Source organism: Polyodon spathula, chromosome 4 (assembly GCF_017654505.1).
Source record: "Polyodon spathula isolate WHYD16114869_AA chromosome 4, ASM1765450v1, whole genome shotgun sequence".
Classification (NCBI taxonomy): Eukaryota; Metazoa; Chordata; class Actinopteri; order Acipenseriformes; family Polyodontidae; genus Polyodon; species Polyodon spathula.
The window spans coordinates 41,874,442-42,018,620 of NC_054537.1; the positions used below are offsets into that span (position 1 = coordinate 41,874,442).

The window sequence follows — 144,179 nt, forward strand, 5'->3', positions numbered from 1 at the left end:
TCGTTTTGCCTGGTGGTGTGAGTGCTGTGTGGAGTGGTGGTGTGTGCATGAGCGCTGCTGGCAGGTTTGTCGGTATTTTCTTTTTTTTTTGTCTTTATACTTTTTTGCATATATTATTTGAAAATGTACTGTTGAACAGCTCTACTGTGCTGAGCTGATGCTCTGTTAGCGGCAGTGGGCAGGATGGCCAGGAGGTCAGGACAGGAAACTTTTCCTTTGAAAGTTTAACCCGCCGACACAGAGTTAAAGTTTCCGTCGAGGATTTTATCCCTTTGGAGGAATGTGTGCTCGCTATTGGGAATGTAGTGGGCTGTGACTATGTAAAATCAGCTTCTCGCATGAGTGGGTCAATTGTACTTTTTTTTGGTACAGTTGAACTAGTACCTATGGTTGTAGAAAAGGGGATTGTTGTGAATAACACATTTCTCCCAGTAATTCCTTTAGCTGCCCCTACTAGGAATCACCCTCTAATGTTCCCCCTTTCCTGAAAAAGGAGGTGATAGAGAGGGAGCTGCCTCAATATGGACAGCTCATGTCCAGGTTGAAGAGAATCCCTTTAGTCTGCAAGGCTGTAATTTCATTCAGAAGGATCTTAACATTACGTTTAAGTTTAAGGTGGATGACAGTGATTATGTCATTTATGCAACAGCTGACTCAAAGTGTTTCAGATGTGGGACTGAAGGTCACACTGTAAAAACCTGTCCTGAGAAGAGAGTAGGGAGAGGGACAGGAGTAAGGGAGATGAGACTGCTGATAAGCAGCAGCCAGGACCAGCCGGTGCTGGGCTCGCTGTCAGATCAGTACCTGGAGGCAGAAGGGAGGGAGAACAGGCTAATGACGGCAGGGCAGCTGAGCTTCAGACACCGCGGACACAGGAGGCAGGTAGTGATGCTGTGTTGGGGGTGGAAAGCCAAACCAAAATAGCATAGTGTTGCGGGCATGGGGGAAGCAAAGAGTGGTATAAACACTCAAATTACCGGCAATGAGAGAGCAGACAGTCACGGAATGGAGGGAGAGAGGGAGCAAATAAACACAGAAAAAGTGTTTGCTTTTGTTAATGTCTATGCACCTACTGACGGCAGGGAGAGTGTAAGCTTCCTCCAGAGGTTTGAAGACATTTTGTCAGAATGTAAAATGGAAGAGGTGTTAGTTTTAGGTGGGGATATTAATTGCACAGCTAATAGCAGATTAGATCAGAATCACATTGAGCCACATCCCCAGTCTGCCAGGGAATTGGTTAGGATTGTAAACCTTATTGAACTAGTTGGTATGTGGAGAAACCTTAATGAAAAGGATAAGCAATATACTTGGGTCAAAACACACGGCATGATGTTTCAATGGCCAGAGTGGATTGGTTTTATACTGTTGAACATAATTTAAAATATTTTAAAATCTTGTTTTAACACCTCCACAAGCCTGTCAGATCACAGTTTAGTTTCTGTAGGTGTTCTGCTACCCTCTCTGAAACTACAAAGTGCTTACTGGCATTTTAATACTGCTTTAATTACTGACAAGCATTTTAGGAAAAAAATTATATTTTTTGGGAGAGATGGAGGTCTAAAAAAAGAGACTTCTCATTGCAGCAATGGTGGGATGTAGGGAAGGCACAGACTCAATCTTTTTGTCAGCAATATACTACAAACATCACAAAGAGCTTAAATAAAACCATGAGAGAGCTGGAGGTGGACATCCTACAGCTCAAGAGCGCTCTGGAGTCCAGCCCAAATGAAAGGCTGATTGAGGGCCTAAAATGCAAAAAAAGGAGGTTAGTGGATCTGCTGGACCTAAAGGTGCAGGGGGCGCTGGTGAGATCTTTTTTCCAGAGCTTGGTGGAGATGGATGCACCCACTCACTATTTCTTTGGGCTGGAGAGAAAGAGTGCACAAAGCAAAGTTATTCATTGCCCGAGGACAGCAGCTGGTCAGAAGCTGAGGAAGCAAGCAGAGATCTGGAAGCTTGCTGTGGGTTTTTATAAGGACCTTTTTACAGTAGAGGCATTGGAGGAGACAGGTGGAATCACAATGTTTCCTGCAGGGCCTCCCTCAGCTGCCTGAAGAGGAAGCCACAGGGCTGGAAAGCCCTCTGACACTGACTGAACTCTCTGACACCCTCTAGGGGCTGAACAATGGAAAGACACCTGGACTTGATGGCCTCCCAGTGGAGTTTTATAAAAAGTTCTGGTCTCTGCTGGGAGAGGACGGGGTTTTCAGGGAGAGTGTGCAGGAGAAAGTTCTGCCTCAGAGCTGCGGAAGAGCTGTTATCACTTTCCTCTCTAAAAAGGGAGATTTGTGTAATATTAAAAACTAGAGACCTGTCATTTCTTTTTGTCGACTATAAAATCCTTTCCAGAGCCCTCGCAAACAGACTGTGATAGGGCAGGTAGTGCAAGGAGACGAAACGTATTGAGTTCCAGACAGAACCATTTTTGATGATATCTTTTTAGTTTGAGACATACTGGCAACCTGCAAGCTTTTTGGTTTCAATGCAGGTGTAGTGTCGTTAGATCAGGAAAAGGCCTTTGACCGGGTAGATCATCTTTACCTGTGGCGGGCACTAAAAGCTTTTGGGTCCACATTCTTAGATAAGGTTCAGCTGCTCTATGGTGACATTTCCAGTCTATTGAAAATCAATGGTGGCTTAAGTGCCCCTTTCCCCGTTCAGAGAGGTATTAGGCAGGGGTGTTCCATGTCTGGTATGATCTACGCTATAGCGATAGAGCCTCTTATAAAGTTGAGGAGGGTATTGACTGGACTGTCCATTCCTCAGAGTCCCAGTAAACCAGTGAAGATCACAGCTTATACAGATGACATTGCTGTATTTATTAATAACCAAACTGATACTGACAGTGTAGGCACCTGTCTAAGATTGTTTGAGAAGCTGTCATCTGCTAAAGTAAACTGGGCTAAGAGTAGTGCGGTGCTCCTGGGTGACTGGAGGGGTTGTCGTCCTCCAGTTTTACCTGCTGGACTGCAGTGGAGCAGGGGTGGGCTACTTTATGTGGGTGTCCATCTCGGGGATGACAGCACAGTGCAGATGAATTAGGAGGGGGTGCTGGAGAAAGTGAAAGGCAGGATGCAGTGGTGGAAATGGTTGCTCCAGCAAATCACCTATAGATGTAGGGTACTCATTGTTAATAACTTGGTGGCCTCTAGCTTGTGGCATAGATTCATCTGCCTGGAGCACCCACAGTCATTAGTGAAACAGGTTCAGGCTGCAGGATTTTTTCTGGGATGGAGTGCGTTGGATCAGAGTGAATTGTACCTGCCGCTGTCTGGGTGGGGCGGGGGACGACGACGGACTCCTTGACCTTTCTAGCAGGATGGAGGCTTTTAGGTTGCAGGCCCTGCAGAAGCTGCTGTACTGCGCTGAGCACCTCCCATAGAGGCAGTTTGCCTGTGCCTTCCTGCACAAGGTAGGAAGGTTTGGTCTGGACAGGAGTCTTTTTTTGCTTGAAATGGGCAAACTGGAGATGGCCAGACTAATATAGGAGCCTGATGAGGGCATGGCAGCGTGTGCATATTGAGCAGAGAGACACTGAAAACATCAGTCTGGATTGGCTTCTAGAAGAGCTGTTAGTGAATAATACTTTCTTGACATGTGATATTGTTCAGTCATCTACTTTTAGAGATCTGTTAGTTAAGACAGGTGTTATAAAACTTTAACACCTACAGCTGCGTCTGCTGTGGGGATGCAGTCTATCTGCACTGCTGAGCATATCCTATGTGCTGCTCTGCCCAGCGAGGGGCTGGAGCTCTTGAAATAGCTGTTCAGGGAACAGAGAGCCCTGCACACTGATTCCCCCTTTCCATCACTGTTAGTGTCCCCAGCGGTCAATCGGGCTTCTGAGCAGAGTCACTTATTGACTGTAGAGGGTCTGAGAGACCTCACTCTGTGCACAGTAGAAGGGAAACAGTTGCAGAAAAACAGTTGTTTTTAATGGGATTTTTATTGAATGGATACAATCGTGGAAACTATTTGGAGGCCGCATCACAGGCTATATTGTGGTAACCCTGGTATTTTCTTTATGTGTGTGGCTCCTTGTTGTTTTGTGTGTTCCCTCTTCATGCTGCTCTACGAGATTTGTGGACCAGAGGGATGGAGCTGCCACCTGGGAGGAGGAAGGAGAGAGACAGTGACATACTATTGTGTGGTGGTGGTGAACTACTTACCGGGACGAACATAGCAGGCTCACTTGGGGCGATACGGTACTGGGAACCTGAAAACACACAAGCAAGGGGGGTAGTATTCTGATTGAATTCATTATGCGATTTCATATTAAACGTGTACAACTGGGAGAAGTCTAGCAGCTACCTACCATGTACAATGTTTACAGAGCCAAAGACAAAGAACACAGAAAGAGTACTTGGAACTGCAAGCACAAGTGAAAAAGGAAGTTAGAAAGACCAAGAGAGAGATAGAAATGAGCATTGCTAAGGGGGCTAAAACCAATTGCCAAAAGTTTTTCCAATATTATAACAGCAAGAGAACATTCAAAGAGGTGGTAAAATGTCTAAAAGATACAAATGGCAAAATCATAGACGAAGAGAAAAAAATTTACAAATATATTAAATTATTACTTTTCACAAGTTTTTACAAAGGAGTATACAGACAACATGCCCCACATGTTCACCTGTTCCTATCCTGTTTTAAATAACTTTTGCATAACAAATGCAGAAGTGTTAAAGGGACTAGGAGGAAATAAATTAATCCCCTGGGCTGGATGAGATCCTCCCAATAGTACTCAAAGGAACGAAATAATTTATTTACAAACCGCTAACCAAGACCATGCAATTCTCTTGACACAGTACCGACAAACTGGAGAATTGCAAACATAATACCGATCCACAAAAAGGGAGACAAAACTGAACCATGTAACTACAGATCAATAAGCCTGACTTCTATTATATGTAAACTTATGGAAAGTATAATAAGATCCAAAATGGAAAATGACCTTGTGATGAGTCAAAGGGATTTCGGTCTGTGATTCAGCCTCCCAACAGTAGATGGCATCAAACCAACTCGGGACTTCCCTTACCAAGAGCTCGTGACCATGGCAAAAGTCATCTTTTTGAGGGGCGGCACCTTGGTGAGGGGCGGAAGTACGAGTATGTAAATTCCAGCCACTGGAGTCAAGTGAAGGATAAGGACACTTGTCAGTTGGGGACTGGTGTTCCACTGACTACAGAGGCGGGACATTACATACTAAAGGGAACGTACTACTGTGTTCGGGGTTGGTCCAAAAGTAAAATAGGCGGAGTAACGGGTGGAGGGAGAGACTAGTTTGGTGCAGCGGGATTTTTTGAAAACACTAACATTTCTTTTGTCTTTTTTTGTTTATGTATGGTTCGCCACGAAGACGATTAAAGACGAGTTCTCACGGTCTGTTTTGGATTTCACCCCTGCACTCCTTCCCTCACACCATTTTGTTTTCTTTTGTTATTTAATTATTTTGTTGTGTATAGATAATAAAAATAAATTATTTTATTTCTGTACACATAAATTACTGTCTGGACATTCCATTTAATACACTCACACCTCACAGACCTATATTGTAACAGTATCCTGGGAGACAGTCAACATGACTTTAGCAAAGGGAGATCGTGTCTAAATAACCTGCTTGATATTTTTGAGGCTGCAACATCGACAATAGATAATTGCAAAGCATATGACATGGTTTATTTAGATTTCCAGAAAACTTGACAAAGTCCTGCACAAAAGATTAATTCTCAAACTGAAAGCAGTAGGGATTCAAGGAAATGCATGCACATGGATCAGGGAGTGGTTAACACGTAGAAAACAGAATTGATTAGAGGAGAAACCTCAAAATGGAGCGAGGTAACCAATGGAGTACCACAGGGATCAATATTAGGTCCTTTGCTATTCCTAATCTACATTAATGACTTAGATTCTGGTATAGTAAGCAAACTTTTAAATATGCATTCTACACAAAAATAGGAGTGGCAAACACCATTGCAGCAGCAAATGTCATTCAAAATGATGTAGACAACATTTAAAACTGAGCAGACACATGGCAAATTACATTTAATATAGAAAAGTGTAAGGTACTGCATGTAAGCAATAAAAATGTATGCTATAAATATCATATGGGAGATACTGAAATTGAAGAAGGAATCTATGAAAAAGACCTAGGAGTTTATGTTGACTCAGAAATGTCTTCATCTAGACAATGTGGGGAAGCTATAAAAAAGGCCAAAAGATGCTCGGATATATAGTGAAAAGTGTTGAATTTAAATCAATGGAAGTAATGTTAAAACTTTACAATGCATTAGTAAGACCTCATCTAGAATATTGTGTTTGTTTCTGGTCACCTCACTACAAAAAGGATATTGCTCCTCTAGAAAGAGTGCAAAGAAGAACGACCAGAATTATTCCGGAATTAAAATGCAGGTAATATTAAAGGCTTAAAGAATTGAATCTATGCAGTCATGAAAAAAGAAGACTACACGGCGATTTGATTCAAGCATAAAAAATTCTAAAAGGTATTGAAAATGTCGACCCAAGGGACTTTTTTGACCTGAAAAAAGAAACAAGGACCAGGGGTCACAAATGGAGATTAGACAAAGGAGCATTCAGAATAGAAAATAAGAGGCACTTTTTTGCACAGAGAATTGTGAGAGTATGGAGCCAACTCCCCAGTAATGTTGTTGAAGCTGACACCCTGGGATCATTCAAGAAGCTGCTTGATGAGATCCTGGGATCAATAAGCTACTAACAACCAAATGAGCAAGATGGTCTGAATGGCTTCCTCTCGTTTGTAAACTTTCTTATGTTCTTATGTCGGGTAAACACATCCGGTTTAGCGGCTACTGTATGATTCTGAAAAGCTTTTTTTTTTTGGGGGGGGGTTGTCCCACTATAGAATCTGATGGGATTAAAACTTTGACTTTCAAATATATATATATATATATATATATATATATATATATATATATATATATATATATATATATATATACATACACACACATGCACAGTGCAGATAGATTGCATCCCCATGGAATCAAAATTGATTTAATTAGGATTCTTAGAACAATTTGTAGATTTTAATTAAAATCTACAAATTGTTCTAAATTAATTACAAATATAAAACTGAAATTAATTGATTGCATAAGTATTAACCCCCTTAAGTCAATATTTGGTAGAGGCACCTTTGGCAGCAATTACAGCCATGAGTGTATTTGAATAAGTCTCTACCAGCTTTGTACATCTGGATACTGCAATTTTTGCCAATTTTTCTTTGCAAAATTGCTCAAGCTCCGTCAAGTTGGATGGGGACCTTTGGTGAACAGCAATTTTCCACATATTCTCAATTGGATTGAGGTCCGGGCTTTGACTGGGCCACTACAGGACATTAATCTTTTTGTTTTTAAGCCACTCCAGTGTGGCTTTGTCTGTATGTTTGGGGTTGTTGTCCTGCTGGAAGATGAATCTTCTCCCAAATCCCAGGTCTCTTGCAGACTACAGCAGGTTTTCTTCCAGGATTTCTCTGTACTTTGTTGCATCCATTTTGAAATCTATCTTCACAAGCTTTCCAGGCCCTGATGCAGAGAAGCATCCCCATAGCATGATATTGCCACCATGATGTGCGGTGTTAGGCTTGCGTCAAACATAGAGCTTAGCGTTGAGGCCAAAAGGCTCTATTTTGGTCTCATCAGACCATAGAATCTTCTTCCACTTGGTCTCAGAGTCTACCACATGCCTTCTGGCAAACTCTAGCCAAGATTTGATGTGAGTTTTTTTCAACAATGGCTTTCTTTTTGCCACTGTCCCATAAAGGCCAGTTTTGTGAAGCACCCGGGCTATTGTTGCCGTATGTACAGTGTCTCCCAGCTCAGCTGTGGAAGACTGTAACTGCTTTAGAGTTGCCATAGGCCTCTTGGTGGCCTCCCTGACTAATGCCCTTCTCGGACGGCCTGTTCTAGACAGATTCACAGTTGTGTCATATTCTCTCAATTTCTTAATAATGTGCTCCGGGGGATATGCAATGCCTTGGAATGTTCTTATATCCTACCCCTGATTGGTGCTTTTGAAGAACCTTATTCCGGATTTGCTTTGAATGTTCCTTCATCTTCATGATGTAGTTTTTGTTAGGAAATGTACTAGCCAACAGTGGGACCTCCCAGAGACAGGTATATTTAACCTGAAATCATGTGAAACACCTTAATTGCACACAGGTGGACTCCATTCAGCTAATTATGTGACTTATAAAGACAATTGGTTGCACCAGAGCTTATTTAGGTGTGTCGTAGCAAAGGGGGTGAATACTTATGCAATCAATTATTTTCTGTTTTATATTTGTAATTAATTTAGAACAATTTATAGATTTAATTTTTCACTTTGACATTATGGACTTTTTTTGTGTTGATCAGTGGCAAAAACTCCTAATTAAATCCATGTTGTAACACAATAAAATGTGGAAAAGCCCAAGGGGGTGAATACTTTTGAGAGCCACTGTGTGTGTGTGTGTGTGTGTGTGTGTGTGTGTGTGTGTGTGTGTGTGTGTGACACAGACACCATAAGATATATATATATATATAGAATATATATAGATATATATATATATATATATATATATATATAGTATTAAAATAGGTACAGTGAAGACGGAAGAGATTGTATTGTAAAGATAACATTTACACTGAACAAAAACAATGTTATTTTGATTATCTTGCACCCTTGTATGTATAGACGCTATCCTTCGGGCACCAACTGCTGCAGCAAATCACAGCTCAACTCCACTATTTCATCTGAAAAAAATGTCACACAACTCTCGCTAGAGATCTCGCTAAGATGACACAAATAATATTTAAATTAGTATATTGTGGCTGTCTTTATTAATATATTTTTTCTTAGTACATATGACAAAATGTGCACTTTGCGAATTGTCATAAAGAAAATGCAAATTGCGGTATGTTTGCCCTGCGACTGGCCCATCTTCGTACATCTACCCCGTAGTGTTTAAAATTAAGTAATACAACATTTGTGTGTTTTCCCTAATGTAACACATCACTGTGTTAATTAAAAAAAAAAAAAAAAAAAAAAAAAAAAACATGTTTTACAGTGTACATGAATCAGTCAGACTAGTCCAGTTTATCATTATACTGTGTTTATTTTCTAAAGTTATTTTTTTTTAATTTCTAAATGATTTGAACAGTATAGATTCATGGAGGTGTTATGTTGTATGTGACTTTTTAAGAACATAAGAAATCTTACAAACAAGAGGAGGTCTATTTGGTCCATCTTGGTCATTTGGCTGTTTATTGAAGCAAGAACCTCATCAGCCATTTCTTGAAGTAATCGTGTAAATCAGCTTCCACAACAGTGCTTCGTTTTTTCATTCTTGCTCACATTTTTAGGGCACTTCTAAGATACCCTTGTATGTAAAACACCTGCTTAGTTATAAAAAGTCTGCTTCATGGAAAGTATTTCTGTGTTATTTTGTTATATATAAGAATGGTGTATTTTTTACAAAAGGTTATGCTTTCCTACCAGCTTTGATAGTCGGTGGCAATGACCTTTGAATACACTGGAAATATTTAAACAGCAAACATCCCCACGATGCTGTAGCTTTATTAACTGCTTATGCACTGACAAAAAAAAGGAATCTGGTAGCCATCTAACACATAATGGACATAAGAATCAAAGTATCATGATCCTATTGAATACCATGGTATTGTGCATGGTATCGTATCGAGGCTCCCTAAATGAGGTATAGCACAACGCTAGATCCTAGTATATTCTGTTACAAGGCCCAGGCTGGCTACTGGCAGGAATTAGACCCAGAGACAGAGCTGCAGCTTAAGCGCTGGTGCGCACATTTACTTAAAGAAACAAAAACACTGGAACAAACAAACAGGGCACGAGGGCCAAAAAGGTTTAAACAAGAAATTAAACAGTTATAGGCTGCCTTTGCCTTCATTTTTAAGTAATGCAAACACAAACTCACAGTGTAAATACTCACACCCAAACACCAAACAAATGATGTTGCTTCCTTTTTATGTGGCCACGCCTCAATTAGCATCAATTACCTAATTGGAGAATGGCCACACCTGTAATTGCTGGCAGGGGCAGATTTAACCTCATCCCTGCCAACCGAACATTCCCACACACACACTATTTGGGCCACTTATTTCAAAGTTGATTCTCATAGAGGGGGAACCCCTCTACGACTCCCATGTATATGTATCCCAACCCAAAACGTATTTTGATACAAAAAAAGCAGGCAAACATGGCACAGATAGCAAGTTGGCATGTTATCCAATTAATCTAAATTGAATAAGTAACTGGGGTATTTCAGAGGTTAAATCATTTTGGGCCACTTATTTCCAAGTTGGTTCTCACAGAGAGGGAACCCATATGTATTTAGGCCAGACCAAGATAGATTTTGATTCACTACTACTACTTAAATTTACCAATTTTCCAAAGCCTAAATCCGGGAGTCACAATTTGCAGACTAACTCAGGAAGAGTTTCCGTGCTCATCCAGTCTGCAGTACTGAGGTGTGAGCTCAAAACACATCATATAGTAAGAAAACAAATAATTTAATTTAATATATAAGGGATTCTATGAAAACTTTTCCTCACGTGGTTTAATAATATTTTATGCATGGAGTGTCTAGATGAGTCACTGCGAGCTGACTGGCAGGAAACAGATTTTTTTATTTTTTTATTTGAAGTTAGCAGTAAGTGCAGTTGATCTGCGCTGGGTACTGAAGTCAACTAATCTTTAGTCTCTCTAGTTGTTCTGCATTTTATTCTCTCAGCTCCCATATAAAATACTAAAGTAAATAAAAAGATTCAATGTGCATTTTACTATTGTATTGTCATACTGCCTTGCGTTAATTAAGCAACACCATCAACGTAGCAAAGGTTTAACATTTCATTTACAGATTAATTTCTTTCTGTTTAGAGTCAATTTTACAAACTTGCCTTGTCTTAAAGTGTCTCTGGGATTATGGGGCCAGCTGGCTTTTGATTTACCTTCGTTCATCAGGATGCTGCTTAATTACAGTTGAACCTGTGACCAAACGTAGACGTTCATGAAAAATGCTAAAAATAGCCAAAAGCGGGACAAATACGATTTGACTAAAGTTGTGGAGACACCGGAACATGCTACCTAAAAAGAGGGCGGTGCTAGGAAAATCGGGAGGTTTGGTAGCATTACTACGACCAGTATGCCTACGGCTACTATGACTAATAATAATAGTAATCATATAATAATAACAACTTTTGAATATTTGTAAATATTGTATTTTCTATTATAATCCTTGTAAGTCACCTTGGATAAAGGTGACAGCTAAGTTAATAAATAATAATAATACTAATAAACGCAAATATCTTCTCAGTTCATGAAAATTAGTACTGTGGTATAATTAAATGTAATTCTGAATCATAAGTCATATATTTCCTTACAGAAGCAGTACCTTTCCTAAATGCACTCAGCGCTTTGTAAAGTGTAATATTGCAGTTTGCACTGTGGCGTTTTCATCAATCTTAATTATGATGGAAAGTCAGTAAATGACCACTTCTATGTTTTTAAAAATGCATTGTTTCTACTTTTAACCATGCTGTCCAATGAAAGCGTTCTCATTGCTTTTATATGTATCTTTTGATGATTTTTTTTTTTTTTTTTGGTGACGTTGTTTCCTGTATTTTAATTATGTATCCCAATAAAAAGAACCTCATGATGTATCTAATATTCTGTGCTTTATCACACTGAACTGGCATAGTGATGCTACATATTAAAAATATAATCCTGTGTTTTGCAGCCCCTCTGACCGAGTGGGTGTTACATAAGGACAGGAAGGCAGATGCTTAAGCCAGTTACTTTCTTAATTTGCGTTGCTGGCCAACTTGCTAGCTGTGCCATGTGTGCCCACTGTTTTCTGATCCATATCCGTTTTGGACCAGGATAAATACACATGATGGTAGTAAAAGGGTTCCCCCTCTGTGAGTCTCAACTTTGATATAAGTGGTCCAAAACGATTTAACCCCTGAAATACCCCAGTTACTTGTTCAATTTACATTAATTGGATAACATGCCAAATTGCTATCTGTGCCATGTTTGCCTGCTGTTTTCATATCAAAATCCATTTTGGACTGGGATAAATACACATGTAGGTTGTAGAGGGGTTCTCTCTCTGTGCAATAAGTGGCCCAGAGCGGTTTAACCCCAGATATAACCCAGTTACTTATTCAATTTGTGTTACATTTGCAGTGTGCCATTAAGAAGCTGTAATGCGAATAAGCAGCTGGCCGAATAAGGAGCTAAAGTCAGCATTGTTGAGCAATTCAGAAATTTAACTTCAACATGACACTGAACAATATTGTGATCCACTTATGTAGAACAACACACACTTTGCACAGAAAATAATTCACAATGGTGTTGAAGGATATTGGAGTAGTTTTGATGAAGTTCGATGAAAAATAGCATTCTGTTAAATACAAATTAAATAACTTAGGACCTTAGTTTTTTCAACAGAAAATCACTCTTTGGTTATGATGTAAAATGTTACAAAGACGAGCAGTGAATAGATATATTTGGTTATTCTTGCAATTTTTTGGTAAATATCCAAAGTAAAGCATTACAGTATGTTGATATTCACCAATAAATCTTGTATAACGTCCTTAAAGTACTACAGATAGTTTTACTGTACCCCAGTTAGATAAGTAATTGGATTGCAAACAAAGCAAGAGACATCCCAAAAACGAATATCGAAAACTGAGTTATTCAAATATCATCCACATTGTAGAAAATTAGTGTCTTTTGTACAGACTGATTTAGCAATTTAAAAAATGCTGCAGAATATTACAATACCCATAGAATATAACTAGGGCTTGAAGTTGTCAGGTTTTATTTTAAACTTATTTTGAGCATATTCTACAGAAGCTGTTAATTGCAAAACAATGTCACTTGTTTTTACCTTCATATATTTACTGAGATTAATCCTGTTTCAGTTCATTTTGATTGCAAACAGACATGACAAATTACGTTAATTGCTCATCGCTGATCCTAATTGCATTTCGTTCTTGCAGTCGTCTTGTTTATCGTTGTGCTCTTGTCATTTCCACTCGTTTACAGAGTTAATGCATAAAATACCCCGTACAGGGTGCACACTGATAGCAAATCCATCATTTAAAATCTCCTTGATTTGTAGCAAAGAAAAAGAAAAGTTAAACCCAATCTTTAAAGGGAAGTATAGATTTGGAAAATAAAAACCAAAATGTTTTTATTCAAGCCCTAAATATAACTAACTGCACGGCTGGGGGATTATTCCACCATTTTACGTTGTATACTCTGAAAATGTAACTCATTTTAATTCTGTATCCGCTATTTAATTTCATTTTAAAGTGAATTTTTTTTTTTTTTTTTTTTTTTTTTTTAATATTGCTGGTATTGGTTCATATGGAATTTCTGGAATATAAATAATATGTAAGAATGTTGGCCTTGTTGAAAATATTAGGTTTATATATATTTCAAATTAAGTGAATATACAACACCAAAAATGTAAAGAAAGGCTCCTGTTTTGTTTTGGTTCCCAGAGCAAAGAGCTTTCATTTGGTATTCACACCCCCCTTGTTGCTGCAGGTATTAGCAGGAGGGTGGCTCCAGGAGACAAGCTTGTGTGTATGCAGTTAAAACTACACTATGTAATGTGGGTCATAATTCTCCAGATTCTAAAAAGACATAGTAAAACCAGGTTAGTAAAATTAGCTTTGGCCATTAACTTCTATCCATCATTTGAGTACTTAAGCTTCCAAAATCTGACAATGTAAGCATAAATATTCTGTTATTTTTGTGGACAAATAACAAAAGTCTTAACAGTAGCATCAACAGGAATTCACTTCACTACCTGGGGAGCCATTAGAGCGTCAATTAGTCATGCAGTGGACTTACAACAATGTTAAAAAGGACTCAATGTGTCTTCAAATGAATAATTAATTCTAGGAAATTCTGTTTTGAGAATTTCATAGCTGAGTCATCAAAGAGCTTTTTAACATGCTTGCCTTAATTTTTATCCTATTTATATTCAAAGACATGCTCATGGGATGGGCTTAGGAAAAAATAATATGCAGTGTCATGGAGGTATGTGGATATTAAGTGCTATAGATTTCAGATGGTCTTTTTTGTTCCTATGATCACATACAACATTTCCAAAAGTCAAACAAGGGAAGATGAAATTCTGTCTATTTTGAGTCCATGTGGTGTTACAAATAAAATACACTGCACATAAACTATATATTGAAATCTGTGTGACACTGAAAAGTAAAATTGTAACAGTTCTGTAACAACATTCTAAAAATTGTAAAACGTTTAGCAATGTAGGTTTGATTCATAGTGCCCTTCTTATAATGCATGTCATGCAAGATATTTGCATAGCCCCTCCTTAATTACTACACAATGGCACCCAGCAATAAGTCTGTTATAAACCAATGTCATAAAGGATCTAGTGGATTTGTTTTGTTTTCAGGAATAGTAGCGCTAGTATCATAGTGTGCTACTTCTATTTTTGTTGTAAATATAGCTAGTAATGCAAATTATAAATATCTGTTGTGTTTTATGTTTTTCAATTTCTGACCCTTTTTACAAAAATAAAGACTGTTTTAAAGAATGTCTTATTAAGGACTTTTTTTAAAGAATATTGTGATAAATGTAATCAATCTTGCAATTCAGGGAACTTTTTATAAACTAAATTATAAACTAATGTTTACCAAAGAGAATGTTTATAACCACATTTTAAATAGTCCATAAGATTTTGTGACTAGGGACCTTTGTGTGCCATGTGTGTCTTTATTTTTAGTACTTCTATGCATCTAAAATTATTTAAACCAAGTAAGAATTTGAAATTTAATTAAAGACCTGCGTTGCCAGCGAGGAATAACATATATATTGAAATTTCCAATCAGGGCCAAACTCTAATATCATATTTGTTTTTTAGAAAACAATTCAGTACCATTAACTAATTAGCTTCCAGCTCTAGTGTAGTGAAAAAGATTAAGCTGACAAATGGTTTTTTATTCAAAAACACTTTATATACAAGAAAGGTATACCTCCAATACAATTATATAAGCACAAGATTTAAACTGACTTCGGGCAAGGCCTCAGTACAGCTCAGTGCATACGTCTGTATCAGAAAGCATGGATATCCATGGAGTCAATTCAAAAGAGATGAAAAGACTGACAAAACTTTGCCATTTTGGGTATTTATACCTTTGTAAACAACTGTTGACTCCACTCCCATTTGTTTTACTTCTGTCCAGTGATAGGGGTTTCCACTCTATCATTGCACATTCCCTCTGGGGGGGAAAAGGGGGGGCTGCATACCACGTTGAACCTAGCAGGGCGCATCCATCTTGTCTTTCAGTTCCCCTCGCCCATCTCACACTATCTTTGCTAATCTCCTGCCTTTTGACGTTTAGCTCAGACACCCATCTGTGACTTTCAGTCGTGTTAGGCTATGCAAAACTGCAAGTAGCTGGTTTTGCCAATGGGAAATGAAAGAACTCAAAACTTACACAACACTGTATAGAACCTTAATATAAAAGCATATTAAAGCAACTGAAATAGTAAGCACATTAAAACAACTATAAAAACACATTCACACAATTTAAACAATGATTAAAAAGAACTTAACTATAAAAGACACACATACAATGTAAAACTTAAAATTAATAACATCGTTAATACCCCATGCAGAAAGCCATCACTACACTAGCGGGCTCTAATAGATGGTAGACGGGCTCTAATGGACTGTCTCAGCACCAACTGTGAATCCAATTTAAAATCAATACAGTCTTTTTTTTTTAAATTACCGTAAAAAACATTGAATAAGTAGATTTTCTAGGCATTTTTTCAGGGTCCTTAAAAGGGTGGAGTGACTTATACACCGGTGCAACATATGTGGCGGTGTGTCTAATAGTAAACTACTGTACCAGCTCCACAATGGCATTACTACAGCCAAGGTTCTGTCTCATACAAACTTAACTGTCTACAAACCGATTTATTTGTTCAGGATCAACGGCATCAGGTCATGTTGCTAGGTAGAAACACAAAGCCCTGTCGTAATTAAAAGTTTTAATTTCTTACTCGCAATACCCATTAGTCATTTTGAATGTTAAACGCAAGCTTTCAGACTCTTGACTGACCTCCTCTCAAAAGTCACAGCTATACTGCTTCACTTAGTGTTAACACAATAGCTGTCAGTCTATGAATGTTCTACTTCTCACCCTCCCGAGCCATTGATTTGTCAACATTCAAACTGAACCCGCCCTTGGGACTCGTACCAAACAGCTATTTGTTAGAAAGCTGAGTAGTAAACCCTCCAATTTTCCGTTCGTTGTAACTTCAATGCTATAATAATGCAGGTGACTTTGAGACTAATAAACGACAAGTGCAGTCATTATGATTTCCCCCGACAATGCTATTCTGTGCATTTTATGGTATGTTGCCACTGCATTGGAGCTTGATAAGCGCCTTTCTGATCGCTAGAGGGCAATACCTAGTTAAAAACTGCTTTGACTAAAGATTAATATCAGGGTCGATGTCACATGCTTAAACTAACAAATAACAAAAGGGCAAAGCTAACTTCTAGTAAACTGTTTTGTATAAGGCAATAAACCCAAATAAATTACAGTACAGTAACATATATCAATAAGTTAAGGCATGCTTTTTCTTACAAAATGGATACATACATTATGCACGTGAAGGTGGTTTTACGTTTTCCTAGTTATTATAAAGAAAACACAAATATACGGTAGGCTACTAAAACCATTCCACAAATATTTGCTTATATCAGCAATAACCAATAAAACAAAACTCGTGGTAGCCTACATTTTGACACGTAAAAACAGAATTTCATTTATATTTTCCTAGGACATTTGGCAGCTTTAACTTAAAATACTCATGACAAGAAAGTTTTGTACTTACTGCTTGTAAGCCCCCTTCTCTCGCGCAATTTTTTTAAAGAACGTATTCTGTGGTAGAAAGGTAATCCTTATGCAGCAGTATGTTCTTTACGATGCAGTAGCAATATTACGACGTTGGCCAAACCAAACATGCAATGCAATTGTTTTGTTTTTACATATTGCAGACAAAAAATACAAAATGTAATAATCATTTGGATATAATTTTGGGATCTTCTATCTACAACTGTCACTTAGACTGTATAGATATTCAGGGCAAAAAAAACATTAAATATCAAAAGAAAATAACACATTGATGAATTGATTCCTTAGTCTTTCTTCTCACACTGTGGTGATAAGTTTGCCCTTGTGTCCTACATTGGATATGAACCGAATAAGACTGACATCATCTTGACTAAAGATATTGTGGTTCTCTGAAAGAAGGGAAAAGAGAAGGAAACTTTTCCAGTGAAAATTATGAAGCTTGGTGTTAAGTGTTGTTTTTAATTATATTTTATTGTTGAATACTGGGAAATTAATTTTTGTTATGTACTGATGCAATTCATTAATCTATCTGAAATCAAAAATGATGTTCAGAAGAAAAGAAAAATGAAGCTTTGTAACAATGAAAGCTGCCATCCAGATAAAAATAGGAAGCTTGTCAATAAGCCAAAGGCACGATGTTATAGGCTACAAATTTTATATTTATTTATTTATTTTACCAGGAAATTTAACTGGAACACAGACAAACAAACAACACTAGAATACTTGTGTGGTACAACATTTTTAAAAGATGCTAAAAACAATAAAATATGTAGACTAAATGTAGTGCTCAGGTTGCATTGGGCTACTTCAACTCCAAAATAAGTAAATTCAATTTTAAACATGAATTTCCCTTTCAAGCTTGTGCTGTTTGGAAAGTGTGTGCTACTGCTTATACTAAAATACGGTTTATTTTCGTACACAGGAAAAGCTCACTTCGCCGCAACCACCCGACCGCATTTCACCTATGCAGCAGCAAGCCCGCATTGTACCTGCTCTATTCTGAAAAAGCTTGTGCTGCAGAATGAAAAACAACAGAGAAGCATTAATAGCCTAAAGCGGCAAATTGTACATCTGCATGAAGCAGTTGTATCCTTTACCAAAGTTGTGAGAGAAATCCTTGAACGCATGCAGAGTCACTATGAGAATGAACTACTGGAGAGGAAACTGATGTGTGAAGCAATACCAGAAGAGCGTTTTGCATATCCTGGGTATGACAGTACTTTCTTGCAAGAAGACTCAGTGCATTTCCCCCAAGATGCCATTGTGGCTGCCATACCTACCCCTTTACCAGACGCTGTGCAAAACCAGGTTACAACTGAATGGTATCACGAGTGGGCAAACAGTGTAATTTACGAAGGTTCCAGAGGCAAAAAAGGGCTGCCTATGAACCTGAAGCACATTCTATGGGGATGCTTACGCAGGTGGTTCAAAGTGGAACCACAGCACAACACATTCATAAGGGATAGAATAAATGAACAGCTCCGAATACCTAGAAGATCAAACATCATGAAGTGATGCTGTTAAACATTGTGGTGATTATTGTGTAAAAACTTAAAGCAATAATTTTTGTATGCTATTTGTTCAAATAAACATTGTAGTCACAGTACATTCTTTATGTGTATTTATTCTGTATACAAAATAATCCATACACACCCCAACATAACGTACAACACATTTCTTTACACCCCTCCCGCACAACACATTGAATAAGCATTGACCTCCTCCACCCATTCGACAACATGCGAATCACTTAAATTCCCTTCCCCCAGTGTGAAGATTTATTTTTGGTGATTACTGCCACACATCCACAACAGCAAAATATCAAAAGAAAACAGCACATTGACGAATGAATCCCTTAGTCTAAAAAATATAAATCAAAACAAGAAACTATCTTCACAATCTCTTAAACAGACTTTTTTTGGAACATTTTCTTTTATACAAAATAATACAAACGTGTTAACTGTAAACTTGTAGAAAAAAATACATGAGGCTACGGAGTCGGTAGCCTACATTAAAAAGAAAACCTACTGAAATTGGTTTATACTGCAAGCTGGAACAGCACAAAACATTGTCCTTAATTTAAAAAAAATATATATATATAGGCCTGAATTGTATTAAAATAATATTCAACACAAACTATTCTGCAAATGAATAGGAATCACAGAGCCAATTTCTGGAATATGCCAATTTAAACCAGACAGGAAATATATAGCTTATAAGAAGATTAAAAAAAGAAAAATCTGGTAGTGTCACAAGGGAATTCAGTGATAGCTCCTAAGGAAAACAGCAGGCATTTTTATTGAAGTGCATGTGTTTATTCAATTTGTCAGATCCTAGTTTTTAAAACGATGAATAAGAGAGAGTGAAACGGACCAGTAAATGGAGCATCTCTACTAAAAATTGGGCTGATATGGCAGTGTTGAATAATGAACGTGAGCAGCTTGAGTGTCTTTAGCCTGGCGGTAGCTGACAGGAATTTATGAAATGAAACATGATAGGCGATACTGTGATGCTGTGTTCTCTCTCTCTCTCTTTTTCTATCTGTGTTCCCTCCCCTGCACTGACATTGTGTGTTTGTTGGGGGGGGGGGGGTGTATGTGTGGATTTTTTATAGATAGCAATATTTAGTTTTTTTGTTTTATGACAGTTTTATTGTGTCCTTAAAAACAAATTCCCTCTATTCGCTGGGTATCAGCGTTGTTTCACTTTAATACATGTGTGTCTACTTTAAGATTTTACAGGCAACAAATGTCTTTTAAAATGTATTTGGGTGATTTTCTATTACCTTGTTCCTGCTGTTTTGTGAGTAAAAGAACCTAAAGGTAGCCTATAATTTGTTCTGTGCCTTATCGCACTGAACTGGCGTAGTCACTCTACATTCTGTGATATTTTGGAATTAAAGGTAGGTGTTTGCTGTTTCTGTACGCTCCTGTGACCAGGTTTAATTATAAGAATGGAAATAAATACATTTTATAAATTGTGTTTCTGCTTTGAAAAAAAACAATCGTACCACGTATATTACTCTGACTATTGTTATTGTAGTAATACAGTAATATAATAACATGAACATGATAAAATAGCACGTCTGCACACAAATCACGTTGTTTGTTTTGTCGGGATCAGCAATACAGGAAATCGACCAAAACTGCAGCTTTCTCTTTCCCAGTAAGTTTCTGAACGGTGTTTGCAGCAAAAGACTAGGACCATGCTGTTTATATTTTTTTGTACCCTGCTCCATCTGGCGGTTGAATAGCTGAGTGATCTTTTTTATATTCTTGTGAAAAAAAAAAAAAGGTGGTTTTAACCCTTTGCAGTCCATTTATTCAGTGCTTGTCAGGCACCTCAGGTCCAATTTATTTATTTCAACAGCTCAACAAAGTATTGCTTGCTTGCCCGGAGTGGAGGTTATGTCTTCGCCGGGACCACCAGAGGTTTCCTGCCACAAGGTATAGTTATACATGTACATAATCCATACATCTAACTAACCCCCTTTTTATTGTTGGCTCGTGTTTTTCCTATGCGTTGGCAGGTGGTCTCTTTTCTTGTTTATCACACGTTTTTGGGGAACTTCAATGGAGCCGGGGGGTCCTTCTTTTGGGGGGCAAGTGATCTCACTGCCCTGACCAAAGGCCAGGCTACGCCACCTCTGTCTTTGCATAAGGGGGGGTCTCATTATACAAGTCAATGGGGGTCCCCAGCCACACCTATCCTTTTGCAGCTCATGCGTTATTCCTTACCTTGAAAAAGAGGCTTAGTTCTTTCTTCCTATTGTTCTTCCTTAGCCTACTATGTTCTAGTGCTCAATGTCCTAACTAACCGTTTTACTTTCTACCTCTTTTCAGATTCCCTGAGGGAGGCTCTCCAATAGCGAGGGTAACTACTCTTCTGTGCTTTCATTTTCAGGTTTGCAACCACTACCTGTTCCGTCCTCGAGGGATGCTGTCCACAGTCTTGGAGGCCACGTCTCTCCTTATCAAGCAAGACAACCCTTTTATATGTTTTTTCTACCTCACCATAACCAGGGGCTGCTATGGCGGCCCACAAAATGACTTGTGGGCCGCCACCAACAAAACTGAACAGTTTTTAACTCAATTGTCAGGTTGTAATACCTGCACAATACCAACGTACTTACAGAAACACACTGGGCAAATCATACAGTACAATTATACTGTATTTATCCAGCCAAGCTATTTCAGTTTTTATTTTTAATTCATTTTCTACAAATTTCTACAATATTTTTTTCACTTGGAAGTTGTGGGGTAGGATGTGTAGATAGATGAAAAAAAAAAATATTTTAATGCATTTTCTTTCCGGGCTATAAGGCAACAAAAGGTGAAAAATTTTAAAGGGGGTATAGACTTTCTATAGCACTGGATACTGTTGATTTACATTGTGGTCCTCAACTTTTACTTTAACTGTAGTTTTGAATTTACAGGCGTGGCATACCTGTGGAAATTGTGTGCTAAACTATTCATTTTTAAACGACATTTCCCAACTGTACAAGCAGTTTAGTCTGCGAAACAAAAACAGGCTTGGACTGAATAGGAGGGTTGTTTAGGCCAGGGTCGTGTAGCCAATGCCATTGTCGCTCATCTTTCACAAACGCCAAAATAAAGTATATATATAAAAAAAAAATCTATAAAAAAAGCAGTATCACTGTAACTCTTTCAAAACTGAAGACCTAAGCATTCAGAACTGCAGAATGTTTTTGTGGTAGTAGAAGACACTGCAACTGTTTAATCAGTTGTCTTAGAATGACTTTTCTATGAAGTTACTTGTGCTGAAAGAGTTACTGTTCTATTTGCTCTAGTTGAGTGTACATGCTCTCTTTTTTTAAAATAAAAAGTAAACTATTACTGGTAGTGGGAGCCTAATTTAAAAAAAGGATCTCCGCTGTACAGAGGATATTGCAACCAGCAACATGACCTGAATTTTCATCTCATTAACAAAACAATTGTTTCCTTCAAAAACAGTAGGTATCATAAATATTAAAGTCATGCATACACATTAGAAGTTATTCATCTTGTGTCTGCTGCAGATCCACATACCCCACTGGGAGAATTACTATATGTCAATAATCATCAAAGTCATTTATTCCAGTCACATTTATCATGACTGTTTTAATTTGCATTAAGGTATCATCAGCTGTCAATAGTTGGCTTAAGGGAAAGGTTATACCAAATGTAATACCAGTATGTAGTGTTACACATGTGAAAATCAGAGTTATGTGCATCTGGCTTAAAGGGTTTTGACAGGTATTCATAAAACTTGGGTCAACATGCATCAGATTTCCACAAATTAAACAATCCCCAATTTAGTCAGACAGGAATAAACATCCTAATCTTATGTAATTCTGTTACAAAATTGTACTAAAGTACCATAAAATGACACCCAGCAGCATGGTACTTAGAAGTTTGTTGTGAACCCATTTCATAATAAAAAAGACAGGGTCAAGTGGATTTTTTTCAGGAATAATAGCTCTACTATTATAGCATGCTACTATATTTGTGTTGTAAACATAGCCACTGAGGACCTATCCCAGCCAGAAAGTGTGCCCTGGCCAAATAATAGTATTATATCTTACTGAACTCAAGTTTGTGTAGAAGGAGATAGACTATCATCTGAGCACCACATCTAGTGATAAACCTCAACCCCCAGTAGAGAGAATTTTTTCTGTGTGTACATCGTCGGCAAGGTGGGTAAAATAAAAAAAAAATAGAGGCCTGTGACAGGGTACTCCCTGCTCCTGTTCATATATGTATTATTATTATTATTATTATTATTATTATTATTATTATTATTATTATTATTATTTATGTATTTAAAATCTGATGACAAAAAAGCCCTTTTGTTTAAATGTATGCAGGCAGACGAAAGCTGGCCGCTATTTAATATTGTGTTGATTCAGCAGGGAGAGGGTTAACTTCCTCTCCCTGCCTTCACGTGTGCAATGCACGTGATAATTGTATCATTAGCTCCTGGCTGTCTTCTATATAAGGTCTCGCTCTCAGAGTATGGGGTGCCGAGTTGAAGAGAGACGTGTTGCATGTAAATTGTAAAGGAACAAAATGAATACTCTTTACTGTGAACCATCCTGAAGGTACTCAGATCCTTTGTTTGTTTATGTTTGTTTATTTTGGCCATTGAGCCGTTTTCTTTTGTAATTTAAAACGTCTTTTGTTATTTCATATTGTGATAAAGAGAGAAAGGATTGATGTGGTAAATCTTCCTCAGAAAGGGCGTTGTGTAAGGATGGTGGTACGCTGCCTTCTAGGACCGCCTTGATGGTAGGTTGAAACTGGAAGGTGACCATATTAGGGGGAGCGCGTAGTTGCACATACCCGGAACAACTCCACTGCGATCAGCTGCAGGACGGCCCTCTATTGACGACTAGTTGATTGCAGGGAGGAGGTCATGAGTACTGGATTGGATTATAATTTTTTCTTTATTTTGGTCTGTAAACCAGCCGTGTTCTCCCCAGTACCACTGCTGGTAGAGGGGTGGTTCTTTTTGGGTTTTTTTTTATTTTGTTTATTAAAAACACTGACGTTTTTAGGAACACTACTCTCTGGACAATCATTTTATGCACCACACCACTTGCACCTGACACAGTTGGTGTTAGCAGTGGGATTCAAGGTGGACGTAGCCATGTTGGGAGCAATATTGGAGGAACAGGAGCGAAGACCCCAGGAGGGGATAATAACTATGATGGAGCAGATGCACGCCATGTTCCTGGAAACCAATCGTGGGAGGGAAGGGTAGTGAAGATGAGAGTGGTGAAGATGTCACTGGAGGATGAACCCGAGGCCTATTTAGTAGCCTTTGAGAGACAGATGACTGCAGCTCAGTGGCCACAGGATTGGTGGGCTACCCACCTAAGGCCCAATTTAATTGAGGAAGATCAGGCAGCCTACCAAGCCTTGACTGATGAAGAAGCCTTCAATTATGACAGAGACCATCCTCCAGAGGCTAGACATAATGGAGGAGACCCACCATTGCCCAGGACTGCGACCTCGCGTGGTGGTGCAACAACTGGTGGACTACGTTACCCGGTGACTGTGCCCTGGCACCAGTGATGCTGAAAAGGTGACCGAGCTGATAGCTATCGAGCAATTCATCAAGGTTCTGGTGCCAGACACACAGAACTGGGTCAGCCGCTACAGTCCCACCACGCTGGATGCGGCGGTCCGATTGGCTGAAGGGTTCGAGGATGCATTGCCTGCCCCTCCTGTACTTACTACACCTGCTCCTGCCTCCAACAAACCACGCTTGGCGGGACCACCACAACGTTTCACTCCCACTACCCACGGACTAGAACTGCAACGTCACCCCAGCTCCGTGGGTACCCTTTCACCCCACCTGTTACTGGTGCCAGGAGGTCGGGCACCTCGCCAGGAATTGCTCGGTGGCAATGGAATGTGGTGTGACCTCCCATTATGTCCTGACAGCATCAGATAAGTCCAGGGGTAATGATTGGGAGGGGCCTTGTACTGTTAATGTATGGGTTGGTGATGTGAGCACCCACGCATTAGTGGACTTAGGATGTGGGCAAACTTTAATTATGAGAGCTCTGTTGACGGGGGTACCTTGGTGGTCATGCAGCTTTGGGGTCATTTCCTGTATCCATAGGGATAACAAGGACTACCCACTCACTAAATTAAATTTGACGACTGGATGTCATACCCGCCACGTAATCATGGCTATGGCTGAGAAGTTGCCCTATCCAGTCATTTTAGGTCGAGACTGGCCGCATTTTAATAGCATGATTAATAAAATGGTAAAGTCAGTCTCTGGTAAGACCCTGGGAGCAGCGGGGGAAACTATTGGGAATATTTTTCCTCTGCACATTCATTTGTTCCTTTCCCGATTTTGCCCGAAAAAACAAAAAGAGAGCGAAGGGTTGAAAAATTGGAAGGAACATTAATGAAACAAGGCTGGGGTTTGGTGGGTGAAACTTCAGGATCTGTCAAATGTAAGGGAAAGGGGATCAGGATTCAGTATGACCTGCAGGGACGGGTTACTGAGGCCCCCAGTGCTGAAGCTACTTTAGCTCTGCTCGATATCCCGAAATTCTGGGACCGAGATGTGGACCTAGCGTTAGAATAAAAGAACGATCCTTCGCTGGCACACATCAGGGGCAGGTTTGGTCTATTGAGGGGAAGGTTGTAGAGGATAACCGTCTGCTAACATATCCTCACCACATTATTGTCGGGCATTTGCTATATAGGGTATCCCAAGCCACAAGCACAAGTCAGGTTGTAACACAATTGCTCATTCCCCAGTCTTTTCGACGTGAGATCATGCGGTTGGCTCACAATGTCCCATGTTCTGGCCATTTAGGTAGCGATAAGACTCGGGAACAAATATTGGCTGGGTTTTATTGGATGGGAGTTTTTAGTGAGGTGACACGATATGTGGCGGAGTGTCCGGAATTCCAGCAAGTAGCGCCAGAGTGGGTTCTCCCGGTTCCGCTAGTCCCACTGCCCTGATCTCAGTTCCCTTTGAACGCATTGCTATGGACATAGTGGATCCATTTAACCAGTCTGACTCTGAATATACGCACATTTTGGTAGTGGTGGACTACGCGACTAGATATCCAGAGGCAGTACCATTGAGATCCACTAGTGCCGCAGCAATTGCTCGAGAGTTAGTGGAGATTATAGAGAGAGTAGGGATTCCAAATGAAATCCTCACTGATCACGGAACAAACTTCATGTCACAATGTTTGAAGGAATTGTATAAATTGTTGCAAATTAAGTCCATCCAAACCTCTGTTTATCACCCGTAGATGGACGGTTTGGTGGAACGTTTTAATCAGACTTTAAAACAGATGCTGAAGCGGTTTGTCAACCAAGAGCATAAAACATTGGACTAAGCTTCTCCCCTACCTGATGTTTGCAGTGAGAGAGGTGCCTCAGACCTCGACCGGGTTCTCTCCCTTTGAACTGCTGTATGGGAGGCAACCACGAGGTATCCTTGATCTTGTGAAAGGAGCAAACAAAAACTTCCAAAAACACAGTCAAGTATGTAATCATGTTAAGAGACTGCCTAGCATTGGTCGGTCGTTTGGCACAAGACAATCTAAAACTAGCTCAGCATCGCCAGGAGCTGCAGTACAATAAACAAGCACGAACTTTTCGGCCAGGTGATAAAGTACTGTTGCTACTTCCTACATCAGAGTCTAAGTTGTATGTTAAGTGGCAGGGGCCATATGAGGTGATATAGGGAATTGGTAATGTGAATTATGAAATTAGACAACCCGATCGCCAAAATAAGACTGCAATTTATCACATTAACCTGTTAAACCCCCAGCCTACCACAGGCAATTTCCACCTGGAGGGATATGGCCTTAAATAAATCATATTATCTTCCAAAGTATAGACAGCACAGGCATGGTTCAGGGCTTGAATTCAAGGTTGATATAAGTCTTACTCAATACCACACTGGAAGGAGATAGCCAGAAAAAAACATAAAAAACAAGAAACGCTTTTCATTTGTTTATACTTATTTGTCATTTTTTCACCTTGTAGCAAATGAAAAGAGACAGATTTTTTTCCAACATGTCTACTACACTGGATACAAATTTGAAACTGATTGAGTAAAGGGATCAAATTCTACATGAGTTTTTACAAAGCTAGGCCCAAGGGTCCCCAAACCTCTCCAAACCTATCCAAAAATGAATATTGTGTAAATAATTATGGCCAGTCATACACTAGTTTCTTGAGCAAGTTCTAAAAGGGAGGTTACCTTCTGGCACCTCACATGCTATACATAGCCACATGAATTAGATTTTGTAATCCTCTTTTTTACTTTTTTGTCTAAGGTGAGTAACATCACTCCTTGTAATCATGGAAATATAAAAAAAAGTTTGCTAAACACTCCCATGCAATAATCTAAATCAATGAACATCAATGAGAAAATAATAAAGACCACCGGGAAGCAACAATTACTTCTTGAAACTTGTATTGCATTGTAAAGATCAAGGACCGTATACAGCAGCACAGCACAGATGAGACATGGTGTTGCTCTTTACTATGCAATAAAATTGTTAAAAAACATATTATTTCTATGTGCCCATTGAGAGTCAAATTGTTGCATTTTCTAATAACATTTACAATAAAAATGCATATAGAAAATTACATATATAATAATAATAATAATAATAATAATAATAATAATAATAATAATAATAATAATAATAAATGTAGTGTGGATCTATTATACTTACAACTCCTGAAGAGGCTCCAGTCCATCTTCAAATGTTGCTTCACAGAAGCTGAATCAGCGCTCTCCAACCCAGAAAGTTGGATCATTTTTGCCGTCACTTTCACTATTATCCACCTCCTCCAAAACTTCAAAAAGACTGAATCGACTTCTTTTGGGATGCTTTGGAACACTGCTCGCCATTTTGTTCAATTTTATAGATTTTGCAAATTGAAAAATGATCAGAAAACGATAAGAAACCTCGATCCTATCTATGTAAAGTTGTGCTCTCGCTTGCAAATATGTGTCTTGTTTACATATGCACATCGGTTACTCTTCAATGGATTAGGCTACAAACAAAGTCAAGGTATGATTGGACAGCTTGTGACCTCCCCTACAATGTGATCTGGGAGATTTCACCATCAACAGATACATGTAAGGCCAGAGCAGCAAAATGCACAGCTAGTCGATCAGAGTTTTTTCTGAACTGTAAGGTACTAGACACATTGCGAATAGAATATCTCAGTGGTGAAATGGCGAATTCAAAAAATTCCTTCGCTGTTTGACGGTAGGAAAACAACGTCTTTGATATTGAGTCAGTTTTTTTGCTGTTTTGCTTCTGTAATAATATTACAGATGATTTTTGAAATATAATGTGTAATTGCAGTACCATGCACAACGGGCAGAACAGGGGAGCGTAAGAGGTTAATTTGCTAATACCCTGGAGTGAAAGGGAGGCCCTATTTATAGCTTGTGACAGTTTATAAGAAGATTTTGGTCCCACTGTCAATCCACTAGCTACAACTGACATTCCGATGAGGGAACAGTTACTTCCGGATCAGAAACGTGAGCTCTGCCAGTTGGTGGAAAGGGAAATGATGTATTTTCTGACTTGCACGGAAGAAGTAATGTTATTTCACATGCTATTATTACTCCGCCAGGTGTCCGGGTCCGGGAGAGACCGTACCGGATCCCAGAGAGTCGCAGGGTTCCCGCTCGCCAGGAGGTGGATATGCTCGGGCTCGGAGTCATTTAACCTTCTCGGAGCGAGTGGTGCAGTCCTATCATGATGGTGGGCAAGAAGGACAGTTCCACTCGGTTCTGTGTGGATTTTCGAAAGGTAAATGCCATCTCCAAGTTCGATGTATATCCGATGCCCCGAGTGGATGAGCTCCTCGACCGATTGGGTAAGGCACGGTTAATCTCGACGTTGGATTGACGAAGGGATACAGGCAGATTCCACTCACTCAGAGCTCGAGAGAGAAAACTGCTTTCTCTACCCCAGATGGCTTGTTCCATTTCCGGACCATGCCCTTAGGGTTGCATGGAGCTCCCACCACCTTTCAGAGACTGATGGACCAGGTCGCGTACATTGATGATGTGGTGATTTTTAGGTCCACCTGGAAGGAGCATATTATTAGGCTTTCAGCTGTCCTACAGTCTCTAAGGGAGGCAGGTCTAACAGCCAAACTGGGCAAGTGTGCATTTGGCAAACAGGAGACCCAATATCTTGGCTACATTATGGGTAATGGCCGGATAAAGCCGATCGCCTCCAAAGTCCAGGTGCTGGTGGATACAGCTATCCCGAGAACCAAGTCACAGGTGAGATCACCATTGGGATTAGCCTGCTATTATTGCCGTTTTATCCCTGAGTATGCCACCATAGTCAACCCCCTGGTTGATCTCACCTGAAAGGCTGCTCCAAAAAAAGTTAAATGGACAGGGTAGTTTCAGAAGGCATTTGATATGATTAAGAAGCGACTCTGTCAAGCTCCCGCTCTGATTTCACCAGATTTCAGCAAAGAGTTCATCCTTCAGACTGATGCCTCCCACATTAGTCTGGGGGTGGTCCTTCCCAGCAGGTTGATGGGGATTGGGAACACCCTATCATTTATTTGAGCAAACAAATGGCTCCTAGGGAAATTAACTACTCCGTCATTGAGAAGGAGTGTTTAGCTATCAAATGGGCTATTCACGCTCTTCGCTATTACTTGTTGGGGCATTCTTTCTCTCTTGTCACTGATCATGCTCATTTCAGGTGGTTACGATAATGCGGTGGTATCTGGTGCTGCAACCCTTCCACTATACTGTGAAGCATCGTAAAGGGTAAGGAGCATCAAAATGCAGATTTTTTTTCAAGGGAGGGGGGCCCATTGGGGAATGTAGAGTTGGCCAAATGTTCCTTCGGCATCACTCTGAGAGGTGAGATATGTGATAAAGAGAGAAAGGATCGATGTGGTAAATCTCCCTCCTGATCAGAAAGGGCATTGTGTAAGGACAGTGGTATGCTGCCTCTTAGATGGACTGCCTTGATGGTAGGTGGAAACCGGAAGGTGACCATATTAGGAGGGGTGCATAGTTGCATGTACCTGGAATGACTCCATTGCAATCAGCTGCGGGACGGCCCTCTATTGGAGAAACCATGACGACTAGTTGATTGCAGGGAGGAGGTCATGAGTACAAAAGGGAAGCAGCTACTTCAGTATGCAGCATTGCGTTGAACAAAAGAAACCTGATGGCCGGAGCCTGTAGTTTTTGTTTGTTTGTTTGTTATGTGTTGTCTGTTGTGTATTTCAGAGGAGGAGTACAGAGCCAGCAGCTGCAGCCACGGAGCCAGCCCGCATCACCAGAGCACTACCCTCACTACACGACACCAGCACCATCCTGTGGATTAAAGAGCACACTTTTGTGCACGGACTGTTGGATTATTATTTTTTCTTTATTTTAGCCTGTGAGCCAGCCTTCTTTTTGGTTCTTTTTGGCTTTGTTTATTAAAAACACAGGGGACATTACTTTCTGGACAATCATTTTATTCACCACACCACTCACACCTGTCACAGATATATATATATATATATATATATATATATATATATATATATATATATACTACACAGCCATGCAGTTTTAGCCCCGTACCTCTCTCTGCTGTGTACTTTCCTTGTCTGTGATGTCACCACACACGCCACTCAGGCCTATCCTTGTGACAAGACCATTTTTTGTGTAATTTACCTGAAATTAATAAAAGTTAGTTGTGGTGGTAATAGAAATGACAGTAACTAGAGTTTTACACTTTGGAGTAACACAGCAGTGGGATCAATGCATTGAACAAGACCTGTGTTTTTATTTAATATGTTAGTGGGGGATAATATATTCATGTCACAACACCAGTGTCAAAGGTCACATAGTCATGTTTTGAGCTGTTTTTGGACCATGTGAGTTCAAATGACTGAAGATTGTGTTCCACAGAAGCTAGGAGAGTTGGAAAAAAGGTTCATAATATTCCTCAGAATATGTGTCAGATTTGTTATCGAACAGATTTGATCTATACCTTATGGAAGAGGCTCTGCGAAGAGGAAGATGTCACTGGCAAGCTTTAACCAGGAAGAGACTCAGACACAAAATAGCCACAGGTTTAAACGTGTTTTTACGATTTTTAATTATAAATAACAAAACAATAAAAAAAAACACAAAACAAATAGGCACGAGGGCCAAAACAAACAAACAAACAAACAACCAAATAATAATGATAACATGAAATTAAACAAGTATTGTGCTGGTTTAAAGCCAGCACAAGTAGCAATTATTTACTTTCAGTAAAAAAGTAGACAACCTCCTCTAGACAACCCACCTTGTGCAGCCAAATCTGCCAGTCTTTTATATTATGGCCGGGGGGATTAACCCCTTGGCCATAGTCTGCACGAGTTTAATAAATATTAATAATAACTGATTATCAGCAAATTCAATAATTACTAGCCTGCAGTCACGCATTCTCATAAGGTATTTAAAACAATAATAAATAATGGGAGATAAGTTTTTGCCTGTCCTTCAAAACAAAATACATAACAAAATACAAAATAATACATAACATGCACTGGCTCTAAAACCCCTTTCACATTACCATATTCTACCCTGGTCACGACCCAATGTCATGCAGGTCGGCTGTGCGATTTCACGCTGCTTTTGAAGAAACAGGGTCGACCTGAGTGACACAAGCAAATACACAAAGCGCGTAGCAATACCCTGGAAGCAGTTTGTTACGGACACATCCATCCAAACTTCTCTGGATTGAATCTCCGCCCCAAATGTTGATCAGAGGAAATGTTTCTTCAACCTTGTGGCAATCTGGCTCATGGCGTGTCTCAATCAACAAAATATGGCTAAACAGAATAAACAGAAACACTTCTTGCGGAAGTGAAACCTTCACACAGGCGTGGCTGTTTGTTATTTCGTAAGCTTATGAACAACCATCATCAATCAATCGATCCTGAGGTGGGTCGCTGCCAATCAGGGTCAACCAGGTACCTCCCAGGTACATGGTTTCACACTACGTAGGATTGCCACCTGGGTAGCCAGAACCCAGGTCGGCACCCGTTTAGGTGTGCCAGTGTGAAAGGGACTTACTTTAGTCTTTGTGTGGACTCCACTGTGTTAACACTGAATAGAATTGCACAAGTAATTTTGAACTGTTCTTTTTGGGAGCTAGCTCATACAGTCCAATAACTCAATTATGAGGACATTTTTTTGTGTGTTTTCAAGATACATATAAAAACATAAATGCAACATACAGACAGACGGAAGTACAGACACCTTAGCATGGTATATGTGCACAATCAAATACTCCCAAAAATCTATACTAATACCAAGTTTCATCACAATTTAAAAAAGCTTTTTTTCATAGTCATTAAAAAATGTAAGTGTAACATACAGATACAGATGGACAAATGTACAACAATACTGTTTTAGCAAATGTTCTTAAATGGATGTTCCATTAGATATTTGTTTCTGTGAAATCTGTTTACACTTTTGTGAATGAAACACAAAACTCTAGTTAACTTTGACTTTTTTGTGAGTAATATGAAAAAGTCCCAATTTTATAAAAAGCACGACTTTGACATTTCTAATATCACTTTGTCAAAACACCTCTGTTCAAGCCCTGTAGATCACCTTCAACAACCAACCAGTGACATTTCCATTCTCACATTGATCAAACCAAATCAGTGATTCATTTGCGACTTCCATTTGACTTTACATACAACTATTCTATTACTAACCTATAACGTTATTGTTATCAGATAAGCATGATTTCTATCCTTCACATCCATAGGCTGCATTCCCAAAAGTACTTGAATTGGATGGCTCAGTGGTAAAGTACATGCAATGTAAGGGGGTCAGGTTTAAATCCCTACTCCCTATGTTTATTAGATCACTGTTTGTAATGTTCAAATTTGTATACATGCATTACTTTGCTTGAGCATAGTTATATGTTTTTAAATATATGACAAATAGATCCAACTGATCAATTTTTATGGAAAAACCATTTACTGTAGGTGTATCCTGCAGTATTCTTTTGATATCAAATCTCTCTCTCTCTCTCTCTCTCTCTCTATATATATATCTATATATATATATATATATGTTTATTACATAGCATATATGTTATATATATATTAGATTTGTTTGCATATTTTCTACATACATATTCTGTACGTTAAGTGCTTTAATTAAAAAAAGTAAATATACAGCTACTGTAACTCAAAGGGGAGAAACATGCCAGCCATTGAATGCTTTTCCCCTTCCAATTTGAGTAATTGTTTATTCTTTTCTACAAAGTTGATTGTCTACCAGATAGTTAGCACTAGGAAGTTAGAAGGAGGTCAATAATGGAATGTACTTCCCTTCAATACATTCACAACAAAGATGCAAACAGCACGATGCTGAGCTATCATATTGATTTTTGGCAGTTATTGATTTAAATTAAAAAAAGAAGAAATGTAGCGTGTCCAATTATTTGACTCTGATTTTCTCCCCAATTTGGAATATCCCATTATGCTCCCTCATTGCAGCAATTCCCCACAACATCTCCGGACAACAAAGGCAGCCCTGCAGGTGTCCACTTGAGCTCAGCAAGCACCTGGGACAGTAAGGTCCACTGTAACACAATGATAGTGATAGTGCCTTTACCAGTGAGCAATTCGATGGAATAGCCAACAGATATTCTTGAGTTTGAAAGAAATTTGGCGTAACTATCAAACCTGGTGTCAATGATGTAATAGTGTGTGTGCTGGCTCTGCATTTACACATAAAATGAAGCTTTGTTCTAAAGACCAATCAACTGGATGTTTGTAAGCAGGGTGTGCTTGAGTAATTGGGCATCTTAGCACATCTTTATAAGAGCCGATACAGGGAATGCACAGGATGGAATGTCTCAGCACATCGATGTGTAAGATTATAAGGAACTGAGTGTAATTTGGTAATTTGGTAATCAGGTCACAAATTATTTATGATGTAAATGGCCCCCTGGAGTCTCATGGATTTAAATACAATTTACATGAAGATGATGTCCAAATATATCATTCATTTCTCATTATAACACAAAGATCTATCGAAGAACACCTTATTTCTTGATAACAGTAATTTCAAACTCATTGTAACATGAGTATGATAAGATTTTTTCTATATTGGTCCGCACTATAATAAACAGATTGTGATGCAGTGTTTACATTATTTGCTTGCAGCTAGCTGAAGTTGAAAGGTCATTGAAAACTCATCCAATGAGAAAAGGTTTCTAATTGTCCTTTAGTTTGAGTGGGTATAATAATAATAATAATAATAATAATAATAATAATAATAATAATAATAATAATAATAATAATAATAATAAAAACCTTTGTTGGAAATTAAATTTACGTGGAATATTCAATGTCTCTTTAGTTTAACACACTTTTAAAATATATATTGAAATACTTTTAGTAGACTGTTCAATTAAAACTGCAACACAGAAGTATTTTTGAAGGAATAAAAACATATGTTGTATCTGACAAAGTTGCAACAAAATAACTGTAGTACTACACTGACGTTATTTCCTTTTTCTTTTTATAAATAAGATGGATTTTTGACATTTCAGAAAATAGAAGTAAATTACCAACTAGACTCAAATATCCCTGTTTTTGTTTCATTTTGTTCACTTCATAAAAACTTAACGTTTTTGTAACGAAGAAATTAAACAAATAATTCACAATGAACATGTCTATAGGAAGGCGTCTTGAAATTACAGCAACACACTGCATAGTGATAAAACGCCTTTTGCTTGTAGCTTTTCTTCTTTTCTTGGTCCAGAAAAACTCATAATATTCCCTTCGATCAGTTTTTTATTTAGATTTTTGATACATTTTTTAAACTAAACTGTACGAGAAATTGCCTGTTTAGGCTTTTAAATAAAGGATTACATAAAGTATATAGGAAAATAAACATGTTACAATGTATGCACGAAATACTGCGCGCGATGGGGATACTGTAGAAATTTTGTGTTTTTATTCTTGTGTTTCTTTTTAGTAGCCCACATCAGATTTATTTCTACTCAGGACTGCTTTATTATTTTTTTTCCAAGCTTTTATGAACCACGCCACTGCAAATCAATATAAAACAATGTTTGGAGTGAAGGGACTGACGCAGGATCACTTTCACCTCTGTTTCATGATCATTAATGAGGAGTCAAGATCCGAAAATATGACGCCAATTCACTATCTAATGCTCTGCTACTGTCATTAAGCCCCTGATGAAGTGGATCGGGACGTGTCATGCACGAAGAAAACTCATCCAATAGAAGAGGTTTCTAATTGTCCTTTAATTTGAGTGAGTAGAATAATATTATTATTAATAATAATACAAAATAAATAAATAAAACCTTTGTTGGATGTTATCCTCTTGTGATGACGCCCACCATGAATCAATTTCACCCCTGGGATCTTAAGATATAAAAGATCCTTCTCAAACTATCCCCTGAATAAGCAGTGGAGAGGCGGAGGTGATACCTGCTGAGTTCTTGGATAAAAAGGTGGGTTGGGAAATGTAATCTTTGCTTACTTTCTGGTGTACTTTATAGAAACACTGGAAGATTATAAACAAGCAGATATATCAATTTGTACAGTTTCTGTAACTTCACTTGAACTAATCTTTTATTGATATTACTGTACTTTTCCCGAATTTTGTTAATGGGCTTTACTGTTACTCACATTATGTCTATTCGATTAATACAATGTACGTTATATAGTTGTCTTGGTCAGAGACAGTAAACATGATTACATTGTGAAATTGTGTCTTAAAACGATTTTGAAATAAAATAAATAATGTATTAAACACAGAAAATGTATTATCCTGAACAGATCGACAAGATACCTCAATTACACAGCACACTGTATATAAAAATAAAAGTACGAATTGGAAACGCAGATTAAATAACATATTTAAAATAAATTATTACACAAACAGAACAACTACAAGTGTTACAAGACCAGAACTAAACAACATCTCGTTTCTGTGGGTCCTTGATTGGAGTAGATTGGTTGACTGCAGATGTGTCAAGCAGCTTTCACAAAACACTTTAAAATACACGTTGTTATATTACTTACTGAATGTAATACTTTTTGGTTAATTGTCAAGGCTCTCTTTTTTTAAGTGGAATGGGTGGCGTAGCGCAACCATTCGTATTATTAATGAACTAGCCTACTGCTGTGTTTCTCAGTTAAGTTTTATTGTTGTGATGTTATATAGACTTAATAACGTGATGAATAGACTATAAAACATTGTTACTATTCTTTAAATTAGCTTTTTAATGTAATATATTTTATACTCACAGAAAACGTAATATATTGCATTAGTTTTATATTTAATTCTTAAATATGTCGGTTACAATGTATTAATTGATTTATATATACACTCACAGTATTATCCAGAATTGTTACTTCATAGAAAAAGTCATACAGCCAGTAATCAATGTGATACGTTACCTTGGAAACAAAAAAACAAAAAACAAAACAAACAAACAAAAAAAAAAACATTCGGCAAAATTGTTTTGTTGTAACACTAAAGCATGACACTTACCTTAGCAATAGGCTTATTGGTTTATGAAAAAAAAAAACGCTTTGCAAGGTAGTGCTACAACAAATTAGAACTAAACGTTAATTGGATTATTGACTGAATTATGTGCCATTGTTTCAACTGCAGGGAACTAAAAGCCAATGTAGACAACATCAAATGGAATGATAGTGAATGTTTATGAAAAAGTCAAACAAGATAGGTTTGCTAAATCTGCATGAATACATTATTGTAAGCCTATATCAGATTAGTTTAAATGGCTTTTTACACCGAAAGAGATGTATGTAGTGGTATGCAATAGGTATATACAAGTAATATTAATAAAAACCTTATTAAGGCTGACCATAATAAAACTTGCTGAGAAGATTAAGGTGGACTTAAGTGGTTTTTAAAATGGTGTAGTTTTAACTTTGTCTTACTTGGAAGCTGCTTATATAGCAATCTTATTTTAAGGCAGTGTTTATTTTAAGACATAATGTACATAAATGCCACATTTCCAAAGAGTATGTTGTGAAATCATGTAGATTGGAAATATGCTGGGCTAAGCGATTTATATGACGTTTTCTTGTTACTTTTCATTACAGTTTAAACATGTATATTAATTATGACCATTAGTCCTAAAATACAGTATTTGTCAAATGTTTTCCAGAATCAAAGAGCTGTGGTTTCTCTGTTTAGTGCCCAGAGTACAGTTCCACAATGCTGCCAACTGTTCAACGGTGGCCCAAAGGGGAATGCTCCTTAAAGCCAAAGTTGGTGAAAGTGACTGCCATCTACACAATAATGTTGCTGTTGTCCCTGAGTTTCATCACTGCACAAAGCAGCACATCTGGAAAACATCGCATTGACAACAGAAGTAAGTCCAAATATTTCCTTTTTACCCCATGGATTACTTCTTGACATTTGAAAAGGAATGGATCTTGTCAGTGTCCCAAGGTCAAGTTATTACTAGTGTGAAGAAATCTCTCTGACATAATTTGGTGTAGGGCAAAAATAAAAATACTCTGGTGTTAGTGAATCCTGCAACAAAATGCTCACATGGCAAAGGCTGGTGCACCTTGTGAACTTCCAGACGCTAGCATAACGAGCCAATCAAATATGTCAGTAGTTTTGAGAATTCAGAAACTGTTTTCCCATTACTGCTTCACTTTAGTGCATTCCATGTTTAATTTGGCTAGCCAAAGGGAGAGGACATGGGTAAAAGTGTCAGGGTTGAATGGTGAGTGGAACTGGTTTGATCTCTCTCGTACACTCTTAGAAAGGAGCATATAGAAGATATATTTTCTGAAAGTGTAGACACTATCAAGTATATATACCAAGTATATATATACCTTGAATGAGCAAGTGAGGATGCAAAACTCTCGTCCAGTTTTTCGGTAATGAGTAAAACTCAGTTTTTCTGTGCTGATCTTATTTTGAGATTGATTACTTGGTTACCAATTATTGGTACAATTATTTCAATCCACTTTCAAGTTCTTCTGTTTTGTGCAAATTGACATGCTTCTGTTTTTTTTTCTGTAACTAGTTCTGTGAAATAATTACTATAGGAAACTGAAGTCACGATTCTTATTTATTTATTTATTTTTTGATTGAGTGTATTGAAGTAATGAACTAAATCCCCTCTCACTTTTTTTATTAAAGTAAAACAGTCAATTTCTCATTTATAAAAATCCCAGTAACATACTATGTTATATTTATATATGTAATACACCAGGTAATGCTTCAAGTAGCAATTTATTAGATATGTTAACGTGAACTCGAAGTATTTCACCTATAAGAGAGAGGACATGGGTATTATATATGTAATGATCATTCAGTTCTTGTTCTCTTTTTGCTAATTAAAGTGCAGGGCTGTTGCAGCAGCATATTGTATGACTATTTCAATATATTTATCTTAAACAGTTGTTCTTACACTTATTTTTAAGCATATAATTTGTATATAATTTGACAACTTAAAAAAAATGAACAGACCTATTCATACAAAATTGCTTTAGTCATTTTAATTAAATGTACTTGTTTTATTTTCACTGCAAAGCTAAAAACATTTAGAGTTATTTACGCATTGGTCATTGTATGATCATATAAGTCAAATTAAGAGCAAAATATTTTTCTCAAGTAGTTTACATTTGAAGATATCATGAATGGGTTTTTGAGCATTGCCATCAATGATAAATAGAATTGCTAAGTAAACAAATCAATATAATAGTATATATTTTTTGTTGTTGTAAAAAAGAAGATATTACAAAAGACGTCACTGTTATCAATAATACAATTTTGCTTTAATCTCCTGACTTTCAAAACAGTCACTGTTATGTACATATTAACACTGCTTTAGTTGTGACTTGACTTTAGTTTGAAACAATTTAATTTAATTGCTAAATTGCCAAAGTTTATTTTTTACAAGACTCTCTTTCACATAGCATTAATGTCAGAATGGCCAAAAGTCCATATTTATCACATTTTTCTCATAAGTCTTTAAAGGGTCAATTTACAAAGTCTATTGCACCCTTGTAGTTACAGCTCGGAACCAAGGTTAATTCTGTATTCATTTAGTGGCGCTGCAAACCTGAAAAGTGGATGTCGCCATATGCAGGTTAGGTGTTTCAGTCAGAAACTAGATTTACAGGAAGAAAAGTTGCTTGACCCCAGGACTAAGCATTCAAGAGAGGAAAATATTGCCATGCACTGAACACAAATGTATGCAGGTTTGAGAATCAATTCTATATTTTCAGACAGTGAACTTCTGTTCAGCTATCTAGCAACAGCATTAGAGACTCTGTTAGACCATTGATTAATTGTCTTATTGGAATACCTGAAAAGAGGGCATTACAGTCATTCATTTTATCTGTAAACTTGTTTTCTTTGACTGGCAGATCCAGATATCGACCCTTTCTGGTACGTGGGTCGTGGAGTACGACCAATAGGACGATTTGGGAAGAGGCAGATGAACAACATTAGCAATCTGAGGCCTGCTATCAATACTCTTGAATTTCTCCTGAGCAGCTTAAAAAATAAAGAAGTTCGCAGCCTGGACCAAACACTAGGAGGAGGGAAATCTCACTGGTTACCGTGACAACAGACTCCAGTCTCTGTATCAAATTGCATAACTGTGTTTAAATAATAGGCCTTCTTAATGGCTTCTACTTTTTATTCAGCCAGCAATTCCCTGAAACTATACTTTAGTTTTGGAAGCCATTTTTTAGTTAGAAGTAGACATAATCAAGAAGGATGACAGTCATGTTAGGGGTGGGTGTCACTTTCTACACTGGATTTCAAGGGTCACTTAAGGGCCATGGTCATATTACTGAGAATCCCAATATATTGTATGTATATGGAAATGGTTACAGTAGCAATATGAGTACATCTTTTAGATTTAATTCAATTAGCCTTACAATCTGAAATTCAGTTAGCTAAGTACTTAAATGTATTATATGGTCAAATATAATACTTAGTAGAATTTTTAGTTTGATATTCTGTGTCAAACCAATAACATTTTTTTTTTGTATTCCATCAATGTAATATTCTAAATTATTCATTTAATCATGGATGAAAAATAAACACTGTTTTTGAAAATTCCATAAAATGTTGCTATTGCTTTTTATGTATGTGAAACGGTGGCGGTTTTACATGTGGTTATGCTTTTCAAGATGGTTGGAAATAAAAGGGTGGAGGGGCAACAAAATGTGCTTGGATATAAAAAGACAGAAATATATAGTAAACGTGCACTAAGGCTGAATTCGCACTGGGTCTGTTTCAAACAGGCTTGGTCTGGTTCATTTAGTTTGAAACAATGTGAGCTAAAGTTGTTCTTTTTGGTCCTTTTCCATTGTTTTCCAAGACCGAGCTCATTTGTGTTCACAATGCAGTTTGCAAGTGCACTCGATTCATTTATATGGTCTGTGAAGCGGATGTTTACAATATCCTGCAAGTCATATTGAAAGATGGCAGCTTTGATGTATTGCTCCGGTTTTTAATAGCATGTTTTAGATTCTTACATACTGCTGTGGAAGAAAAAACTCGGGGAAGCACTTTGCTAATTTAATTAATACATTTCTTGAATGCTTACAGTAGGAGAATAGTGCAGTATTTAGTTACGCAATTATGCACTGTTCTCCTTCTGAGTTATTAAACAAAATCATTTGTCAGAACACAACGCAGTCTCACAGAGTGTGTAAATCAACAGAGATGAGAGAGACCGATAGAAAGAGAGTTAGCAAAACATCTCTCATATAAACATTTATATTGTATTTGGTAGCAAGGACCCTGTGAATTCCAGTTCACCTAATTTTTAGGGAAAGGAGGGGTGGAAGATAGTGAACCATGAGCTCACATTCAATTAATTTTGAAAACAGAGTTGACCGGATCCTTCTAGAAAATATCATTAACTCAAAGATAGGAACTGTCAAGGCAGATTGATGATCAGATTTAATTGTGACTCCTGATGTATTCAACGGAGGGAAAATCCTATAAAAACTGAGGTAAAACCTCAGTCACGTATCGTTCAACTTGCTAACTACAAGTTGTGTGATCCACGCTCTGAAGATCTCTGAAAAACTGATTGCTGTTTGGTCGATGTCAAGTCTTTGACTTTTCAAGACAGTTCTTATTTTTCAATCTGTCCTATGCTATACTTCCATATACTGGAAGGAAAGCATATAGTTGAATTTAATATCTGTTTTATATTGATGCATTGCTATAAGGTATAGAAAATATGTTTTAGTCTTAAGAGATTGACACACACACACACACACATATATATATATATATATATATATATATATAAATATATATATATATATATACATAATGCTGCCTATTAGCAGGGATCCAAAGTAGCTTGTAACTACTCAATCCATTTAAAGCATTTAATAAACTGAAAAGAGCACTTGTATTGCTCTGATTCGTTAAAACTTCAAATTAAATAAGTCTGTGTGTTTTTCTTGATTATTAAAAAGTAATCTGGATACATTTCAAGCGCAGAACAAAACCACTACAGGAGTTTAAGAGTGTTCTCAGAGCATATATATCAATAAAAAGAGTATGTACAAAAGTTCTGTCAGGGCAATCTAAACATGATGGCGTTCTACCAATGCTTTATGATGTGTTAGCAGAATTTACGGAATGCGGTGGGCAAACAAAAATGGAGGTTCAGAGCTCTTTTTAGCAAATATGTTCGCAGCGGCTTCCGTTCGGGCAAAAATGACTATGTTACCGAACCACAGCAATAAATGTGGTTTAGAAGTCGTACCTCATGTGTGGGCTAACTCACAATAACTCACATCAAATAGCCAATCAAAACACAGTGGGGGGGGGGGGGGGGGGGGGGAGTAAGGTTACAACCAATAAGGATTCAACATTTCTTTTAAGAGCACCTGTGCGTCTGCAATATCGAACGGTGGGCATTTTAAAACCAGAAAAAAGGACACAAAGGCACAAATAAATTATAAATCTCCAGCAGCCCAAGTGAGTAGGATAACCAGACCCCTCAAGTGAGATATTGCTGATTCTAAATAGTTTTGTGTGTTTAAATACATTGCACAACCTCAGATCCCTATTGATCAATGTTCTAAAAATCCACTACTGGTCCCATTTTACTAAACATTTTTAAACTAATAAATAAACTACCATAACAAACATTACAGTATTCATTATAGTAAAGTTGAGTTCTTACCTGTAAACAGGAACACGCTTAAAGTTTGCAACTCATTGTCTGGAGCTTGGTGTTATTTACATTATTGTCAATACACTGCGGTTTGAGGTTCAAGCTACATCTACATATTTTAAGTGAATGGAAGCTGAAAATACTTTTTAAAAACACAATTTTCTTATACCAATACAGTACTAATATCATTTTAATAGCAAAACTGTATTTATCTTAAGTATTTCAATTGTGGGGAAACCAACTTTCTAGAAATATATTTCAAAGGCAATTCTCATCCCTCTCACCTCATCTCATAATCTGCATTATGCCACACTTGCATAGCACTTAATGCTGCCTCAGGGGCCGGTTGTACTAAAGGGATCTGATTCTGGATCCAGGCTCTGATCTGAAAGGAGCTTCAGTGATTATCGAAGACTAAAGTCATGGCTTCTTAATGACTCAGAAGTAAATTAATAATATAGCTATTTGCCACACTCATAACTCACTGTGCCAACAATTTATTGTTTAGAATGATTGCTACACACACACGCTTTTGAAACCAAAGTTACACTGCCACCAAGGGTATAAAGTTGACAAGTGTGTTAAGGTGTATTTTTGGATCCACACCAATGAAAAACTAAGAAAGTTACTAATGACTATTTCAAGCTGAGATTGTAAATATTAGGGCCTGCTCAAATGGTGATTTTTATGTATTTATTTACTGCATTGATCATTTAATCACATCTCTCTAAAAATTATTCAAGAATCTTACATTGTATTCAAACTGAAGCACAATGGCACATGACATTGAATGTGAACATTTCTGATTGCAGTATATTCTTTGAGTTTATAAATCAATTTTTACACATAATGAACTTAAACAATCAACAGGTTTAGCTAATTAATACATACTTGTAGAGTAAGATGTGCATAGTACACTTTACTGCAATCATTCTGAACCCAGTACATTGACGCAAATGTTTATTTTTGATACATTGAACTAGAAATAATATTTTGATGGAATAAATGTACACTTACATGATACCTAACATTTACAAAGAAAATGTTTTTGTAAAATTGAAATTATTTTCAGATGTTTACTATAAAAAAAACTAAAAAAAGCAAAACAAAAGCAAAATAATTGTAATGACGTACGTCAGTCCCTTGCAGTGTTTCTGGTAAAGACTTCTACTGTATATCCCTGTCTGATCTGAAACATGTAACACATGTGCACAAAAACATAAGGAGTGTCTCAAACATAATGGAAGCATTCAATGCAAAAACATTTTGGTCTTGCTGCTTAAAGTTGCCCTGGTATCAAAAAGTATCTTAAATGCTAGCTTTAATTCAGGTTTTATTCTAAAAACTGATTTTAAAACAATTATTTATTTTATTTTTTTTGCTGAAAAACACACGTTAATGTATTCACATAAGACTTCAGTTGTTTCCTGGGAGCTCCCAAGTGGTGCATCCGGTAAAGGCGCTTTGCATGGAGTGCAGCATGCGCCCTATAGCCTGGATGTTGGTGGTTCAAGTCCAGGCTATTCCACTGCTGACTGTAGATGGAAGCTCCCAGGGGGTGGTGCAGATTGGCTGAGTGCCTCCCAGGGAGGGGGAAGGCTTAGGTAGGCCAGGGTGTCCTCAGATCACTGCGCTCCAGTGACCCATGTTGACTGGCTGGGCACCTACAGGTTTGCCTGTAAGCTGCCTAGAGGGGAGTAAAAATAATGGAAAATTACCTATATGGTAACAGCATCCTGGGAGACAGTCAACATGGTTTTAAGAAAGGGAGATTGTGTCTAACTAACCTGCTCAATTTTTTTGAGGATGCAACATCGATAATGGATAATTGCAAAGCATATGACATGGTTGACAAAGTCCTGCATAAAAGATTAATTCTCAAACTGAACGCATCTGGGATTCAAGGAAACACATGTACATGGATTAGGGCGTGGTTAACATGTAGAAAACAGAAAGTACTGATTAGAGGAGAAACCTCAGAATGGAGAGTAGTGACCAGTGGAGTACCACAGGAATCAGTATTAGGTCCTCTGCTATTCCTAATCTACATTAATGATTTAGATTCTGGTATAGTAAGCAAACTTGTTAAATTTGCAGACGACACAAAAATAGGAGTGGCAAACACTGTTGCAGCAGCAAAGGTCATTCAAAATGATCTAGACAAGATTCAGAACTGGGCAGACACATGGCAAATGACATTTAATAGAGAAAAGTGTAAGGTACTGCACACAGGAAATAAAAATATGCATTATAACTATCATATGGAAGATACTGAAATTGAAGAATGAATCTGAAAAAGACCTAGAAGTTTTTGTTGACTCAGAAATGTCTTAATCTAGACAATGTGGGGAAGCTACAAAAAAGGCCAACAAGATGCTCGGATATATTGTGAAGTGTTGAATTTAAATCAAGGGAAGTAATGTTAAAACTGTACAATGCATTAGTAAGACCTCATCTTGAATATTGTGTTCCGTTCTGGTCACCTCACTAAAAAAGGGATATTGCTGCTCTAGAAAGAGTGCAAAGAAGAGCAACCAGAATTATTCCAGGTTTAAAAGGCATGTCATATGCAAACAGGCTAAAATAATTGAATCTATTCAATCTTGAAGAAAGAAGACTACGCGGCGACCTAATTCAAACATTCAAAATTCTAAAAGGTATAGACAATGTCAACCCAAGGGACTTTTTTGACCTGAAAAAAGAAACAAGGACCAGGGGTCACAAATGGAGATTAGACAAAGGGTCATGTTTTTGAAGAAACTAGACAGGGTTTTTAGTGAGTTACATACAAAATACTATAGATTATAGTGGAATTTGTTTGTTTTTTTGTAATTATGGGCTGGGTGAAAAATGTACATTTGCAAATAATACAAGGTGCATTTCAAAGACAGAAGTGTAATGTGCATTATGGTTTCATTAAATTCTTCCACTTACCAGAAAGGTGAACCAAGAGAAGTAAAACCGTGAGTGTTTTGTTTGTTTGTATTGTCTAAGAAATAACAAGCAGTACAATTAGACGATACAAACAAACAAAACACTCACAGTTATATTTTGGTCCTCCTCCTTTAGTGTTCTCTTAATCGTAAACAAAGGAATAGATCACCTAGCTACGTCCCCTTGGTTAGCGAGTGTAAGCTGTTTCTCCTCCAATTCGCGGTTGCCACATCGGTTTCCCTCTGAGGCGATGACTTAATGTACCGCAGCTGAGCTCCCTTTCTAGTTGGCCAACTTCCACCTAATCCTGGGAATGAATTTTCAGGCCATCCAGTCCAGGGCACTCTCTTCCATTTATACAGCGCCCTCACAGGTCAGGAGAGATTTATCACCAAGAATCATTCTGTCTTTGTCACATATACCTAAATGACATATAGGCAGAAAAATATGTGCCATGAAGTATATGGTATATTGTGACAAAGTGCCCGCCCCTGTGTATATTATCTGTTATGTGTTGCGTGTGGTGTGTTTAAATGTTGGTGTATAGACATTGGTACACAAGATATAAACAGGTCTGTGTAACACGAGTGTTTAAAATGTATATGTGTATTTAGGCACGAGGATTGCACAGCACTTCACGTGCAAGTAAAAAGTAATAATATGTGAGCACGGGGAATTGCACTTTATTAATTCACGTGCAGTTGTACCGAGACTCCAATTGAATGATTGATTAGCAATCGAGTCTTGGTACAGCTGCATAAAAATAGCATGTTTTCACCTACTCGCGGTTGGGTGTTCGGTGAGTGGAGAACGGGATTGGAGACGGAAGAAATAATAAGTATAATAATAATAAAAATAACGTAAAGTATCTGCTCACCGTATTTTTGTCTAGTATTAGTTTTTGTTTGTCTTTTTATTTGGGCATAGAGTGCTGTGTCCTGTGTTTTCGTGTTTGTTAAACCTGTGTTTTATTTTTCAATAAACCGACGCCAGCAAGCGCCATCATAATTTCATCTATTCTGTCTTTGTGTATTTCATTGCCCTTCCTGGTTCTGATGCCGCCCACTTCGGCCGTCTCTGTGACATATATACAGTTGTAATGAGGTCTGTGAGAACAGAGGACAGCTGTGGAAGCCCTAATGTAAATGACATCAAAACAAACAATTTTTTAACCAGGCAGGACCAAATGAGAACAGGTCTCACAAAACAAAAACTTTAAGGCACATTTGTTCAGCCTTTAGGTCTTCAAGTTGTCCGAATATGGCATTGGAGTCTATTAGTCCAACTGCTGTGGGTCTCATTACTGTAATAATTTGGTACCAGGGTTATGAAAAACAAAATGTTTCTGCTGAATTTTAATTGAATAGATGCTACTATCCTCCTGTGGTCCACCATCAAGACATCATACTGTACTATACCCAAAATAAAAGGGATAGCTTTCATAAAATCAAGACTACACACTACAATTAATTCGATAATGTCCCTAAAAAAGTTGGAATATATTTAAGTATTTAACTATAATTACAAATGGAATTCTTTTATCGAACATTTTCAATTCTACTTGCCCCTGACAGAATACAACAGGAGTCAATCTCTTGATAGCACATTGGTTATTTGGACATTCAGAATACAACAGGAGTCAATCTTCTCTTAGCACGTTGTTTTTTTGGACACTGTCTTGCAACTGATTTTCATCACTTCAAACTTTTTTTTACATGTTAAGTTGCAGTTTGTAAGTAAGTAATATAGTTGCACAATACAGGGGATAGAGAACACTGCAATTTATTTAAAGCCCTTTAATAATCAATTAGAACACTGCACTGTACAGCTATGGCCAAAAGTTTTGCTTCACTTAGAATGTTAGGATTGAGACATAATACAAAAATAAAAATAGTAAAAAAACAACAACTATATGAACATAATTTAGATCTTTTATTTAACATTATGTAATCAAAGAAACTACAAAATGTCATTGCAACAGTCTACCGGAAGCCGTACTAGCAGTACAGTATTTCATGTTAGACTTTGAAATGTCACATTTTTCACTTTTTAGTAGTATATGGAAAACTACAAAAAAAGTACATAGAAAAGTACAAAGTGGTATGTAATTCAATGTTAATGTAACATTATTCAGCAGGTTTCATTCAACTTTATGAAGCAAACTTAGTTAATTATATAGGGTGATGAAGAACTTTTGGCCATAACTGTATATGTACAGTAAATTGTAATACCTGTAGTACCAAATTAGCAGTTAAATTAATATGAGTCCCTTTAAAGGTGATTTTTAAAGGTTTTACTGTGTATGAAAGCTACATCATCAAGTCTAAAGCGTGATAGTGAAAAAACTAAAATGTGGTAGACAAGAGCTTGTCTATAATTACACAAAATTTTTTTTTTTGTTTTTTTTTGTTTAGATGGCTCAGACTTGAGACTTATCACCAACTTTCTGAATGAGACAAGTGAGGAACAGTCATGTATCCACCCAGAACAATTTTATCGTCTTGCAGGTCGGAGGGTTGACCTGTTATGGCAAGTATTTGAAAGATTTTTGTATACGTACAAAATATACACTAATTAATTTTGTCCAGAAATGTTCTTGTGTGTTTTTTAAATAAATGTGTAAATTGTACTTCCTTCAGAAAAATCAGCAGAACCCTACACAAAATCCATTAACGGCATGTATTACTCATTTCTTTTTTGCAACTGAATCAAACATAATTCACCAGTATTTTCTTTTCTTTTTTTACATAATTACTAAGTAATGTCTGAGGTAAGATAGTTATTATATATATATATATATATATATATATATATATATATATATATATATATATATATAATATATATATATATATATATATATATATCACTGGTGGATATACACATTATGGAACTATGCTTAAAAACAAAACAACAAAAATATATATATAGAAAGGATAACAATACAAAAAATACTGGCATTATAAGTTGCTTAAAAAAATAGCCTGTACAGTTCAACAGTATCAATACTGTATGCGGAAACTGAAGGGCTTGGTATATTTCCCTTCAGCTGATATGATTTTCAACACAAAATGATCACGTATATACTCTTTTCTTCACCATAATTGTTCAGTGCTAAAATGTTAAGCAAGTTATACAGTATAATTGTTGTTATCTAGAACTCATTTTGTCACTGAAGTACAAAATAAAATCTTTCAAAACATTAATGATACACTAAAGAACCCCATACTATGTAGAGGGAAATATCTTTGTTTGCGACTATTTCACAGATTTGCTTCTCATTTGACATACAGCATTTGACACTTTTTTCTTTTACAATACCTATACAGAACAATATTCAATTGATAACTAAACTGACATACATTTAGCACAGATGACAATTTTTGCTTAACGAGACTACATAGTATTTGTATGCTAAACTGTGTAACATAAACTATGGGGCCAGTGTGCAAAAGGCCTATTATTGTATTTGCTTCAAAGCCACCAATAGCTTTCCTTTCAGTTGTACTACACTTCTGGCATTAAAATGACCATAAACCATGAGCAGAGGGCAAACAAGTTATACTGGCAAGTGGAGTAAGTGGTGTTTTTACTTCTACCCAATACACAGTACTGCGATTTTGTTTTACCTATGAAAGCAGTTATAGAGCTGGAATACAACTGCCAATGGCATATAAGTTAAAGCCATTCCAGGTTATACCAAGGGCATTATTGTCTGAGGAATTGTCATAATAATACTGTAAACCATAAAACAGATATTGCTTCTGGGGTTTTGTGATGGAAAACAAACATCTTGGCCCTACCTCACATTTACTCCTTTACAGGTACTTGCCCTGCTCCCTCTCTAGAACACCCCATATAAACTGCTCCTCCACCAGCCAGTAGATTTTAACAGAAAACGTGATTCCTGCCATGTACAGTATTATTTAAACACACCATTTGTCAAATACAAGGTTTTAACTGGCTGAGAAAAAAAAAAAAAAAAAAAAAACACTTTAAAACCACCAAACATAATTCATGAGTTATTCAAGGATTTTGTTTACATGTTTTGATTCTATAAATAGTTTGATACTGATATAACATTTAACACAGCTTTCCAACAACATATGTTTCATGAATATAAAAGCGTTTTATTCATCAAAGTACCTTTAATAACTGACGTATGAAAGCTTTGTGAATAGTGCCTGTTGTCTTTATAAGGTCTGGTTGTATAAAATGAAATATTTCCCAGACACTATCAGCACCTGTTAGTGGTAATGATTACCAAACAATTAAATTATGTTCTTTTTTTTTAAACAATTTAACAAGAAAAAAAAAAAAGAATTATAAAATTGTAAAGAATGACTTGCATAAACAACCCTAACTGATAGCAAAGTTCAGTTTCACACAGTGATGTCTACTTTCCGTACATTACAGCAGACATACTTAGAAATCAAAATGATCAAAAGTTTTAGATTTTTTTATTTACACATAATATCTATTTTAAAAAATATATATGATTACAACATCAACACCACCCTTGCATACAAATAAAAGGAAAAGCGCTTCCAATGCCAAAGCACACCATCTTTGATCAAGCAAGTCTCTAACTAAGGCAGCAAATTTCTATCGAAAAGCCGCAGTATTTAGGATAAACCCAGGGAGGTATCAAAGTAGAGCTCCATTAGTATGACCACATTAGGACTATTGCGAGTCCATTTCCTATTAAAGCCTTTTCATGGTTGTTGAATCAAGGCACTGTTGTGTACAGCTGTAGGCAGTGTGTTCTTGGCAGTGTAGGAGTGTGGTCTTAGTACATTAAATCTGAGCACACATCTGGCTTCTGTGTCTAGAAAAAAAAAAAAGAAAAACATAGAAAGGTAGGGATAAGAAATCAATACCAGCATAACATTAATTGAAGCGCAACCTAATTATACTCCTTGGGAGTGTGTGTGTGTGTGTGTGTACTGATAAATGATTGCCAGGATTCCATTTAGTGGGGGAGGGAGTGGGTGCTGGTGATGGATCGAGTGCATGGCAGATATTTTTTATTATCCCATGTAATTGAATAATTTTTTTTTTTTAATGTTTTGGGGGAGGGGGGGCATGCAGATCATTATAAACCGTACTATGCAACACTTGCATGCATACAACAGTAATACATATGTAAGTACATAGTAATCAACTTGTATTTTCTGTCGAGAAAGATTACGAAAACCATACAAATCTTTTTACGCATTAAGGATGCGACGCTTTTGACTTGTGAAGGATGTGAAGTTTTTTTCTACAAAACAACTTAAAGCTTACTGTGTGGTCTTTGGCACTGTTTTTCCTTTCATTAAAATTTCTTTGTTCTGACGGACTTTGAAACTTAGAGTTTCTGTTGAAGGTTCTTCCAGTTACTATTAGGGCAGGACTGATCTTGTCTCCTGGAAAAAAAAATAAAGACTGTAAAAGTAATACAAAAGAAACTGCAGCTCATTCATACAGAACACGCTTCTAAAGTTAACTTATTGGTGCCATAGTTTCTGTTAAACAGGAGGAAGTCATTTCATAAAAAATGAATGTTCTAGTCAAGGAAGGTTTGAGTCCATGCTTCACACTTATAAAATCCTGACCTTTAGCCCTCTAGAAGATACTGCTAAAGTATTACAACACACTCAGATACACATCAGCCGCGTTTTACTGTCCTTGTATTAAGAAACAAATCAATCACCTTATATATATATATATATATATATATATATATATATATATATATATATATATATATATATAAACAAATTAATGCACTTACCAGTCACACGCGATTTCCAACTCCATCACGAGTTTTCTGATACAAAGACCATCTCTTCAATGTTACAATTGACGTGTTTAACTGTCATAGCCCGCATTTTTTTTTTTTCCTTCTGGCATGGCAAATCTTTATTGTGCAATGTAGTTACGTAGTGCTTCTCCAAAAACAAAGCGAACAAGACAAGCCACAGTATTGTAAAAGACAGTTAGACAGTTTTAGATACTGTGATTGATTTATTTATTTTTTAATCTGTGATCTTTAGTTGCTTTTGTGCATTTTCATGAACTGTGACATACTACTTCTGTTGAAATCTAGTACTGTACCAACAAAACCAATGACAGTACATCTAAATGAAAGCCTACTTTTTAAAACACTGTCCTTTCAGCTATGTATTTTTGATATTTTATATTTTTTGTGTTCCCTGAAAAAAACAACAAGTTTTTGTCTTTCACTGCTGTTATTCCCCCAACTCATGGGCTAACAAATTTCAATGAAAGAATCAACGTCTCCCTGTACAGTGCCTCAAACCCAAGTCATAGTTTTTCTTTCCATACAAAATGTGTGTGTGTGTATGTGTTCAGCACAGGGGCAGTGATATAGTCCTAAATCCATAAGTACCGGAAATATACATTTCTTAAAACTTCTTAAAATTCCTGTTTTATTTGACCTTGAGGTAGCATTTAATAGGCAATGCACGCATTACATATGCGACTTTTATAGGCTACTCCCCTAGTAGTGCTGCCTTGTTTTGAAGCATTTTGCGGGTAAATACTGTCTTTGGTGGTTTATTTATTTTTATTGTATTGTTTTATTGAAAGTATCCGCTGACAGTTCTGGACAATTTAATTTTACATCACATTCTGAATATATGTTTTTTCCTGGACCTACCGCATTTGATCTCATCAGAGATAAAAAAATAAAAAAAATAAATAAAAACAGTGATTCTGGTAGTGTAAATTGTCAGGAAAAAACAAGCAAAGCAGGTAAATAAATACATAGTTTATAACAATACTGTATTTTGTTTTTAAATAAATGTGTAGCACTTAGTTATGCTTTTGCAATATATATTAAATTTTAAATGTAAGTGTGGTTTTTAGCTGCTTTAAAAAACTCAATTTGGCTACTTCTCCGTCAGCATTTTTACAAAAAAAAAAAAAAAAAAAAAAAAAAACATTGTTAGCCCTATTAAACGTTAGTACTGTAATTTGTAATAGAAGTTCCTAATGTTCTCTCCATTGCATCACAAGGATGACTGACGTACAATTGTGCAGGATTCAGGAGATGTGTTTGATTGCATCAGTGTTGTTTGGGTGGTAGAGGGCAGGTTACAACGTGCTCACCTATATAAGTAAAATCAGATGAAATAATCAGATATGAGTCATACTCGTTTAACTGTCACTGACGTGAAAATTGTATAGGGTTGGATATGTGAGTGCTGACTGTATATTTATGCCTGGTTCTAAATAACTTAAAGTGAATGACAGTAGGAATCAATAGAGCCCCGTATTTTTCGTGAATACGAAATAACACAAAATAAAATGAAAAAAAAATCTAAAATGAAATAAAATAAAATGAAAAATCATAATTATAAAACAAATATAAAATGGCATTTTTAAATTGGGCGGTTTATACAAAAAATACTTGAAATAAACACTTGTAAAGTTGTCAAGGCTTAGCCGTTCCCATAGACACGGTCTGAAGAGAATCGGAAGCTCTAACTAGCATTTGCCGAGATGTATAATTTGAAGCGAGTCATTTGGGAATTAAAATTGTGATGGACCAGAAAAGACGTTTGTTTCTAAAATGCCTAAATCCCGCATAACAATTAAACAATGCTGCAAAGAATTTGAGCATGAGGGGATGTATGCAGCTGACATGATGCGCAGACTTTGATGTGCAGATTTTGCAATTGTCGGCTGGAATGAGAGTCGAAAGATACCTTTTCTAAGCATGATTGCTGTGCAGGCATAATTTGTGATATAAAGCGGGTCATGATGTAAATTGGGTTTCACGTTTGCCTATGACAGTACATCACGAATGCAAGGGAAACGGAAGAAAACTGAATTAAAGAGCACTGTTTAAACAAATGTATATAGTTTACTATTGGACAAATAGGTTTCGCATCATTAACTGGAACGAAACAGTTTGTATCATTGTCTAATGACCTGACCACACAGCATTTGACAGGCTGCACAAAAGAGATTGTGTGAATCTAGCAACAATTTAACTTCCGGTTGGTGCTAGTAACTTCCGGAACAACGGCAAACAGCAGAGGATCTGTGTAAAATAAAAGTTCTGTTTGACACATACTTTTGACAATCAATATCAAGTAATATGCATACCAATTGTTTTTTTTTTTTTTTTTAATAAAATATGTATCGTATTATTATTTCTTAATTGGTATCTATATCTACACCCCTTCGTTATTTTAAACCAAGCTGTTACAATATACATTTAATAAATATATTTTAGCATATTTTAACATATTCTGTGCTAAAGAATTTGGAATATAGCTTTTTTCCAATTTTTCAGACTAAAGTGACTAAATTTTAAAGTGCACATTTGTGTCTTTCTAACCATGCATTTGGACATTAAAGTATTTTTTTGTTCTTCCTGTAGATCTTTAATGTGTCTATGTACAGTCTCTCTCTCTCTCTCTCCACACACACAGTTGTAGTCAAAAGTTTACATTCCCCAGTGAAAATTAATAATTTCTAGAAATTTCTCTAAAACAAATAATTACAGGGAAAAAAAAATGCTTAAAAAAAGAAGTTTATTCTTGAAAACCCACAAATGTCATTGAGTTGAAGAAGTTCTGCATGAAGGAGTGGGCCAAAATTCCTCCACGGTGCAGTGAGAGAGTGATCAATAACTACAGTAAGCGTTTGGTTGTATTTATTGCTGCTAAAGGTGGCGTAACCAGTTATTGAGTTTAAGGGGGCGATTACTTTTTCACACAGGGGCATTGGACATTGTATAACTTTCTTTAATGAAATAAGTATCGAAATTTTGGGTTACTTGTTCACTCAGGGTCCCTTTTATCTAATATGAGATTTTGGTCGAAGATCTGATAACATTCAATGTCAGAAATATGCAAAAATGCAGAAAATCAGACAGCACTATATATATATATATATATATATATATATATATATATATATATATGTGTGTGTGTGTGTGTGTGTGTGTGTGTGTGTGTGTGTAAATGGCAACTACTGGGACATCGATTTCTAAAACTGCTGAATTGACAATACACATACGCTATCCTTATACGATGAACCTGATCACGCTCTCTTGGCCCACCCTACGACTACAACTGCATTTGCTTATGTTCACGTGAATTAGGTTACTAAGAGATCAAGCCTGGTGTTGTTGGTATGCCACAGCAATGATACGGTGTATACTGGCTATATAATATATATATATATATATATATATATATATATATATATATATATATATATATATATATATATATGGTAATATTGGTATAAACTTGCCATTTTTTTCCTTTGGTAGGAACCCATGATAGATGCTACTTGGCTAGTGTACAATGCATTGCATATTATTGCTAAGGAACAGAAAAGTCTAGGCTTAAAGCAATCAGCTATACGACGACCTATCAAGAAGATAACAAAAGTGTAAAGGATGAATAAATAACTTTCTGTGCTTTGCAATGGGCTTATTTATTGATGTATTTATTGCAAAGGGCTGCATTTTTTTATTTGTAGTAGCTTCAGTATTATTTTTATAACCTTGCTTATAAAATAACTAACCTATAATGTATTTTTTGTGTCAAGTGGCAATAATTTAAAACATTGAATAAATGGTGACACATAAAAAATACTGAATGAAGAGGTCTCTAAACCTGTCGTACTGTATGCTTATGTTTTCCTATTTGGTCAAAGAATCTTACCATGGCTACTTCCAGCCGCTCTCAGATAATAAAGGATTGCTTGGTACGACCTTTATGTTTAGCAGAAAATTGCTCAAGGTTATATCACAAACAGGAGTTTTTTTGTCAATTATACAGCTTTTTAGAATGAGAAGGCGTTTTACCCACCCTTTAAAGTCATACAATGTTTTAGATGCACACTTCCTGTGGGTATGTGCATGCTACGTCACACAAATAATGACTGGTGAGAGAGTGACGACTTTCTAAGCTGAGTAGAAAAATGGCCAGTGAAACCTGAAAGACGTGGCGCAGCCAGGAATTTAAGGAACCAAAAATATGCTGTTAGTTGACTATTTTTATTTTAGTTTATTTTAGTGTTTATTTCTCCTGGAAAAATCTTTTATGCTTTGAGCATGTTTTATAACTTAAAATGAAATGTATGATACAAAGTAAAATATTGTGGATGCTGGTTCAACAGGCACCAATGTATTTTAATTAATATGTAAAGTAGCTTGTAATAACAGATGTACACACCTTTTGGTGGGGCTGGAAGTTTTCTTCTCTGTTGCCGCGAAGTATCTATGGTTTGTGGCTGTGAATGAAAATTCTATTAATTTACATTTGTTCAACTAAAATGTTACTGTATTTTCAAATTATGTGGCTTGAATTTGTTACCTGCCATGGTGTTTGTTCCTTTTGTGCTGCCAATTGCATGCATGCAGTTACATTCAAACCTGCATTTTTAAGGGCTGAAATACTAAGCTCAATATCTGATATCTGAAAGAAATAATGGACAAAAAGAATGTGAAGCTTGAAAAAGTAATAATCAAAATCATAATACACCAAATCCAATAATACAGTACAGTAATTTGAATGCTTCTATGAATCAATTACCACCTTTTAGCTAAAGCAATGTTTCAATATGACATCAGTTGGAATTGATTTGAAATCAGTGCCGTTCATTGTCCAACTTCAGCAGACTGAGATCAATTCGGTAATCAGTCTCTCCAACTCACTCTTATAAAGGAATAATCTGATCTAATAAGCTTCTGAAGAGGAGGACCCAAGAGGAGAAAAAAAATAACCAAGGGTGACAAATTTTAGTGACATCTTGGACATTTGAGTGACATCTTGTTGCAGTATGGACTGCGAATTAAACTAGGTGACAGCTCCAGTTTGGCACTGGAATTAAACAAGATTGAGTTTTACTGACTGGATGCAGGTGGAAGCATGGCATAATATAATGGAACATGTAGGAGTTTTTAATGAGAAGGAGGGAGAAAAGAGACAAAAGGGGGATTAAAATTATTTCTGTCTATAGGGAGATTATTTATAGTAGTTACCAAAACTGTAATGCTACTTGGCAAGAGTGAGTATTGACTCCTGAGAATCATCCCATTGGTCTTGTTATGCTTCCAGAGAAGCTTGCTGAAGCCTGTGTTCTGAGTGTCTAAATACTGCCTCTTGTCACAACCAGGCATCACTGTGTATGTCTAGTTTGATAACCCAAGAATACATATGTCTGGTTTGAAATCTGTGCTTGGACACAAAACCTGTTTGCTTGTAACTGAAGCTATCTTTGAATGTCCTTGACATTCAAACTTCTGAGAATACCAAGAGAAACACACCAGAAGTTTTTTGACACGCTGTGATTGTTATAGTTCCTGCTAACATCCTCAGTATTTACATCAAGGTGCAAACATATATCCTGTGTTTGCATATCCTTCTAAGGAGCTAGTTTAGATGTTTAGTTGGTAAGGACTGAGTAAAAGGTCTTTAGGGGTGTGTAGCAGGGTTGAGGCCTACTCTGTAAATAAATATGTATTGGTTGTGGGTTAAAAGAAATGTGGGTTTTGTATTTATTTAATATTCAACGTGAGCGTGTGGCTGGGGAGTGTTGATTGAATGATTAATGAACAATCAACCCCTCAGCCACATGCTATATAAGGCTCAGCAACTCCTTGTTAGAGGAGTATGAAGATAAGTCATGAGCAGTCATGAAGAGTGAGTGAGTGAGTGAGTGAGTGAGTGAGAGAGTGTGTGTTTGTGTGTGTGTGTACTATTTGATTTTTGTCTCTGCAATGTTCATTGAAGTCTCTGCCCAGCCTGCACAGTTCTGTTAGGTTTTGTTTAAACTGTTTCTTTTGGCCACTGTGCCTTTTCTTTGTGTTTTGTTTATTAAAAGTCCACAATAGTGCTAAAACCCAAGCAATTCTGTGTCTGAGTCTCTCCCTGACAATAACACCTGGGCCGTGACCCTGACCTATTCACAGGATGTTAAAACACTAAAATATGTAAATAAGAAACCACTTGATTTTCTGTTACCAAGCAGAGGAACACAGTGAGTTCCTTTCCTTGAAACCTGCAGATACAGACACACACACACACTTTACCTGGATCTCTGCTTGGTGAACTTGTGCTGCTGCTGACGCTACTTGATCCTCCAAATGAGCTAGTTGATTCTCAGTGGTTATGCTGTTAATGCTGCGTGCACATTCTTCCAGGTCACCCAGTTGTCCTTCAAGGCTATAAACAGTGCCAGCAGTCAGATAGACCTAAAGGAATTAGGACGTTATAGAATAATCTTCTGCCATGGAACCTGTAACTTCCACAAAGCAAGTGACACCATGATTTTACATCCATTTTAAAAATAAATGCAAACCATGACAGTAATACAGAAGAATAGCAGAGATATCTGAAAAGCAAAATCTAAATTCCTCCCCCAAAGAACAAGCCACATGTTTCTATGGAGATTTGCACACTCTCTATGTGAAACTGTGATGAACCAGGAACAGGCTGAGGACATGCAATATATCTTCTGTGAACCAACCTGGCAGCATGGGTTAACCAGATAGACATGGAACCACTCAAACATAATTTAAAATAACATTATTTAAAATAACTGAACAGCTCATTCCTGCAATTAAATTGTAATTTCTAATTTAATATTATTAAAATTGTGCTATTCTTTTCAGAACATGTCTGTCCTTTTGTACTTAAAACGTGGGCCTAAGGTCTGTATACAAAAGCAGACTTACATTTTCCTCTAGTTTGGCAAGGTGTTCTTGAAGTTTTTCAGCGTCTGTTCCCTCACAGAGTCTCCCCTTGTCCTGCAGTTTTGACGGAGAGTCACCGTCCCCTGTAGCTTCCTCAATCAACTCCTCTGTGGCATTGATCACTTTGAGGACCTCTGTTGTGATGTTGCAGAGAGAAACAGCAGAATACTTCTGTTTCAAGTAAACACACAAAAAAACAGCTTGTAAACAAACATCCATGATTTGGATTTGGTATGCTATTAAAAAAACAGTAATTTGTAAAAAGTGAAGAAGAATAGTGATATCATCTCTGAATTTTATAAAACGTTGGGAAGGCATTATTAAAAAATGCCAATTTTGAATATATTGCACAGAATCAATGCTGAAGTGTGGAGTTACATCAGTTCAAAGCAGAAGCTCATTTTATTGCATTGACACGTATTAGAATTGGAAGTTTGCACCTTAGCAGCACCAGTCAAAGAAAATTTGTCTCAGATGTGAACTGGCAATTTTATTTCTGATCTAGTGAGCTGCAAGTAATGGATCGGTCCTATTCTTTGGAAATGAGGAAAGATCATGACAGCTTGTGGTTTGATATATATTCAGTGAGCAACTGGACTTTAAGTTATTGTTTATAAAATTATTTCATAGCATGTGGAAAATGTTCTTGTGAGCGTAAAATGTTGACAAACACTTAAGTACTACAGGAAAATATAATTAACCAGCTTAAAAATGATGCATAATAAAATGAATACATGAAATCTAATGAATTATAGAAAATCTGACACAACTACACATACAGCACAGTGACACATGTTAGTTAGCCATGCTTTGGATCAGGTTTGTTAAAAACAAGACAGTTCCATGGTTACTTATTCACACTAAAAAGCACTCTCAGGAAAGTACACAAATAAAATAGCTCAGTTTCTCTGAAAAACAGAGGGGAAGACAATAGTAACCACAAAAAAACATAACACATCTACAAAGTTGCGTCAAAAAGACTAGTGCAGTGATATTTAAAACTGTCATTTCTTATCTCCAAATCATTACACGAGTGCATTGAGTGATCATTGTGGGTGGACTGTGAATTGCTAGCATATCATGGTCAGACAAATCACCCTTTGTGTTGTTTAATTCTGATGACAGTCTCAAATCACAGAACATGGATTGTGTAACTGCTGTCCAAGGTTGGATATGCTTTTCATGGCTGTGATGATGGCAAAACTGGCTTTTTTATAAATCATGTGTTATTATGGTAATAGAACACTTAAAAACAAAAATTATACATATGTTGATCCTCAGCAGCTTCAACACAAGTTTGTGGATAACAAGGACCTACTTCTGGATTTAACAAGTGATCTTGATCTGTTTCAACAGTTTCAATTTTGTAGTTACAAGCTTGTGCATGGCATCAAGATGGGGTTTTGCTGCTGGACTTGGTTTTCTTCTCTTTTCTTGATTTTTGCACTGCAGTACCCATGGGCAAATAATCTCAAGGTAGTAACAAATTTCTATGTAGCACTCTGTTACTGCCTTTTCCATCTTGAGTTCATACACTGGGCTTACACTTTTTCTGTTAACAAAGACATAGCTCCTATCTTCCCAATATGATCTCAATTTACCAGGTCCACTATGTTCAGTCAGATTCTTAACAAGCACCCGATCTCCAGGCATGAGAACAGTACTTTGCACATTTAAATCATAGCGGTTCTTACTGTTGTCTGATGAATTATTTGCACAATTGACAGCACGATCGTGGGCATCTTTCATTTGTTGTTTCCACCTCTGCACATAATCTGTGTAGTCCACCTGTGTAGCTGTGGGTTCAGGGGACAATCTGAAAGCAATATTAATAGGCAAACATAGAGATCTGCCAAATTACAGCTGGAATGGAGGAAACCCTGTTGATTCCCTATGGGTACAATTATATACATAAATTACTTTATTTAGGGACTCTTTCCAATTGAATTTTTGATCTTCAGGCAGTATCCTTAACATTGCTAACACTGTGCGATTAATGCGTTCTACTTGGCCATTTCCTTCTGGATGATATGCAGTGGTTTTGGACCTTGCAATTTTGCAGGAGTGCTGTAGCCTGTGAAAGAGCTGGTTCTCAAATTCACCACTTTGGGCGTGATAAAGTCACTTCAGGAATCTAAACCTCAAAACAAAGCCATTGAAGATTTTATCTGCGGCAGTCTTATCGGATTTATTGGTGGTTGGATGGGCTTGAGCAAATCTAGTGAAGTGGTCTACAACAACCAGAAAATCTATTGACACAAGCGCAAAAGATTCTGTTGTAACAATGCTGGTTAAGGGTGCCTTTGTATGATGACTGGGTTTCTTTTGCTTAATGCACCACCTTACATTACTAATATAATGGTTAATATACTGTTGCATGTGTGGCCAATAAAACCTCTCTCAAGCCAAACAGACAACCCTTTCAGTGCCAAGATGTCCCGTTTCTTTTTCAGCAATACCAACTGTTGTCTTGTCTGTTTTGCGATATAGAACTCCGTCCTTACCAAGCTGTAGTTTACATCATTTTCGTAGAAATGCCATTGTTTCTTCATTTTCCTTTTCCTTTCCTGCTCACTTTGTTGCGACCTTGCTGCGACCTTGATTTTTCTAGTGCAGGACACTGCTGATGACTGTATCTTTGTCCTGAGTTTTCTGTATTTCCTCATGGCTTAATGGTGGCGATGTCACATGGTACACTGGGAAGCGCAGCAACATTGGTAGTGATGGATGTAATCCAAGCAGCTTGACTGTTCAGGATACCTGCAGACTGAATAACAGCTGTTATATCTTTAGAAGCTTCCTCGCTACATTCTAATATGTAGCTTTCCATATCCTAAGGCATTCTGGATAAATCATCAGCATCAAAATTGTGTCTTCCCACACGATACTTGATGGTAAAGTTATAGTCAGCTAGCTCAGCAACACAGTGATGTCCAGTTGCATTTAATTTTGCAGATGACAGAACATAAGTTAAAGCATTGTTGTCACTGTAAACTGTGAAAGAGACTGCATGGTACAAATAGTCTTTAACCATTTCAACACCATGAGGTACGCATGAACGTCATATGAAAACCCACTTACAGTACCATGCCGTATGTGTGTACGTCAAGTTTCCCATTCAATTCTCTGATCCGTTTCTCAGTCTAGCATTTCAGGTTTCATTCTTTAAGGCAGTGCTAGTACTGTGGAATGTGCAATGAAAGTCGGGGGAGAGTCAAGTGACATTTGTATCCAATTGCGTGTCATGTAGCAATTCCAATCTATTTGTGAGCATTTAGAAGACTGAGATATATTGCAGGAAGCTATTCAACTTTTACAAGTATATATACCTTTGACTATACCTATATATATATTAGGGTTGCTCCAATTAACAGATTAATTGGACCGATTGGAAAATTGGAGATTGTTAAAAAAGAAAGGTATACACCACACATATTCAAACTGGCAGATGACTTGCCACTTCCAACATTCAAATTATGAAAGGTATCCGTGGCTTACCTGTAACTGTCAATTAAAACAGCATTGGCTACAACAATCTAGGATGTCTATTAGAGTCAGCACAAAAACACGAGTGCTCCAAAAGTCACTTGCGAGCGACTGTAACACTCAAACCCGGATTGATGTTCAACTGAATGAACAGAATCATAGGGATACAATACATCACAATGAGCAAGTAAGAAAAAAATTGTGAGTTTCTTAAACGCCTAATTGACTGTTGTTTACTGTCATTCAGATGGCATGATGAAGGCACCAATTCCAATTCCTCAAATACAGGTCATTATGTGGAATTACTTTCTCTGACTATGACAGCATGTTAAGCAATCACTTGTCAATAGCCACAGTACCCTCAGGTACCTCTAACAAGATTCAGAATGAATAAAAGCAGAATTACAGGAAGCCAAGTGAATAGCTGTAATGGTAGATTAACTGCATGCACAGTTGTACGATTTGGTGACCGTTTTTGTGCCGTTCTGACTGGACCTGTAACAACACAATCAATTAGGAATGCTGTACAATTTGAACTACAGCACCGAGAATGCACACAAAATGGTTGATTGTAGCTGACATTTCAAGCTTTTCACAAGCATAAAAAAGCATCATATTGTACTGTACAGAGTAAGTAAATAAATAATAAAAACCGTGTCAGTCAGTGATAGAAGGTGAACGAGCATTTAAAACCTACATGTACACTTAGGCTGAGAGACTGTGCCACAGCAGCCATAAATAATGGTGAAACATTTCAAATAAACCTAAAACGATTATTTACATTACATTAGGCTTACACAAATTGAAAACACTCACCCATATAACCACAAAAGCCAGAAGAACTTTCAAAGAAATCATTTGTGTTTATTTCTAACATAAAATAGATAGTTATGCACTTTGATGCTCTAGTGTAAAGAACATGGAATGTATAGAATTAAAAAAATATCTCAATTAGCCGTCATAAAATAAAAACACGGAAATGCCAACTATACAAAACCATTTGAAACACTGCACTGTACAGTCATGCTCGTTTAGTGCAAATACTGTAGTCAGGACCCAGGGTATTTTTATCTGTACTTATTATCAATTTCCTCATTAAAAATAAAAAATAAGCTAGACATTTTTAGAGATGCAGAATCACAGTCAAATTGTTCTTGGAGTTTAACTTTAGATTTACATAATGACTTACATTTAGTAAATAATATAGCAAACTAGGCTACTCTATGGTTTCATTCACAAGCTGTAAAAATAAAACAAATGGATGCAGACTTTATTAAGCGATCACCAGCAACAGATCACCTGTTATCACCAATAAACTTTATGAACACAACAAACACCAAGATTACCAAAAACATTTTTAAAAAAGTAGCCTAACATACTGAAATTTAGCTGGCTGCACAAACATACACTGAAACTCTATTTAAAAAAAACAGTTACCGAAAACAAACCCTTCACAAAACAGGGTACAAACGCTGCATGTCAATAGAACATTTAAATTAAATCCGTTACTGTATGAAGTTACGCCGCAACTGGAAGTAGACTACAGTGTCCATTTGGATTAAACCAAAAAAACCTGAAAAGATCACAGACGTTTTCTGAGAAAAAAATAAAACATCCATGGAATACTAAAGTAAATGCTTAGCAACACAAACTAGTTCTTCATAAAATCAGTATAAAAACTTTAGATCCATATTCTAATAGCACTGCTTTGGGTTTAAATGCGTAAATATGTTTAACATTTGCACTCAATTCAATATAGTGTATATGCAGTATGCTGTATGGAGTATTATATATGTTTCAATAATAGATGATAACTAGCATGTTTTTGCAGTTAGAAAATTTTCCATACAAAAACAAAGCTGGTCTCATTACTGGATTGCTGTAGTGTATAATAAAGTCATGTGCATAGGGACATATTTTTTTTCATGAAGACTATAATAAGCCAGTTGACACATTTCAGTAGCTGATCTCGCATTTTTATGTCTCTGACCAGGGCCGGCTAAGGCAAGGCGAGCAAGTGGCTGCCTAGGGCCCCCATCTGGACTGTTGTGAGATTTAATGTGTTCGTTACGTGCGTGCAAAATGCTCAGGGGTGCAAACTTGTGGTACCTCATATAGTGCCAGCAACATTAAATTATGGGGCCAGTACACATGTATAATTTTTTTTTGTTATTGTTTTATTATTCCTTAGCAACCATAGATGATGATGATACCTTATCTGCCAACACAGCCTCATGTTTCACTCCTATGCTGATGACACCCAGCTCTACTTAAAACTATACCCTGGATATCCCTCTGCCAGGGGTCAGCTTGCATCCAAGACATTGAGGCCTGATGTTATGCTGTTGGCTTCCCCCACTGTACGAAGCCTTGGAGTACTTCTGGATAGTAACCTCTCCTTTGATGCCCAAATCTCTTCTCTAGTCAAAGCCTACTTCTACCACCTCCAAAACATCTCAAAGGTCCGTCCCTACATTTCCCTTCTGGATGCAGAGATACTCTGTCATGCATTAATCTACTCTCGAATTGACTACTGCAACTCTTTCTACGGTGGTCTTCCGTCAAGCGCCATAAACAGATTGCAGCTGGTTCAAAATGCTGCTGCTAAGATCCTTACCATATGTAAAAAAAACATGCTCACATTACCCCCCGTCTTGCCCAGCTGCACTGGCTACCTGTAAAGTTCAAGATTACTTTGAAAATTCTCCTGCTTGCCTACAAGTCCCTTCATCACACAGGTCCAGAGTATCTCTCCAACCTGCTGACCCGCTATATCCCTGCACGCAAGTTGAGGTCCTCTGACTCAGGCCTGCTGGTTATACTCAAGCAAAAGCGCTCCACTCTCAGAGAGAGCTGTTTTAGCTTCATGGCCCCAACTCTCTGGAACTCTCTCCCAGCTTTAGTGCATGCAGCTCCCACAATCACTCGCTTCAAATCAACTCTCAAGACCCACTTGTTCTCTTTTGCTTTTAATGCTCTGTAAGCCTGGTATCTTTTAATAGCTGTTGTCTAAATTGCTATTTCAGGTTTTTTACTACATATTATCTGTATGATTCTGCTTGACACATGCATCCACACTGTTTAGAATTCACATCCTAGCCTTTTATTTAATGAGTTGTGCCTATATATAATGTGTTTGCATTTTTGTTGTATTTAATGTACTATGCCCTGTATTTCAGTGTATTTAATGTACTATGCATTGTTCCTCACTATCTTGTAAAGTGCTTTGTGATAGATGTCCACTATGAAAGGTAGTATATAAAATAAATATTGATTGACTGATAGTTTCTCATTGAGTCTGGCCTAATCACATGACCCACCCACACTCATCCACATACACAGGAGAGAAGGTTCTTGTCATGAGGGAAAGTGGTAGCAAACATCACAGCACACTTCTACAGTTATTAATTTCATATTTGTTCAACAAGTCATAAAGGTATGTAGGCAATAGTAGACTTAACAGGTAACAATACATTGTAACATAATGTTTTGTGTTCCCAAGCCTGTTCATTTACCATGAAAATTATGTTTTGCTAGTTTATAAACTTTTTTTATTATTATTTATGAATAACACTATGTAACACAATTTTTGTTCCTGGGTAGTAAGTATTATTTCCTAATTGCTTATGCCTCAAAAGTCTAGAAAATGGCTATTATTCCCCACAAACTTTGCTTTTGTGACCAGGACAGTGATATTTCAAAATATCACTATTTCCAATGGGAAAACGGGAAAATGTGTGTCTTTTAGTTCACATAAAGTCAGAAAAAAACAACAGATGAATCCATATTAACATGTATTTATACTAAAGTAATACAAAAATGACTACAAAAGATTTAGAAGTGAGTAGTTTTGCGAGATTTACAATTATACTTTAAATACAGTATAATCGTAAATCTTGAAAAACTACTCACTTCTAGATCTTTTGTTACACAGTGTAATTTTTCTTCGCTATAAACATGCAAATAACATTACAGGCTGCTATGAGTCTTGCCATGGATGAAAGATTTCCTTTTTACAAAATATCTTGTAAATGGTGCTCTCTGGTGCTAAACTTTCAAAACACTTTACTGTTAGCACCAATTTCTAAATGATTTATACCCCTGACCAGGGGCGCTGGGGGTGCGGCAGGGGTGTGCACCTGCTTCCATCATATACAGGGGTTACAGTTTTGTTCAATGGCTTTCTGCACCCCCATTATAAAAGTGGTTCCAGCACCACTTCCCCTGGCACTGTAGCTGCAGCTCATCATGTCATCACCTTGCAGGTATGAGTCCTATGAAAATGCTGCAGTACATGCATGGGAACAGATTAGCTGACAGATCATCCCAGAGACTGTTGTTTCTGGTGAGCGCAGCTTTTCCAGGTGGAAATTGATCAAGACATATTCGAGCTCAACAATGACTCAAAACTGTCAACTGAGAATGAAGTTACCAAGAATTTAGCATACTCAGATTTGATAAAGGACTTTGCTGCCACTTTAGCTAAAAATATTTTTGTAATTTATGTTCTTATGTAATTTATAATGTAAAATGAAAAAAAAAAAGGATTTGCTAATGCCAGGGGTTAATTTGTTAATTTTGTTTTGCAAAAAGTGGCATTGCACACAGTGTCGAGTGTCAAAGAGGAATTATTATTATTATTATTATTATTATTATTATTATTATTATTATTATTATTATTATTATTAATGTGTTTATTTCTGCCTGGTCATTCTCACCACCACCCTGTCAGAACCCACTTATAGTCGGGCATTACAATATTTTTCAATAGGCCTACTGGGGCATGGTCATTTTAGAAAAAAAATATGCGACAGTTTTGGAGAGACTGGAATTCTTTGAAGTTGTCAATTATATAAAATGATAAAATCTAACAAACTAACTGAAACAAGTACCAATTAACATTTTAATTACATTAATATTATTTATTGTATCTGAACGTTAGTATATTGCCTATGATTACATGATGCACCTACTGTATACACCAACTTCAAGATACGGTTGCTACAGCAGCATTAATTTGATGTACTGGAGCCCGCACTTAATCATCACTGCCTAGGGCCCCGCACAGCCTAAGGCCAGCCCTGTCCCTGACCTGGGTGAAAAACAAAAACAATTGTTGGGATGCAGTGTGTTACTTAGATCTCTTAGAATAGTCCTGTTTCACCTGCATTATACCAGGCTGGTTGGCTTTTTTATGTGGAGTCCTCTTCATTGGTTGCTGTACAACATATTTTCTTCCACGTGTGTAGAAATTGATACAGTAGTAGATTCAGGTAAAAAAAAAATTTAAAAAATCAGTAACAAAAGCTTCATTAAAATAATGTTAAGGTCGCAGTTCAAAATCACAAAAGTCTGGAAATGGAACGTTATGGCACACAACCTTAACTCATCCCAATTATGCCTATGGGTCACACAGATACGATGTCATGCATAACATCAGTAATGACATCAGCAATGACCAATCACATGACAAATGCGCCACCAAGACTGCCCAGAAGGACATTACCTATGTGTGCTTGTTGGTTTGCAAAATATTGTGCTGTCAGCTGTTCTTAGGAACGCATATGACAATAACGAGACAGAACAGCAGAGTTTGATCCTCATTCTCCATGGCACTGTTCTAGAAATCTATCCTTTTACTAGATATATATATATATATATATATATATATATATATATATATATATATATATATATAGAGAGAGAGAGCGAGAGAGAGAGAGAGAGAGAGAGAGAGAGAGAGAGAGAGAGAGAGAGAGACACACACATCCATTTTTACCATAAAAATGGAACGGATTACTTTCAAAGTGCCAGAACTACGGTCAAAGCAAATGTTTTTAAAAGGACATGCCTTGGGATTCTCTGTCAAATATATATATATATATATATATATATATATATATATATATATATATATATATATATATATATATTATATATATATATATATAGTGGGTTTATTTGAGAAACATCCCAAGCTTAAATTGGAAGTTTCAGTTCCCTGAAAGAGAAGACGACCAATTGTATGCGGTCCCATGATGTGGCCACAACTCTGGTAGAGTGTGCAGCTATCTAGCTGCAAGGTTAGTGAAAGTAGATGGGTTTAAAAGGAAGCAGGGCAGAGCCATAGAGGTGTGGGGGAACATGGGCTGTTTGTTTCTACAAGAAGGTAGCGTGATAACTTCAGTGTTGTGAGAAAACATCATAAGGTAAAAGCTATATCGGGTTATGTTAAAAATACCGTCAGTATTTAGTTCTATGAAAAACGCGATTTTCCCTCTTGTTGAGGTAGTCTTTTGTTTTAATTTTGAAAGTTTATTTATTTTCTTTTTAACGGAATACTAAGAGAGGAGTAGTACTCCGTGTCAGTTTAAAATAAAGTCTGCGGTGTTCAACGTTGTGCTGGAATACGCTGACATCACAGCGGTATGAGTTTCTGTGATTATAATCCGTAGCGGTATTGGTTATTTTCGTTTTGAAGAGACACTAAATAATAACCCAAAAGAATAGACTTGAGACTGGAAGTACAGACATTGTTTATAATAAATACAGACACAAGACGCGGAAGCTTGAAGGAATACGAGTGCATCTCTGGACGATCGGGAGTTGGCTGCAGGAGTTCCAACTCCACAGTCCGGATATAACTTGTGCTATCTCTGTTCATTCTTTGGACGTTCAGGACATTGTCACTACAATCCTGGAGTTGGTCTGCAAGGCAGATATACGCTGCATACACCGGTGTTCCAGGACAACTCAAGGAGAGGGTCCTGTCTGGTACTTACCTGTGTTGCAGGTCTCTTCCAGCAGAGGGAGCCTGTTCTGTACTTACCTGTGTTACAGGTCTCTTCCAGCAGAGGGAGCTTATCAGACACTTGCCTGTATAACGGGACTACTCCAGCAGAGGGAGCCTGTCCTGTACTTACCGGGTCACCGGACTCTTCCAGCAGAGGGAGACCATCCTGCATTTACCTGTGACTTGAGACCGCTATATGGAAAAGAGAGCTGTCCTGTCCCACCTGTGGACTAACTCACTTCCTTGGAGAACCCTTGGACTGTTCTTCGTTCTCCAGGACTTAAGTAGCTTAGTGAGGGTTGAAGAAGTGAGTTAGTCAGTGACCCGTACAGGGCGAGAAATTTGACAGAAATTGATCATTGATGTAAATAAAACACACTTACCTGCAAACGTGTTGAGTCTGTGCCAGTTGCTTAAAGGGGAAAGCAATGGTGCAAGCGCGCCTAGCTAGTGGATCTTTTACAATATATATATATATATATATATATATATATATATATATATATATATATATATATATACACACACACAGTACCATGAAAAAGTATTTGCCCCCTGTCTGATTTTCTGCATTTTTGCACATTTTTCACACTGAATTTGGTCAGATCTTTTTGTGGGTTGTAGTGTATATAAAGGAGTATGAGAAAAAAAAATGACACCAAAGTTTGGTTAATCTTTCATTTATTTGGGGTGCAAGGTAATCAAACATGCAATCTTCAGGTGTGAAAAAGTTATTGCCCCCCCCCCCCAAGTTAACTCAACCCAATTAAAGGGATAATTAGGGTCAGCTGTATGAATACTTTGGTTAACAATCAGGCCTGATTTGGGCCAGCCCTGCCCAATATAAATCTGACTAACTTACCATCAGAGTGAAGTTGTCAGCATATAGGTTCTACAGAAACATCATGCCACGATCAAAAGAAAAAAGTTATTGTTGCCTATCAGTCTGGAAAGGGTTACAAAGCCATTTCTAAGGATCTGGGGCTCCAGCAAACTACAGTCAGAGCCATATTGTCCAAACGGAGAAAGCTCGAGACAGTAGTGAATCTTCCCAGGAGTGGCCGTCCTGCCAAAATCTCTCCAAGAGCAAGGCATAAAATCATCCAGGAAGTCACAAAGAACCCTAGAACAACATCCAGGGATCTGTAGGCCTCTCTCGCCTCAGCTAAGGTCAGTGACTCCACCACCAGAAAGACACTGGGCAAAAATGGGATTCATGGCAGAGTAGCAAAGCGAAAACCATTGCTCACTAAGATAAACATGAATGCTCATTTCAAGTTTGCCAAAAAGTACCTGGATGACCCTCAAGAGTTCTGGAACAATGTTCTATGGACAGATGAGTCAAAAGTGGAACTTTTTGGCCAACATGGGCTCCATTATGTTTGGCGAAAACCAAACACTGCATTCCACAGTAAGAACCTCATACCAACGGTCAAGCATGGTGGTGGTAGTGTCATTATTTGGGGATGATTTGCTGCATCAGGACCTGGACGACTTGCCATCACTGAAGGAACCATGAATTCTGCTCTGTATCAGAGTTTTCCACAGGAGAATATCAGGCCATCCGTCCGTGAGCTGAAGCTGAAGCGCAGCTGGGTCATGCAGCAAGACAATGATTCGGAACACACAAGCAATTCTACATCAAGATGGTTGAAGAACAAGATATTTAAAGTTTTGGAATGGCCTAGTCAAAGTTCAGACCTAAACCCCATTGAGATGTTGTGGCAGGACCAGAAACAAGCAGTTTATGCTCAAAAACCCACAAATGTCACTGAGTTGAAGCAGTTCTGCGTGAAGGAGTGGGACAAAATTTCTCCATGGCGCTGTGATCAATAACTACAGGAAGCTTTTGGTTGCAGTTATTGCTGCTAAAGGTGGCGTAACCAGTTATTGAGTCTAAGGGGGTGATTACTTTTTAACACGGGGGCATTGGGTGTTGCATTACTTTCTTTAATAAATACTTTTTCACTGCACAAACTTTTGGTTGCAGTTATTGCTGCATATATATATATATATATATATATATATATATATATATATATATATATATATATATATATATATATATATATAAACAAAAGCATTTAGCTAAGTCTTTACAAAGTGGCAAGCCAACTTCCATAAAAATTGCAAAGGAACTCCAGAAAACTCAGATGAGAGCTCTTTTAAAAGACTCATTCACAGCCCTGGAAAGGTTAGTTACACCTACCTTACTTACCTGGTTGTGAGACGCAAAAGAGGAAGTGAGTTCCGCAGAGTGTTACTCCCTGGAGAGGTCTATCAGCAGCTTTGACATAAAATGCTCAGTAAATACCTAACCAGGCATATCCAAAAAGTATTGTTGTTGGTTATCTTTTTAAATGCAGAATACAAGTTGTTTTGCAGACATTTTTTCTGCTTAGGTTATACAATGAGGATTAGAAAAAGGGTCTTGTCTGAAACTCACCCTCCTGAAACCGCTGAAACCAGGTAACAGCTTTCCTTTACCAGGATTAGAGAGTGGTGAATTTAACGGCTGACATCTTAGTATTGCAGGCTCCGGAACTCTAGTCAGCTTTTTTGTTTAGTTAACTACAGGGGCAGGGCTTGGAGTACTTCAAGAAAGCATGGTTTCAGGGCACAAGGTGGGGAAGGAGACCGGAATGAGGGAGAACAGCTTGTTTTAATCCTATGCTGTTTTACAGAACTCTGTTAATTGGATACAGACCATTACGAAGGGGATTTCTCTGTACTATGACCAGGGACACCAGGGGAAGACCCTTGGAAAGATGGACTGTGAACATTTCTTTACTAAATGCGCTGCACTTCTACAGAGAAACAGGATTAAGAACACTCTGGTCACCATTGTGTAAATACAAATTAACTGTAAATAAACATGCACTTGCGTGCTTAAACCCGGACATTGTTGTTGACGTCACGTCATTTCCACGGTACCGAGCCACACATACCAAGAAATTTACATACACTCTTTTCTTAAAAGAGCATAAAATAACAAAAAAAAAAACCCTAATATATATATATATATATATGAACAATATATCTAGTATTTGGAAACATGATTCGATTAATCAGATTACATTGTGGATATTAAAAGAGCCATTGAGGCAGAGTATGAACTTACTGCTATGGTAAAATCACCAACAACCTGTACAAACCCACGTAATGTTTAGTACACTCAGTATACTATGGCACAGGAGGAAAAATGACTTCATGAACAAAAAACAAGTAAGTCTTTCATCTCAGACAGAGAAGCACATTGATCATCAATAACAAGCTGCAGAAGGATGTCTACCTTTAGAAAAGAACACTCATAATGGAGATAGCGAGCTAGCAGCTCCTGTCAGCAGTTTCTAGGGCATTACAAAACACGTATGCATCAATCAGACAAAAAAAAGTCGATACTCAAAAGCTCTTTACATTTTGAGAACAGGACGACTTATTTTTCATTTTAATTAACAGAAAAAAGGTACTTGACTGGTTTGTACTCAGAGCTGGATACAAAAAGGTGACTCTATATAAAGGTATGCCCCAATAAATAACTGGCCGGTTTATTGCCATTAACATTTTTCCTTTTTAGAACCTACACTTTTAGCACAGCTCTCTATATTAAACATTATCACCTCTCAACAATGAATTATGGTTAGAAGCAGTATAATCTGTTCAGTAAAAGTCAAGTACATTGGTGGATTCTAATTTATTATCAAGGGGCCACTAGATAAAATATCTGTTGTTTATGTTTAGTCCTAGGTGAAATCCCTACTGTCCCAAATGTTCACTAAAACATGACAACTTCAACATTTGAAACAGAACACGTTCTTTACTGATGTTTAAGCAACACAAAGTTGTCAGCATATAGGTTCTAGAGGCACATCATGCCACGATCAAAAGAAAAAAGTTGTTGTTGCCTATCAGTCTGGAAAGGGTTACAAAGCCATTTCTAAGGATCTGGGCCTTCACCAAACTACAGTCAGAGCCATATTGTCCAAATGGAGAAAGCTTGAGACAGTAGTGAATCTTCCCAGGAGTGGCGCTGCCCACTTCGGCGGTCTTCTTAACTGAAAATAACATAACCCTTAAAATAAAGCGTGACCTAATTTTGTTTATATAATTTTTAAAGTAGTCTGTTCCTTACTGTATATATGCTAGATGGCAAATGTGGAGCTCAGAGTTATAGGGCAAGCTGATGACTCTGGACATACTGAAAACTCTTGTTACCCAAGTCCAAATCTGTTATTCATTTATCACTAACTAACCATCTCAGATTTAAAAGCAAGTCGGAGGTAATTAAAATACAGATGGAACGGTATTCAAGTATTAACAAAAAAGTGAATCATGGACCCTCAGGCCTATTTTTCTCAAAAGAACTAACAACGTTATTTTTCAAGGGCTTTTATTATTATTATTCTTGATGTAAAATAAATAGGTCAAGAGCACATCATGAATGTGGATTAATGTATTGCGCATGTCAATCAATACTCAAATAAAGTATTACTCATAAGAGAAACAAAGACATTACAAAATGCCAGTCTTTTTGTAACCACAAAGTTATTTATTCTAAATAAAGATATGATGACCTGATTCATTCCTACATTTAGAAGGTCGCCTGAACAAAATGCTTCTTAAATCTCAGTTGCCAACATTCTGAGAACAAAATACTTGGGGGTGTTCTGTAAATTCAACATCTTGAAACTTCTCTATTTTGTTGTCACATGTGCCACAGTATTAGCACCTCTTCTTTCCTTTTAATGGAAATGGTATGTAATTTATCTAGCAAGTGGTGGCTTCACTAAGCTTTAATTGCTGTAGCCTTTTGAGTGCCACACCATTAGAATGTAGATTTTGAATAAAGATTTTACGGTATAAATTATGGGACTGTTACGAACCGAGATCTGACCTGCCCTATTAATACAAGCAACGGGGCTCTGTTGCTTTGCTCACTATGGGTAAAGGCACTAATATGAACAACTGAAAAGTAGACAGGATTATGGTAGGTAACATGCCAGGCTGAAGTGTTTAGACAACCTTGTATTCATCTAAAGGAATCAAACAAAGTACTATATTCAAAAACTTGGACTCAGTATAATACTGAACTGAAACACAGACTTTGAGACCACGGACACATGAATTAGACGCGATGAATTAGAATGGCTAAGGACTGTAACTCCTTTGCCAAACTAAGAACGACTGGCCTTACTTCCTGAACAGATGGGGCCATGGAAGCTGATTTTAGCTACAGGAAAGGAAATTTCCTGAACTAACACTGAACTAGAAGCCGGCAAAAAGCAGCTGCATTTGGCTGCACAAAGTACAATGTGGTTATGGTGTCAAACAGAGGTGAGCTACTTTATTGAGAGTGAATGAAAAAGATGATGTCTAATCAAGCTGAATTAAAAAGCAGACAAGGGGTAACTGTGGTATAAAAACTATGGGGGACACAGACATTGAACATTTTAACCACCAGTGTGGAGTAGATAAAATACCACACCATACTTGTTGGCATTGGCATTTCATTACAGGACTTAACCCCTGGGCACCCCATACACGTCCCCTAGAAACAGGAATGGCAAATGGAACAAGCACTGCCATAGCAGAGAGCTAAGCCCTATCAAGTATTGGACCTTGATGCTTTAAGAGAATGGACAAGCAATATATCAAGTTGCCATTACTGCAAGGAGTGCAGTATGTGAAGTTTGCAATGTGTATTACAATAAAAAAAAACCTATAGCACTGCCCACAAGACAGACTACACGTAAGGTTTCCATGCTTGCCCTGGAACCTAAAACCTTGTACAAATTGAGGACTAGCAAAGAGATGTTGTGCATCTGGGGCTGTATTCACAAAACTGACTTAAGTCTAAGACTGGTCATAAGTTGTCAATTTGGACTTAAGTCTTATTCAGGAACGAGTCTTAACAGAATTTTGGTCTTAAGTAAGGTCTTAACTTTAATACTACCTGTGGCAGTGCGATTGCCCTGCACAGTGGTAAATTAGTGTTGGTGTGATTTATGTGGGAATGGGTTTATTGTGTATTGTTTTGGGACTTGATTAGTTTGATTGTATTATTGTTTACAGACGGGCGCTCGATTGAGTCTTGCTGCCTGCTATGCTTGGTTGAGGGAAGGGCAGCAAGTGATTGGCTGTGCTGGTCCTCAATCAACAAGTGGGCGGGTCTCGACCGAGTGTCCGTCAGTTTAAAAACATCCGCGGGAGATTGCTCGGGGCTGCTGCAAGGCCTGCCGTTTTCACGGCACCTTTTGAGTTATAGTTTGGGGTATTGTGTTTTATTTTGCACTTTTTGTACAGTTTGCTGTATTTGTCCTCTGTGCGTTATTAACAAAATGACCGTTTGTTAATAAATCCTGCGCGCCTGTGCCGGCGTTTCAACACCAACCTCTGTCTCCCGGTATGCTTGAACAGCGGCGACCCACACGCGTGACTCGAGGAAGACCCTGCAACACTACCCTAGGGAAAGCTTAAGTCCAGATCTGCCACTGAAACAACGTTTTCTCCCATGGCTCAACAGGTGATAGTATAGGATTTATTTGATGATCATCCAGATGAGAATTGATTGAGAAGCCGATAACGTTTTATCAGTCACTTGATCGAAACCCTAACAAATATATCTACATCAGCTAAACGAAGCAATGCAATTCCAGCTTTGTTGCAGGTGATTATTTATTTATTTATTTTTGTATTACATTACTAAATATGTTATTACAATGTAGATCATACCATTAACATTAAAACTATACTTAGGGCTGTAAATCTACCTTTAATCTATAACAAGCAGCACCAAAATCACGGTTTGAGAGGAATGATGACTTCATTTTCAGAGGTAGAAACACACAAATACCAGCGCCGTTGTAGTTTTGTGTTTGGAATCTATAGCAGGGTTTTTTTTGTTTTTTTTTAGCGAAAATGTATTTCGAGCTTTCCACAGCTATAAAACAAATCTACAGCCTGTGTTCCTTTTTCGTGTGTCCTGCTACTGTTTCTTCCCATTTTCCCCTCTGCCTGGTTACTCCATTATTACCAGAAACAATATCCTGTTTCTAAAAGTGCTTGCATCTCATTAAAAATCAAGCATGTCTTTCTTAAAGGGATACACATCTAAAAGCAAATAGAAAGTTAGACATATAAACAAATATTTTTAAATATACTTTAACAAATATTCCACTAAATACAATACACATAAAACTACATAACATTCTGCATTGTTTTTATTTCACTGTAATTACAAGTGATTATAGATGGATAGATAGATAGATAGATAGATATACACACATACAGCTCTGGAAAAAATTGAGAGACCACTGCAAAATTATCAGTTTCTCTGGTTTTACTATTTATAGGTATGTGTTTGGGTAAAATGGACATTTTTGCTTTATTCTATAAACTACTGACAACATTTCTCCCAAATTCCAAATAAAAATATTGTCATTTAGAGCATATATTTGCAGAAAATGACAACTGGTCAAAATAACAAAAAAGATGCAGTGTTGTCAGACCTCGAATAATGCAAAGAAAATAAGTTCAGATTCATTTTTAAACAACACAATACTAATATTTTAACTTAGGAAGAGTTCAGAAATCAGTATTTGGTGGAATAACCCTGATTTTCAAGCACAGCTTTCATGCGTCTTGGCATTTTCTCCACCAGTCTTTCACATTAATGTTGGGTGACTTTATGCCACTCCTGGCGCAAAAATTCAAGCAGCTTGGCTTTGTTTGATGGCTTTTGACCATCCATCTTCCTCTTGATCACATTCCAGAGGTTTTCAATGGTGTTCAGGTCTGGAGATTGGGCTGGCCATGACAGGGTCTTGATCTGGTGGTCCTCCATCCACACCTTGATTGACCTAGCTGTGTGGCATGGAGCATTGTCCTGCTGGAAAAACAAATCCTCAGAGTTGGGGAACATTGTCAGAGCAGAAGGAAGCAAGTTTTTTTTCCAGGACAACCTTGTACTTGGCTTGATTCATGCCAAAGCTGCCCGATTCCAGCCTTGCTGAAGCACCCCCAGATCATCACCGATCCTCCACCACATTTCACAGTGGGTGCAAGACACTGTGGCTTGTAGGCCTCTCCTGGTCTCCGTCTAACCATTAGACGACCAGGTGTTGGGCAAAGCTAAAAATTGGAGTCATCTGGGGGTGCTTCAGCAATGCTGGAATCGGGCAGATTTGTCTTTGTGAAGGGCGCATGAATCAAGCCAAGTACAAGGTTGTCCTGGAAGAAAACTTGCTTCCTTCTGCTCTGACAATGTTCCCCAACTCTGAGGATTGTGTTTTTCCAGCAGGACAATGCTCCATGCCACACAGCTAGGTCAATCAAGGTGTGGATGGAGGACCACCAGATCAAGGCCCTGTCATGGCCAGCCCAATCTCCAGACCTGAACACCATTGAAAACCTCTGGAATGTGATCAAGAGGAAGATGGATGGTCACAAGTCATCAAACAAAGCCAAGCTGCTTGAATTTTTGCGCCAGGAGTGGCATAAAGTCACCCAACATCAATGTGAAAGACTGGTGGAGAGCATGCCAAGACGCTTGAAAGCTGTGATTGAAAATCAGGGTTATTCCACCAAATATTGATTTCTGAACTCTTCCTAAGTTAAAACATTAGTATTGTGTTGTTTAAAAATGAATCTGAACTTATTTTCTTTTTTGTTATTTTGACCAGTTGTCATTTTCTGCAAATAAATGCTCTAAATGGCAATATTTTTATTTTGAATTTGGAAGAAATGTTGTCAGTAGTTTATAGAATAAAACAAAAATGTTCATTTTACCCAAACACATACCTAGAAATAGTAAAACAAGAGAAACTGATAATTTTGCAGTGGTCTCTTAATTTTTTACAGAGCTGTGTGTGTGTGTGTGTGTATATATATATATATATATATAATATATATATATATATATATATATATATATATAGATTTTTTTTTTTTTTTTTTTTTTACTTAATCAATGGAATGGAATTGGTGACATTTTTGTAAATAATTCAACAGTCAGATTCTATAAATTATAAAACATATATTTTTGATGCTAAAAGACTATTATTTTTCTGTAATGTAAACTTTAATAACATTTGACATTATTGTTATTTACATTACAATGATTTTTTGTTTTAAGTCCCAGTGAAAAAGCTAAATTATCAATCTGTCCCTCAGGCAACACTTACTCTCGAGTGGAAGACAGTGAAGATGGTCTGTGAGAACAGAAATGATATTTAAGACCCTAGACCCCCCCCCCCTCCCCCCCCCCCCCCCCCCCCCCCCCCCCTCCCCCAGAAAATCGTTTTGTGAAACGGACTTAAGATTTGGTCATAACAAAGTCAGCAAAAGCGACTTAAGCCGTTTTTTGGTCTTAGACTTAAGTCAGCTTTGTGAATACGGCCCCAGAAACTGATGCTGATCTGTCTTCATTGAGACTGTTGGATGAAACAGAGAATGTCATGTGAATTGGTATTAAACCAAAACCACCTCTGAAGCTTGTTTATTCAGTTTCATTTGTTCCTATTGCTCCAGCTGCAAGTGGTGTTGTCAGAATGGTGTACATTTCATTTATGTTCTTCACCCATGATAGATCCATCCTTGCTCATAGTATTTGTTCTTAATATTGTATTTTGATTGTCCAAAATTATTGAATATCGTTCTGAGGGTAGACCGAAATTTTTTAAACGACTGAGCCGGCATATTGTATTTTTATTTTTGTTCTCTTTTTAGTTGTTCATAGTGTTTTCCAAAGTTAGGGGTCTATACTTGGTTGGTCAAACGAGTGATTCCAAAAAACTTAAAACATGTGACAGGATGAAGACAATACTGGACATACAAATGTAAAATGAGAATTCTCTAATGACACTTAAGTAAATATGTAAGTTAAATGATTACTTTAGACAACTGTAAAATTCAAGAAAGTTAGCAGTTGCTGCACTCTTTTTAAAAAAAAAAAAAAAAAAAAAAAAAAAAAAAAAAAAAAAAAAAATCACATGTATTTATACAAACTTGATTTATGTTCATGTCCTATAGAAAATGTAACAAGTTGACTTAAAAATTAGAAAATCAACTCAACCTTGGAAAATAGAGCCCTATAACAAAACAAAAAAAAAAGAGAGACATTGTTAATACAAGGTAAAGTGGGATATCCATTACCAAATCAGTTTACAGGTAATAATTTCTAAATGATCTTAATTAGGAATAAATACTTTATTTATTCATCCTTTAACCAGGAATAAACTCATGAGACAGAGGCCTAATTTACATCACTCTAAAAACAATATCAGAAATCCAATCTGGGCTTCATGTGAACTGTAGGGAGTCCCTGCGTGTCCCGACTGATGAAGTGATGAACACATACCAACTCGCATGAATATAACCATGAAACTAACCATGAACATTAGCACTGTAAGTTAACGCGTTGGAGTAATGTGTCCCTGGAGGGGCTTAGCCCTTTCAGCTCTTAATGACCAGTCGCCACTGGCTACAGCTATAGACAGGACCCAGATATTCAAAAGTTTTGCACACCACGCAAAGGGTTATGCATGTCGCAAATGGCCATTATGCACGAATGCACAAAATGTGCCATATTCAAAACTTCTTTTTGCGTGCCACAATCTGTTTTGCGCTGTGCACAAATATAATGTATGCATAGCGCAATTTGGCAGGAGTGGACGACAATTTGCGAGATCCTGCCATGTTCAAAAGTATGCACCAAGCACAAAACCAGTTTTGCGAGGCACAAAATAATGCTTTTAAAAAGCAAGCCTTAACTCCGTGCACATCACTCCAGCACTCACTCACCCAGTCCTTGAAGTGAAATGTAGGCACTTTCTGAGGAACTACAGTAATGGAAAACACCCAGCGATCATACAAGGTTCCGTCCATATCTATATAATGATTATATTCAAAAGAACGATTATGATAGCAGCATCACTAGTTGTAATACATGTTTAAAAAGTAAACAGGGCAGCTACAATCATGATTGTTCTTTTGGACAGAATACTAAACAACTACCTGTATAATGCAGGAACGCTTTACTTTAATAGATGCATACACCAGTATATCAACCCCAGATTGATCAAGCAACAGTTTTCTCCTCCTTACCTTACATTCACATAGATTTCAATATCAAAGACACTGTTTATACAGTAGTAGGCTAGGCTACTGATTACTGTATTGGTATGTTTGCAAAGTTGATGTACGAAAGGTGCGCCTTTCTTATTCCGTTGCCCGTCCAGCCCGTTTTATTTAAGTTGAATTAATTGCCCCTCAGGCTTGTCAAGCAAGTTTATATAGATATCAGAGCTACTCAGAACACCAGGTGACAGGTGCGTTTCTGTAAAATAAAGAGTGGAGTTTGATGCTACAGAGATATTTTGTCTCCTTCATGTTGACACTTATCCAGTTAGCAAGTCGCTACAATATATTTTTATTTAAGTTATATGTTGAATAGCTAATCATGTGGTTCATTGTTTCATTTCACCATTTAGTAGCTTGTTTATATATTTGTGGGGGTAGGCATGCAACTTTGGGGGTGCCAATGCTACCAATGTGTGTTGAGCTTTGATTCTGCATTCCATGTGCAGGTTACATTTGAGTGTAGACAACATGTGTGTTGACTTGGATTCCTTCCTATATATATATATATATATATTATATATATATATATATATATATATATATATATATATATATATATATATATATACCTATGATAGCTGTTTGGCAGGGTATTGTTAACAGTCCATTGTTGTGTAGTATTCCAATTTTGCGCATTTACGCGTAGCTCTTGTGCATTTCTGCTATACTGGTATTGAATGCGCAGGTGGTTTTGCGAGGCACAAACAGATTTGCAAATTGAGCAAACAACTGCTATTTTCCAGCTTCGTGTAACTGTTTTGTGCCGTGTTGGAAAATATACATTTTTGTGCAAAAGCAAAAATTTTTGTGAGGCACAAATTTTGCGAGGGGATTGCACATTTCTTCAAATATCTGGGCCTAGCAGCGTTCAGAAATAGAAAAATCAACGACCTGACATTATATCCTGTGTGAGAGACCCAATGCATAGAAGCTTAATATTGTCGTAATGCTTTTACATCGTAAATTGGCAGAGCAGGGGCTTTAAATCGAGTCAAAATTTTTCAGCCACATGTTTTCTATTGAACTGATTCTATGTTCACTACCACTACAGGTACCCTTTAAGACACGAGTAACTGGCAGTGATTTGAGGTGGCATTTGAATACAAATCTGTCTGCTTTGTTCGTTAGATCCAGTTTTTTTTAGCTGCTCAGCAGAGGCATGTAAAAATAATCAAAATTTCAATCATTATGAAAAACCTCACCTGTTGTAATACTGATGATAAGAACTGTAGCTTGTGTGTAAGTCCGAAGGCATTTTCTCCATCCTGTGCAGCATAATACCAAGAGAAAGATTGAAAAGGAAATGCATGTAAAGTTAAAATGAAGCTGAGTGTACAGAGAGAAAAAAAAAACCACTCAACATCAAAATAATAGTATTCCTTTTACCTGAAGTACATCACAGTGGGAGATGTTACTTAGTTTGGCATGCAAGTAAAAGCAGGAGTGTAGACTATTAGTTCTGTGTAAATGTCAAGTTCTATTTTCAAAACGAAACTTGGATGGAAGCAAATGGTAAACAAGCAAATGTCTTTTTTTTTTTTTTATGCAAGCGATTCATAAAGAAAAAAACTTTTAGTGCTACACTTCAGAAAACACAGCTTTCAGGATGGTCTTACTTCATTTCAGCTACATTAGATACATACTCTCAGTCTTTTAAGGTAAAGGCAAGCCAGTGCTGTACAAAACAGATTGGTGGTGGCATAAAACTGTGGCTTATGTGAATGGATAGGGCAGTGGAGCTGGAACATTTTTTTTTATAGTGGGGGTGCTGAAAGTCATTGAACAAAACTGTAATCCCTTGTGGAAGCCATGTTGATAAAATGAGGCAGCATCAACACCTGTTTATCTATTTAAGCTAAAAAATTAAAAAATAAATAACCACAGTCCTTGCTACAATGTCTGAAGTCAGTCCAAAGTGGATGCACAGTTTGTGCTGTACTTTAAGTGAGTGGCCCACATGTGGGTGAGCCCTGGGAAAAGGGTTGATTTGTCACCTGACGGGACAGGTTTGAGTAGGAGAGTCAGGAAGAAGGCTGCTCCGGCTTACTGTAACCACAGCTTGGGACAACCCTTCAAGATGTATCGCTAACCAATTATTGTAAATATCAATCATTTATAGTGTATAAACTTTCAATTATTTAACTATATAAACCTTGTCAAGCACTAAGAGGGGTTGTTCTTACTTTATTTAGATCATGTCAAATCCCTTAACAGTAAAACAGAACATTAAGGTCATAAATATAAATAAATATAAATAGAAAGCAGCGTATACCTTTCAAAATGAAAAACAAAAAGTACATTTCCTCAAAATTTGTTGTCCTAGATTTGAAAAGGCTCCCTAAGTATATCGATAACATAAACATTAGATTTAGATTCAGGTGGTTTCTCTACCTTCCTGGTATCCTCCTGAACGCTTTGTCTCTCTTCATAACAGGAGCTCTCCAGTGGTACCTGAGTCAGTCTGATGTCCTCCTGCTCCCTCTCTTCTCCTGAAGAAGATTCATTATCGCTCACATTAGCAGTCAGCTCAGATAACTTTGACTTCAGTTTCATCTCCAAGGCATCTGCTTCTCTTTGTGGAAGGAAACCTCTGTTAACAGCACCTGCTCCCAGTGAATCATCATAGATCTGCTTGGCAAATAGATAAGAGAAGTTATTTTACATACATGCAGATCTGTTTTCAGTTAGACTGGTAACTAGACCTACTCTACAGTGTGGTTTGCTGTGTGAAGAACGTGTCACCAAGGGCATAATGTAAGTTGTATGGGGCCTCTGATAGAATTTTGTTGAATGGCTCTCTGGTGTGAGTCTTACCTAGTTGATTGACCCAGAATGATTACTCAATACAATAATTAGTCAGTTTAATACTAATGCTTTATAAACTTCAACATCAGCATGCAATACGACAAAGGCATTAATGCGCATAATTGCCAATTTCAGAGACAACAGAGTGCAGCAGTCTTCTTTTTCTTTCCTTTGGTCTACCAAAGAATTCTAAATAAGCCTTTTCATACCTAGCCTGTGGTCACATCATTCTTCAACAATTATTTATTTGTGTAACTGTTTTCCAGTATTGCTTGGTATGCACCCAAATCTTTTCTGGGTCCTTCCAATAATCATATTCACAACTCATGTACTTGAAACTCACACCCTGCTAATAAGATATACAGCTACAAGAGATTACAAGACACCAACATTGGTACAAGAGAGTATAAGACATCAAGTGCACAGACAAAGCACAGCAACAAATAAAATAGAAAAAACAACACCTCATCTTCCAGGAGTTTGTAAACGTTAAGTACATTAAATATATGAAGAGATTAGCAGTGGTTAAAATGTACTAGAAGTATACATATATATTGCTGCAGCAATCACTACTGGCCAGGTGCCCAACGAGTCCAGGGAGACTCTTGCCACCGGGTTTCAGTAGCTTGGTAACATCTGTTGCTAAATTTGGTAAGTGAAAATAGCTATTGGGTTTGCAGTAAGATTGCAGATTGCCTGTTCATCTTCACTTCTCCTTACCAATAAGTATGTGAGGCAACAAACTGGGCATTTTAAATTGTGTAGAAAAACACGGGTTAAATTGATCACAAAATTATGTAAGAAAATTGTCAGGCTAATCAGATGCATTTTTTAAAAAAAAACAAAGGTTTTTATTGCCAATTCCAATAATCAAAGGTAGCTGATGTGATGCCATTTAATGAAGTTTTGTGACTTTTTTGATGGATTAAATACAGTTCAATAGTTATGTAACAACAGTAAACTTAAATGTCAGTGCTTTTAGGTTAAAAACAATTGAAAAACAAAGCTATACATTAAAGGAACAGCACAAGTCTTGAGATATACTGTGCATAATTTACAGGTAGCTTTCAAAGTGCACTTTGTCAGTTACCAGAGGAAATATTTTTCTTCAACAATGCAATCCAGACACTACTTGTACTTATTAGTCACCTACTGCCACCTTGTGGTAGATTACCATTATGTAAGACATGTTACAGAAACAATGAGTTAAGGTTTGTAGTTTGTTCTTCCTGTATTTTCTGTCATTGCTACAACATGGATATTATTCTTGTGCTACCACTGCTCCTATCATCAGACAATTATTCAGACATACGAAGATTTTTAGTAAGCAAGCTGTCTGAGCGATGTTAAAAAGGTTCAGATATCCCATTCACTGCAAACCAGCAAGTGTGTCCAAATGATTATTAACAAGAAATACCTACTTCTGTCATGCATCTTCCAGTAAGAAACCAAGGGTTACCTGGTAGGCAGCTGTAGATTGTGCTTGATAGCTCTGTCTGTCGTGGGCGTGCTCTCTGGACAAAGGTTTGCTTTTCCTCCTGAGCCGAGACCTCCTAACAGAATCCCTGTTGGGCTCCTCTGCCTCGCTACTGTCCACAGTACCCAAACCACTTGCTTGTGGGTTAAAGTTGATATCAAGTGCCTCGCCATGGTCTGGGCCTTTCCTCTTCAGTATCTGCTGCTTGCCGATGTGTGGCAGGCAGTCTTTCACAGAATGCACAGAGGAAGTTTCCGAATCAGAGAACAAGGTCTCTGTGTTGGTGTACTGCCCAGAGGATGAGGAGGTGAAGTAGGTTTCACCTGAGAGCCTTTGTGGCAGCCGCCTTATCTTGTTTAAATCATATTCATCTTCAGTATCTGAGCCCAAGTCATCATAGGCAGAGATAATGTCAGACTTATTTTCAAGAGGTGTGAACATCTGGCTTTTGGGTTTGGTCACCAAACTTGGGCAGGGCTGAAATGTGCTTTGCAGGGCTATCCAGTTCCCATCAGAACTTTGCAAAACAGAAGATGGAGCTAGAGAAAAATATATTAAAACTATTAATAGAATTAAAGAAGTAACCCACCTTTATTTTTGCTAAGTTAACTTCACTGAATACTAGGCAAAAGGAGAAGACTACTGCAACTACAATTGGTAGAGATATTATAGATTAACAAAGACAAAACTTCAGTTTTGCTTGATTATCTGACAAGGCTAATCAGTTAAATTATTATAGTTTCTCTTTCTTTTTCATTACTGTTCCTATTGATATTTACTGTTGTATTTTTTCAAGGAAGAATGATAATTAGGTAATTAACTTAAATAAATCAAAGACAATCATTTACTTTACTAGGTTGCATTCCTTATCTTTCAAATCAGCTGATGTCTTGCTGAAAACTGACAGCAGTAAAGCGAGGATCTTACTAGAATTATCCAGCCTATCCATGCTTCTCCAGCTTGGAAGACAAAATTGCTTGGGATCATTTTTCAAGCTGGGATATCCCTCTTGCCTGCTCCATATTGCTTCAGAAATAGTAGACTTCCAGTTGGAATCCAGTGGCTGTTCTGGAGGTTTGTCACCGGTGAGAGAGAAAGCAGACTGAGATCTCTGAAAAAAATAAGAAAAAAATGATAAATTCAGTTCGCTGACCACCTGCATTTTTTTTTTTTCGATCTCGGTGGACCACACAATAAACAGTATAGCTGAATGAAAATTAAGCGCGTAAAAAAACACTATAATACTAAGAATAACCTTAGACTTACCTTTCTTTGTTTTAATGCAATGGGTGGGCCTATTTCTTTGAGCAAAGTTATTTTAAAATTGGAGTTTTAAAAAACGGTTCGTTTACGTTTCATTAATATGAATTTACCGAGATGGGAAAAACCAGCAGAGCTACGAATCTCCAGCTATACTCATTATAAAACAGAATGTTTGGATGCTGCATACTGATTGGTTGTTAAGATTTTTTTACCCTGCAATTATAGTACAATACACGGCAGAACTTATTTTTGCCGAAGCACAGTTCAATTAATAAACTACACGATGTAACACCATTTTTGTTCCTGGGTAGTAAGTGTTATTTTGCTTATGCCTCAAAAGTATAGAAAATGGCTATTATTCCCCATAAACTTTGCTTTTGTGACCATATCTCACCATATATCACTGTCATATTTCAAAATATCACTATTTCCAATGGGAAAACGGGCAAATGTGTGTCTTTTTGTTCACATAAAGTCAGAAAAAAAACAACATGAATCCAAATTAACATGTATTTATACTAAAGTAATATAAAGATGACTACAAAAGATTTAGAAGTGAGTAGTTTTTCGAGATTTACGATTATACTGTATTTACAGTATAATTGTAAATCTTGTTGGAAGTTTGTCTGGTTGATTGGAAATTAGTCTTTCATATTAATGAATTGACAAATTAATGAATTAATTACACTATGTAACACAATTTTTGTTCCTGGGTAGTAAGTGTTATATCCTAATTGCTTATGCCTCAAAAGTATAGAAAATGGCTATTATTCCCCACAAACTTTGCTTTTGTGACCAGGACAGTGATATTTCAAAATATCACTATTTCCAATGGGAAAATGGGCAAATGTGTGTCTTTTTGTTCACATAAAGTCAGAAAAAAAACAACATATGAATCCAAATTAACATCTATTTCTACTAAAGTAATACAAAGATGACTACAAAAGATTTAGAAGTGAGCAGTTTTTCGAGATTTACAATTATACTGTATAAACTCAGATAGTAGTATGAAATAGGTGACATATTGGCTTTAAAGCTCATTAAATATTTCACAAATCATATAATACACTTTATATTGTTATGGAGGACTAACCTGCAGTTTTGAAAGAAACTCATTTTACTGCAAACATTCACATTTATCGGAATTAGCAGCTGGTTGGTTAATGACAGAAAAGAAAAACTGATTAGAATTTTACACCCCAGGTCAAAAGACCTTGAAAAAAAATACGACACTGAAGAAAGTTTGTCATTTTGCAGTTTTCCCATGATTTTGACAAGGTTATAATACAGTATGTATTTAACATAGTTAATTTGCTTTACCAAACCTCAGTTTCAGCTTTGAAATGTTTGCTTATGTTTTACCATGCTTTATTTCACTTTACTATTGGAAACTTTTATAAGGGAGGTATAACATGTCACCAAAAAGTAAAGCATGTATCCAGTTCCAATAAGAGCAGACAGATGGAAACTTCAAACACATCTTTCACAGTTTAAAATAAAAACAGTTTAATATATGCCCTGATGGTTTTCATTTAATTTTGTTAAATTGGATTTTGCCCATCTAAACATGAACAAAGCTGGGGTTGTATTTTCAGCACTGTGGTAATCAGATCCTGTGGCAATGTTGTCCGCCCCTGTGTGTTTCAGTGTTAAATGGTGCATGTTGTATTTTAATGTTGGTGTGTTGTTATTGGTACACAGGATATAAATAGGTCTGTGGAACACAAGTTGTTTAAAATGTGTATTTGTTTTTAGGCACAAGGATTGCACAGCACTTCACATGCAGGTAAAATGTAATAATATGCGAGCACAGGGAATTGCACTTTATTAATTCACGTGCAGTTGTAACTCCAATTGAATGATTGATTGTAATCGAGTCTTGGTTCAGCTGCATAAAAGCAGCATGTTTTCACTCACTCTAGGTTGTGTGTTCGGTGAGTGGAGAACGGGATTGGAGACTGAGGTAATAATCAAAATAATAGTTAAAATATCAGCTCACCGTGTTTGTCTGTGTTGTCCGTTTTGTTTGTCGTTTTATTTTGGCAAAAGTGCCGTGTCCTGTGTTTTGTTTGTCTTTACAACCTTTTATTTTCTGTCTGTTCACTATTAAATGCTGCTCAGCTTCACCAAACTCAACCTCTCTATTGTTTATTTGTTGGTTCCTGGTTCTGGTCTGACGTCACCCACTGTAGCCGTCTTTGTGAAAGATCCACATGAAGAAAAGTGTACTGGAAGATCTCTGAATTGCAGATTGTACTGTGTTTATACTTTTTTTTTTTTTGTTTCTGTTTTTTTGTTGTTTTTTTTTAAATTAAGACTTTCCCTTTGACATTTCGAGTTTTTCAAGCCAAGAAAATAAAACGTGTTATGCAAGTCCCTCTGGTTTTAACACTACCATACAGTCTTTCAGTAAGTAGACAATACAAATATCATTCCATATCAAACTTACTACATTGAATAATTTCCAGATGGTTCCCACTATGAAATGTTAATTGAAATTTAAAAGCTTAACATATTGCTTGTTGGCCGTTTCAACCCTGTTGCAATTTTCATTTTATTTAAGGTGTGATTATGAAGTCATTGGGGACACTTAGCTTTGCTGCACTGAATAAAAAAAAAAAAAATACTGTAAATCCATGAAACAATATACACAATTCTAAGACTTGAAATTGTATGGACGTCATAGCACTGTAACACATTCCAGTAAGTGTTATTGTATTAATAACTTAATAAGACCACTATTAGTCTCAAAGAAGATTCATTTTAATTTTCACTGCAGCAGCACATTATACACCATTTCTTAGATATTTTGTTTGAAGTGGTGTGCAAATGTAAAAGCAGCAGATGGCAGCATAACATCAGAAATCTAAAGCTGTGCACAAAGACTGTCAATGGACTCTAGGGTTGCAATGGTTATGATTTTCCCAAACTGAGACCGACACTTTCATAAAACCTAACCAAAAATGCAATTTGTGTACAATGAAAAAGCACTGGCAGTTTCAGCACTAAGCTGGCAGCACAAGGGCTGTTTTTATTTTAGAAATGGTTGGTTGGTGAAAGGTGTTGTTGCTAGTACTAAACTAACAGACATACTCAAGCACTCAGCTGGCAGGGTCCCTGACAATTTGTCCCATTGCTTGATGGATATATTTTAAAAGTCATAATACAAGAATAATTTGTGTATATGTAACAAAGGTATTTTGATTTGATGTGTTATTTGTACAGGGTGTTTAGTGTATTGCTGGTAGTCTCCAGCTGGTAACCTGTCCCTTCCAGCAAGCACAGAGACCAACATGCAGACCCGTGAGCCTGTTAACGAAAGCTTACTTGCTTATTTGCAGGGAAGGAACATAAATTGCTGCAAGTCTTCAAAGGAGAATTAATGAGTCCAGACATTTCTTCTTACAATCCATCTACACAACACAGAGTAACCTAAGTGGACAGGGCCATTCACTGGGATCCAGCATAGGAAATGTGACCGACAGCCTCATACTGCCTGTAGCCCCTGACTTTAGCCTCAGACAGTGACAGAAACTGAAGCGTTTTATTGCAACAGCCCCCCCCCCTACATCCCCTTAGCTGTCCATTTCCTAGTTTTAATTACTGTTAAACCTCACCAGCTATTATACTAACACCTTTAGCATTAGTTATTCAGAAATAACTAATGCTAAAGGGGATGAAATTATATAGAAATTGTTGATTGTTCATTTCAGCAAGTTAGTGTTGCTGATGACACTGTTTTTAATAGTTCACCTGGACTCTAAAAATGTAACACTTCAGTACTCGATAACATACTACTAGAGAAACATGTGTTTTGCTAAAATTGTTTGTTTTCACAATTATTGAGTATTAATCAATGACAACAGGATAGTGTTATTTAATACGGAACCTGTAGTGATCAAGCTAATAATCACTAATATTTTATATTTTATCAAACCTGGGAAAGATGTTCTTTCTAATTAAACTCGACGAAGAAATACATATCCCAGTTTCCACAGCGATAGCTGGAGTTTATGTGATGAATCAGTTGCATTTGCTAGTTTTGCAAAATATTTTCATTGTCAGTTTACGGCCTTGGTATAGTAGTATGGCAGTACAAAATGCCAGCGCTCAAGAAAAATTTGCTTCCACATTTATTATTTTTGTCCTCTGTATTCAATCATGTTAATTATTCTTTCTTCTCTCTCTTTCTTTGAGCCTGCATGTTCACTGCAAGGTTACTTCGTCACTTGTTGACTTTCGACACCACTCACTGGTGCATGTGTATTTCGATCACTGAACAATCCATGAGTAATAAACGAATGTATGAGGCTTAAAACCAGACTGGGAGAATGAGTTTGCTTTCAGTGAAAACAGCGGCAAACCTGTTTCATCTGCACTATAGTGAGCAACCTCAAATGTCATTAATAAACAAATCACAACAAGATTTCATAGGCAGATGCTCCTTTCGATGTTCAGTAAAGTAGCTAATTTAACGACTCAAGCAAGCATTGTGTATCGCTCATGTTAAACATCCTTATTCAGATGAATGAATCTTTTTATAAAATTGGAGTGTTGACGCTAGATTAGAGAATGCATGTTTAAAAGCAGGTCTAGAATGTATATTACATTTACATATCTTACGTCTCATCATGAGCAGGTACTGTAATCCCTTTCAAAATACAGTAAAACTCTCAAAAGTATTTAATACACACAGCAGTCAGACAGGTTTTTTTTTTTTAACCCAGCATTCAGATCTTCAAGGGAACAGCTTGTCAAAAATAATCTTTTTGTCTTTTTATGTGGTGTTTTTGATGACTGAAATGGTTACTGTACTGCACAACAATGCTAGTATTTAAAATGTCTTGTTCTCACAAACATTTCCTGTTTTACAGTGCATGTACTGCAGCTCTCGCCCATATGGAAATTCTCGTATGTGGCTCGTAGGGTCAGTTTGGCTACCTCTGTAATATGGTAACTTAAAATACCAGGACTCCTAAAAATAATAATGTAGCAATACAAACTAGTGTAACATCAGCACTTTGTAAGGTTCTTGGGCACTTGGTCCCAATAGTGAGTGGTTTGACATGTTAATCTGTTGTACAATGTGGATATCTGTTGACCTTGAATGGTGTTATATAACTTACATATTCCAACCAACTGCTCAGACAACTTAACTGTTCTAAATACCAAAAAAGAACTGCATAAAAATGGCACCTGTACCATGGACAGGCAATACATCTTTAAAACATGATTGTAACAGGGCCAGGAGCTGTGTACATGAAAAGGGGGCAGGACAAAGCCCAGCCATAAAATGTGATTGTTTTTATATGTGGAGGACAAGCGAGGTGCCGTCTGCCACGTTATTGTTTTCATTTAGTATTTATTTAAGAACGGGGTGTCCCCGCCCCTGTGCATGTTTTGTATGATGATTTATTTATTGTATTTATTAGCCGTGTGGTTTTTTTGTGTTGTGTTGCAGTGTGGGTGGGAAGCCCCATCCACATTAATAAACTTGTGCAGAAGGTGGCCATCTCCCAAATTAAGTGATTAATTTGTTGCTAATCCAGAGATGGTCATCTGCATAAAAGCCTGCAGCTCTCTGCACTCGGGGTAAGTGTTCGGAGGAGCGAGCGAGAGAGGCATGTAAAAATAAAAAAAGAATAAGTATGATCAATGAAGGCTACTGCCCAGCCTGATCACAGTATTTTGTGTTTGTTATTTTCCTTTTGTACACTGGTTTTATTTTTGCTCCATGAGCAGTGTTTTGTGTTTAAATATTTATTTTTGTTTTATTATTCAAATAAACAGCGCCGCAGCATCTTTTGCCCTGCAGCACTGCCTGTTTCTTTTTCTTCCCGCTTCTGGCTGACATCACCGTTCAGCCATTCCTGTTACACGTGTGTCCAGATGGGAAGACCAGCGCCTCCTGGACTCCGGCCAGAAAAGGTACTGCAGGTGCCTTAAGTTATATATATGTATATGTGTATATATATATATATAGTGCCTATAGAAAGTCTACACCCCCTTGAACTTTTTTCACATTTTGTTGTGTCAGTGCCTCAGAGTTTCATGCATTTAAATTAGGATTTTTTTCCACTTATCTACACACCATACTCCACATTGTGAAGGGGAAAAAAAGGTTTCACTGAGAAAAAAAAAATGACATCTTAAAAATACAAATTGGATTGGATAAGTCTTCACCCCCCCTGAGTTAATACCTGATGGAAGCACCTTTGGCAGCAATTACAGCTGTTAATCTGTTGGTATAGGTCTCTACCAATTTTGCACACCTAGATTTGGCAATATTTGACCATTCTTCCTTACAAAACTGTTCAAGCTCTGTCAAGTTCCTTGGGGAGCGTTGATGGACAGCAATCTTCAAGTCACGCCACAAATTTTCAATTAGATTTAGGTAGGGCTCTGACTGGGCCACTCAAGGAAATTTACCTTTTTTGTTCCTTAGCCACTCCAGTGTAGATTTGGCTGTGTGCTTTGGGTCGTTGTCATGCTGAAAGGTGAACTTCCGTTCCAGTTTCAGCTTTCTTGAGGGCAACAGTTTTTCCTCAAGGACTTCTCTGTACTTTGCTCCATTCATTATCCCTTCTATCCTGACAAGTGCACCAGTCCCTGCTGATGAGAAACATCCCCATAACATGATGCTGCCACCACCATGCTTCACAGTAGGAATGGTGTTCTTTGGGTGATGTGCTGTGTTGGGTTTGCGCCAAACATATTGCTTTGCATTTAGGCCAAAAAGTCCCATTTTAGTTTTGTCAGACCACAAAACTTTTTGCCATATGGCTGAAGAATCTCCTGAATATTTTTTTTGCATACTTCAAAACGGGATTCAAGATGGGCTTTCCTGAGTAATGCCCCTATGAAGACCCCTGGTTCTGAGAGGCCTACTAGATGGGGACAGTGTCCAGGGCATCTGGATGTTTTTGGCTGCTGGAGCAGCGAACCCCATCACCGCCACTGCCCAAGAGGGAGGAGTAGGTGCGTCCACAGCCCAAAACCGAAGAGTCGGTACATCCGCAGCCCAAAAGGGAGGAGTCGGTACATCCACAGCCCAAAAGGGGGAGGCCGAGTGTCCATAGCCCAAGAGGGAGGAGCCGGTGCGTCCACTGCCCAAGAGGGGGGAGGCCGAACGTCTATAGCCCATGTCTCCACCAGCAGAGGAGGAATACCTGCTGTTCCCACCTCCACTAGCAGAGGGAGAATACCTGCTGGTTCTGCTTCCACTGCCGTGGTAGGACTGCTTGCCACTCCCACTTCCACCAACAGAGGAAAAGTGCCTGCTAGTTCCATCTTCACAGCCAGAAGGAGAGGATCTCCTGCCACCTTCACAGCCAGAAGGGGAGGAGCCCCTGCCGCCTTCACAGCCAGAAGGGGAGGAGTCCCTGCCACCTGGAGCAGAGCAGCAGGAGCTGCCTCTGTCTCCACCATCACCAGAGGGAAAGAAGTGGGAGTTGTCTCTCCCTTCACCACTGGAGGGACCAGGACGGTATGCTGGTGGTTCTCGACAGCACCTGCATAGGTTGCTGAGGGGAGGATGGGGGAAAACCGCCTGCTGCAGCGGCTGTGAAGAGGGCTAACTCCAGCACCACCAATTTAATCCTGGCTTCAAGTGGAGAAGTGGAGCTCCTGCTGCCGCTGTCGCCTCCCGAGGGTCCGCTTCCACCATCGCCTCCTGAGGGTCCGCTGCCGCCATCGAAATCTACTTGTTTTTATTTACTCTCCTGAGCTTTTCAGAAGTCAAAGTACAGATGCGCTGCACTGATGAGCCCCAAACAGGGTGAAACATGTCTGCAAATACTGTACTTTGACTTTTAAAACACTGTGACTGTAGAAACTGTTAGGTGAATTTGCATATTTCCCGATTACCCACTGTTCTCTATTCATTGATTTAATATATATATATATATATATATATATATATATATATATATATATATAATATATATATATATATATATATATATATATATATAAATAAATGTAATGAAATTGAAAATCATTCTCCGTTAGAAAGGTTCAAAGCACAGCTGAGACTGAAGTCTTGTTCCTCTGCTTTAGCCACTTAGCATTTGGGTTAACCTTTCATTTTTGCATTGTTTGGGTGTCATTTTTCATTTACTTACGCATAAGGTGTGGGAGCCCTTGCAGCTCGTCTGAGAGGTAACAGTACTGTGCTCAGAGATTGTCGGGGATGTCAGGCCACGGCTTCGGAAGAGAGGCCATTCCATCTCGGAGTCTGGCTGCATCTCTGAATCCTTTCTCCTCCTTATAATCTACAGTAAAATGAACATATTTGTTTGACAAAGGTTAAGCTGACCTCACTCAGTACTACTTACTGCATAAACCACCAAAGATCACTACATACAAATGCTACATACTACAAATGTTTTCAGCATTAAGGGAGAAACAGAAATTACTTACTTTTTGAACAATTGCAGTGGCAAGTTCTTCTATTAGTTCTTCTTTGTTATCACATAGGTAATGGGCCTCATTTTGCTTCTCCTAAGGAAAAGCCATATACAAAACCATTTAATGTAAGTGGTACAATTATTTAAAAGGCTCTGTCTTACTTGAGGCTAGAAACAATACTATTCTATTACTGACACCCCCTTTTAAGGTAATTGAATGGATTGTAGGTAAAATTATTATAAAGAGAAACCATTACTATTGGAGAGACGACTAAAAAAAAAACTGACTCTGAGAGTTTATATATATATATATTAATATATATATATATATATATATATATATATATATAGATATATATATATTATAAATAATATAATATATATTATATTAATTATAAAATCCAAGGTACTCTATAATTCAATATAAAAATCCAAGATTAACTTCCAGAGATATTCAGAGTGAATTGGCTTTAAGTGGGGCTGGGGTTTCTATTTCAAACATAGGTCGAGTATTGCATGGTGAAAGTCTCTATAGCATAGCAAAAGATATTGGCCAGTCATCTGAAGCCTTCCGCTACAAATTTAAAACTTGGACAACTGGATGTTCCAACACGACAACGATCCAAAGCACACATCAAAATCTACTTCAGAATGGTTAAAGAAGAATAACATCAAGGTTCTGGGATGGCCTAGTCAAAGTTCTGATTTAAATCCAATTGAGAATCACGTGTAACAGGGCAGGGGCCCTGCAAGTGTAAAAATGTTTGTTTTGTGGCAGGGACAGGGTGAAAAGCTTGCCTACCAAGCTAATTCTTTTTAATTAATGTCATTGTTTAAATATGTTTTTGCTTGTATGTCAGGTAAATGGCTTAGCCGTCCTGTGAGTTAGTCAGGGACCTGTACATGTGTAGTAAGTGCTGAGAAGAGCTAGGTTTTTGTTTGTTTGTTTTGTTTTGTAATAAGTGTGCATAAATGCGCAGAAACATCAAGTTTAAGTCTATGGGTCACATTTTTATAGGGGCATAAATCCATTAAAAAGGCTGTCTTTGTCACACATCCCAAAATATCATTGACAAATATCCTAACCGTTTTAAAGAGGTTATTATTGCTAAAGACACATCAACTACTTACTAATTTCATTTTCCTTGTCAGAGTATGAATATTTTTGCAAAAAAAACATTTAAAAAAATGCTGAAATAAATAATTGTAGACATCTATTTCTTAACTTTTTTTCCACATCCACAAAAGCAAAATTTTGCTACAAAATATTTTTCCTATAATTTGTTTGAGAAAGTTGTAGTAATTATAAATTTCAATTGGGGTATGTAAACTTTTGACTACAGCTGTATGTATGTATGTATATATATGTGTGTGTGTGTGTGTGTGTGTGACAGACTGGGGGGAACTACATGTAGTTCAGAGGGGGCTAACGAACTACATCCCCCAGAATGCCACGGGAGAGAGCCAGGATTTACCTGGCTCCAAATTTATAATAAATATCACCTGCCTGTGATTAGCAGGCAGGTATATTAAAGAACCAAAATGTTTGTTCGAGACTGTCTGTTAGAGAAAATGGTCTGGCCGGCACCGGAGCGAGAGGGGAAGCCAATGCAACGACAGTTGCAGCCGAGGGAGCAAGAGGTACCACCGCCAGCTATAGAGATGGGGGAGGAGGTGAGGAGCCCACCTCCATCACAGCTGCAACCACCACCCCTACAATCCAGACTGGCACTGCTGTATAAGGTGCCTTGCTGCTTGCTCCTGGACACCATGCCAGTCTGCCTTGACCTCCTTGCTCTAGACCTGGATCCCAGGAGTCTGCACCATCGTCCACAGTTTTTCCCCTCGTTCACTACTCTGCTAGCCCCAATCACCAAGACGTCACTGGGCTGCTGCCAGACATCGCTGGTGTTCCCCCTGTTCACTGCTTCGCTCCCTCTGGGTGACTGGACATCGCTGCGCCAGTTCCCAGTTGCAGAACTCCTGTTCGCCGGCCATCGCTCCAGTCAACCCTGACAAACTGGTGGTGTCCTCGTTGCCAGTTCATGGTCCCTACCTGGCTGCGCCAGAAAAGGAACCGACCCTCCCTCAAGAGGGTCGGGGTTAGGTTTTGTTTTGTTGGTTTGTAAAATAAAATGGCACGAAAGTGCTATTCAAATTCTTGTGTCTGGGTCTGATATTAAGTGGCTAGGAACCTTAAAATAAGTGAAATCTTTCACAGTATATATATATATATATATATATATATATATATATATATATATATATATATATATATATATATATATCACACAAAAGTCTTACACATGCGTTGAATTGACGGATCTGTGTATAAAAACTCGTACTTCTACCCAATGAAAGCACTTGACACACCCCTCTAAAATGGCAGCACCCTTCCTTAGAGATACCATACATCAAGGAGCAATTTTAATTAGATTAGCTTTTCGTAGGGAAACAGTATTGAGAGATCACCAAGATCCTTTGCATCATTCAGATGTTTTGTATTTGAGCACTATAGATTTGGTCAGCAAGGTATCATTTACCTAATAAATCTACTTGAGCCATAGCCCATACCACCTGGCACAGCCGTGCGTTGACAGTAACAGGCTATATGCATAGGGCTGCACTTTTTTACTAGTGGCTCATTCCTATACTCAGTTTGCGATGCAGAAAATATCGGCAAAGCCGCTGCATGCTTTGCAGTCTGAAGGGTCTCACCCTAAGGATATTTCTTAATGTGTTCATCACATTTCCGGGACATACAAGGGGAAACGCCATCAATGAGGACTTCTATGCAGTCGCAGGTAATTTACTAGGTTATATGCAATTTAATGAATAGGTAATCCCATCGTTATCGTTTATTAAGTAGGCTACATTATTATGTTCCCCGACCAACGTTCCCACCAACGTCATTGGTGCTGTGGACTGCAATCAAATCCCCATCAAGGCACCCTCAGGACCAAATGAGGAGGATTTTGTGAACAGGAAATGCTTTCACACCATTAATGTACAGGTACTTATGACGTTATCACTTACATGAAATTAAAAATGAGCTACAATTCAGCAACTGATAATCCAACATTTTAATGCCCTCTTAAGGTGTCGTGGGCTAGTCGACAAAACAACAAGGATGGAAGGTACCCACTTGAAGACTCCAGAGAAGTACCCTACTCAGCTCAGTACAGATGGCTGTCATGCTGATGCACTAGGGAGGCCGCACTGTGGTTGATCCCTGGAGCCAGCATTACATTTCAGCCATCAACACCAGGCAGTAGGATATCTACATCATCAGATGGAAGGAAACGCAGATGGATCACATTAATTTACAGTAAAAGAAGCTATGTCTTAGTTGGTGCATATCTTGGCGAGATCTGAGTCCAATATCAGCATGACGTTTTAACACCTACGCTCATATTATGGAAATCATGAAGATCTGGATACATGCAGTGACTTCTGTGAATAGAACTGTGAAATATCTTGCGACAGCCTAGAGAGACAGCTGACAGGAGGAAATAGACCCCATTGGGGCTGGCACGGGTTAGCCACCTTAGCTGGCAGGATCCAGCTCTGTGTTTTCAAATGGAACAGGATGCTGGAGACAACCACCCAAGACTTTCAAAGAATTAAAGAGAAAAATACTCCTAGAGTCTGCGAGAGTGGAGGCGGAAGATGACTCAAGATTTGACAACATGGTTAATGTCTTAGGAAAGGAAACAGATATGAGCATGGAAAGTAATCTGCGAAGGACTAGCTCAAGATCTGCAGTTAGCAAAGACATGGAGCTCCAGGTTTGTGTTGGTAGCTGAAGCAAAGTGGCAACGGTTAGGGGTTAAGGTTTTTTTTGCAGATTCATCAAGGGAGAATGAAATGCTTGAGGGGGAAGGAACAAGGTCCTCGCACTAATCAATATTTTTTAAGAAGTCAGTCAAGTCAGTCGAATGCAATCCAGCCACAGTTCGCAAGATATCAACATCCCTGTCACAGATGAGAAGAGGACTTCCATAAACACAACTAGTGATAAACCTAATCATCCTTCTGAACCCAGTCAGATGAACCAGCATAAGAGAGAAAATAACCTCAACTGGCACAAACCTGGAATTAAATGGCCAAGAGCTTCTGAGTAAACATGGATCTCTCTTTTGCATTGGAAAGGTTAGGTGGAACAGTCAAAAAGAAGCTAGATGAATTTGGGGGTACCATTTACGCATATGGAAGAGAGGTTTGGAGTTGAAAAAAGGAAAAAGTAAAAACTATTCCTGTAAAGTGTAGATGGCACCAGGAGATCGAGTGCTTAGTTAGAGAAAGGAGGCAGCTGAGGAAGCAATGGAAGAGAGCAGAACAAAGTCAGAAGGAGGCACTCAATTTATTACAAAGGGTCATAAAAAAATAAGCTTGCAACATTACGCAGAGCTGAGCACCTATGGAAACGCTGCAAAAAGAAGGAACATGAGAGAACTAACTTTTATAAAAACCCATTCAAATTTGCAAAGAAGTTATTCACCATGGAGAAAAATGGCACATTAAAAGCAACTACAGTGGCTTGCGAAAGTATTGACCCCCCTTGGCATTTTTCCTATTTTGTTGCCTTACAACCTGGAATTAAAAATGATTTTTATTTGGATTTCATACAATGGACATACACAAAATAGTCCAAATGGGTGAGGTGAAATGAAAAAAATAACTTGTTTAAAAAAATTCTAAAAAATAAATAACGGACAAGTGGTGCGTGCATATGTATTCACCCCCTTTGCTATTAAGCCTCTAAATAAGATCTGGTGCAACCAGTTACCTTCAGAAGTCACATATTTAGTTAAATAAAGTCCACCTGTGTGCAATCTAAGTGTCACATGATCTGCCACATGATCTCAGTATATATACACCTGTTCTGAAAGGCCCCAGAGTCTGCAACACCACTTAGCAAGGGGCACCATGAAGACCAAGGAGCTCTCCAAACAGGTCAGGGACAAAGTTGTGGAGAAGTACAGATCAGGGTTGTTTTTAAAAAAATATCCGAAACTTTGAACATCCCACGGAGCACCATTAAAGCCATTATTAAAAAATGGAAAGAATATGGCACCACAACAAACCTGGCAAGAGAGGGCCGCCCACCAAAACTCACAGACCAGGCAAGGAGGGCATTAATCAGAGGCAACAAAGAGACCAAAGATAACCCTGAAGGAGCTGCAAAGCTCCACAGTGGAGACTGGAGTATCTGTCCATAGGACCACTTTAAGCCGTACACTCCACAGAGCTGGGCTTTACGGAAGAGTGGCCAGAAATAAGCCATTGCTTAAAGAAAAAAATAAGCAAACACGTTTGGTGTTCACCAAAAGGCATCTGGGAGACTCCCCAAACATATGGAAGAAGGTACTCTGCTCAGATGAGACTAAAATTGAGCTTTTTGGCCATCAAGGAAAACGCTATGTCTGGCGCAAACCCAACACCTCTCATCACCCCGAGAACACCATCCCCACAGTGAAGCATGGTGGTGGCAGCATCATGCTGTGGGGATGTTTTTCATCGGCAGGGACTGGGAAACTGGTCAGAATTAAAGGAATGATGGATGGCGCTAAATACAGGGAAATTCTTGAGGGAAACCTGTTTCAGTCTTCTAGAGATTTAAGACTGGGACGGAGGTTCACCTTCCAGTAGGACGATGACCCTAAGCATACTGCTAAAGCAACACTCGAGTGGTTTAAGGGGAAACATTTAAATGTCTTGGAATGGCCTAGTCAAAGCCCAGACCTCAATCCAATTGAGAATCTGTGGTATGACTTAAAGATTGCTGTACACCAGCGGAACCCATCCAACTTGAAGGAGCTGGAGCAGTTTTGCCTTGAAGAATGGGCAAAAATCTCAGTGGCTAGATGTGCCAAGCTTATAGATACATACCCCAAGAGACGGTTAAGTGGAATTGCTGCAAAAGGTGGCTCTACAAAGTATTGACTTTGTTGTGAAAACTTATGCACGCTAAAATTTTCTGTTTTTTTGTCTTATTTCTTGTTTGTTTCACAACAAAAAATATTTAGCATCTTCAAAGTGGTAGGCATGTTGTGTAAATCAAATGATACAAACCCCCAAAAAGTCCATTTTAATTCCAGGTTGTAAGGCAACAAATAGGAAAAATGCCAAGGGGGGTCAATACTTTTGCAAGCCACTGTAAGTCTAAGCCGGAGAAATATCTGGAGGAAACACACAGAGATTCAAAAAGGCAGAAGCCTGTGTCGATTCCTTCAGACATCCCATCTATCAATCCACCAGAATACCAAGTGGAGGACTGCACATCTAAGTGGAAAGAAGTATAGCAAGCTGTGAAAAAGGCAAGGGCATCATCATCTCCTGGGCCTAATGGAGTTCCGTACAGTGTACAAGAGTGCACCTGGTGTTCTACAAATCCTGTGAAAATTGATTAAAGTAGAATGGGAAAACCAGGTTGTACCAAGAGCTGGCGCTGAGCAGGTGGGGTCTTACACCCAAAAAAAAAAAGATTCTATGACTATCGGTCAGCTTCGCCCTATTTCCCTGTTAAACGTAGAAGGTAAGATTTTCTTCAGCATTGTTGCTCAGAGATTGTCAGCTTACCTATTGAAGAACTGTTTCATTGATACTTCAATAGAGAAAGCCCGTATTCCAAGTTTCCCAAGAAGCTCAGAGCACTTCAGTGTGATCTGGCATCAAACGTAAACAGCTAAAAAGGAGAGGAAGAAGCTCCATGTGACATTCCTGGATTTAGCGAATGCATACCACATGAGCGTCCCTCGTATCCGAAGATACTTTTATCAGAGGTCGAAGCTTGTGGGGGGCATGGCATTACCCAACCTTCAGTTTTACCACTTCGGCCAACATTCACAATATGTCACACTGGTTGCAGCCACACCCGAGATGGGAGGGAGCTGCATGGTTACACATAGAGGAGGCTTTCTGCTCTCTTGTGCTCCGCCCTTCCCCTCTCTGTATCTAAATTCCATACTAACCCTGTGGTTTAGGCACAATTCACAAGGCATTTTGGTCTACCGTCCAGCTATATGTCTGCACCAATTGGTCACTGGGAAACAGTGCTAAATCTCTTAAACATCTGTATATTGACAACAACTCTGCTTCATTTGAACAGCTTCCTCAGAAATGTAATTCTCCTTGTAATCATTTTTTCCGCCACCTGCAGATTTTGCATTTTGTCTGTAGCCGGGATTCTCCAACCCTTATTGTAGCGGCATGATTTCAAAGATCAACAGACCCATTCTATCCCTGCGTTCCCCCTCATTGTTTATACTGAAGGCCCACTGGGAGTAGGAACTGGGCTTTGCACTTAATGAGACATCAGGAAATTTCCACCTACATTTCGAATGATGAATTGGCCAAAATCTATCCGGACCTGGACCGCCTGCGACACGTAAAACTAGCTCCTTCTATCCTTATTCAGATGTACTGGTCATGTGTCAGGTTGACTCCATTCTGGACCCGTCTTTGAGACTCTGCTCATTGACCCCTCCCCGCTTTTCGGTGTAGTGGGGCCTACCTACTGCTATATTTCTGTCGAAATTACAGTCCAGCTCCGTGGCCTTCACAGCCCTATTGGCCAGATGACTGATTTTGCTTGGTGGGAAGCAGGCTGCTCCACCCTCATATTTTCACTGGGTCAGGGATCTTATGCATTTCCTTAAATTGGAGAAGATTACATTTACACTTCAGTCATCCATTGAGAAGGGCAAACCCTTCCTAGCGCATGTAGACCACTTAATCTTCCATCACTACCTTAAACCTCATTAGCTACATAAACCATAATAATTAATTTTACTGTGTGTCTCTTTCTTTCTCTTTCTTTCAGAGAGCTTTAAGTTCGCTTTCAATGATTCATGTGATTTGATTGGTATTGGTATTAAAAAACAATAAACAGATTTAAAAAAATAAGATTTAAAATCACCTTTACCATAATGTGTGCGTCTTACAAAAGGAGACCTACAAAATTATAACAATACATATTGCATTCAAGGTAAATAATGCAATATGCATTCAAGGTAAATCATTAGCCTAATTAACTAAGTGAAGAATTGATATGACCTTGGTGAGTAAATGGGTCATTATCTAAATGGAGTCTACATAAATTTGACTCATAGCCATTTACAGTTGAACAGATCTTATGTGCAAACAAATCTAGCCATAGAACAAACAAGAACATGATTTATGATAATGTGATGCATTATAGATATCTGTGATATGAAAAGCCACAAAGCCTGTACCATTTGAGTGTGAAGAAAGGTTAGTTTGGTTATTTATTTAAGAATAAGAGAAAGGGCATGCAATAAGCCCTGTAGATCTGGCTACAGACCAAACAATCCTTTGTCTGAATTTGATAGAAACCTGATCTCAATACAAATAATATAAAATCCAGTGAGACGACCCCTACCTTACAAGACTGCCCATGTTTAAATATCAGCCTCTATTATAATATTATAATATATAGATATATATATATATATATATATTATATATATATATTCTACTATATGGAACATTATATATATATATATCTATATATATACATTTTGTGTGTGTATGTGTGACACACAAACTCAGGCATCAATGTTGGCAACGAGGTGCTTTCAAGTGTTACGTGATGAAAATTAAGAACTTACCAAACTACCCCTGTACTCCTCAGCCTTAGAAATAGCCTCCTCTATTGCTTCCTCTGCAACTCGAAGTGCGACTGTAAGGGTTTCTGCCATACTGTACCCTTCAGTAAAATAAAAGGTATTTAGTAAGTGAAAGAGAGAGAGGGAGAGGTTCAGTAGACTGGCAGGGCTGTTCTGACAATATTCATTATTATACTGTAATCGTATTATAGTCATATAGATATAATATATATATATATATATATATATATATATATATATATATATATATATATATATATATATATATATATATATATTAAGGTGACATTTTCGAACATTTGCTCATTTATGAGGGTTTATGACAAAAACACCCACCGTCCATTCAAAGTCTTAAGCTTTTCATAAAAAAAAAACAATTAAACTAAAATAAAATGGACTTTCTACTGTTGCCTCATGCTTTGTAAACATCCACAATGATATATAAAATTTAATTCCAATAAAAACAAACAAACTAACAATTTGCGAACAGTTATCTGCAAGCAAAGCTGGAATGTGAAGAAGCTGCTAACATCGATACTAGTGTGTGGTTATTTTGCATTCCTTGTTTATTCTTTATTTCTAAGAACTGGGAACTCCTTATCCAAAAAGTGTCAAACTGAATAGTTTTACAATGAAAAGCAAATGATGGGACATTCTTCCTACAGTAGTTCAGTGTTTTTTCTCTGTGTCTATGGCTACCTGTACAATAGAATCCCCTTTAGCAGGAAACATTATACAGGTTTGCTGGAGATTTAAAGACACCTGCACGGGGGTAACAGCACAGGCCTCAGAGATGGGGGTATTAAGAGATATTTAATATTAGGACAGGTCTATTTGTAGACCAAGCCTTACTTCTCTGACTAGTCACTACTTTACTCCCCTTCAATTGTTCTTGTATTTTAAATAATTCATTATTTATCATGCAGTATATCTTAAATGCAGCGGTCTGGCCTGACCACTACAAGGAAAGCCATCTTGCAGGTAGTTAGCATCACTTATTGTCTCGTCACAGAAAATATATTTATTTATGTATTTGTTTGTTTGTTTAAATACCAGAACATTATATATTTTTTCATCTCCCCTACCCCTATCTGTGCCTCTTTTTGGCACTACATAATGACACAATGAAATATGATAATGCTAGTCTATATGCTGCTTAGGAAACCCAGAATGTTTTACAGAGGAGACACTATGTACACTTGTAAGCCATAGCCTGCATTTTCAGCAGATTAAAACCTCATTGAGCTATAACATTCCACTAGGTTTTTCCAAAGTTTGACTGGTTACCTGCACTACACTGACTACATCAGGGGAAAATACATTTTAATATGAGTGTGCTATAGAGTTCCAGTTATTTTATAAACAAAACAATGCGGTTATTCACTTGGGAATGTTACATTTTTATTTTTTATTTTTAATGTTTTTTAAATTAAAAAAACATTTAACATTTAACATCTGCTTTAGGTTCCTCCAGAGTACATATTAAATTGAAGGATTCCTTCAAAAATCTAATTAAATACAACAATGAGATTTCCCTAAGGTTGTTGTTGTGATTTTTTAAGTATATCAATTAAACATTTAAAATAAATAAAACTAATAAAATAAATCCAGATTTCACATTACTCTATATGAAAGATGCACACATTATAGACAATGTGTATATATGCTTGTCACATAGATGGCCGATGTGGGTGGCGTCAGACCAGAGCCAGGAAATAAGCAACAGAGAGAGGTGGAGTTTGGTGGAGCTGAGCGAATGGCTTCGCTCAGCATTTAATGAGTAAACAGAACAGACAGAAAATAAACGGTTGTAACAAATAAAAAACATAGCACACGGCACATTCGCCAAAACAAAAGAGACAAACAAAACAAACTAAAGACAAACACGGTGAGCTGATTTAATGATTATTCTTATTCTTATTATTACCTCTGTCTCCAATCCCGTTCTCCACTCACCGAACACACAACCCAGAGTGGGTGAAAACATGCATCTTTTATGCAGCTGTACCGTGACTCGATTGCTAAACAATCATTCAATTGGAGTTTCGGTACAATTGCATGTGAATTAATAAAGTGCAATTCCATGTGCTCACATATTATTACATTTTACTTGCACATGAAGTGCTGTGCAATCCTCGTGCCTAAATACAAATATACATTTTAAACACTTGTGTTACACAGACCCGTTTATATCCCATGTACCAATGACTATACACCAACATTAAAACACAACACATAACACAAAATACACACAGGGGCGGGCACTTTGCCACAATGCTGTACTGTAACATCTTCTATTGTATAAGTAACTAATTATTAGTTTTTGCTTTTTTATCCAATCTGGTCTGAAAAAAAAGAATGAGAGTCCATGTTTAAATGACTATACCTTCACTTTGTCTGTAAAACAAGGAGTCGCTTCCACAGGTGCTTTCTGCATTGTCAATGCTTCCTTCATGAATGCTTTCCTCTATTAAGAAAGAAACAAGAAAAAGGTTGAATAAACCAGAAACATTCTACTTAACAATTTTATGTTATACACGTTCTCTTTCCGATCCCTGAGCACTGACAAGACAGCAAATCACATTTTTGCTATTCAATCCATAATGTTGGCTATTGAAAATACACACACTGTATAAATTCACAGTGGAAATAAAAAATCCTGTTTTCTAAAATGTATTCTAAATTTAAATATCAGCAAGGATGGGTATATTAGGATCTCATAAGTGCCATCAAAACTGGACTTTAAAAATTGAACACCAAAACGTTAGAAAAAATAGCTTTCAAAATACTTTGGGAGAAATACAACATCACATGAAAGATCCACTATAATTATTATTAATTATGTTTTCTGAATATGAATACTCTGTAACTATCACATATAATACAAATAACACAATCCAAAAACACTACTATAAAGTTTTTGGATGGTACTTTTTATATAGGTTCAGGCCACAAAAAACTGTCTTAACCAACAATGAATTCTTTAAAATGAGTTAGTCCTCAGACTCATGTGCACAAATATACATTAGTGGGGCAGATTTGCTCTGCTAAAGGAGTACAAACTGTTTAAATTAAAAAAAAAAATAAATAAATAATTCAAATGTGAGTTGGTGTCATTTACTTCATGCTAATATTGGACTCGGTTTTCATCAAGATAAAATGAAACAGCAGTGGTGGAGACCAAACAAGACATAGATTTGCTGTAATATTCAGTGCCTTCTCTCCGCCAGGTAACATGGATTCCTATTGGCCTGGTGCTGACGGCAGGATCATAATGTCTATACGCCAAACAAAATGCCTATTTACTAAGATTCAGTCCTATGAACTTGTAGCAGTGGTGTGGATTAAATAGACATTGTAATGGTCCTGTTAGGTCCACCTAGTTTATCGCTGACCATGACTGAGACAGACAGTCCATTTGCTGAAGTGGTTTTCACGTAAGCAATGGTCCGTCCCTTCAGAGCCTCGGCCACGGTGTAACTCGCACGTCACTTCCAAGACCTGGTGTCAGGTGGAGACACCCGTGTTTGTGTTTTTGTCACTAGCCCACACCCCACAGTAAAGGAGTCACGTATGCCTCCTAATTGGTGGCTTCATGTTGCCCAGTTACTCGCAGTCTATAAGCCTGGGTATATTGTACGACCAGAAGGTAGGGTTCAACCTCCACTGAGTCTAATCTAAAGTCCCCAACAGCCTCTTACATTTTTGTCACAATTGCTAACTTCAAGATTCTCCTGGTACAGCCTTCAGACCTGTCCACATTAATGCCAAGATACAGCCCTTTCTCGACCTTGGAGCGTATCAGGGATTTTTTTTGTTTGCGGCCTCCCTGGCACATCAGAACAGTTTCCCTTTCGCCTTTGCATGGCGACCGCCTGGATTGGGTGGGGCACTTCGCAGGGGTCATCAGGTGGGAACCCCCGTCTTTTGTGTTTTGTCAACTAGCCCACAACACCTCAGGAAGGATCAATAGCAATGCTGGCTTCCAGCCCAGTTTACTTCACTTAGATTAGCCATTCCTATTTATTGATGTTAACTTCTGTCACCTCTCTTTTGAGGTCCCCAATCAGCCTCTTCCCTTATCAACTAGCTAATTGCTACCTTTCTCTGTCTTCTTGGATAGAGCCTTCACTAAACGTGCAATTCCTGTCCACTGAATCCAAGATCTCGGAGAAAGCCGGTTCATGGAGTGTGCGAAGAATTCCTGACAACCCACCTATACTGGATAAACTCTCCACCCCGAGTGTTCCACCTCAGCAGCATACCGCAGTTTCTTTCTCTCATATGCCTTATCCACAGAATCCTCCCACTGCACTGTTAACTCCACCAGGCAGGGCCCGATTAATCCAATTAACTGATTAACTCAAGGGGGTACTCCACATGATTCCATGCCTGTGTAGATGCAGTTTTCAAAAGCTGGGCCTGGTCGTGGATGCGCGGTATTCATTTGCCCGAGTGCCGCTGTGTTCTCAAGCACTGCCATTGTGTTCTGCTGCAGTTTGAAACAAATACTGAAAACAAGCCTCCTGCGTTGCTCAATGCACAAAACCCTTGATTAAAAGTAACCTTACAAAACTGTATTTTTCTTTTAAAACACATTTTAATTTTATTACATGTAAATACTGTTCAAAAACATCAAGTGTTCACATCCAGCTATCTTTGAAAAAATACAGCTGTGTTGGACTGGAATCATCTATAGGGTACAGAAATCTACCATATGTAACACCTGAACTTACTTGTATGCCAAAACATTGTCGATTCCTCTGGTCTGGATAAAGGGCACGTTATTTAATGAAGCGAGTCAAAACCCACCCGATTTTGCATGCAGTAAACTGTAAGGTATTTGACACAACAATGTACAGGTTAACCCTACAGCTTAATTTTCTGTCAGATTCATTCAGTTGTTCATAATAACTTAAAACTGAGAATTATAGCTGTTGTAAAAGGGTGGAGCGCTAGTTATAAAAACTACAGTGTATCTAGAGGTGTGTGTATGTGTGTGTAACAGGGCGAGAAGCCCTGTACAGCATTTATTTGTACTGTGTTTTGTGTTTATTTATTGTATGTTTATTTATATGTGACGCCGAAGGGCCGTGCGTTCGTTTTTATTATTGTTTTTCTGGCAGAGACGAAATTGGCAGCCTGTCCTCTACCAATTGCTGATTTAAAACCTAGTGGTAATGTGTGGCTGCCGGCTAGTGCATTGTTAACTTAGCCGGCAGTCAAACAAATTAATAAACTCGTGCAGAAGGTGGCCATCTCCGAATTAAGTGATTTTAATTTGTTGCTAACCGGGAGATGGTCACCTGTATAAAAAGCCTGCAGCTCTCCTTGTTTGAGGTGGGGTATATGGGGGACAGCGAGAGAGCAAGCAAGGAGAAAAATAAATGTATAAAGAACTAAGGATCAGTGAAGACGATCGCTCAGCCTGACCTTAGTGTTTTGTCTTTGAGATTTGTTTTGTTTAATTGTTTTATTTTGCTGTGTGAGCAGTGAGTGTTTTTGTTTAAATATTTTATTTATTTTGTGTGTACTTAATAATCAGCGCACCACGTCTTCTTTTTGTAAACTGCAGATACCTTTGTTGTTTGTCCTTCTTCTGGTCTGAAGTCACCGCAACGTCATTTCCTGCCACAGTGTGTTTGTGTGTATATGTGTGTTGTTTGTTCAGGGGTAGGGGGCCCACACGTGTATGCTTGCCTAGGGCCCAGTGGTGGGTTAAACAAGCCCTGCCACCAGGAGAACAAGGCGTGATTGACCAAAGGAAATGGTCAGGTCGAAGAGTAGTTGTTGCAATCTTGGTTTGGGAAAATAAGGTGATGGTCAACATTCTGCCTTCATTCTTCAATTTTTAGCAACCTCCAATTTCCCCAGGCAACTTAGTTCTAATAATCTTTCCTATCGGTTGCTCTCCAGGATGGAGGAATATCGTTCCCTGTGTGCCACGTAGTGCTGATATAGGCGGCGAGCGGTAGATCTTATTACGCCCTTCTACCAGTGCTAATGCCAAGCATTGCAGCACCTGGTCAAGACGCCAAGTGAAGCGACCCTGCCTCAGAGTCACCTTACATCCTGTAAAAATGTGCTTCAGGGTAGCCAGTAATGAACACAAAGGACATGCAAACAAAATAGTGCTCTCCACTCCACCACAGAAGTACTGGTCTAGTTCTTGTTTCACTTCAGTTGTTCATAATAAATCCACTTTAGCAGGGCCTCGTGGATGTACTGCTTACAACTACTGCAAGTAGTAGTGTTAAGGTTACATTTTTTGGCTTTTATTGGCTGTCTGGTTTCAGTATTTCTAAATAATATTTTAAAAACATAAACATATGGTTATGCTGACTGATGACTTTTGATCATTTTTCGTTTGCCGTGACGATCACGTGATACCTCTCTATACATGTCAGAAATTAACCAATCACAGTGAAGTATTTGCCAGCATTCCAGTACCACCTGTGTACAGATCTCATCCAGTGCATAGAACACCACACCTACTTCCAATGTTCAAAAATCTAAACAAAACAAGAAACACACATACCTGGTATCTTTTGTAAAACATTACTTTTTCTTAAAATATTTAAGAACTTGACACTAGTTTCTCTGAATAAATATTGCTGAAAGTGCTACAAACTTTTAAAAACACACAATTCTCTATCATCACTTCTGTTTTTAATACATTGCATTAGTTTTTTTATTGGCCTGGGGTTAGGGTGCTAAAAGTTATATTTTACAGACATGAAAATATTTTTTTGTTTGAAAACTATTCCTGTGTATAATCTGAATTAGTGTGATTAGTGCAGCGTGGACAGGGGTAGGGGTTAGGGCTGGTAAGTGACGCAATCTAAAACAGGAAGACATAAGCCCGATATCTGCTCCTGCAAGGAAACTCGGCTCCTGCAAGGAAGCTTTTGTACAGTGGTATCAGCGCTATGCTTCAAAATGGAGGTCCCAGGTTCGTGTCCGACCTCTGCCTGTGAGAAGCCCCTGCCTGTGGGAACTGATGTTCACCACAATATGTTGTATGTTGGGCCAGAACAAAACTGCAGACACCCTACACACATCGTATTAACTTATGAAACATTTATATGAAAAAAAATAGAATCCTGGATCCACTAAAGCAAAATCAGCAACAAAAAATGTATTTATGTGTAATGATGTGAACCTGATAAGCCAGCAGGAACAAACTAACATTTGGGTGTTGGTGTACTAAGATGGGCCAGTCGCAGTGCAAACATACCGCAATTTGCATTTTTGTTGCGACACTTAGCAAAGTATTTTGTCGTATGTACTAAGAGAAAATATGTTAATTAAAAGAGCCGCAATACACTAATTTAAATATTTGTTGCGTCTTCTTAGTGAGATCTCTATTGCGAGAGTTGGGTGGCATTGTTCAGATAAATAGCAGGAGTTGAGTTGTCGTTTGCTGCAACAGAGGCTGCCTGAAGGCAAACGTCTTTGTTTTTGTTAAATGCAAACGTCATCTGCACAAAACCATTCTGTTCTGTCTTCATTTGATGACATTGGGAAGAAAAATTCAGAGTCGGTTCCAGGCCTTCTAATAACAAATTAAGCCCCTCATCATGTGACAGAGTTCACAGCTTAGGTTTCGTTTTGAGTCCATTGCTCTTATCAGTCATTGTTAAGGGCAAATTAATTCTAAAAAAAATAGTTACATGCATAAAAAAAAACATCAAAAAAACACTAGTGTCAGGGTGACCACGACCACGCCGAGCATGCGCACATGACGCATGGCTCAGGTCTCGCTGTGTCGTAAATGCCGTATCGATGTCGTAAAGTCGAAGCAGGGTAATAATGCAAAAGAGTCGTAAGTGCTGTGCGTCGTAAGTCGAGGATCACCTTTGCATGGATACCATTATGATGAAACTCTTGTTTCAGTGCTGTACAGATGTTTTGTGTGATTATCCGTTAGTGCTTCAGCTTTATTTGGATGATTGTCTTTACCTTGTTCTAATACGAATTTTAAAGGACCAGCAACAGATTTTGCATTATACCACTAATTCGTATTGTCATTAGGAGCCTATAAGCCTAATGTATACTGTCCTTTTTTATTTAATTTAGTCAGGGATGCAGTGCTAAATTGTGCACAATTACACACCACCTGCACATTAATATTCATATATTAATATTCCTTTACAGATGTTCAGAAAGAGCTAGAGGGAGAAAACACAAATGTCATAGAGACTTTATTTTCAAGGCTTGTACACCCTGCTTTTAGGGAAAAATAGTTATTTGGCTGTCCGCCTCAAAAATGCATTGAACACAACTGGCAATTCACGAGAAAAAGCGGACTGGGAAATGACTGTTTAGAATACGCTTTCAAAAGTTCTTAACAAATTGATGCAATTATAAGTGTAACAATTAAGAACTCTTTTGTCAATCTCATTATAATATCTGAGAATTTACGAAGGTACGCCCATAATTACATATTCAACTATGCTTGAACAGTATTGATAAAAAGAACAGCTGAGCTGGGTTACCTAAGATAAATGTTTATTTTTATTAGCCACATAATTCTATCAGCACTGCGTTCATAAAGCTCAAGTGCTGCAGCTGTTATTTCTGCATAGATTTGTCTATTACAGAAAAAAAAATAATATTAAGTACAGCTTATACTCAATTGTATGCACCTTTTAATTCCTAATTGTTAGAAAATGGTTTATTTAAAAAAAAAATAATAATAATTTGATGTTTTTTTGATTGAGATGCTCCGCCCGTCATCAAAACTGTGCCATTGTGTTTACTGCAGGCGGTTTGCATTTAAAAAAAAATAAAAATCTGGCAGCCTTAACCTCCCCTACAGGGCACAGTGAGGGGGTGTGGACTGGCTCTTGATCAGCCAGAAAAATCACTTAACATTCCCAGGGTAAACTAATAAATTTTAATGACATCGCATTAAATGCAGAGACATAAATCCACTTTAGCAAGGCCTCGTGGAGCAGAGACATAGATCAAACATTCAATTCAGAAACTACATCAAATCCCACTGCATCCTAAATAAAGATACATTTAATATACTGTAATAAAAAAATAATCTTTGTACGAAATAATTGCCTATAATAAGAACTAGAGATATTACAAAATATTTTATATGGCTTTGTGGCAGAGCAGAGCTCTGCCTTATATAGATTGGCAGGGATGGGGTTAAATTCCCCTACCTGCCTGGGTTTATTGTGTTCAGGTGGCTGGGGTTGATTGAAGTAATTAAGGATCAATCAGTACTCAGCCAACTGACATAAAAGGAGGCCTCAGCTTCCCATTAGGAGAGGAGGGAGCTGAGGAAGCAAGCTGGTGTTTTTGTGTTTTTGTGTTTTTGTGTTTTTTTTTTTTTTTTTTTTAATTTTCTCATCTAGTGAAGGCATCGCCCAGCCTGGAACCTTTATTTTTGTAAGTTTTGTTTTGTGTTTTGTTATTTGTGTTTAAATATCTTTGTTTTTGCCCTTGTGCCCTTTTATTTTGTGTTTATTTATAATAAAAGTATTATTTTTTTTTGAACTGCAGTCTGTCTCTGGGTCTCTATCCACTCGCCAGCCTGTCACAGGCTTATTGGGAATATTCACATCTGACTATGTAACTAAAATGTCTGAGTGTACGGTGTCCATTTTAGGACAGCCTCAGGCATCACTCCTTCCCATGTCAGGAATCCCCCCCATCTCAAGTCAACCGTCAGGTATCATGCATCTGTCCTCCTCAAGTTAGTCATCAAGCATCAGTCCTCCTCGACTCAGTCGTCAGGCATCAGTACACCTCGTTTTTTTTGTTTTTTTTTTCGGGGAGAGTAAGGGGTTGGACAGAGTTGTCTGAATTACCCAATCAAACAAGAGCAAAAAAACTTTTGCTTCCACTGGATGACACAGATGTCAGTGTAGCTGTTGATTTGTGCATGCATTTTTACCTTTCTTTAGCATTTAATATGTATATTTTAATATTATTATTTTAATATTATTATTTTGATGTATTTTTTATGTGAAGCGCTTTTGAGGTGCCTTACATTAAAAGTGCTATATACAAATAAATTGATTGATAAACCCAGTCATTAATCATTTTTTGATTTAATAAAGTGTGTGTTTGTGTAGGGACTGGGTAAACCTGGAACAGCGGAACTCCAAATAAAAGTTAAGTTTGCATTTTTCTATAAGAACAAAATCATGTCTTCGTATTGTCTTTTTTATATTATGAATGCTTAAATAATGGGTTTTACACATCAAAATGTAACAGAAGACAACCCAAATTGCACATATAAACCAGGTCTATTGCATTATTGAACGGTTCCAAGGCTTTTGCCCCAGCACTTAAAATCAAGTCCCCAAAAGAATTACCCCTTACTTTGATAGGATTATAAAAACAAACTAGTACAAGCTTATACTGCTGATTTTCCCCTTATAAATCTACTGAAAGGATATTGATAAGCAGCATTCTTGTACCTATTGGTACTCAGCATGTTCTGAAGAAAAGCATTAGAAACTAGACATTTGTGTCTGTGAAGAAAAATAAAGCATCACTAATGTACCCCATAGTGCATAAATCCACTATTCAGCTATTTTTGGATTGTCAGTGAAATCTAATCCACACACCTTCATATGTAAAGGTTAGATTTGAATAAATTCATTCAGGCCTTTTGGAGCTATTGCAGTAACCAGATTTCATACTTTTTTTTTTCATGTTGAAAATGAAACTTTACAATTTAGTTAACTGAAAGTTTCTACTTAGAAACAAAAAAGTAAACACATTGCAAACATTGGAATAAAACTAACACCCATTGAATATCAGCTAAGTAACAGAAATGTGTAGTCAATTACATTTCTGCAAACTTTTTTACACTCTCATTCTTCCATGGGTTGCCTTTACATTTTCTTGGATACCTAGTGAATTGTTTGCATGCATCACATATGAACACGTCAGACAATTTTGCTTTCTTCAGATTTAAGCACTGATTGTGGTACCAGTCTTTGCAGAACTCCCCACAACAAAACCCATTGTGACTGCTTCTGTTAGTCTTGTGCACCTATCCCCCATGAAACACAGCGACCAACTCCCAGCAAACATATCCTTTATAACATTTGACAGATAGCACAGGGTGTTCTTGCTACCAGCAGGTGACCATCTTGAGATTTGAGCTTTTGGCACTGAAAGGCGTTTGTCTTTACTTTCTCTATAGACTTTAGCAATTTCAAATGTGTTTTAAATAATTCAATATTTTTATGGCTGATCCATGCTATTATTTGAGACATCTCCCTATCTGAGTATTCAGGACATGTTCCTGAAGAAATAAAATAGGCTTCCAGACAGACATGGACCCCATAGTCATGGCCATTTCCTTGAAGTGAGAGGTCTGTTGGTGCATAAATTACCCAATCATTCCAGCACATTGTGTACCCATTTTCACTCTTGTACATGTCATCAATAAGGCTCTGAAGTAAACCTTTGGAAGCAGAGAGTACACCATAGGGAGTCCAAATACAGAATGTTCTTCCATTTAAAAACAACCACAATCAGCACCCAATGATGCTTTATGCTATTCCCTGAGTTCGTAGTGGTAGTTGGGTCACTTTGGATGTATCCACATTGGTAAGTATATTGTATGCTTCTTCCACTGTTAGTAGACCCTCTTGAAACAGTGTATTGGGCACTGATCAACTTTGGGTTCTTTATTGTCTACAATTAGATTATGTTTACATTTGCATGCCTTATATCTGCTCATGCTGTTCAACATCCTTTGTACTTCCAGATTCGGCTTTTAGACTGTACTGCAGTTTGTGTTGAATGTTGTCAGCGGTCAGAAAAAGCTTCTTTTTCTGTGTATTTGGCAGTTCACATTTTTTGCACTACTTGAGCCCACAAACTTCCAGTCCATCTACAACTCTCTGTGGTCAGCTTATCTTCTTCAACACCCTATTCAGCTATTACTTTATATATCTCCTGGCTATATAGTTTCTTTGCTGATAGCATTAGAAGTTTTTTAAAAACCTACTGGGAAATTGAGTTGAAACAAAATGTTTACACACATCTAAAAAAGGTCAGGATTTCACTCATATTTTAACAACACACTAAAACAAATAGTTCCAATACCATCCCTAAGCTTAGTATTTTTAGGAGGGCATGTGTGGACCACTTCCTGTTCTATTCATTTGAAAGACTCCAAGCAGCCCACTCTACTGAAATGATCATTCTGGATTGGAAATAGCCCTTTTTAGGAATTACTCCCCAAGGCAAATCAGTTTATTAGTGGAGACTACATTCTACCAAAATGGACTGCAGTTATTTTGGGGACTTGAGTACATTACCTGGGGCAAATGCTTTGGAACAGTAGTAGCTAATATGTAATATACTTATACAGCATATATGGAACATTTGATTAAAAAATCCCACTTTCAAGAATTATTCCCCAGGACAAAAGTACTGCAGTTTAATAGGGGACACTTCATCTTATCAAAGTAAGTGGACATTGTTTTGGGGACTTAATTTTATGTGCTGGGACAAAAGCCTTGGGACCGGTCGATAATGCAATAGACTTGGTTTATATGTGTAATTTAGATTGTCTTGTTACAGTTTGATGCGTAAAGTTTTGTTTTTTTAAGCATTCGTAATATAAAAAAGACAATATGAAGACTTGATTTTGTATTACAGGAAAATGCAAACTTAAGTTTTATTCTGAGTTCCACCGTTCCGGGTTTACCCAGTCTCTACAAAAACACACACTTTATTAAATCAAAAAAATGATTAATCACGGGGTTATCAATCAATCTATTTATTTTTATACTGCACTATTCATGTAAGACATCCCAAACCGCTTCAGATAACAAAATGAAATAAAAAATATATCCAAACTGTTTAAAAAAAACTAACAAAAAAGTTATGTTGTATGCTGAGATTTGCCTTAATTTAAATCCAAATTCAAATAATGACATTGCACATCGTAACTTTTAAAGTTTTTTTTTTTTTTTTAAATACTTAAAATATACATAGTAAATGCTAAAGAAAGGTAAAAACAGCTAAATGACATCTTTGTCATCCAATGGAAGCCCTAAAAGTTTTTTTGCTCTTGTCTGATTGGGTGATTCAGATGACTCCGTCCAACCCCTCACTCTCCCCGAAAAAAACTTGAGGAGAGCTGATGCCTGCTACCCAACTCAAGAAGACCTGATGCCTGATGCCTGATACCGATTGACTTGAGTTGAGGTGATTCCTGACACAGGAGTGATGTCTGAGGATGTCCTAAAATGGACACCGTATGAGTGGTTACCACTTTCTTCCATTTAGGAAAACTATATATATACATCAAATTATGTTTGCAAAGCAAGTTTTGTAATAGGACTTGTAATGCAAAACTAAGGGTCAGCATACAGGCAAAGTACGCCTTGCACACATATAACTCATAAATCAAGAAGACCCTGCAAGCTTAAAAGCCTGCAAGGTTGAAAAACCCAGGTATAATGATTAATTTTTTATCGACTACAAGAAATTACAATTATGTTGTCCTCCAATGCATTATCTTGCATTGTCATAGCACCTGCACCGTGTACCAGGTAAAATGATGAACATAACCTACTTCTATTTAACAAGTAATGTTTGAAAATCAATAGGAACAAGGTTTGCATTTAACTGTGTTTTTGTACAAAACAACCCACTTAAAATGCAAACATATATATAATTATACCCAAGGGATCAATCTTGTTCAAATTTAACAACAATACAGTGATGCACATATACAGTACATGCTGTGCGTTGTCTGCACTACCAGTGTTCAATTTATTTTTTTTTTACTCCAGTCCCTCTGTTCTGCTGAAACAACAGCATCTTCACTAAGGCTGAGGCGACGCATTGATTTATCAATGCATCCTATCATTTGACAACTATCGATAGTCAAGCCTGTGCGTCGTTTTTGTGTAAAGGGTATAAGCAAAGAAAAGCTTAGATTTTTTATTAAATTTGGAATTATTTTTTGCATTAAGGTTCTCTGCTCCCCTCAGGTCTGACTGACTGAATCTGCATGCACGCTGTGAGGAGCGTGGATCTGTGCAGGAGCGTGTGTTAGAATTACAAATAGAAATACTGTATCGACCGAGCTACAATGCTTTTCAATGTTTGACAATTGTTTTCTAAAGTAAGACGGCAAGAAAGAAATGTAAAGAAAGTAATGCTTGGGATACTCTGGTAACACAACTAATTTGCGTGACCATTTAGAGATGCATACTACATCTCAAAATCTGCGTTTTCAACCATAACAGCTGCATTTTTACACATTGCATCAACATATTTATATTATTTTCCATTGTAACTATTTCAGATTAACGAAGTTAACAAGCAAAACAGTACACAGTATAAATCGTAGTAGTAGAAATAGACATAAAGACAAGCTTACCATGAAACATTTTCTTTTGAAAATCCCCCGTTCCCAATGTAAAAATCAGTGTTGTAGAGCATGTACCAATGTCTCTGCGGGTAGCTTTCAACATCATAACTATTTACAGTTTTGTTGTTTAAAAGTTCTTAAAATTTTCCTTTTAGCACCAAGTCAAAAAACGACTCGTGCTCTTTCCAAATCAAAGTCTTAATAATTCTCAGGAGCTTCATGTTTTAGATGATCCTCACGTAAACAAGAGTGTTTGCTGGTCTGCACTGTTCTCACACTCAGCTAAAACCATGCTCTGCTGGTACACAAGACACAGGTATCATAATTGCAATTGCTGCAAGTTTTGCGAAAGCAGGAATCATATCGGAATAGTTCTCAATAAAAACCCTGCAGGCCTCATCCATGGTCTCAAAACTGTGATTTTCTGAGCATATGTTTTACTTGTCCAAATTCTTGGCTTCTTTCATTTGGCACTGTACAATTCAACACATCCAAAATAAATATTTACTTACTTTTGCATGTTTCAATTAAATCATTGTACTCAGCTTAGTTCAAAGTTATAAATGGGACTACTTTTGTCGTCCCTTTATTGGTGTAAGGATATATTTTTTCTGTAAAAAATACTTCTGCTTTTTTGTTTTCAAATCTACTGTTTGATCTGGATTATAAATGCAATAAGGCCCTTTAGGGTTTCCATATACATTAAATATACTGAATTCTCGGGGGTTAGATGCATTCGCCTTCCATATATTCGACATATACGGACACCCTGTCAGGCTTTATTGAATACATATACACCACACATTCCTTTTGTCTATCTTTAACATATAACCACCGTTTAAAGCAAATTTCGACATGATGTAAAACAAACATAGTGCTCCAACATTGACAACTCTGACAGAATGCAGATGCAATACAGATACCCCCCCCCCAGGTTATTAATTCTAACCACTAAAATGTGCTCTTGTCTCTAATGGGAATGCTTTAGCCACCCCAAGCCCCTCAGTATTTCAAACCCTGTGTACTACCCAGTTGTCAAATGCTTTACAGTGGATTATTTCTGCATATTTTTTTTGGTTTGGTTCCTTGAAAAACAGACATCCCCCCAAAAATGTGCCATTGGAAATATGAGAATGACCACCAAAGACCAAGGAAAGCATTTGAGATGGAAATATTTTGCAGCACTATGTATAGAATACCGTCTAAACTCTCTGATACAAGTCCAATTATCTGATACAAAGAAAATATCAGATGTTTGTATCACATCAATTTCTGGGTCTACTATATATTATAAATCCCAGCATGTACATTTGATATCTATATAAATATGCTACCTTTCGTGGCCCCTTTTGTAGAGTAAAAAGTAAGTATACAGTGGCTTGCAAAAGTATTGACCCCCCTTGGCATTTTTCCTATTTTGTTGCCTTACAACCTTGAATTAAAATTGATTTTTTGGGGGTTTGTATCATTTGATTTACACAACATGCCGACCGCTTTGAAGATGCAAAATATTTTGTATTGTGAAACAAACAAGAAATAAGACAAAAAACAGAAAACTTTAGCGTGCATTCTGACCAGTTTCCCAGTCCCTGCCGATGAAAAACATCCCCACAGCATGATGCTGCCACCACCATGCTTCACTGTGGGGATGGTGTTCTCGGGGTGATGCGAGGTGTTGGGTTTGCGCCAGACATAGCGTTTTCCTTGATGGCCAAAAAGCTCAATTTTAGTCTCATCTGAGCAGAGTACCTTCTTCCATATGTTTGGGGAGTCTCCCAGATGCCTTTTGGTGAACACCAAACGTGTTTGCTTATTTTTTTCTTTAAGCAATGGCTTTTTTCTGGCCACTCTTCCGTAAAGCCCAGCTCTGTGGAGTGTATGGCTTAAAGTGGTCCTATGGACAGATACTCCAGTCTCCGCTGTGGAGCTTTGCAGCTCCTTCAGAGTTATCTTTGGTCTCTTTGTTGCCTCTGATTAATGCCCTCCTTGCCTGGTCTATGAGTTTTGGTGGGTGGCCCTCTCTTGCCAGGTTTGTTATGGTGCCATGTTCTTTCCATTTTTGAATAATGGCTTTAATGGTGCTCCGTGGGATGTTCAAAGTTTCGGATATTTTTTTATAACCCAACCCTGATCTGTACTTCCCCACAACTTTGTCCCTGACCTGTTTGGAGAGCTTCTTGGTCTTCATGGTGCCCCTTGCTTAGTGGTGTTGCAGACTCTGGGGCCTTTCAGAACAGGTGTATATATACTGAGATCATGTGACAGATCATGTGACACTTAGATTGCACACAGGTGGACTTTATTTAACAAATTATGTGACTTCTGAAGGTAATTGGTTGCACCAGATCTTATTTAGAGGCTTAATAGCAAAGGGGGTGAATACATATGCACGCACCACTTGTCCGTTATTTATTTTTTAGAATCTTTTTAAACAAGTTATTTTTTTCATTTCACCTCACCCATTTGGACTATTTTGTGTATGTCCATTGTATGAAATCCAAATAAAAATCATTTTTAATTCCAGGTTGTAAGGCAACAAAATAGGAAAAATGCCAAGGGGGGGTCAATACTTTCCCAAGCCACTGTACCCAATTAACAATGACCTCCATGAACTTTGTAGATTGCGATATACAGAAATTGAAGGAGAGACAGACTGAAAGCATAATTTACAAATAAAAATGGATTTGTAATAATTATTTATTTTTGCAAATAAATAATTATTTGGGTGGTCACATTAAGTAATAACATAAATAGGGCTTCCCAAAATTGCATAATAGAATTGTCACTTTTTGTTTACAACGCAGACAATGCCAAAATAATTTCCAACCCCCAGTTTCAGTTTTTACTGAGTGCACATTACTGCCGTGGACACAGGGTCTTCTATTTCTGTTGTAAAGAGAATTAAATCATAAATGACAGTAGCAAAAAAGTAAAAGATACCTCCTGTGTCCGAGAGGGCTCCTCTTTCTGCATGATGCTTTCTGTATAACATCTTCAAAACCTGGGAACTGCCAAAGCGCTTGAATCGGCTTTTGACGTTATTGTAGTACCATTCCAAAGACTGCGTTCTTAGAAGCCTAGAAAGACAAAAACAGATCCATTATATATTAGTTACTATTCATTAACTAATTACATATTTAAAACCATTACTCCCTTTCACGTTTTCTTTTATGTCACATATCCTTTGCAATTGTTAATTAAACTGTTAGTAGCAAAGGCTAACAACGTTAGGTTATTATCATAACCCTGGTTCCATAAAATAGAAATGTAACCATTACCTAATGGGTGTTTACAAGACCCAAAACATGACTATTCTATAAGAAAGCTGTTCAGCTGAGCCCCGAGGGTTTGCTCTTGTTTGATTGGGTGATTCAGACGACTCCATCCAACCACTCACAGATCTCAGTCTAATTTATGAATTTTTGACAATTGAAGCCTCTACCAGCAGAAATTGGGTCAGGCTCAGCTTCTCAACATCGTCCACCCTATATAGGGTGTCCATAGACCAGGAAACAGCAGGCACTGTAGCCGGGTGACCACAGGACGACTGGATCTCAAAAAGAAAGTCCAGGTACATTGGAGGGGACACAGGAGAGGTGGTAGGCTTGTCATTAAAGATGGACTGCCATGTCTCACCTGCTGTAGGCCAGGGCACTTGCAAGACTGCAGTGGCCCTCTTGATCAGTGGTAGAAGCTCTACTTACAGGGATAGCTTAACCGTAGAGGATGTGCTGTCTGACTCCACGTCCTCAGACAGAAACTCCAGCTCCTGCTCGCTCACCTCCACAGAGATGGCGATGGCAGCATGTCCCCCTGCTGCCAATCTGCGTAAAAGGGGAGAGGTGGCGATGGGGAAGAGCATTTGTGCGAGTGAGGGAGAGATGTTTTTTCCAGAATATGCTTAGAGAAATGTGCCCAAAACTTGCAGAAGCTGCATGCTCTGGCCCCAAGCAGGAAGAGCATCTATCGTGCTTGTCCTCAACAGGTAGACTGGCCTTGCATGTTTTGCAGGGATAAAACCTGGGCATTATGCAAATAGCAATGCAGTGTACAGGTGCTGCCTCAGTCTGCTTAAAGAAAGCAAATTTTGTGCATATTTATAATAAAAATATGCATTTTTTGAACTGTAGTCTGTCTCTGGGCCTCTATCCACTCACCAGCCTGTCACACTCCTCCTGTCAGATCAGTCTTGAAAGGAAAAATGACGCTAAGATCTTCGTGCAGTACTTTATACCCTCTGAAAGGGCATGACTGCATCACATGCTCGGCTAAGCAGCTTTGGTATAGACTATTCAGGTTTCGGGTATTTAGGAGGTAAACACCCATTAGTTAATGGTTACATTTCTTACTTGAAAGGGAACCTTAATTTATCGCAACTATTATTGAAGATAACAAGGTTAATTCTGAGACTATACTTGTATGGTTTTGTGTACCTTTAGTACCTGTGTGATCACTGAATGGCGGGTTGCTATACTTTTGTTTTCATTCAGGTTTCCTGTGTCATTTTTGCACAACGTAATCTATTATGTTATAACCCTGCAATTTTTCACCAGCTATGACTGAAATAAAACTGATGTGAGTGTGACTGGTCCCTTATCAGAACAGGTACTTGCAAAATAGTATGTAGTACTCCATTCTAGTTGAACTATACTGTGCAATACTGTTATTCACCTTTCACTCATCATTTCATTGCAAATCAGTTTCTGTTAGCTCCAGGTTTACACCTTAATTGATAGGAGCTATGAGCCTCAAGGATGGATATAAAGGATAGCTGCTCACCAAAAGGAGTAGCAAGATTAACTTTAATATGAGTATGACTGTTCACTTCAAAAACCGACTCTTAAGTGTGGCTGGACTGGCTGTTGAGACCACCCTGTGAGGTTGGTTGCAGTACAAGGTCACTTTTTGGTCCCTATGTGTTGTGCGTCACACAAAAAAAATGTGACAGTAGTCCAGTTGTGCTGCAACCACAGAATGACACTGTTATGGTGACGCTAGGACTTTTTTTTTAGGTAAAAATAACACTTCTATCAAATGTCACATAACAAAAATATAAATACATAAAACTGTCATAATATTAAATTACCCTTCATGTTATTGATTTGGTGTGTGTTAATTCAGCCCTCGAACTTAAACATTGTGTTTCAAATAAAAGTGATATGCATAGTCAGGTACATAATACACAGTGCAGTCTGCAAACAATTGCTTGTGCGAACAATTCATCATTTTGGCATGGGACCCCTTGAAGCGTTGGCCAAATTTAATCCATGAACTAATAAACAGCTTAACTATGACATGAACTGTCATGGCGAATAAAGAGTAAAAATGGATAGACTTGTAGTGTTCTAATTTAAATTTTGTATGGGATTGTGGAAACTGAATCACAGTACTGAAACTGCTTTGCTATGGATTGTGAATGATCTCCTGCTCAATGCTGATGCTGGTGATCCCTCAGTGCTTGTCCTCCTTGACCTAACAGCCACATTTGCCACCACAGACTGTGGCATTCTTCTTGACCACCTTCAGAAGTATGCTGAAATCTCTGGAACCTGTCTCTCCTGGATGTCCTTTTACCTACCCAGATGCATGCAGTCTGTTTTCCATGCTGGACACAGTGGTGTTGAAAACCCAGTCACTTGTGGTGTCCCCCAAGGATCTGTTCTTGGGCCCCTTCGCTTCAATATCTACATGCTTCCCTTGGGTCACCTCACTTTTCCACCACGCTGTTGCTCTTAAAACTGCCTTGCTTTTGTGTGTGTTGGTTTGTGCTACTAGTTCTGCCCCTCCCCTTGTTTCAGAATAGCACCAAATTTGAATCAGCTGCTCTGAGTTCAGCTACTTAGCAGAAAAAGACATGCTGCTGTTCAAATTTCAGCTGCATTAAATTCCCAATTAATGTATTTTCTGATTAAACAGTTTTAATTTAATTAAATTTTTCCTTACTGTTTCTAACTGCTCACACTTCCACAAAGCACTTCTCACATGATGTCACTCCCAAGCTGTTGCTGTTAAAACTGCCTTGCTTAAGGGTTTATTTTCTCCTTCGTGATCTAATGAAACATTGCAGGTTGTACAAAATAGTCTGCCACCACCATGAAGAATGCAAAATTATTGTACACGATCTGCTGCAATAATTATTGTAGATTGTTTTAATTCATTTTGGACACTCGCTTAACAATACCAGTTGAGATCTGGATACTAAACCCGCCCGTGATGCCCCTATCTACCGATCAGTGAGGAAAGCCCAAAGTGGTTATTGGCTGGAATTGTCGAGATGCATTTATAAATATTCTGCATCAGATCATACAGCTGCACAGGGTATGGGACCAGTGGCAGCAGATGCAACCGACCAGAGGATAAGAACAGACATAGACATGCGGCAGCGGCAACAAAATATCCATTTAACCACCAAAGTCTCTTTTAAGAGCGAAATAAATCTTTTTCAAAAAGCTGAAAGTTAAAGATATATTTTAAAACAGGTGTATGTACATATAAAAATGAAAAGACAAGACCAAAACTGTGTTATTTTCTGGGATACTGCCGTCACCTTGCAAAGGACCATACAGACAGCTGGAAATAAATAAGCGAAATGCATGGCTGAAATCGTGTTGCACACAGGAAGGCTTCACCTTCCTTGAACATTGGACCACATTCTACAACAAAGACTGTCTATGTAGGCAGGACGGATTGCACTTAAATAATAAAAAAAGAACTCTCTACTCAGAGAAAGGATTCCTCGAGGAGGTTCAGAAGCATTTAAACGAAAAAGGAAGGGGGAAAGAAATCAACAAAAAAAAACAGAAAGGAGACTACATCAAAACAAAAGCAACAACTTAGGTAATAGCCATTAAATGTATTTATCTAAATGCGAGAAGACTCAAAAACTAAAATGTTAGAACTTAAAGCTACTGCATTAACAAGTAATTACGATGTGATACAGAAACTTGGCTATCCGAGAGCGATGAAGACGAATATAATATTAGTAGGTATACACTGTATAGGAAAGATAGGCAGGACAAAAGAGGCGGAGGGGTAGTGCTATACATAAGAAACAGTCTTGAAGCCCAGGTGTTAAATCTGAACAAAGAAAACAAAGCTGAATCAATATGGGTCAGAATAACAGACACAAATTCAAAGGGCATAATAATAGGAGCATGCTATAGACTGCCAGATTCAGACAACAAGCAAAATGATCTGTTATACAATGACATTAGAAGTGCATGCAGCAAAGGAGAAGCCATACTAAAATGGGGGATTTCAACTTCCCCCGTATAAAATGGGAAAACCCGGTGGGGAGCATGAAGGACGAAATTTAAATGGTAGAAATGACTGCTTCCTAATGCAATTTGTCAAGGCACTGACTAAATGGGAGGCACGCCTTGATTTAGTCTTTTCAAATAACGAAGACAGAATAACTACAACAGAGGTCAGAGAACCACTGGGAAACTCAGATCACAACAATGTCTCATTTGAAGTGATTTTTAAAACCCAAAAAGAAACGAATAAAGCTAAGGTTTACAATTTTAAAAAGGCAAACTATGAAGGAATGAAACAGGGACTAACAGAAGTAGATTGGAGTAAAATAGAGAAAACATCCACAGAAAAAGTATGGCTATTTTTCAAAAATGTAGTCATTCATCATGTGATCAACAAGATCACATGATCGTGCAGTAATAATGGTCTTACTGCACAGCTGGACATATAACAAACCTATAACAAACCTTGGTTAGTTGTGTTTCTATTCATTGTGTCTTTATATACATTAATGTGAATGTTGCTGTTAATTGCACAATTATAAAAATAACTGCCAATTGCTGAAGAAGGTACCACGTGCCCAATAAGTTTGATTTTATAAGTCACCTGTAGATGGCGACATTTAGCAAAATAAGTGTTCTTACCTTTTCGTCTCCACCATTTTCTGAGCAATTTGAAAATGAACATCAAGCGTCGCATTATACTAGTGTTTATGTACATATTGTTGAAGATACTCAAAAAAATACATATTAAAAGTATAAAGATTTTAAGTATGATGTGTATTTTTGAATGTTATAAAACTATGTTCATAAAATATTTCGTAGTAGCCTGGGCAGGGTTGTTTGTCTTTGCAGTTCTACGAATACACTCGATTTGCTACGGTGGATTTATTTGTAGGTACTATGCAATAAAAACTACATTTTATCTTTTTTTTTTATCTTAGTGCTAAGGTGGTCATATCACTTTGCAAAACAGTTCAAAACCCTGAGCAGTCTGTGGTATATGCTGACAATTTATTTACTGATCTTGATTTTTTTAATTACTTGTTAGATGAAATGAAGATCAACTATGTGGGCCCTGTGATGGAAAACAGAATGGGTGGGTCAGTCTTGCTTGAGACAAAGATGATAGCTAAAAACAAAGTGGCGATGTGGATTATAAAAGCAATGAAGGCACAATTGCTGTCAAATGACATGACAACAAGTGTGTATCCTTCCAATGCCGCATCCCATGTCAACTGTTCAAAGATACAGTAAGGAGAAGAAAAAAAGTCCCCATTGACTGCCCAGCTGTGGTTTCCCTGTACGATGCTAATATGGGTGAGGTAGACCTAAGCAATATGCTGACACAACTGTACAAGACATCTGTATTTGCCTCTCTTTGGGTATGTGCTAGATCTAGCGGTTGTAACAGCTGGCAGATATACAGACGTGATTGTGGATTTCAGTCAGTAAAGAAACCTGGGCGTCCGTCAGTCTCATGTGCCCCTGTGAATGTAGGGAGCCAGCAAACTCCTAAGTATGCTAAACCTACCACTGAGACAAGGTATGATGGCTTTGAAAATTTCCCATTGTTTGAGCCTGTTAAGAGGACATGCAGGTCGTACCCTACTAAGGTGAAAACCTACTGGAGGTGCAGCAAATGCTGGATGATCAGTTGGCTTTGCCTGTCCTCAGAAAGAAACTGTTTTCTTTCATGTCATACAAAGTAACAATGCATAATCTTAGAAATTTGTTTAAAATTAACTGACTTTAAAAAGCATAGACAGGAGTATACTGTAATGAATTAGTTATTGCTTTTTTTAGTCATTTTTATATTCCTTCAATACGTGTTTTTTAACCTCAATCAGTAATGACGTATTCCATGTTCAAGCAAGTATATTCCATGCTATAAACTTGGAGATTTGAATGTGTTACTGTTGATATTTGATCTCATGCATCAACCCTCCCCCACCCCAAAAAAAGAAAGAATTTCAACTCACATTATATTATACTTTATTGAAAACAAAACTAAAAAAAAAAAATAGCCTATACAGTTATGGTTCAAGGTTTAATGTACAATGTTATTGTACATAAAAGTTAAATATTGTTTGTATTGCTAAGCACTATGTGAGGCGAGAGTGTATTAAATGGAATGTCCAGACAGTAATTTATGTGTACAGAAATGAAATAATTTATTTTTATTATCTATACACAACAAAATAATTAAATAACAAAAGAAAACAAAATGGTGTGAGGGAAGGAGTGCAGGGGTGAAATCCAAAACAAACCGTGATAACTCGTCTTTAATCGTCTTCGTGGCGAACCATACATAAACAAAAAAAGACAAAAGAAATGTTACTGTTTTTTGTTTTAAAAATCCCGCTGCACCAGCCTAGTCTCTCCCTCCACCCGTTACTCCTCCTATTTTACTTTCGGACCAACCCCGAACAAAGTAGTACGTTCCCTTTAGTATGTAATGTCCCGCCTCTGTAGTCAGTGGAACACCAATCCCCAACTGACAAGTGTCCTTATCCTTCACTTGACTCCAGTGGCTGGAATTTACATACTCGTACTTCCGCCCCTCACCAAGGTGCCACCCCTCAAAAGATGACTTTTGCCATGGTCACGAGATCTTGGTAAGGGAAGTCCCGAGTTGGTTTGATGCCATCTACTGTCGGGAGGCTGAATCACAGACCGAAATCCCTTTGACTCATCACACACTATTTTATGCATATGTGTTTAAATTGTCCTTTGGATTAAACATTTTGGCACTGAAAGTGTTGTGTTCTGTTTTATTGTTAGTTTACATACATATACAACTATACCTCCAAACTGAGGTTTGTAACCCCTTCCGAACTAGGGGACACATTTGACACCTATTTTTTTTTCTTCATTTTTTTTTGCAAAATGTAAAAATGAGATATGCAATCTACCTTATTTTCGTCAGTTTTTCGTAAAATCAGCAAAGAAAAACTCTAACAAGTCAGATTTTATGTGTGCCTGTGGCAAAGTGGCCACCCCTGTGTGTATTTTGTGTTATCTGTTGTGTGTTAATGTTGGTGTATAGTCATTGGATTGGTACACGGGATATAAACGTGTCTGTGTAACATGAGTGTTTAAAATGTATATTTTTATTTAGGCACGAGGATTGCACAGCACTTCACGTACAAGTAAAAAGTAATAATATGTGAGCACGGGGAATTGTACTTTATTAATTCACGTGCAGTTGTACCGAGACTCCAGCTGAATGATTGATTAGCAATCGAGTCTTGGTATAGCTGCATAAAAGCTACATGTTTTCACCCACTCGGGGTTGTGTGTTCGGTGAGTGGAGAACGGGATTGGAGACAGAGGTAACAGTGATAAATTGTAAGAACAATAGTTAAAATATCTGCTCACCCTGCTTTTGTTTTTGTTTGTCTATTTATTTTGGCGAATGTGCTGTGTCCTGTTTTTGTTTGTTACAACCTTTTTATTTTCTGTTCTGTTTATTTATTAAATGCTGAGCGAAAGCATTCGCTCAGCTCCACTAAACTCCATCTCTCTCTCTGTCATTTTATTTCCTGCTTCTGGTCTGACGTCACCCACTCCGGCCGTCTTTGTGACACGTGGTGTCATAATGGGGTTACCAGCGCCACCTAGACGCCGACCAGAGCAGGAACCACAATTTGTTGTTTAAAAAAAATAAACAAACAAACAAACAAGCAACAACAAAAATAAATAAATAAAAAAATGGAAGGCTGGAACTGGAGACTGGAGAGATGGCTGCCAGGATCTGGAGGACCTCCTCGGTGGTCCAGAGGACCAAAGCTGGTGCCTTGCCTGTGGGGAGTTCGGGCACCCGGTGGTGCGCTGCCCCTACCAAGAGGGAGAGGAGGAACTGGCCCAGGAGAGGAATGTTAGGAGGCAGAGAAGGGGAAAGGGGAAGAGGAAGGCAGAGTGTCCACCGCTTCCATCTCCACCAGCAGAGGAAGAATGTCTGCTGGTTTTACCTCCAGTCAGAGGGAGAGCCGCACCAGTCCCCTGAAACAAGGGTAGACTACACGCTGCTCCCACCTCCGCCGCCAGGAGACTACACGCCGCTCCCACCTCCATCGGCAGGAGCAGAGCAGCAGGAGCTGTAAAAAGTAAAAAGTACTAATATGTGAGCACGGGGAATTGCACTTTATTAATTCACATGCAGTTGTACCGAGACTCCAATTGAATGATTGATTAGCAATCGATTCTTGGTACAGCTGCATAAAAGCTGCATGTTTTCACCCACTCTGGGTTGTGTGTTCGATGAGTGGAGAACGGGATTGGAGATGGAGGTAACAGTGATAAATTGTAAGAATAATAGTTAAAATATCTGCTCACCCTGTTTTGTGTAGTGTTAGTCCGTTTTTGTTTGTCTATTTATTTTGGCGAACGTGCCGTGTCCTGTTTTTGTTTGTTACAACCTTGTTATTTTCTGTTCTGTTTATTTATTAAATGCTGAGCGAAAGCACCAGTAACTGCAGGGAGGTCTTGGATCTGTGACTGCTGATGGAGATAATTTATCTTGCTTGCAATCCAGTGTTGGAGATTTTTTGTATTAAGGTACTGTGGATGCTATGATTAGTGTATTACTGTGAGGTGCCTGCCTTCCTGCGTATTCTAGGTAACACTGTTGCTAGGTAATTCACTCCCATTGACTCTAGTGTCTACCAAACAGTGCAAGAGTTTAAGGTGCTTTGTTTTGCTTTGCTCAGATGAAGATAAAAGGCAGGCGGATTTTTTGGAAGTTAATAAGTACTTCTCCAATGAAGCTACTGTACAAAAGAGGTTTCCGGGCTCTTCAAACATGATTCTGCTGTGAGATTCTTTGTTCCGTTCATAGTGATTTTTTGTACTTTCATTAAAGGTCATGGTGGCATACTTAGCTCTGTTTTTATAATAAAAGTTAGCTTGTCGTTGTCTGTTTCCTCCCTTTCCTCTGCGTCCAATATGTAACTGGATGTTGAACCAAACTTTACTAACAAGACCAGTAGCTATGTCAGGGTTTAACTTGAATGTCTCTTTCCATTACTGCGAGGTAATGTTGTGTTTTATCCTGGCCTTCTCTTTAATTGTACCCACAAATACACTATTTAATGTTGTGAATTCTGTGTCACTCATTAAACAAATTGTGCTCCAGAACAGACAAACACAAGACAGTTCACAATTAACAGCTCTTTATTTCCTGCTGGGTTGCATGTCAACAGCACTTTAAATAATAAGCACAGGCTCTATACAACAATGTTTATTATGCCGTGCACAGGGAGGGTTACAGTCCCAAAAGAATAAGACACTTAAACTGCACACAACACAAACACAGACACGTCTCCTGACAGTGGGTGGTGTAGTGCAGGAGCGCAGTGAAAGGATAAAAACAGATTTTGATGCTGGCGTCTAGCAACAGCTCCCAGTTCATGTTAGCCGTCTCGCAAAACAAACAATGACAATTACCTGACAAACAAACAAAACACGAAACACTCCCAGTATTAAAATTCTCTCTCTCTGGTCCTTGTAGTTTAATCATAAACCAAGGAACAGATCACTGGGGCCACTTCCCCAAAATACCCTTTTTCGGTGGTGCAGCCAATCACGTCGCCTCCATTCCGTGACTGACTTCACCGCATTAAGGTGCTGACTTCTGGTATCATGGCCCCCTCCCTTCTTGAATGTCCGGGTTCCAACTGACCCTGGAATGAACTGCCAAACCACACATTCCGGTTATACAGTGCCCGCACAGGTTGGGAGGGAGATTGTTGACGAGAATTCATCCGTTCTCTGTCACAGAGGGTCATTTATACGTCTGTTTAATTGAGCATGGAGCCCAGCATAGCTGCTTATTCCGTATTGCTCGCCTTTACAATTTCTAACTTATTTTTGTAATTAAAGTCAAATTTTATATTTTTTCAGAAAGCCAGTCATTGGAGTATTTAACAGTCCAATTTGTTTGTTTTGCGGTATTAATTAAATTGTTTTTTGTAATATGTTTTTAAATTCTGCGAACAACAACAATCCTGCGTATTTAATTGTAATCTCATTTTAAATCGTGCAAGCGTGTACAATCCTCCCTGCCTGTGGCGTCTCCTGTGGCGTTTAAAAGTATTCCGAACGAATCATTGCTAGATACAAGTCAGGAAGGAGGGCCATTACACAACTGCACTGGGAAAGGGGTGAAGTCAACGTAAATTGAGTAACCATTTCCAGTGTTTTTGTGCATACTCAAGGTATGACAGTGATGAAGACCAGTTGTGAAGTGTGTGCATATACAAATTATTATGTTTAAAAATATAAAGCCTTGGTTATTTTGCAATTCTGCCAATCTAAACACTCCTTTTCGTTGTGATTTCAGAAGTTTGAGAATATATTTGTAATGTTCTTGATAAGCAGTCTCATGCCCCCATGATTATGGCTTTTAACGACTCTAAGGCAGGAGAACAAAGCCTTTTAATACATGAGATGTGATGGCTTCACTGCCTATCAACTCTCTGTTTAATTTCTAATTAGTAATGACAATAAAATGTATTCAACATGGCTTGCAATACAAATCAAAATCTGCACATTTTAGAGGTTGTACATACAGTATAATCGTAAATCTCAAAAAACTACTCACTTCTAAATCTTTTGTAGTCATTTTTGTATTACTTTAGTATTCATATGTTGTTTTTTTCTGACTTTATGTGAACGAAAAGACACACATTTCCCCGTTTTCTCACTGGAAATAGTGATAATTTGAAATATCACTGTCCTGGTCACAAAAGCAAAGTTTGTGGGGAATAATAGCCATTTTCTGTACTTTTGAGGCATCAGCAGTTAGGAAATAACACTTACTACCCAGGAACAAAAATTGTGTTACATAGTGTTATCACATATGCATGTGTCAACAATAATCGAAACATTTTATTTTTCAAAATCAAGAACAAACATTAGAGTTATCATAATCGATTAAGAATTGAGGTTTTGATTGCACCACCACTAAACATTACACATATATTTATAATACAGTATAAAAGCAACATATATTTAGTTTGTTTTTAAATAATGTTTCTGAATTTCTGTTTGTTGTGCTTATTTAAACAGTACTTTCTGTTTGACCATACGCTTGATTCATGTAAGAGCTCAAAGAATAGGGTTAACTAACATTTAAAAGAGGTTAAAAGGGATGGAACTTTTATGTTTACAGAAAAACATCAAGTGCTCGCCCAGCCCAGTCTAATACGTAACTGTATGTCCTTTTAAATTTCTTATACACTTAAATACACATCTTCATATGATATTATATGCCACATTTAATTTATGATCGGCTGTTTTAGAGCCATAAATAAAAACTACATCAGCATAATAATCAATATTGGTGCAAGGCTTTTTTTGGAAGATGGCTTCCAAAACAGGACCTTGACCTATTATTATTATTATTATTATTATTATTATTATTATTATTATTATTATTATTATTATTATTAATAATGGAATTTGGAAAATACCTTTATCCAAGGTGACTTACAGGTATTACAGGGTTACAATGCAAGATTGCTATTTAAATACAGTATAGTTTGGAGTAAGTTCATTAATACTTGTAGAATATTATGAAATATGAAGGCAAAGCTGTTCAGATAGTTTAAAACAGACCAGCTGTTGTCAGGAGCCATTGTGAAGAGGCTTGTGCATCCTGCCCTGCTACAGCAGCTATTTAACAAAAGCTTACACCTCTTGAAAGCTAGTTTATCATCACTATTAACCCAATAAACAGTAGAAACCCAAATTGGATCTACTGTCACAATTAACTTAACAGGCACTGGCAAAAACATCTATTTCAGGGGTGTCCAATCACTGTCCTGGAGAGTCATTCCACTCCAGGTTTAACAGGTAAAATGAGATAACTAACTACATCAGGGACTGCATGGAAGTTTGATTTGTTCAATAAAGTACGCCCACTTTTGATTTTTAATTGGAAATCAGTTCAAACAATAACTAAATACATCAACATTCTGGAGCTTCATTGAAATTGTATTATAAATCACTAGTCACGGTTTGTATGTTTGCCGGACTTTTGTACAGTATAGTGTCATCAGAATAGAGGTTCTAGTTTACCCCAGGAGCTACTCAAGAGTTCCAGCTGCAGTAATGCAGAACCAATACTCGATACAGTAACCAGCTGGCTCCAATATGGAAGACAGAGTAGAATGCTCAGGTGAGAAACTTGTTTGCAATCATGTCTGTATACTGATGGTGTCAATATACGATTTTCATTTAAATAATCCATAATTTACTGAGGAGTCAAGTTTTCCACTGTTTTGAATATAGTTGATACGATCACGATTTAGGAACTATTTTGAATTAGAACAATAAAACAAACCAAAAAAAAAAAAAAAAAAAAAAACATGCAGCCCTTGAGCTGGTTACAGCTGTTGTTTGGATGATAGTGATGATGCATGTTACCAATGATTGACATGTAACTTTATATATAAGAATGTTCAGATTGATGGCTGACAAGGCAGTAGATACTCTGCTATTATTATTATTATTTATTTATTATTATTATTATTATTATTTGAGGATACTGACACAAGCTGTGTATTAAAAGTAGACACTATAGCACTAACAACATCTCCTACTTATTTAGTTATTGTGCTTAGAAGAAAACAAATGTGAGGCAGTGTCAAATGGCTCATAACAAACTACTTGTGCGTTGTCTTAAGGGTACAGTTCATAGGGTATTTTCCATTTTTTACAATCGTAAATGAAAAAATTATTAAAAAGTGTATATGTTAATACTTGGTTTTGTAACTAAAGTTACATAGCCATTACACTACCTCCTTTACCCTGAGCTTACAAGATATCCAAAGAGGTGCATAAATTAAATTAACATTGGCTGGTAACATCGGAAATGATTACACTTAGCCAGCCTTCGGATGGTGTTTAGGAATGCTGTCTGTGTACCAGTAATTCAGATTTTCAGAACACAGTGAGGTCAGTGGCAGATGTATGGTTCACAGAAACGGAAGGCAATTGAATATTTGAAGGAGGCACATTATATGTGGGGGTCCAAGGGTTGCTTATGAGAACAAAATTGTGTATTCTTATGAGTCTGGACACAGAAATAAGGCAGTGTTCATTTTGTACATGACCAGCCCCATGTTAGCTGAGGCCTTTGTGGACCACTTTCTTTTGAGCCAAGTTCAGACGGACTTAAGAGAAACAGATGCATGTGAATTCATGACTGATCTTATAGTGGAAGAACATGAAGGATTGGTGCTGGGATTCAGCAATACTTTCATTGGCTCGTGCCAGAGATTAAATAAGACTCCCATTGCATAGCAGTTTGATCCGTTCCTGATTTTACTGTGAGCTTAATAATAAGACACACTCAAGCTTGTTACCTTTACATACTGTAGTTAATCAAGCTTGTATTAAAACCTGGATTGTACGAATCCCTGGCTCCTGCAGCCAAAGTCAAAACTACTACTTGCTGCTGAGGGGTGTAAGTTTTCACAACCAGATGCAATTTTTTTCAGTATTGGCTGCAGAAAGTTTTGTAGGGTGAGCTGCTTCTTATGCATTTTATGCAATATAAAATAAAACCAAATAATAATACAAAAAAAAAAAAAAAAATAGCTACACCTCTGTTTTGTTTATATTGGCTTCAATTTGGTTACTTAAATGTTTTTAGAAGGGTTTTTTTTTTTTTTTTATAATTTTATAGTTTCTGTAACTTGTCATTTAGAGAACAGCCAGAATAGTTGCTTTACCAAATGAAACTTGGTAAAGAAAGCACTCACACTTGAGAAAGCACTCGCACATGAACAGTTTTGGGGAATAAATATATTTTGAGTTGAAAATAACATGGAATAAAGACCTTATGTTCTTATATTTTGTTTTGTTTTTTTTTTCATAAGGACATCCACACATTTCATCTTGATACATTTATTTTTCCTTGTTTAAGTTTTAAAGTCTGCATTTTGTGTCGGCCAGATTTTCACACATTATGTAGACATGGAACATAGATATTGATAACATTGTATTTTATCGAGTTGTATACTGTAGCTTTAATACCAGACTGACAGTTTCATTAATAATTATGCCACCTTTGCTTCTTGATATGTAGAACTGAACATTCAATCTATTTTCTACAAAAATTGTAGTGAGTTCCGGGCTCTTCAAACATGATTCCGCTGTGAGATTCTTTGTTCCGTTCATAGGGATTTTTTGTACTTTCATTAAAGGTCATGGTGGCATACTTAGCTCTGTTTTTATAATAAGAGTTAGCTTCTCTATTAATTCCATACATAAATTGTAAATTGGCACATTGCCTCTCAAAGTAAGGAAAGTACAGATGTACTGTCACTTAGAAATACTTTTTAAATAACTTACAAGATATACTTTAAATAGATGACCATTGCAAAGATCCACCTGGTGTACAGTGCCTAGAAAAAGTCTGTGAACCCCAAAGATAATTATGGAAATTCCATAGTTTTACCATGATAGCCTTCTTGAATCTTCTTGAGACTTTTCATAAATATCCAATAGGGTTTATATTAACCAATCCCATGTCTTTTGAAACAAAATTATGTATGAATTAGATAAATAATGAGTAATTAAGATTCAGGGTATGTGAAAAAGTAAGTGAACCCCTAGTTTTATCAGCTCATTTAAGGGGATAATTAGAATCTGGTGTTTAAACAATTAGGTAGATCTTAAGGGGTGAGTTTGGGAGGCCCCAAACTATATAAAGATCATAAACTTTGCGAGTCTGGTCTTCACCATACAGGTGTGTGGAAACACATCATGCCACGATCAAAAGAAATCTCTGAGGACCTCAGAAAAACTGGAAAATCAAAAGGAAGTCACAAAGACCCAAGGATCTGTAGGCCACTCTTGCCTTGGCGAATGTGTGTGTTCATGACTCAACTATCAGAAAAAGACTGAACAAGAACGGTGTTCATAGAAGGATAGCCAGGAGGAAACCACTGCTCTCTAAAAAGAACATTGCTGCCCATCTGAAGTTCGCCAAAGAGCACATAGATGATCCACAAGACTTCTAGAACAATGTTCTCTGGACAGACGAGTGAAAGGTAGAACTTTGGCGAAAACCAAACACTGCGTTCGAACAGAAGAACCTCATCTCAACTGTCAAGCATGGTGGTGGGAGTGTGATGGTTGCCATCATTGGACGGCTTGCCATCATTGACACAACCATGAATTCTGCTTTGTATCAAAAGATTCTAGAGGAGAATGTCAGGCCATCCGTCCGTGTGCTGAAGCTGAACCGAAAGTGGCAATGATCCGAAAGACAATGATCCTAAACATACAAGCAGATTTACCAAAAAATGGCTGCAGAAGAAGAAATTCTGCATTTTAAAATGGCCTATTCAAAGTCCGGAGCTAAACCCCATCGAAATGTTGTGGCAGGACCTGAAGCGAGCTGTCCATGTCACAGAGTTCTCAAAACCGAAGTGATAGACTGACCAACAGTTACAGGTAAAGATTAGTTTAAGTCATTGCTGCTCAAGGGGGTGCCACCAGATACTGAATCTAATGGTTCACATACTTTTTCACACATGGATATTGAATGTTGAATCATTTGTGGATAAATACATGTTGAAAAAGTATTGTGTTTTTGTCCGGTTATATTGATCTATTATTAGGATTTAGATTAAGATCTAATAACATTTTAGGTTTGAAATATGTTTAATATGTGAAAATCCCAAGGGGTTCACAAACTTTTTCTCAGCACTGTATGTTTAGACAGTACTTCATGTGTTTAGGCAACAACTGTATTAAGTTACTCTGACTATTTTAATTTAAATAAAACATGTGATAGTCACTCAACACAAAAGTGTGTTTGAAATCACATAAGACGTATAATGAATTAACTAAAGTGGAGTACTTTTTTTCACAGTAGTTAAGCTCTCCCTCTGAATTTCTGCATACGATTCCATCTGCTTAATTGAAGCCTAAGGAAGTTGCATTCTCTTTTGAATTTAAATTTCTCTAATTTGCAATTGTAATTCTGAGATCTTTTCTAAAATTAAACATTTGGCACGGAGAAAATGAAACACACTTTGAAAGACAGATTAGTGAAGTTTAATTGCATACTTGTAATGACTATTACTACAGTTATCTATTTCAATTGGAAATCCACATTATCTAGAAAAAAAGCACGGAAGGCACATATAGAGAAGCTTGGTTGGTTGGTTCCCACAACTATTATCTCATTTTATCTTGGAAAAAGCAGAGTCCAATATTAGTATGAAATAAATAAAAAAAAAAAAAAAAAAAAAAAACTTCCACTAACAACTGCATCTCCCAGAATACAATGTCTAGGAAAATGTACACAAGAACAAATAAATACATAAATAAATAAATCAAAAAACTTTGGCACGCTTCTTTTAAGTAATTTAACAATGGATTCTCCAAACTTAAAATAACTTATTCCATCCATCAGGGGCAAAACAGGCAAAGGCATGTTTCCCATATTTGCTTTTCAACCTTGGTATCCTAAAATGCAGGCTTCCCAAAGACTCACTACCATATTTACTGTTTGCTGTTTTAAGGCTGGATTTCAAGTACCCTGAAGCATTACCATAAGTACATTTGTACACTAAAATGTACCAATGTCATATCCTTAGCATTGGTGGTTGTAAGAAGTCAAAATGAGAACCCCATAATCAATTATAACAACACTGAAATAACCCATGTGCTCTCTGTAAGTTAAAGGTGGGTCCTACCATATAGCCTACCCAGCTATTTAAAGCTATCAACCTGTGCTAAGAATATATAGATGTTATTATTACTGGATAACAAAAGCACTACAATCATAGCGTGTAACCTCTATTCTCATTGTAAATGTAGTATATGTTACTGTTACAGCACTGTTTGTAAATCTGGAATCTTCTACAAAAAGTGTACGAGTTGTGCAATGGATGAGGAATACCAATTACGCTTGGAATTGAAAATGGTTGTGATTTTACCTGCATTGGGGCCAGTGGGAAGTCCAAACTAGCATATTCTCTGACTGTCTGCTTATCACATTTTACAAGGATTGCTTGTAATATGAACTATTTCTGAAGACTGATCCTATGGTAATAAGTGAGCAACATCAATTTAGTGATATTTTCTGCATACATGTATTTTTTTTTTCTTTTCATTGTCAACATCCTGACAAATTTTTACACATAACTTTTAAAGTCACTGTAGAAAGTGCAAGAATTATTGCCCTCATTGGCAAACAGGTAACACAACAATAACGATCCATGATGTGGTACAGAATAGAAAAGCCAGAGCACTTTTTTTTAATTTTTTTTTTTTTTTTTTTTTTTAAATAGCTCTTCCTGCAGTGATTTAGAGGACAGATCTCAAACACCTGTGCACTACAGTGGCCATTTTGAAAAAGCCCCTTTACCTGTTTTCTTTTATTATGGGGTGAGTTTATAAATCAATATATAGTACAGGTCCCTTTGAGGCAATACCATGGACCACCTTCAAACCCATTAACCAGCAGCTTTCTAATGTGAAACAAATACTAGCTAAATAACTCTTACACATTATGAAGGTACATTTGTTTTTTAAAATTACAGACGTTTTTTTTTTTTTTTTTTAGCCAGCATTATTAAAAAAAAAAAAAAAAAAAAAAAAAAATCTACATCTAGCATTCACATACATGCACATATTTCTGATCATTTTACTGCTTGTGTTCACTATTAAGGAAAAAGAAAAAACATAATCTGGCTGTCCCAGCCTTTTCGCTCTGTGCACTGCATTGAATATTCCTATCTCGGTTGGAATGACTAAATTAAATAAAATAAAAAAAAACATTAAAACCAGTTTTAGTACTTTTCATTTTCAACAATATAAAATATGTGCTACAGTGTTGCCAGGGATATAGGAATAGACCTATTATTTCCATACGTTTTTGGAGAGGTTAGCTGCATATAGTGACAGAAGTTAATGTGAAACAAAAATAGCCTATATTTGTAGATTGACTTGTGAACAGTACCGTGGTGTGAATGATCGATTTGCAAAATGACAACATTCCTTGCAGACCTGGTGTGACAGTGAGGGCTGCAGGGGTGACGGCAGACCAGGAAATCAAAACACAAACAAATGTACATGCAGGGCTGAAAACGGCCACAGCCATATATCTGTGAAATTATAAAACAAAGCAGTTTAACAAAACACAAAATACTGACACCAAAATAAAGGGCATGCTGGACAAAGCAAAATACTAACAAATCTTTTATACAAACGAGTACTTCGCTTCCTGGTGGCATTCGCGCTTATCTCCTCTGACACTCTTATCTCCCCCTAATGAGCTAGAGTGGGTCTTTTTATATTCTGTGGCTGGAGCCTTAAATACCAATTAAACAATTAGCTTATTAAGGCTCCAGGCACATCGGGATGGGGATTTGAACCCCTTCCACGCCGGCTACACATTCTAATAGCAGCTTTTCGCCAGTCTCAAATAATAAACAATAACGTCAGACGGCTTTCATCCGTCCTCAGTCAAATACAATAATAATCATACAAATGTAAACAATAATCATACATAAATAAGTTATATACATACTTTACTTTCTACCATGCACTTATACATATACACATAAAAAAACAGTTTCAAAATGCTGCTGTGAAAAGATGTGTGGCAAGTACCAATACCAAGCCGGTCCCTACATTGTAAAAGGTTGGGAACCACTGTACTAGGGAAACAGTGATTTAAAACATCAACTTTACTTGCCAAAGTGTATAAAACATGTATATAAGCAGTTATAATTTTATTTTATTTTTATTTTTTTATGTTGTAGTTTTCCTCTACAGGAAAACAATACATTCAAACTTCAGTATAAACAAATAAATATCGAAAATAAAAGCATGAAAAATTCACTCATACATTTTCCCAGCCAATTCATAGATTCTAAAGACAAATACTGATAATAAAGCATAATGAATGTGATGCCATTAATGGGATTGGTATATGTGTTGTCATTAATGGGTGGCATCACAGTTCACACGAAAGGAGGGTTCTGAACATAAATGATCAGTCAAATGATGCAAATCCAGAACTGTTTGTGAGCAATTTATTACATGATTTTTGTGTTCGGAAACAAACCCTCAAACATTTGGTAATATTAATTATCACAAATGTTACATTGTTTATAATATGTTATTGTATACAATATACAGTAGATCTGTTATGCTTATGTTTTAAAGCATATATATATATATATATATATATATATATATATATATATATATATATATATATATATATATATATATATAGCTCTGGAAAAAATTAAGAGACCACTGCAAATTTTTCTTAAATCAGCATCTCTACATGTATGGCAGCCATTCCATTCCAGTGTCTGTTGAATTCCAACACAGGCACACCTCATTCTACTGAATGAGGTACTGATTAGGGGATCACCTGAACCAAATCTTATTTAACGAGGAAAAGTATAAAAACCACTCCTGTGGTCATCACTATCCTCTTGCAATAGGACCAGCTGGATGGCAAAACAGTGCTAGCAGTACCTCAAAAGTAATTGGAATCAAAAAATAACTATTGACCATGCCCAAAGAGTTGAAAAGGAAAGTTTTGAGTGAGGAAAAGAAGGGTTCAATTCTGGCTTTACTGGCAGAGGGATACAGTGAGCGTCGGGTTGCTTCCACCCTTAAAATTTCAAAGACGGCGGTTCATAAGAACAAGGTCAAGCAGCACACATTGGGGACAACAAAGCTACAGACCGGCAGAGGGCGAAAACGACTCTCCACTGACCGGGATGACCGCCAACTCATTCGAATGTCACTCAGCAACCGTAGGATGACATCAAGTGACCTACAAAAAGAATGGCAAACGGCAGCTGGGGTGAAGTGCACGGCGAGGACGGTTTGAAACAGGCTCCTAGGGGCAGGGCTGAAGTCGTGCAAAGCTAGAAAAAAGCCCTTCATCAATGAGAAGCAAAGAAGAGCCAGGCTGAGGTTTGCAAAAGACCATAAGGATTGGACCGTAGAGGACTGGAGTAAGGTCATCTTCTCTGATGAGTCCAATTTTCAGCTTTGCCCAACACCTGGTCGTCTAATGGTTAGACGGAGACCTGGAGAGGCCTACAAGCCACAGTGTCTCACACCCACTGTGAAATGTGGTGGAGGATCGGTGATGATCTGGGGGTGCTTCAGCAAGGCTGGAATCGGGCAGATTTGTCTTTGTGAAGGACGCATGAATCAAGCCAAGTACAAGGTTGTCCTGGAAGAAAACTTGCTTCCTTCTGCTCTGACAATGTTCCCCAACTCTGAGGATTGGTTTTTCCAGCAGGACAATGCTCCATGCCACACAGCCAGGTCAATCAAGGTGTGGATGGAGGACCACCAGATCAAGACCCTGTCATGGCCAGCCCAATCTCCAGACCTGAACCCCATTGAAAACCTCTGGAATGTGATCAAGAGGAAGATGGATGGTCACAAGCCATCAAACAAAGCCGAGCTGCTTGAATTTTTGCGCCAGGAGTGGCATAAAGTCACCCAACATCAATGTGAAAGACTGGTGGAGAGCATGCCAAGACGCATGAAAGCTGTGATTGAAAATCAGGGTTATTCCACCAAATATTGATTTCTGAACTCTTCCTAAGTTAAAACATTAGTATTGTGTTGTTTAAAAATGAATCTGAACTTATTTTCTTTGCATTATTTGAGGTCTGACAACACTGCATCTTTTTTGTTATTTTGACCAGTTGTCATTTTCTGCAAATAAATGCTCTAAATGACAATATTTTTATTTGGAATTTGGGAGAAATGTTGTCAGTAGTTTATAGAATAAAACAAAAATGTTCATTTTACCCAAACACATACCTATAAATAGTAAAACCAGAGAAACTGATAATTTTGCAGTGGTCTCTTAATTTTTTCCAGAGCTGTATATATATATATATATATATATATATATATATATATATATATATATATATATATATATATATATATGTGGACTAATATCTTGTAAATATTTAAAAGAGGTACAATTTTATTCGCTGCTACATCAACTTCTGGAGTCCGCTTTGGATAGTGCTGTCAATCATGGTACTGCATCCAGGGTTTAACTTCACAGAGTTAAGGTCAGAAGCATTTGAAATAAATACAAAAATAAAAAAATAAGTAAATAAGTAAGTCATAAAAAATGAAAGGGATAAAGTCAGAATCCACAAGAACCACAAGACATAAGTGAATTCAAATTAAATTACCCACAGAGAATTATTAAACTGACGAATACCCATTAACTTCCTTGTAGCGTCAGAGGAGGGTCATCATATCATTCTGTGCATGAAAGTATCAGAATTGGAATATACAGAGGGGATCTTAAACCATTCTCGGTGTCTTCTGACAACTGACAAAGAACCACTTCTGATCACTGACAAAGAATGTTTTTAACGTGTTTTATCTTTATCTATCACTGAATGAGTCATTTTCGCCCCAGTAGTATTTTGCTGAAGGCAACTTCCAGACAATTCTGGGTGTCTTGACACCCAAGACGAGAACCAGTCCTTATCATAAATACAGATGACCGGGGGGCAAAATAGTGGACCAATGAAGAACAAGGGGCCGCGTTGGTATGAGAACAACCAATGAAAAACACCACGTGGACTCAGGCACTGCCCAAAATAACCAGACTAACTAATCACAGGGTTGAAGAGAGAATCACAAAACCCGCTGACTTTCGAAGTGTGAGTGAGCTGCGGCTTCCAGTTGTGCTGCTGCTGCTGCCAGACATGTGTGCTGCCCAAGTGTGCTCTCCGCAAAGGGGGTGTGCACAAGGAGTGTCCACCCGCTAGAAGTGGCTTGGAGTTCGGAGGAACGAAAAGGAAGATACACTGCCCCGAAGAAAGTTTCTGAAGTCATGGGAGCAAAGGTGCTCGAATTCACAGAAGGCAATGAAGAACCAATGTTCTGAATAATGGCTAGAATCATCTTCTGAGGAAGGGCCCTGCCGTCTGTCCTATGAGAGACTAGATCAGTAACGGGATACAGCATTAATCGGAAAGTAAGTCTTTGTTTCCACATAACTGCACGAAACGAACTGAAGCAAAGCCATACAGCAGAATCGCCACAAGAACACTTACAAAACTATATAACTTTTCAATTGCAACTCATTAGCTGAACTGAGTTATGTCTGCTCACCGAAACTATTTCCAGTTTGAAAACTGCAAACAACAAAGATAATGTTGCAAGCCTTGGAGATCAACAAGCTGATCTCCATTTGAAAATAACTTTTTGTTTATTGTGAGCCTAGCAATACAATGCATACAGCAAAGTACCGTCTACATTGGAACTGCGGATCAAAGAGCTGCAGTGTTCACCAATACAGACTTGACTTCTGTATATGGAAATCGATAAGAATTGAACATATCTAATATTAAATACTTTATGACTCGAGAAAGTAACTGAAGCAATTGTAATCAAGTTAAGTGGAAACTGTTCTAGGAATAGAATATAACTTCCTGTTTTAGAGTGTGTAAGAAATGTATTATGTTTGTTTGAAATGTGCAGCTCAAAAGGAGTTGCCTCGTAAATGCAGAGAATTTCATCATTGCCTCATTTCTGAGTTAATTTGAATATATAATCAACGGAGGTCAATAACATATTATTAGTCTAATACATCATGTCTAAATTAAATTAACATGGTAAAACTAATTTGCTAAATTAGGTGCTGGAATGTTGGATTCCTTTCTCAATGGGAAGTTGAATTAATTCTCGTGCATATTTACATGATCGATTAACGAGAAACAGGTATTGAAAATACTAATGCAAAGGTCACTTTGTGTGATAAAACATATCCAATATTAGTACATTAACCATGTATGCTAATGACACTATGATCGTTGTAATCGTTTGAATATGGAATCGATGAACTGCATATTTCTATTCACGCATCTCTAACCATCAGCCTTTCCCTTCTGTAATATTAGATTAGTTGTGCATTAGTTATTTTTTCCTTAAATAAATGATTGTTTTATATTTCTGACACATTGTGTAGATGTCAATTGTTGTCAAGGGAACATGTGCAAAGAAATATTAAAATAACTCACTAAATACTGTATAAATGTGTTCGATTCCAAAAACAGGCACACCTAGTCAATGATTACTATCCATTTGCCAGATATGTTGTTTAAACATGCAGTTATTTTAACGTCCAAAAAAACCCAAAAAACGAATTTGTCAAAACTAATTTTTTGTTGATTCTGTAACTTAAAAATTACTGCACAGATTTTCACCAAACTTGGACAAAAAATAAAAAATCTGTCACACTGACACTGAGAATATGACGTGCCATCCCAATCCGTTTTGAAATGGCCGAGAAAACATACCCCTCAAAATCGAGTTTAAACAGGGCTATCATGTTTAAAAACAGGGTGTATAGTAATGGTGCCTATTCTGTGACGCAGCACGTAGGAGGGAGAATAATTTAACAATCTAAAAGAATAAATAATGAGCAATTTAGTAACTCTATCTAAGTGCTTGCTGTGTTACACCACATGACGCAAAGCACGAAACAACAATTTAAGAAAGCACTTCACATAAACCAGCTTGCTTTATTGATCAATTCGTAACTCTGAAAGATAGCTTCAAAAGACATGCCCCTGGATAATTACAAGTGACAGAAGAGGTGCCTAAAGATAGAATGATCATATTGTATTTGTTACACATTGCCGTCTTTCTGATATTCACCCAGAGCAGTTTAAAGAAAGATATTTTAGGTTGAACCACAAAACCAAAGGTCAAAGTAATCAACCAAACTGGCCCTTTGTAAAGCCCCCCACCTACCCCCACTTCCAATTTGATTTAAAATGTCCTGTAGCATTCATTAATCACAACTAACGTATGCATAAGGAATTGAGCAAACAATTATAATTACATTAACTAAATGCATTTTCTTCTGATTTAGTTTTTAAATTTAAAAGCAAAGGTAGCATGTTTGCACACAAAAGCAGAATAATGTAATAAGAGAATGTAATTTGTGTGTGTGTGTCTGTGTGTGTATATATCTATATATATATATATATATATATATATATATATATAATATATATATATATATAATATCTATGTATATATATATATATATATATATATATTAAAAAATTCAAAAATAGATATGTTAATAGATTATATTTATCAATTAACTAAATGCAAAGTGAGTGAAAAGAAGAAAAATCTACATCAAATCCATATTTGGTGTGACCACCCTTTGCCTTCAAAACAGCATCAATTCTTCTAGGTACACTTGCACAAAGTCAGGGTTTTTGTAGGCATATAGTCAGGTGTATGATTAAACAATTATACCAAACAAGTGCTAATGATCATCAATTCAATATGTAGGTTGAAACACAATCATTAACTGAAACAGAAACAGCTGTGTAGGAGGAAAAAAACTGTGAGAAACAGCCAAACTCAGCTAACAAGGTGAGATTGCTGAAGACAGTTTACTGTCAAAAGTCATACACCATGGCAAGACTGAGCACAGCAACAAGACACAAGGTAGTTATACTGCATCTGCAAGGTCTCTCCCAGGCAGAAATTTCAAGGCAGACAGGGGTTTCCAGATGTGCTGTCCAAGCTCTTTTGAAGAAGCACAAAGAAACGGGCAACGTTGAGGACCGTAGACGCAGTGGTCAGCCAAGGAAACTTACTGCAGCAGATGAAAGACACATCATGCTTACTTCCCTTCACAATCGGAAGAGGTCCAGCAATGCCATCAGCTCAGAATTGGCAGAAAACAGTGGGACCCTGGTACACCCATCTACTGTCTGGAGAAGTCTGGTCAGACGTGGACTTCTTGAAGACTTGCTGCCAAAAAGCCATACCTCTGACGTGGAAACAAGGCCAAGCGACTCAACTATGCACGAAAACACAGGAACTGGGGTGCAGAAAAATAGCAGCAGGTGCTCTGGACTGACAAGTCAAAATTTGAAATATTTGGCTGTAGCAGAAGGCAGTTTATTCGCCGAAGGGCTCGAGAGCGGTACACGAATGAGTGTCTGCAGGCAACAGTGAAGCATGGTGGAGGTTCCTTGCAAGTTTGGGGCTGCATTTCTGCAAATGGTGTTGGGGATTTGGTCAGAATTAATGGTCTCCTCAATGCTGAGAAGTACAGGCAGATACTTATAATTTATTCTGCGTCATG

At 37.6% G+C, this 144,179-nt stretch overlaps 1 protein-coding gene across 1 annotated transcript; it reads right to left on the reverse strand.

Annotated features, from left to right (window-relative positions):
• Window positions 1–47,822: 47,822 nt before the first annotated feature.
• Window positions 47,823–119,625, reverse strand: LOC121313937 (rab effector MyRIP-like). The gene is made up of 16 exons (XM_041246712.1): window positions 119,468–119,625; window positions 118,704–118,840; window positions 103,779–103,859; window positions 101,375–101,472; window positions 92,755–92,835; window positions 92,457–92,606; window positions 83,998–84,181; window positions 83,053–83,609; window positions 81,180–81,434; window positions 79,991–80,053; window positions 57,353–57,541; window positions 56,708–56,869; window positions 54,990–55,091; window positions 54,849–54,906; window positions 49,930–50,051; window positions 47,823–49,471 (listed from the first exon to the last, which is right to left on the reverse strand). The coding sequence occupies exons 1-16, from the start codon at window positions 119,623–119,625 to the stop codon at window positions 49,433–49,435; spliced, it is 2,436 nt and encodes an 811-aa protein (XP_041102646.1). The 3' UTR covers window positions 47,823–49,432.
• Window positions 119,626–144,179: the final 24,554 nt, after the last annotated feature.

Bases quoted from the DNA above. Each gene is read 5' to 3' on its own strand.
- LOC121313937 (XM_041246712.1), bottom strand. From the start codon at position 119,625: ATGCTCTTCCCCATCGCCACCTCTCCCCTTTTACGCAGATTGGCAGCA. The intron at 92,836-101,374 runs GTAAGTTCTTAA...GCTTTTCCTTAG, and splicing joins AGGAGTACAGGGGTAGTTTG to GAGAAGCAAAATGAGGCCCA. The intron at 83,610-83,997 runs GTAAGATCCTCG...ATTTTTCTCTAG, and splicing joins GGATAGGCTGGATAATTCTA to CTCCATCTTCTGTTTTGCAA.